A 138746-nucleotide genomic window follows, 5' to 3' on the forward strand; every position below is an offset into this window, starting at 1 on the left:
AGGGGAATTTGTGAACCTGCCCTGTGTTGAAACTCAGTGGAAACGCTCTTCCAGCTTCAGCAGCGATAAGCAAGTTAACCACCTGACTTAAAGGTAGGCTGCTCTTTATATTTTCTCTGAAGTAAACGGACAGCCGTTCGGCTTTTATAGTGACAACCCTATGAGCAAAGCTGCAGTCTCAGGCGTTAACGTTTCATCTACCTTTAAAAGCAAATGTAATAACCCAGAAAGATCAATACTGTAAGTTCTTAATTCCATCTTAAATTAGTTAATGCATTGCATTATTACAGAATTTCATCAGTGACATTACCCATAGTCAAAAAAATGTTGATGTCTAACAGCACATCAGTTGTCCTTACTCACGAACTATCCAACTCCTACAAAACACACACAAGGACCCATCAGAAAGTGTTCTTATTTGCACAGAATTCAACAGTAAAACAGCCGAAAAGCCGGAATGGCTCAGGACAGTGACAACAGAAAACAGCCTCAGTACCACTGACTCTGCTATACTACCATACCAGTTGCTTGACAGTCTGTAGAAGGCTTTTATTCACTTTTATTATTTTTAAAAGTGCACAAGTATGAAGTGGCTCCAGTTTTCCACCACTAAATGTTCAGAGCATCAGCAATGGCTTCTAGCTGCAATGGAAACTGGAAGACAGCAGTCTGGTTCCATGGGTCTAACGTCCTTCACTTCGGAAGAACCAGGCTGGAAACCCAAGAAATCTAACTCATGAGCTACTGTTCTGATTGCCACTACCCCTCAGCATTTGTCACAGCTTACCAAAGCCATAGTTAAGCCTCATAAAACACACTAGCACTGCACTCTTCCCATAGCTAAATAATCTTAACAAGGTTTGCATGGTGGGGGTAGGGAGAGCTTTTTTAATAAAGAACAAGGCAAATCTCTTTAAAAGAGAAAAAAAAAAAAGAAACATTTTAATACAACAATCTATTTTGCAGTCAACTCAACTAACTTCTGCATGGAAAACATTTAGTCAGTATTAAAAAGCAGAAAGCACCTTACATTTTGATTAATTTGATACTCTTGTATTATGCATAAAGCCACTCATTCATTTTGCCCTGCAAACTATTCTTATCCGAGAACAGATACAATCAGAGGGAAGCAGTGAAGAATTTTATTAAAGTAAACACAATCCCCATGTAACGTGCTCGTTATGGAAAGAGGCTAGCAGTCAGTAAAAAATGGGCCACTGCACATCAATGTAATAAATATTTTCATAGACACATGCCTACTATTCTTTGAAAGTTTTAAATGCATAACTACAAAAAGCTTTTCTTGGTGTCTGCATAAGGAGATGTCAGCCACCTACCACATCCTAGACATGTAAAAAGCTTCCCAAGCAGGAAACAAGCATGCTGCTATTCGGCAATGGCAGCAAGCACGCGTGCAGACTTCTTACCAACCGAACACACAGCCCATCCCTCGGCTGGTGTCACGTTCTGGTACTTCCTATCGATGGGAAAGCATCTGCAAATAAACATCTTGCATATTAACTTACCAGGAAAGGAAACAACTACAAACGAAGCCAAGTGCAACAGTAAGTGCTCTCCAATAATAGATGGGCAATGCCAAATAGCAATTTCACAGCAAGACACAGGGTAGGAATTAATCTCTCCCCTAAATCTGATGGATGAACTTCCTTCACACATGATAAAAATATGAGTGCTGCTTTCTATCAAGAGCTGTGCAACAGTTCTGTACTTGCAAAATGCTCAGGTTATAACTAAGATTCCTGCCTATACTCCCCAAATTACTCTTTTAATGAAGCCCTAAGGGTTATCGCACTTGCTGCTGATTAAACTGGATAGGTCATCCCGACACAGTCTCCACCTGTGAGTGAGAAGCTAAACCCAGTTCATTAGCAACTGAGGTATGAGAAGAGGGGCACACCTCAGCTCTCATCTAGCTTCCTGGCCATATAGGCCACATCTGCGCTTACTGGTGGGGCACCAAGTCTGATTTGGGAGTTCTACCTTCTTTCTTCAGTAGGCTTCCTTCAGCAAAAGCCAAGGCACACAGTACACACGGAACCCTTACAGGGACAGTGGCTGCACCACAGTGACTCCACCATACCTGTAAAAATACCCAAGGCAGCTTTTCTCCAGCCAGGCAGAAGCCTAAGCACGCCAGGAGGGAGCCTGTCTAACTCATCTTGTTCTCCACAGGTTTTGCAGCCCTGAGCCACGAACTGCTGTGGGTCAGCTGCTGCCAGGGGCTGACACGAGAGCTGTGAAGCTTCAGGGGTCCCAGCTTGTCGGGGAAAGCTAGGGAGCGCGCTGGACTCGGCACTGCCGACTTCTCATGGAGCCTCAACCACAAAAAGGCTCAAGACCTACTGTTTATTAAAAGGCTGAAAAATGATGTTCCCAGACTCTGGGCTTTGCTTAATTGAGTGGTAATAAAACCACTACTGTTCATAAACTTTTTTTGTTTGGAAAGTAACCAAGTTCTGTACTCTTCACCGCCTAAAAACCTTTCACTTTTTATTAACTTTTAAATTCTAAGTCATCTTCCATTTTAGCTAATGTTCTTATACTAATGTTTTAAACCCCTCAAAAAATTTAAACCAAACAAAAAAACTCAGACCTTTCCCATAACATGAACTAAATGCTCAAAAACATCCACGTTCACATCACGGAGCCGCAGGCCCAGGCACACACACTAACTTTAACAGACGCAATATGTATTTTTTGGTTCTAGACACGCCTATAGTAGTACACACATACACATGCGCACGCGCACACACTCAAAACTGATCTCATGCTTTCATGAAAATTTCTGACCCTTCTTCGCCAGTATTTTTGCAAATGCTGCCTTTGTGAAAAATGTACAAGAGTAATGAAATTCCTGGCTGAGGCTTTAATCTGCAGTCACTTCTATAACAGAGGGGTGGATCAGAGAGCATAATTTGCCGTTATCGTACTGCTCATCTCCTGTGTTGACAAAAGAAATCCTCCTGTTAGTTTTTCTTAGACAAACGGGACCCCAACCTGATATGACACTTTATTTTTTCAGCTGCGTAACAACAGTCTTAAACCAGGTGCCTTCTAAGCTGCATTAACCCATTTGGGGAAACTTTTGTGTTGCTATCAGCAAGACAAATTTTTTTTCTTTGCTAAATTTGTAGGTTTATAAATTAAATATTGTACACCAGCTTCTTGACATTTTCATATTTTTCCATTAACAAAAATACTTGACTACTTCATGTTTTCACACTTCTAACTAAATTTCTTCAGTACAGATTTTCAGGCTTTTAAGGAAATATCAGTAACATTCCAGCATAAATCAAAAGCATTAATGTGTTTAAAATATTTGTTTTCCTTTTTTAAAAAAACTGATTAGTGTTTCCTGGATTTTTTTTTTCTTTTTTGTAGGGAACATACACACACACACACACATATAGTTGGTTTTATGTCTGCATATTCATCAGTCTAAAACAATTTTAGGCCCCAGCCTCTTTGGTATTGTGTTTTAGTACTTGCTAGCACTAGAATTTTGCACCATAGCCCTCGATTTATAGCCCTCATTTAGCCATCATGCTATTCAAAACCCTGACTTTAAATATCCGCCACACAGATATGAGTAACAAAAAGAGACAGAGTATAGCTATTGTGCCTTCAAAGAAAAGCAATAAACCATTCTGCTTGCTCTCCTTCATGTTCTTTAATTCATTTCATTTCATTTTAACTACCCAGAACAATTTCACCAGCCATTAGCCTGGAATGAAACCTCACAAAGGCTGATTGTTGTTATAAAGATGGGTCCCAGCACTCCCTCCCCCTCCTTTTCATAAGTTTTAGGACAAATAGGCTACTTCATAGCTACAGCTTTGTTTTTTAAGAAGAGAATTCTTGCGAAGCAAAGGACAGACAAACTGCTTGACATCCACATTCAAAAGACTCCAAAACAACATGCACACTGAGCTGGCCTGGCCCAGAGCCCTAAACGGGGACCCCGTTCGGAGAGGGACAAAGGAAGACTCTCCCGCGCTGTTTTCAACACGAGGTGTGCGCGCCGCGGCCCTACACGCAAATGTCCCTGCCCTCAAATGTTTAGGAAGGGCTGGAACACCAAATGCTCAACTGCTTTACAGCCAACGCTAAATATAAAAAAAAAAATAAAATTAAAAAAAAATTCTCAATTTTACCAGCACATTTTCATATTTTGCAGAAATAAACCTTCATGAGTGTCACTTTTGACAGCCTACGCCAAGAAAAAAAAACACATTATCATCTTCACTGCTTCTATGTTTGGAAAACAATCTTAAAAAGACAAAATGAGACATGCTACTTTTTCTTATGTGAAAAGAACTACACACCTTACATTTTAGCATCTTCACAGAAAGCTGTGAAGATATTCATTCTAAAAAAGTGCTTAAGTGTCGGATTCCGCTTCTTCTCACAAACTACTGGCGTTTCATCAGGCCTGGACAGTCTATCTGCTCTGCATTTAGGCCCTGAACGTGTAACAACCGTGCCTCAATTTAGAAAGTATGTATATCTAGCAGCATCCCCAAAGCCTTCACAGCCCTGTCCAACTCAGATGTATTTTGATCCTACCCAACAAGCAGATCAGAGAAATCTCTTCCAACAAAGTGTCAACAAACTGTCTGCGCAGACAACTCCCTCTTCAGTTTGTGTATTATGTGGTTTGTATTATTTTTGTGCCTTGGTTAAGTGTCACACTTGTCAAAAGAGTGAACACCACTTTTCCATAGTAACACAGTTTTGTGATGGAAGTTGTGAAACCTTCAAGGCTTACAGATATTTCCGCAAATATCCAGTATCTGCTCAAACATGAACAACACGAGCTCATAAATCAAGGAATGGATTTCTGTGTTTCCTCTTCTAGAAAGATATCAAAAACTGCTTCTGAAATTCAGACATTTTATCCTCTCCCGGAAACAAAGTTGAACTATTCAACTAGCACTTCCTTTTATCAAACCACAAGACTAAAAAATTAGTTAAGAGAAATTCAAAGTAGTGATACAAATCAAAAACGACTTTTCATGTAACGACAGAAAACTTGGAACATGAGATTATGTTGAGTGTGAGAGTGTCTATAAACAGAGCTGCTTTATCCCATCTGAGCTGTTATTGGTGATGCCAATAATCAGAGAATTTCAAAGACCTCTGTAAAACTGCACGTTTCAGTATTCACTTCTAAATTACGTAAATGAACACCACATTGAACTCTATCATTTTAGAGGTATACTTGGTAAAATAGACCAATAAATAAAACCTAACACAATTAAAGTTCATTTTCGTATTACAAATTTATAGAAATCTATCAAAAGGAAAATAAGCCTTCTTCTATTTGTCTTGGGTATGTATCTTTTACAGATAGTGTAAACAGAATTAAAGAAGCTGTAATCCAGTTACTGCACACATTTGTGTTTAATTACACTGCTTCTTGTCACGTTCTCCCCTGACCCCCCAAGGACTTTAAACACTGGTAATTCCAAACTAACTCAAACCTAGGTTTTCTTAAATACAAATTTCTACGATATCTAACTCGGCTGGGATGTGCCCTACAATGGCATTATTGATGCCTGACAGTGCAACAATCTATTTGATTAAAAACTACACACGCTGAACCCGTGCCAGTTTAAACAAGATCAGCTACGTTCACAGCACCTCCGAAAAAACACAAGCTTCACATGGAGAAACGGCAGATGACAGCGGCAAGTGCACAGGCACCCACCATCTTCTAGACTTCTTCTAGCTTGTTTATGGTCCCTCAACACTACGTTAGCAGCCCTGAGGCATGGCTTTGTCGGTTTTAAATACAGAGGCATCTGAAGGCGTAAGTGGTCGCGCACACCTTCTAACACCACCAATAATCAATAGAGCATCAAGAAAAAACACCAACTGCAGGTCTCTGCCTCCACAGAAAATACACAAACACCATCTCCGTAACATCTGAAAACAGACGTCCCATGCTGGTAACAGGAGCACTGGAATAAGACTACAAAGACAAGAAAATATTTACCTTCAATTTCAACAGAAGCAAGCAGGGAGCTCAAACCTGAGCACAGATAAACCACAAACAGCTTTTCTGGTTTTGTACAGAGCCACAGCTGATGAAATCTGATTTCCGCAAGTACTGGTTACTGATGTAATTTATATGGAACTGGCTCTATTCTGCCTATATAATATTGCAATTACTTGCTGCGTTACAGGTAAGTCAGCATCTGCAGAGAGAAGCATGCACTGCTGCTCAGTTTGAGACCTAGGACTGCAACCCAGCTCCTCTCCCTACGCTTGGCAAGGTCACTGTCCCCTTCAAATGATAAAAATCTGATCTCGTAATGATGAAGGAACTACAATAAAGTATTTCACATTCACATTCTGATGCAAAATTCAGCTAAGTAGAATAGATCTAATTTTATTAACTGTGTGGATAAAAATATTTTGGAATTTCTAAAAACCGTCTACCCATAGAGCAGTAAGCACGACATCAGTTACTGCCAGAAAGCGAGGAGCACTCCTGCATCCTTCTCTGATTATACCATCCACAGAAGTTACCAGAAATCTTGACAAAACCTCATGAAAGAAGTTGTACTATATTAATAAAACTCCACAGACAAGATGAGCTGTGTTTGCTCTGTTCTACACAGCTGCGGCTTTGATAAACCACCAGTGACTTCAGAGTCACACCAGAACCAGTTCTGTGTGCGACAAAGGACAGTGCAGCTTCTCCTCCGGAGCACGGGGCACCTCTCAGGTGTGACCACACTGAATTAAAACGTCTGTGCCTTAGTGTACTGTCACATGCCCAAATGATCAAACCTAACATTGCACGATTAGTTATGAGTTTTTAAAGGAAATATTGCTATACACGTTTTTAAATGAACGCAGTCCTTTATCTGACAGTTAAATATGGACTTTTCACCTTTACGCATTCCACGTCTTGCAGCCACCCTGCTTCGTACTGCAACATCATTAGACATCTCAGTTAAGCAGGATCAGTACTTTTCATTCCATCCACTAAACTCCTGTCACTCTCAACGGGAGAAAGTACTATTTGCTTCCAGCTTCAGTTTTCCTATAACTACCGAGAACTGTGAAATTGAAATACTGTTCTGTGCCACAGGATAAGGGATCACCAGGAGTAACTCTGCCCTGGAACAGACTGGTGTTTACATTCAAACAGCACTGCGGAACCCACCAGATACTAACAATTCAATATGTTTTACCATCTCTAGCTTCAATACACCTTACATGTCTTAACTTCTGTTCTGAGGCTTCTACATTACCTACAACAGACGCAGTAACTCACTCTAACGGCTGTATGCAACTGGCTGAGGCAGAGACAGGTTTGTAATCTTGTGCTGGGCAAGACCTCAGCATTTGTGAGCTAAATATTCAAAAAGAGCAAATCTTTTCTCTTCTCTAGATTGCTTTAAGTGTGTGTATATATATATGATTGTACACAAACATTAGAAAAGTCACCCAACAAAATACAATGGAATGTATGTTCAAATTAAATAGCAAAATAAACATTTTAAAATAGTTATTATAATTCATAATATAATCTTTACATCCATTTACAGACACTCTTCAAGTAAGATATGCTACCAACACATTGATATTCAAAATAATTTTTATTATCTGCCTGACAGGCATTGTAACACACAGAATTTTTTGTGGGAGAAAAACGTGAGTTTTTCTTCCTCAGAAGCCGATTTCCAGAGCACATAGCAGCACGCTCCAGGGAGGGCTGCCAGGACGTTTTAGTGACAAGTACAAACGTGGTCATCTCAGCTTCACCTTACTACCCACCAAAAATTTTTTTTTTTTTTTTTTTTTTTTAAAGAATGCTCATTAACCCACACTCCAAGTCAGATCCGAGTTCGTAGTCCCTTCTCGCACAGACATTATCTTCTCGCACCCCACCGAGCAGCCTGGAATTCACAGGTTTCACTGTCCTTACTGCCGGCATCAGTAAACCCAGACAATGAAGCTGAAGGTATTGAACGCCAATCACAAAGCGGCCACACAGGGATGGAAGGGGCGTGAAGGCACCAACTCCCGTACACCAACAGCTTGCATCACAGGCACTGACACGGAGTAGTGGCTTTTACAGAAGGGCATGGAATTAGGAAAAAACTCAGCTAATCTACAGTGAGAACTTCAGAAAAGAAATTATTTTCATGCACACAACTATCACAGAACTTTTCCTATGAGAGCAAAAAGAAATTCAGAAGCAGATTACAACCTTAAAATAAGAACTACAGTAATTATTGGGGGGGGAGGGCAGGTAAAAAAAAGAAAGATCTAACAAGTAAGAGTTTCTACTTATTTGTCCCTTCCATCCTTGCTACTTAGAGTGACACAAAACACAGACTGGCACTCAGGGAGAGCAGCAGTAAGGAATGCATCTTCTGAAGCATTGTTTCCTAGTTCAGCCTAGTCCCACAGAAACTATAAAAGCTTCCAAGTCTGCTAAATCTGCTACATTTATTCCGCAGGTTAAGATGCTACATAAGAATTGCTTTTTAAAAAGACAGGTTTTATAAAGAGCATTGCAAGTTGTGGGAGGCAGTCACCTCCTGCTGCAGTCGGTGACAACTCAACTGACCCCAGCATGTACAGGTCCCCTACCAGAGCAAAATCTGGGCTTGCAACCACCGTAAGTGCCCAAGTCCTGCTGGAAACCCATACAACAGATATCCCTTGTCTTTTTTTAGTGTCAGGGAAGTCCCACATAATATTCTGAAGTAGTATTTGACTTGCTTAGAGGATAATTAGGACATCAAGCGATCATTCTTCACCGTGTTCATCCCTGCGATCCAGGCTAACAGTGTTGACACCAAAGAGAAGCCAACCAACCAAGAACCACAGTAACTCCAAACACACAAAGCTTGTTAGTCTCACGGTCCCCCTAAAGACAACACCACCACCACGGAGAGTTCAACAGGAATTTTATAGCAAGTCTGAGGGCACGATACCACCTCCTAAGTCTGCACCTATCACTAAGATTGCATTGCAAATTACGTTGCAAATTCATGCACCTCCCATTACTCTCAATGCATCTGTCAGCGAGCACGGCTCCTTGCTGCCCTTACACCAGGCAAAGCAGCCCCTTCATACGAGTAGAGTCAATACTCCTAATTGAAGAAGATAAATACGGGTTCTGCCACCTGCCCCAAGGAGGCTTTCCAAAGGCCTGCAACCATTCTTCATACGTAAAGGCTGGAAGACACCTGATACAGCGACAGATGAAATACAAGCCAGCTTTATTGCATAACCACATTAAAATACATAGGTGGAGGGGGGAGTGGGGGGAAAAACAAACAAACAAAACCAAACACACAGCCCCGCACACAGGGAAACTGAAATGGGACCAAAAGAACTGCAGACATGTGAATAACGTCTGTATTAATCCTCAGTTAAACTACTAATGACAGATATCTGCAAGGGCTGACACTCACTGAGAAACCAATTGTACTGTGGAAATGACAGCATACTACTCGTGAACCTCTTTCGTGGTGAATAAACAGAGGCAGACTCCCCAAATGAAATAAAAACACCAATGCTTCTACTACGACCCTGCACCGCCCAGGTCTATTCTTTAAGCTGCTGCACAAGCCTAAAATCTGGCATTCGTGCTAGTAAAATATGGCAGCATGTTCTTCTGTGCAAAGTCGCCTCCGAACAAACCAACACAAGTTCCACAAAGGGGAGACAGACATTTTTTTTGTTGTTATTTATGGAAATATTTAGCTTTACAGGTGCTGAAATATACTTAATCTGTCAACAACACATTCGTTTTATAAAACCACCTAAAACCAGTAAATCTGTAGAAACAGAACGTTATTTAATACACTGATTAACTGCAACTTGCCTAATTGCAATATTTAAGTCATGAGTATATCTAAAATTGTCAGATGTGTTTAATTGAAATACTATCCCTAGAGCTAAACACTGTGTTTTTATACTAAGATACATATTCATGAATAGCTAACTGTTCCTCTTCCATGGAAAAACCCACAGGAAAAGCAAGGAGGCAAGGGGGGAGCAAGGGAGCAAAACTACAGCACAGGGGACAGGGAAAGGAAAGGTGTTTGCTCTGAGGAGTCCGGGGTTTTGGTAGGGTTTACCTCAGGACTTTTTGATCTGCATTAGTCGAGTGATCTTTGCTTCTTTCGTTTTTTTCTAGTATCTCAAGAAGTAAATCTTCATATAAAATTGAAAGAACATTCTTCCTCTCTCCTTTCTTCCCAATTCTTCTTACCTCTCCTCCATCTCCAATTCTAATGTGTTTATTATTAACATGACAATTAAAAAAAATTGAAATAAGTCTAAGAAAGACTAAAAAATTTAACAAAAGCACTTCTTGAAAACATGTATGTCATAATTTTAAAATAAATTTAAAACCCTCATAAATTTTAGATTCAATTTCACTACTGGCAGAGGCGATGATGCTTTACTCCAGCCCACTTTATTAACTAGCAGTCTTTTGACTCGCACTGTACGGCTCACCGAGAGCGATACTCTACCATGCAGAAGCGTGGAAACTCCAGCCGGTATGAGCTGCCCATTAGTACATGGCGCAGACTTCAGCTATTTCCCCATTTCTTCTTTCTACCTCAGAAAATTCTAATTAATTGGCATTATATTGCTAAAGCGTTTCCTCACCCTTGGATCTCAACAGACATTATGTCTGCCAGCCACCCCCTACTCCATTAGCTGGGGATTCCTGGCTTCAGTAAATAAAAATAACATCTAAATAGCCCGAACAGACTTCTGTGTAAACCGGTCAAATAAATAACAGCGGCTGGTTAGGTAAGACAGAGACGTCTCTTCATTTCCAGACACTATATTGAACATAAATACTAATTTAACTGCTTTCTCTATATTAATAATGTTGACAGTAAAGCAGTAAAAAGTAAGTTTCTGGATAATATCACTTTTGTGGCGAAGCTCACAAAATACAAACAAAAAAATCCAGAACCTACCTCTCGCTGGTATACTATAAGGTTATCATATATATTAATTGAAAAACATTCTCTACAAAATGTCGACCCCCACATTGTTTCCTATTTAGCTTTGTTTTTCAAAAAAAGAAAATTTACTTAGGAGCAAACACTATCTACAAACTGAAGAACATCTACAGGACCCACACACAGTTCAGACAGAAGCTACTTCAATTCATCCTGATGTTAACATGGTGCAATTTGCAAGTGCAGTACAGAATTAAGAGCGTAAGCACAGAAGTCAGCACCAAAACTCCCACTGCATGTACAGATCAAGAAGAAAAGGATATTCTATGGGAAAAAATAAAGTAAAATAAGTGTATAAAAATAACAGGTATGCCAATAACATTCTGCCCAACAAAAGAGTGTCCTGACGAAAACATAACATCAAAAAATGGTGTTTAAAATAGTTAAGATAATATACTTCTATTAAAAAAAATCCACCCAACACCAAAAACCCTTAGATTCCTTCTATTTTTCAGATATTTTGTACCCCGCCTTGGCGGCCTGTAACAAAAATCAGAACGGTAAAAGTAATACATGCTGGATGAGAAGTGTAGCTGAAAAGCTTAATAAGGCAATAATTATACTTGGATAATCTGATTTTTTGTTGTTTGCTTTAAGATCTCTACCACAAAAGTTCCACCCAATATATTCTTGCTAGCAACGATCTGCACCAAAATTAGTCTCTCTCAAGTAGAGCAAGTGTAGCACACACGACAATCTCGATGAAAGAGGCAATTAACAACTGCTACAAAAAATAATTATACATAAAGATGGTTTGAAAGACAATGCTCTATCTAAAATGACCTCGCTGTATTCATAGCACTGATAAAATAGTTTTCCTTTAAAAAATGCCGCTTTTTTTTTTATTCATCAAAAGAGAAAAGCCCCAAGGTCACCTGTCAATAACAGAACAAACCCTCAGTAAATCACAGTGCTTCACAAATAAATTCCTCATCAGTAATTAAAACCAGGCCTCTCTGGCCCTGTGTTATCAGCTCATCAAATTCATTGCTCATCTAGAATAACAGATCCACATCTGCAGTCATTACAGCATGCCAGATAAATCAATCCTCTCAATGATGCTTTGAGCCATCTCTGCTCCCTTTTAACCAGCCCGATATTTATTTCCCCCTGACACTTCTGACATTCTATTTACTGTAGGCAAATGGAACTCATACGGCACCTTGTAATGGCTTTACCAAACCCCATTGTGGGGCATATCTTCGAAGACTGATGGTCGCAATAAACAAGGTTTTATGGTGTAAGTGTGAGCTTCCAACTTCTTTTTTTCCCAGGAATTTGACTTCTGCAGTGAAGAAGGTTTATTACATTTGATTGCAGGTGGAAAAAAGCTATATCCACTTAGAGACCTGTCAGCTAAAAGCAAGCAGAAAAATTTTGAGGTAATATTATTTTTGTAATTTTATTTTCGCATTGTTACCAATACAGAATAAAGCATCTCCCCCGTCACAATTCGGAAAGCAAGCCCGCAGTTTATCAGTTCACCTCCGCCCTCCCTCCCACCGAATCAAACACAGGTCTCCTCTGGTAAACTCCACAAAAGGTACAACAGCAGTATATAATCACCGCATACGTAAAAAATACAAACTCTTCCCAGTACTGTTGTTTACGTTCAAATTTGAAGTATGTGTGTTTAAGCAGATACATGTACAGTAACGTATGGGGTCAACTGTCTTCTCCGTGGTTTCTGAGCCCAGTGAAAGTCACGAGTTTCTCAAATTTACTGCAGAAATCAAAACTTTTCACTGTTCAGTGGATTCTCCAATAACAAGTGTTAGGCTGTTGGCTTCAAAGTAAGAACACAAATCGTTTCCCTGAGAGTGAAACAAACAGCATTAAAATGACTTTTCAGCATAAATCTCGATTGTTTGTACACTATCACAGCTGCTGTCTTTAAGGAAATTGAGCAAAAATCTGTTTAAATGAAAAGAAAAACAATTTCTAAAATCTAAAGGGTCTCCCAGAACGTAACATATGTGTTATCAGCTCTGAGAATTTCAGCAAATTCTAGAACTTAAGCAGATACACCCCTTCTTATGTGAAGGTGGTGTGCTTATATGTACATACGTACAATTATACAGCATATGCCTAAAAGCATATGCTATCCATCCGGTAACTTTTGTACTACAAATCTGTAGTTTCTGTGCTACGAAGAGAATTATGCTATGTATAATTTAACTACCAAAACAAATTCCTAGTGTAGGAGAGAAGTCAGTGAAGAAAGGCAACCCAGCTTACCCCAGTAAGGCAACTGGACTGCCACTGGATCTGTGTTGCTCTACGCAAACCATCCTTCAGAACGAGCAGCGCTCCACATCATGCCTGTAATTATGCACGGCTCAAAATTTACTTGCATTCAATTACTGTCACAGTGTTAGTGGCTCTCTCCTTTAGCATATATTAAAATTTTATTTCCATGTGTCAATGATGCCTCACTCACAGCAACATGAAAAGGCTGTTAAGTCCTTTTCGCAACAAAAATAAAGTTAAAGCCCATAGAAGGCTATGAATTCTCAGATCCTCTTTTGAACATTGATTCAAAAATGACAGGATATAGTCTTTTCCTTAATGAAAAATCTGTATTTATCACTCTATTGTTCTTGTGTACTGATCCTACTGCTCTCTGAGGCCAAAGTTTGAATATATTGGATTTTGAAATAATAGCCCAAGGCTCTGAGATGCTGGGTCATGATATATAAATGATGAGAGGGTTGTTCCCTATTTCTCTGCTTCTTACCGCAAAAAGAAAATACAAATTCCAGGCTGAAAATCTTCAGAAAGCTACATTATATATAGACTCCAAATTATGTAGGGATATTCACAGAACTATTAACAATAAAATCAGAATACACCAAAAAAGATTATCTGTCTGTTCTATAAATGAACCGCTAATTTGTTGCTAATTTGTTGCTTCAATATCATAAAATGAAATCCTATTTTTACCTGACTATAGATGTGGTAAGCTCAATTAGTTTGGCTTTTTATTCTTAATTCCAATCGAGTTTGCATATAATAAAAAACCTAAAATATTTGAAAACATTAATTCAGGAGGAGGAGTCAGGGACTGAATTCACTAATCTGTTACATGTCACATGTAGATTCTTCGCCACAGCAAAGATTAAAAAAGAAACCCCCAGCTATAGGCTGTTAGTACTAAGAGAATAAACAGATAAAACTTACTATAAGTTTAAAAAAAAAAAAAAAAAAAAAAACAAAACCAAAAAAAAAACCCCGCACACATCACAGATGTGGAGAAAATTCTTGGAAACTCTGGGAGAACTTGTAAAGTATTTTTCACCTTCATCCCCTAACAATATAGGGTTGCTATTAAATAGACTTCTGTGAAGTTATACCTTCTACACTGCTGTATTTTCAGTGTACAAGCAATAGCTGCCTCTCTAGACTTTGCTCTTGGATGGGTCTAACTTGCCTTGGCCCATGAGTGACTCTGGCCTAAGTTTTCAAAACTAGCCATTGAAATACACATCTTGCCCCAGTATCCGCTAGAATTTCATGTGAAGCTGGGGATAGCTGATCTTCAAGTTTTTCATCAAGTACCTGAAAACTAAAAACTGAAATTCATAAACTACATCAGCAGTTTAACATTCAGTATCCAGCGAGAATTAACACCTCAGGGAAATCCTGAGACTACTGTAACAATAAGTGCCACAGAAATGCAAATAAAACTTTGTTACGCTTAATGAATGTTCTTTTTAAAAACTGTTTAATTTATACCATGAATTATACATACCTAACATAAATATATCACAATATATATATAAATGAAATTTTAAAGTTAATTAAAATAATAATTTATCATGCAACAATCCACGCGACACCGTTTTGTCTGGTCATACTACATTTCTGGGAAATTCTACAGATAAGTTCTTTGATTACCAGAATCAAATGCAAACTCAGTTTTGCAGATCTTAAAGAAGATACTTCCATTAGCTGCATTTCATAGCATCAAACAAAACTGATTCTGCGTTGATTCGAACAAAAACTCACTACTTCCTGCTGAGCACAGCACCTTCTAACAAGGTTTCTAACCAAGAACCAACCCAGCTCATGCTTGATTAGCCGTGGGCTGATAACCCAACCATCATCCTTCAAGGCTGTTCAGCCTACAGTAACGCCCTCGGTACACCCTCCCCACCCGTCCTCTGAACTACTGAGACTTCAGAGAGTCAGCATCAAGAAGGGGCTTGTACATCACACACAAGGCTGTTCGGCAGCACAGGCAGGGCAGTTGCTCTACTCAGAGTTTTGGAATGTATTCCTTCCATATTACACGTATTCCATACCTATCTTACACAAAAAATCCCCAAAACAGTCACTGATAAAATTTCTAAGAAAACCATAAGGAAAACTACCGAGGAGCTAAAAAAAGATGACGACTTATTCTCTTCAACCATCATCCTCATCATTTTTCTACTATTCCCTATTCAATTGCTTCTTCCTGTGTCCTTTGGCAGGTAGCTGGAAGGAGACCAGAACTGCACTGTATTCAAGATGAAAGCACACCTTGAATCTGCAGTCACATACCGCTGTTTTCTGCTTGTTCTATATGTTTTTCCAAATAATTCCTAACAATCACTTGGTTTTGACCCCTCCATGCTAAGAAATGCTAAAACATAGGATGTATACCCTTGCTAACTACGTAATTTTTCAGATACATCATTTTACAGGCATGCTGCCTGCACAGGTTTAGGAGACACAGGGACCCAAGTCTGATCTCAAAGGTAAAGAGATAAGACCTTGTGATACATCCAATACCAGTATTTTTTTAATAACAGTAAGTACATCAAGAGCCCTCAGGCAATTTGTTTATATTTAAACGGATCTGAACTTGACGTGCCCACATACTATTTCATGCTTCTAAATACCTTCTGCACATACAGAGCACCACTAAGGTGTACCAGCTTAGAACTTACCACCTGTTCAGCAATTTCTGGAAAACCAAGGTCAAAGATTATAACTTTTAAGAACTAGTAGGGCTATGGAAATACATTAATATGATCATACAAATATGCTTAGTGTGTCATTCCACACTCATCCACTATCAGGTTCTGAAGAAGAGATTAAGAAACATGCATCCTACTGCTACGGAAAGCACAAGACCGTATTGCTTTCAGTATATCAAACTGGAGTTTCAACCATATGGGTGAAGATAGACTGGTCACAATATTCTTGAAGTTAAGGAAATCTGACCAACATGGCTTTGTATCATACTATCCATGATTCCAGAAACCGTGCATCACATACTGTACACTGACAGTCTGGAGTAATGAATATTTAAATGCTCTACTGTTTTTCAACATTTGCCAAAATCTCTTTTTTCAATTACAGAATTATGCTTCTTCAAGAAAATATTCAATTACTCAAATCCACAGTAAGACCGCAGAAGGGAATACATTTGTATTTCCAGACTAAACTAATCTAAAGTTAGCAGACAAATCAGTAATTTACTCAAGACCAGTTCTCTTAGAATTATCATTACTGCTGAATGTAACAATTGGCTTCGACCTTTAAGATCATACTAGTGAAGCTGCATACTAGCTTAGTGCTTTGTATAATAATTTATTTAATATATTACTCAAACTTGATTAATATTAAAATAGCCTTTACCTTAACTGCTGTAAAGATTATCATATCTACCTAACTGTTACAAATAGCGTCTCCATTAGCAGAAGAAATATTAACAGCTACTGAATAGTGTTTTAAGTGTATAAATCCCAAGGACAACTGGAAGATCTTTTAATTGGTGGTCCTATTAAAACATTTATTTAGAGGAACATTCTCCATTGATGCTAAAACCTTAACGATTAGCATCTACGAACAGTACTTCAATTAGACACGAGGTATTTCAGCAGATATCCATCCCACAAGTCCCGACCCCAGTACTACAGCCCTACCATACTAAAATACCTCAGCAAAAAGCCACCAGCGTTAGGAAATTCAACAACAAAATCATAGCTGGATGCTGTCCATCACTCTCTCCATTGACTTCTCAAGCAGTACCAGCATAAGTACAAGGCCTCTATTTTTACCCCTATTGTAGTGAACATGTGGATGCAGCAAATGTTAAAAAAAAAAAAAAAAAAAAAGAAAAAGAAAGAGAGAAATCTAGTCCTTAAGTATCATAGAATCTCCTACTCTAAAAGGAAAATCATTCTACTCAAAGTCCTCATCGCCATTTAAACCTCCAATGAATTTCAGAACCTTTTAATTCAAAGATAAATCCTTTCTTCTTTTTAAATCTCCTCTAATTCTGATAAAACATACTTGGGCCTTGTGTACTGTAATTAACTATATAAATGTTCTTAGTACAAATACTTTGCCAAGAGTCCTTCAACGAGGTCTTCTCATCTTTCCTTCTGTGAATAATTTCGGGGTGATAATGACTAAAATACATGTAAGGATAGATGTGAACTGATTTAATTCAATCACACTGCTGGAAGGTACGGAAAGAAACGCAGCCTCCCCATCCACAAAGTGTTTACGCAAACATTCCACCAGCAATTTACACCTGTGCCAGACAAATTAAAGCGGTGTCAAAACTCACATTCTTTATGTTGAATCATCCAAAAACAACACCAAAAACTCAGATTATCCACTACAGTCAGCATGTAAATTGCTTTCAAATTTAATTTGTGTGAGGTTTTTTCTTTTTAAATCCCTACGACATACACCTAATCACTAACAAAGAGATTATTTTTGTATCATTGCTTTCAGCTTCTCAGTATTTATGTAGGATACTTACCTTTATAAAACAGCATTTCCCACCTTCCTGGGGAAGTTAAGCTTTTCTTCGACGATATCACTAAACCTCTGTGTACGTATGTATATACATACATGTACATAAGCACAAGCCACATGTACAGGCAGCGAAGATGAGGTTCCTTAATGAATAAGGCAGATGTTGCAAGCAACACAGCCCTCAAACTTTCAGAATTGTTCGTGTCATGAACAGTAAACGTTTTCCCCACTATTTCTTATACTTCTAAAGGGTAAGAGCTGACTGAGTGAAGGCATTTACCAGATCCGTCGAAAACAGAGCAGGATTTATCTTTGAAAGATTGGTCTGTACCCTGCTTTTAGGGAATGCGGACCTCCTGGTTATCTCTGTAGTATCCTACAAATCCATACGCTCTCGTGCATGAGTACTTTCTCACACACTGATTAACACATCCTCATGTACAAACACCTGACATTTTAGTTAATCTCTAGAATATTAAATTTATTGTTATCTTGATCACATACAGTAAGTACAGCAATAGCTCAGGAAAGGGAAAACCAAAGTAACGTGTTATCAAACTCCCAATGTTATCACCCAGTACAGGAGTTGCTTTGCTGTAGCTTTAGCAACAGCAATAACACACTGATAGTTCGAACCCACTGTGGAAAAATGCCTTAAGCAGTAGGACCTGCTTACAGAGGCACAACTCCTTCTCTTTGGTCTTTGGTTGGGCCCTTGCATTTTCATATTAAAATGCAAAGTTTTTGGTTTTGTTTTGTTTAACCAGCAGTTAAGTATTCAAAAAAGAGAGACTGAGATACATGAATAGAAATATCTGACAAGCTCAGGACATCTAGCAGTACAGTGACAAGTGCCTCTGTAAAAAACAATCTACAGATATACATATTCTGTCTTTCAAATCACATTACTAGTGAAGTCAAACAGACATCTGCACTACCTTGTTTATGAGAACTGGAAGAGAAAGTACTAAGTGACTCTATTCTTGAACCTTATTAATTGAATTTAGAGTTAATATGGAAAACTATTGGCAAAGACCGCACATAAGAATTATCCTCTTATGAAAAAGATCACTAAAGCAAGACTAGAAATAGCACTACAAGCTTTTATTATTGCTTTTTGAACAAATACACAGATTTATCTTGTACCGCTATAGTAACTTCAGCGGTTTCATTGTCAGCTCCCATTTTCTGCTTCCTCCATTCTCCTCTTCTCCTGATTCAAAACCATCCCTTTAACACATCATTCCTAATTAGATGATTAGTGCTTGGAAGGGCAGGAGATAAGTCATTTGCATAATTTAATCATAAAAAGAAGTTAAAGATACAGATTTTGCTCTTCGTTTGTACAATTATCTTCACCGGCCTGGGGGGCTGAGATATTAATGTGATTAAACAGTATTTCTGCAAACAGGCAATTGTGTGTCCTCTATTAAAGCAGAGCTGGAGGCAAATGAAAAATTAATTTTAGAAGACAATCAATTTTATTCTACATGACTGTAATAAATAACAGCCCATCTGCAGACAAGTCATTAGGCCCTGGGAGGCTACATGTGTCACAAAGTCTAAATGACATGCAAGGCCAAATTTTCCACCAAAACCAGAACGAGTAATAAATAGTCTACCAACCGCCATTCCTGTTCAGAAAGTGCACAGGACTTCACAGTTCATGTGTAAAGTACTAATTACAGACCACAATCTAAGCTCGTACAATATTCAGAAACACAGGCACTTGGTGGTTTACCCTTCATCATGTTTTCAGTCTCAGCTTGAGAAAGGTTGAAGTCTTTCCACCTATATTAGTGGTGAACAACTCCTTCTATTTTGTGAGATTGCTACTGCTTTGAAACACAGAATCAATAAGCCTTGAGCAGAAGTAAAGTTTCTTAGACACTAGTTTTCCCAGGACTCTGCTGAAATAATTTTTTACTGAATAGTTAAAAAAGAACAAACTGATTTAAACACGTCCAGGGACTTGAACCAACAGCTATGAAAAATCAAGGCTCGCCTGAATTCTACCTGCAAGAATAAACCAAGAGTTGACTATGGAGCCAGGATGCTACCTATGATACTGTAAACTTCATGAAACATACATGCTTATGAAGTATATTGATAATCATTGGTTTCCTACTTTTTCAACTGTTAAGGTGACTAGTATGTTACTTTTTTCTGGTACTCTTTACATGCAGTCACCTTCACTTCGAATATCAAATTCCCCTCCTTGGTTTAAAAATAATCAAGATTGAACACAATCATGTTTCACATATTTGAGACTAAGAAGGGATTTCTGAGTATCAGCAACACACACCATATGCACAGTAACAAGTTTATAGTATTCACTCTAGGGAAAACATTTTCTATTTCTCAACATTGGTAAACACCTTCCACAATGGAAACGTGAAAATTCCTATACAAGTTTGCACAAACACCCTGTAATCCCCTGTCCCTGGCAAGAGTTGACCAAACAATGAAAGTATATATTTATTGACTCTTACTACTTCTAGACATGTAGTGTCTTTCATCAGAAGAATTAAAGTACATAAAGATTCTTCACCTGAATGTTTTGGGGTTCCACTATGTACTTTCTGTTTATTTTCTGTATGTAATCAAAATCTATCCAAATATGAGATTAGCTAAGTATGCTGGTGATACAACTGATTTCCAAAGGATTCTTTCAGTATTCCATTTCTGAATTTGCACAAAAATGTGTCCTGGTGTGGACCAAAGTGACTTACAGGTTAGTTCATGGATATGCATTTAGTTCCGATTGCCTTCTGTGCTCCTGATCCAAAACCACTGAAATCAATTGAAATACTCTGGTTCTGTAATGGTTCCATTGCAGAATTTCATCTGCAACGAGGTCAAAAGGACAAAGCAATCTCCTCCTTCACGTGAGATCCAAAGCCTTCGTGTTCATTCAGTCTCTTCAGAAGCATTGCATAGAAAGCTTATAGCCAGATACTAACACATTCCTTAACCAAGTTATTAACACTTAAAATACCTTCAGTGTTAAACCTCCTGTACTTTCTTCTATCCCATGACTCGGCTGGGTCAGTTTCTGACCACCCCTGACTGACTACGTTTTAATATCCTCAACAGCATCACTCCAGAACACATAATGAATTGGATAGAAAGACTCTACCTGCTCTGAAAACAAGGGCGGTTGAAACCAATGTTTCAGAATAGGGCATTACAAAAAAATCAAGAGCAGGAAAAGGAAGTTTCCAATTTTGCCCAAAGTCATATAAGAACTAAGCAATCATCCTAAGCTCTTCGATTAAAAAAAAAAAAAAAAAAAAAAAAAAAGAAGTTATTTGCCTACTTATTGTCTGTAGATTTGTTTGCTATCACTCAAATTCTCATAGCACTAGACAAAGGGGATCAATTTGGAAACAATGAGACATCATCAGATAAACTACTCTGTATGCATGAGATGCTAAAAAAAGAACTTTTAATCAGAAATTAGAAAAATTATCAGCAAACAACTCTTCAAAAGAACAAACAAGTTCCCTCAAAACAGATGTTTAAGAGGTTAAAAAAGGGTTGTCCAAGCACACTATCTGCAGTCCAGGCCTTCCAGCACCCAGGAATCCCAGACAAAGTACTGCATCCGCCAACTCGGTCTCCTTGTTCCTCCTTTCTTCTCCCTGTTTCTCCTTTCCTCCTCCTATAAATCAATAACCAACTCCTATTAAGGGTTTACACTTTGTGAGACACAACTTCACTGTGAGCCAGCAACGGGTGGACATAAGATGTGGTACGTGATGTTATTTCCTCTTTCCTTTTCTTCCCTCTAGAAAGCAGATGGATGGAGCACCTACTACTACCTAGCACTGGCAGGACAAATAACCACATCTCCTTCTGAAACCATCCACCCACCTCAGGGATTTGAGAGGCACTGCGAGGATGGCTCCATCACGCACCTTTGGCAACATGCAGGTAGAGGACAATCGGCATAAGCAAGGTTCCTACTTCTGTTCGGTTGACAAACATTAGAAAAGTAGTTACACAGAAACAGGGAAACTTGCTGTAGGTTAGGAGAAACCAATGCAACAAGACCTATCTAACTACACTTACAGATGCAGTAATTTAAAACCCCAAAATATTTCAGACTCTAATACAACACACTATCTAACCAAATGCAGTGCTGGTAGAGTAAGTCCCCGACCTAGCTGATTACACGCCAGACTTAGCAGCAGAGATACTCAACTCTGCCAGGCATTTAACGTCCTATTAATAGCTAAGTTTGGAAAGGACAACAAAAATATAGAGCTTATACTATCATGAACTTCACATGAATGGATCAAAAAGAAGTTCCTACAAAGAGTTTCCCATCTACATCAGAATATATCAGCGTAAGAACTCATTTGCTCAGCTAACCTTCATTCAGAGAACACAAGCTCTTACAATGTACTTAACCTACTGCCATCCTCCGAACTACTCTACAAGTCACTGCATTACTCGGTAAAAATGTCTAGAATACATTTATCACAAATATTTTGTTTTGTTTCCACACCATGACATTAGCACATATTCTCCTACATATAACAAAGAGTTACATTTTTCAGTCAGTAGGAATAAAAGCTAAAATCATAAAGCCTTTAAAGACGAGCAACTAAGAAGATGGAACAAACAGATTATTAGAGGACTGCCGGTTGCAGGGGGCAGTAACATTTTGAGGAAAGCATATTAAAAAAGGCAGGACAAGTGAATGATCAAAAACCTCTGTAGCTTAACATGCAAGAGAAAATATCTCATGAAATTGCAAGACAAACTTTCTGGAGTTCCAGCAGGAAGAAACAGATTTGCTTAAACCAAAAATAAGTTTTGCAACAAGGCAATTTATTAAAAAAATGGAGCAGAAAAGTGACAGTGATTATGGTTCTGACCTGAGAGAGGAAATCCTAGTTCTAGTGTGTGATAGCAGGATCATTTAACCTTCCTAAGCACTTCTGACTATGAGAGGGAGCAAGGTTTAGAGCGTGTTGCAGTCACCATCCTGGCCAAACCTTTTCTGAAGGCTCCTTCTACAAGACGCGCGGCGGCTGCGAACGCCGAGCGCAGTGCGCCAGCCCTTCCACGCAGGCGCAGCCCGCAGTCAGAGCGCGGCGCCAGCTGTGCCACACACGCGTGGACTGCGGCGGGGGAGCAACAGGTACGGCACGTTTCGCGAGTCGTACGACGAGAGCACAAAGTGCGCTGACACATCACTTTGTTACGCGTCTTAGTTCTCTGCACAACAGTCTGAACAACCTTGTAGCAGGTGAGAATGATTTCTTAATGATGAGATGCTCAACCCAACCTATCTTCAGAAGTCATCTGTCAATACGTGAAGTGCCGTACAAAAAACACCAAATAAAGCCTTGCAAGCCTACAAAAAAGAAGTCCACAGACCTGCAAACCCGTATTTCAATAACGGCTCATACAACAGAGAAAACAGAACGCCGAGTTCTTTACTCGGCGTCTTGTTTCAGTATTCATATTCTGCTCCTTTCCGACTGTCAGGGTTTTACTACCCTGCTGTGCTTGGGGTTTTTGCTGTTGGTTTTTGGTTCGTTTTGGAGATGGTTTGGTTTTGTTTGGGTTTTTTTTTTGTTTCACATGTATTTTAAGTTTCATTGGAAAGATCTGACATTTTTTCCTGCTTCTATTTTTCAGTATTATCTCAGAATCTTTTTAGAAAATTGCCCTCCTTCAGCACACACCAGTGTTTAAAAGTATGAGGACGAGAAGAGGCAGCTCCAGAGACCTGCAGTGGTGAAGCCAGGTGCCTTCATCAACTTCGCAAAAACAACAGGGATAACGTTTCACGGACACCGGACAACTTCTGATTAACTGTTATAAAAACAGTCTGTTAGCTAACACATGAAACTTGTACTAGGCAAAAACAACTGTTACCTGTGCAAGAAAAGGCATAATGCATAGTATTTTAAAAATACTGATTAGAAGTTCTAAATGAAAATCAAAATATTTTCTCTTTAAACTAGCCTGATCTTCCTAATTAGCAATTCTGAAGTTACTGTAACGTACAGGTAACTAAATCCCCCTGCTGGCACAATGTCTGTGCCAATAGCTGTCTTACAGCCATCTTTTTTTTTTTTAATTACAAATACACAAATATTCCTTCTCAGCTAGTGCTGAGGAATAAGACAAGTCGGCCCATCAGCACACACACAGGATTTCAGGAAGTCATCTGTGAGACAGGAAAGCAGAATCTGAACAGGACACGGCTGATGCACAGGGAGTTACAACTCACGCTCTGCTCCAGTAAGGACAAACACAACATCAGAGCATCGTCGGGAGGGCAGCGACCACATCAGCGGCTAGCCGTAACATCTACTCGTAGCATCAACAACTCCCACGTAATCCGGGCATCTCAATGAATGCCAATAAAGTCTTTCTTACGCAGCACAGTTATTTCTATTCTGTAAACTGGTTGCCCAGAGAGGCTTAGAGTCTCCATCCCTGGAAATATTGTAAATCTGACTGGACACAGTTCTGGACAACCAGCTCCAGCTGCCTGTCTAAACAGAGGAGTTGGACTAGATGACCTCAAAAGGACCCTGCCAAACCCAACAATTCTGGGATTCTGCAAAACACATTAGATTTGGTACTCCATACATATATGGTGTCAAGTAATTGTGATTAGCTTTTAAAATAAAGTCTTCTGTTGTAATTCCACAGTTCACACAGGCCTCAAAACAGGACAGAAAAATGACTCAACATTCTGTGGACTGAAAGTACCATGAGGGCATCCCAAGCTGCAAGCTCTGCCACAGACTGGACAGAAATAATATTACAGGCTGAGAATGTTACTTACTTACACGGCTATGAGAAATATTAAAAAAAGAAAAGGAGAGGGGGGGGGGGGGAAAAAAAAAAAAAAAAAAAAGGCTTTTAGTAAGGACATCAAGATAGCTCATAGACCCGTGTAAGCTCATTCAGGAAATTTAGTTCATGTCCATAACAAATGCAATTTAAACTAAAGTTCTGGATTATTCCAAAGCCTCTCTCTGCAAATTTTCCCCAAAATCTAAGGTAATTTCCATGGTTTGGGAGAGAAGCTTTGGAATAATCCAGAAGTTCAGATTAAATTGCATTGTATACATGTGTGTGTGTATTATTATATCACTGTGTGTGTATACGTATATTAATTACATAAATCTCATTAAATCTAACTTCCACTTTCATTTACAGTGTAGCTGAAATGTGTTGCCTCATAGAATATAAAAACTGCGATCACAGGAGCCTATTGCTGGGAACAACAACGAGGAGGGCTAATAACAGTGAGTGCAAAACGATGTAGAAAAATAGTATTGAGATTCTCTCAACTAAAAATCAGAGCGACCTCTGTTCAAAATACTATTAGGACTTGAAGGAGATCATCCTACCAGAGACAGAAAAAAAAAAATAATGTAGAAGTGGCATTCAAAAGAGTAAGCACCACCTTCTGGCACGAAGAACATTTCTGCTTCTTAGCACAGGAAACCCTTCACAGTCTTACAAGCTGGTGAGATGTATCAGGTTGAGTCTTGAATAGAGTAACTGAAAGGAAAGTGCACCGATGATGCAAAACATGACATATTTCAGTACATTCTAGTCATAAAAAGACTAGACTGCATATACTTTTAGACCAAATAAAATAGATAACATCTTGATTCTAAAAATATACTTTTCACTCAAAGCCTCCAAAGTAGTTTTTCCTTTGTTTTTCCCTATAAAACTATACGGTATTCAAGCAAAATAATCTACTTCCTAGGAGAGCAATCAAAAAAAAAAAAAAAAAAAAAACCCACACAAAACTCATTACACAACATAACTTCAAAATTCTAGGTCTACCCTGCACTTTGTATGTCACACATAGCTACAGCTGATGTTGAGTGTAACTGAACCGGAAAGAGATTTCAAAATATTTAAGATTTTCGCGTGATTCACTGATGTGATACATCACAGAAGCTACCTCGCTCAAGAACAGAAAACTAGTTGGAATTGCTGGGAAAAATCCTAAGGAATTTAAGGATTTTAAGGATCTTTTCAACACTTACATTCCTATTGTACATTATAACATACATTTCATTTCAATACTTTGCTGTCCATGTGCCAAATCCTTAACTAATGCTGCCACTAGAAACCTTCAATTAACGACAATATTACTGGAGCTTTATGTAGCACAGATAGTAGAACGCATGCGTAACACAGCTAGATACCTCGAGTTTTACACATGGCTAGTAAGAAGCCCATTAATAAAGAATAACCCAATAGAAGCACTGTTTGCGATGGCATTACCATACTTTCTAGTATAAGTAAAAAGAGTCTCCCTCTTAAATAACTACTAAATGCTTAGGCTTCTAACATATTGCTGCAAGCTATAATGGTTATAACTGTTAATCCAATACACCTTTTATACAAACCCATAAACACACGAGTGGAAAAATAGCACAGATGTTCATCTCTAATGCAATTTCCATTCAATTTCCTAAGTGCAGTCCCTGTGTGCAAACTAGCTTAACATTATGTTTAGCTTGCAAATTCTTTTAATAAATAATGAATGCAATAAAACCGGTAGATCAATGGCAAGCTGAGAAATCATAAAAAAAGCCTTTTGTGCTCATGCTGTTGCCGATTTCAAACTTTAATCCAGCGACAGATCAATACTACTTTTTCTTTTTAACCCATCACATAAACAGCAGATAGACTAGATGTAGGTTAAATGCTGCTACCAGATATCAATTTCCAGAAACTTGATAAGATCAGACACAATTGCAATCGAACATTTTATACCTTAACACATACACAACAACATACACTGCTAAACATGACACTTTAAGCCATGGTACAGGAATAAAGCAAGCACTAATCATCTGGTTTGGTTCTTACTTTTTGGGGAAGTGGTATTTGTAACCGAGTCAAGAAAGGCTCTGGCACAATATATTTTAATGAGCAAAATGGGCTTAGCAGGTCAACGTGTACTGACAAGGAAATACAATCTCCCCACACTTGCTAGGGACAATAAACTTTATACGCGCACACAAAACAACAACAGAGCTGTGCTACCAAAAAAGAAAGGAAAGCAAACAAATTTCTGTTTTACAGGATTTGGCTATTGGAACCTTCTGCAACAGGTATCAAAATACATTAGTTAATAGGTATCGGTGTTTCTTCGAGAACAGGGAGAGAGGGGGAACCCTACTGCCAAGTCACTTTGGATAACCACGCTTTGCCAAGAGGGAACAGAGATCAAAAGCGTGTAGCCCCAAGGGACAGTTCTAATATCAAGCAGGATAAATCTAAATCACTAAGAATCATCACTAACTGATGTACTTGTGCTTGGTAACGCATGTTTAATCGTACCATATAAAAATCTTGCCTTAGCTCACACCAGAGGAACACGTCACCGATGGCAGTAACTCTAAAGTATCCTTATTATGTTTGGTTTTGCTATTAGCTATTGTTTATGTAAATAATGATTGAAATGCTGCAAGTGTTAAAATGTTTCAAATGTACGTTTTAAACAAGTAGGTTTTGACAAGAAGGGCTCAGATCCTAGAAATATTTCTAAGTTCTTTGCCCTTTTCTGGCAAACTTCGACTGACATGAAAGGGAGGTTCACCTCAGCCAAGTCAAAAGAGGGACTTTAGGCCCACATTTCAACACCTTTTTAACACTGGTACCAACAAAGAGCTCTTACGCTATCTGAGCTCCAGCCTGTAAGCAAAGAAACAAACAAGATACAATTCTTTAAAACATCTCAGAATGCTCATTTTAAATATTTTCTGCAAAATTACCAAGGTAGGTAGATACTAGCTTCTCACTCTAAGGCCACTGCCATACAACAAAACATGATTTTCTAATTCAGTGATTTTCACTGTGCTCCTCAGTTCTACCCAAGCTGATTTTCACCTGCCTTTAAAACAAACACACACACAAACGGAGGCTGCGTGTCCAACCGTAGCCCCAGTGTGAGAATTATTTCCCATCTGCAGAGCTGGTCACTTCTGGAGGCTTTCTAAGTCTAATGCTATTGCCACACATTGATATATTGGTGAATGAAAGGCAAATATAACAATGCTAAAGCTTAAACTCATTTGAATGAACTGTGAATTTCTATTACATATATTGTTTCCTTTATCAAATTGGAACTACTGGAGCAAGAATACCAAGAATGCCAACATAAATCTAGATCTGTTACACCCAGTTTCTCCAATTTATTCTCAGAAGCCTTAATGACAAAGAGCCAAAGTTGTTCTGTTTGAGGGAGATATTAGGAAAAGGAACATCTGCAATAATTTTTAACATTAAAATAAAGCATCATAGAGAAAGAGATCAGGTTTAACAAAATGTTTGAAGCAAATCACAAAGTCCTAGTTTATCTTCTAAAGAAAAACAAGGAAGACCACAAGTGGTTTACTAAATACTAAAGAAAAAAAGCCAGTAGAAACTGTGCATAGCCTACTTGGGAAATACATCTTCATTATTCATGGCAGAGTACTTTACAATTTGTGCAATCTTTTCCAGAATTTAAAACTCTTCCACAAAGACACATTCCAGCCTCTTTTATGATCTGCGTTCCACAGGTTCTGCTCCAAGAAAATAGACATCAGACTATTGAGATCAGAAATTAAGAGTCATCGACAACTTTTCTAACAAATCTGGCACTAAATGGTAAGTAAAAATAGAAACATAATAAACATGTTTTCCTATTTTAAATCTAATAGATGTTGAATCCAGACACATTTAACTTAAAAATAAAATTATTAATAGGAAAGGAAAAAAAAAAAAAAAAAAAAGCTTTACTTCAGCCTTTAATCAATTTGGACACAATGATATTCTATTTATAGCAACACTTTTAACATGTTCTAGTCTTATATTATTTATTTGTATCATTCCTATCACAATGAAATATTAATGTTGAGAAAGTGGTTACTCTATTGAGAAGCTATCCTCTTTTTAGATTTTAATATTGATCTCCTTATTTTGGAATAATTAATCATTCTGTATGAAAAATGTATTTGTCTGACTTTGTGTTATAATACAATCAGAAGTTTAGCATCTTCCCCACAACAATGCCATGATTAAATTTATATTTTGACCTATTCCTAAAGGCAATTTAGTTATTCCAACAGAAGGGGGAAAAGGGGATACCGCCACTTTAAAAGCTTCAATCTCTTTGACATTGCTGGCAGTGTATGGGAACATTAATGCATCTGTCATGATAACAAGCTAAGAATAACATCTAGACATCAAACCGAGCAGAGAATCCATCTGAAGTGATTCATTCAGATCTGTCTCATTGATTTATTAAACACAGGGCAACATCTGCAGCCTCACAGAGCCGCTTGGCAAAATTAATGCAAGATCAATTCAAATGGAAAAAAGTGCAAAAGAGATAAATCAAAACACAATTTGCATGCAGTTCCACAATCAGGCTTATTGGGTGCAAATGCTCAATTTCCCTCCCAAAGCAAATGAGTTTAAATGTTGTTTTATCTTCGTAGAATTGTGTGATTTGAAGTGACAGTGAAGAGTTCTGCAGGTTGAAATGGTGAAAAGAAAAAAAGGAGAAGAAATGCTTGCAAAGACCTTTTGAATATGCAACAAGAATATCATTAATACCTAATTGTTTAGCTTTTTTGTCTTTGCTACAAAAACACAATATTTTTCAGTTGTAGAAGTCTCCGTAGAAAATTACATATGTATTATGCATATACACAAGCAGGAAACACACAAATACCCCATTTTGGAGGAAAAGCATGTTACACTTCAAATGGGGAGCTCTATTGCTCTGAAAAAATAAGGGAATTTTAATCAAGGCTTCTCCAGATTAGATATGCTTCTGATGAAAATATTCAAGTATTTTAGTAGTTTTCAACAAGCACAGACTTTCAAGATGTCCAAAAAGAAAGTGGGATTTTTCCAGAACTGTAATTAATCTACTCAGAAAGTGGAAAAATTCCTTCCTGCATCTCTAGCAAAATCCACTATGCTAGTGATCTCTCTTGAGAATGATTTAAGCGAGTCTCCTCTCCAAAGGAGAAAAGCAAGCTGAGAAATTGATCACTGTTTTTATTTTAGCATGCTGCCACCTTCAAAATTCACAAGTTTGGCCAAGTCTCAACACATACTAAATATCTGCTTAGTCAAAGAAGTTTATATATAAAAATCAATATACAAGGAAGCTCTGTGCAGTGCTACATGACTGGATTGCTTTAATTATTATCTTGACATCATTCTCCTAATAAAAGACAGAGTAGTGCTGACTATAGGGTAGCTTTTAATAGACAACATGACTAGACCCTTATTATCTCATAAAATAAGATGTCTGCATTTACTGCCTAAATTCATTTCTAAAGCCTTTTATTGTTTGTGAATAGGCAAAGTAATACAAAATATTAGCTTAACTGGATACTTTAAATAGCAAAAAAATAAGCCATGCCCTCAAACGCTGTTTTCTGGGCAGTATTTTTACTATTCTCTGAATAATCCAGACCAACACTATGCTTTTTCAGCAGCCAACAGCATGCATCAAATAGAGAAACCCTGTAGAACAGGTTGTGATCATACCCATATAATCCTAGTTTTAAGGACTGATACGTTTACCATCATAAAAGTTTTCTCACTACAGTTTTAAATTTCATTTTTAAGTAAAACTTCATTATAGTTTTCTACTTCAAGTGAACGTTATGCTTTACAACTAAAATTAAGCATGTGTCCGTAATTCAAGTAATCTTGAAAGGTATCGCAAATTAGTAACTAAATTTTGTAAACACATTGTATTCACTGTTCACTTGAAGATGCTACCTGTAATGAAATGAATAGTTAGTTTAATTTTACAAACCTTGCTTCCAAATCAGATTACACGACAATGGCTAACGACAATCAAAGTTAGGAGTATTTTGTTTACACATGGATGAAAATTACACATGCACTGTCCAAAAAAATACAAAGGTCAAAGATGTCAGATACACATAAACAGTGTTACAGGCACAGAACATAAACATACAAAAAAAAAAACTTGCACTAACATGTATATTTCTTTGCTCTTATGAGCTCTGTAGACAAGCTTAACTGAAAAAAAAAATACAAGAGAGTAAGCAGGAGAAGTAGAAGTTTTCTTTTTCCCAATGATATCTAATTGTTCATTCGCATTCAAGTTTTAAAAAAAATAATTAAAAGTGTACACTAACTTAAGAGATGCCGACTTTTAAAAGTCGGCTAAGATTGAAAACCATGACAGCCAGCATTTCTTACTGCTTTTTCTGGCAGCTCTTGAGTTTAATGCAGTATATCTACAGTATTCAAATAGGTATCTCAATCCCTAAAAATTAAAAAAGATATATATATTTCAAAAGCAACGCATAATATTCTGAGTTGAAAGTAATGTTTCAGTCATGCAGGGAAACAAGACATATTGAAGAGTTTTCTTCTAAAAGGCCATATTTTTTCAAAACCTAAGTTCCCAAGTACACAACTTAAATACTGTACGTATAGCTGTAACAGTTCTTCCGCATTGCATTTGTTTGGTACCACGCACTGCAGTGGCTCCCAGGTCACTTCACAGCAAACAAAAATTAGATGACTCCTGTATTTCGCTATTTTTATCCAACATTCTCTCTCATTAAGTATGGGCTGTTCAAGCAAAAAAAAAAAAAAAGCTGTAAATAAAATGACTTATTAAGCACTCAATTAGCATGATAGAATACAATTGACACTGTTAAGTTACAATACTTGAGAAAAGTTTCATATGTGCTCATAACACTTATCGTGCATTACACCTGAAACTGTGAATGCAAAATACGTTGGTATCAGCAGGTTGTTTGAACCAATAGCATTTTCAGGAGATACAAACAAAGGCTGAGCGGTGTTTCAGTAAATTAGAAGTATTTTAGGAAATGTAAAGGGATCTGCTATTCCTGAACAGGTGAAAATGCACAGTGTTTTCACAACTGGGCAGGGAGAGCTTGTGCTTACACACGTGTTGAGTGCACTTTCCGAGTTGAGAGCTTCGACTCCATTCAGACGTTTCTGCCCTATTCGATCCCCCCTCAACAGAGCTCCTGCCGCGTCTTCAGCCTTTGACTAGGTCTTCATTCCACTGACTGCTCCTTTCAGACCCTCTTAGAGCATCACTCGGCTCCTCACTCACAGCTCCCCTCACCTCCCTTCTCAGCTGCTCCTTGCGTTACTTATTCTATCACGGCAGTAAGTCTTTCTCAGAGGAAAAAAAAAGTAATGAAATACAAGTTTTAAACATTTAACACTTCAGTATTTCTTAATCTTAAATCATTGGTTGTAAGAGAGCAGAAATCATCCGTTTGCATCTAAAAACTATATCATGAAATTGAATCCTGTATTTCCCCAAGGAAAAACTTTGGCACGGCCACAGAAATTAAAAAGACTCATTTCTTTAGCAGTCAACTTTCACACTCGCAGAGCTTCAGAAACATTTCAGAGAAGCATTTACGTGTTAAATGTGTCCCTTAATAATCTTACATTAATTTTATTCAAATACACTAGTCTCAGACCTTACTTATAACGCTGTCATTTCAATAAGGCAGTAGTTGTGATGGCACAGAGGTACATGGCACCGAAATAACAGGCAGCAGGAGAAGGTGTTAGAGAAACAGAACACGAGGAAGAGAAAAAGCACATACTTCAAATAAAGACATGTAGGAATCGAGTGCAAGCATCTCTAAAATGTCACCTTTAACACCAAATAATTCGAAAGCAACAAACACTGCTATTGAGGAATGGACGTCCGGCTGCTCCTGCTCCAGCTCGCAGCGGCGAGAAGAGGATCAGGCCCCAAATTAGCGCGCACGTAGGGAGCTCGTACCGAAACCCCACCCCGCACGCTCCGCACCCAGGAACAGTGACACCAACACCGAAGTCACCACGTATTCGCACGCTCTAAGTCAGATACCGCTCTCAGAGCTCTCCGAAACAACCTCTGCGAAGAAAGTTTCCTGCCAGACAGAAGGCAGGAGCACGCTGAAACGCAAGTGTTTCTGCAGGGGTGTCTCACGGACTGCTAACGCAGGGATTGTCACCCCCGAGCACGCTGCCGTACATCCCACCCCACCGCACCACGTACTCCCATTAAGCCCCGAGAAGGGGTTTTTGTGTTTATCACACATTATCACGCCTAAAGGCAGCAGCTCTGAGGTCACAGACCAGGAAGGACCCAGCAGGGATCTCCCCCGAATACGGCCCGCTCCGGGCGCAGTGATTTAAACACGAGAGGGCCGGGGCCGGGGCCACACCGGACCCCTCGACCGCGTGGGGTAAAACCGCTCCGCAACGGCACCGAGCAACAGTTCGCCCGCCCGCCGCCCGCCCCCCCCCCGGCCGCGGGGCACCGGCCGCAGCCCGCGCTCGCCCCTCGGGAGCCAGGAGTCCTGAGGGGAACGGGAAGTTTCAGCGGAAGAGACAGAACGAAGAAAACTTGTGGGGTTGGGTTTTTTTGGTTTGTTTTTGGTGGTTTGTTTTGTTTTTAAGGCGTATATACGGGAGCAATCTGCCTTCCCTGCTCGGGGAAAAGTTTGAAGAGCGGCGCGCTGCCCGGCGGTCCCGGCCAGCTCGGGGCCGGCGGAGCGCTGCGCGGTTTATCCGTGCCGTGCTCACCCCGCACCTCGGTCCCCGCTCCCCGGGCAGCGCCGAGGCCCGGCCCGCCGCTCCCCCACGCAGAGCCCCGCTCCCCCCGCACACACACCGCGGGCAGCGCTGAGAGGACCGGCCCCGCCGCCCCCCCAACCCCTGGGGACGGCTCGCCGAGCGGAGCGGGGCGGGAGGAGGACGGAGAGGAAAGTTTGGTGTCTCACCTCGCGTTGGTGCAGTCGTTGTACAAAGTTTCGAAGTCCTTCCTGGTGATGAGCTTGCAGCGGTTGACGCCGGGCTGGATGGCCCCCAGCCCCCGCAGGATGCGGACCTGCTCCACCGTGCACACCACGGGCGATATATCCAGCCGCTTCAGCTTGGTGTAGACCGTGTGCAGCCCTCCCACCAGGTGCTTGAGGAAGAGATCAAAGACCTGCGGCAGGCAGATCAGCTCCTGCCCCTCCACGAGGAACGAGGCCACCTTCACCCCGTGCAGGTCGACCATCTTACACTCGTTGCCGCCGCCCCCGCCGGCCCCGCCGCTGCCGGCGGAGAGGAAACTATTGACGAGGCTGTTGGTGAGGCGCGGAGACTCCGCCGGGCTGGAGTACAGCGGGTCCGCCCGGAACAAACCCGCCGAGCCCCCTGCGCCGCCGCTGGAAGTTGCGGCGATGACGGGCGGCGCGGAGACAGCCATGGCCAGCCGGGCTCTCCCGCCGCGCGGCGCGGCTCGCCTCAGCCTCGCGCGCACTCTCCCCGCGCTCTTTGCGGTACCACTAAAAACAGAGCCGCGCGCCCGCCCTCCCACACGCAGCGGCCGCCGCCAGCCGCGCGCCCAGACCCCTCCCCAGCGCCGCCGGGGGGTGGTGGAGGGGGAAGAGTGACAGCGCCCTCCAGCCAATGCGCCCCGCCCGCCTCCAGTGCGGCCTCGGCGAGTGGCTGCCGGGGCGGCGGGGCGGGGCGGGGCAGCGCCGCGCCGGCCGCAGCACCTGGGTCGCGGGGCGTGAGGCGGCCGGGCTGGGGCGAGGCTGGTGGCGGGTGGGTGCGGGAGGGGTGGTCGCGCGGTTCCCGCCTCTCCCCGGTTCCCGCCGCTGCCCGGCCCCCACAAACTCTTCTCTGCGCCGCGAGTCAGGAAAGTTTCCGCGGGCCGATCCCGGGGCCGGGAGGAGATGCCGCGGGCACGGCCCCGGCGCTCTGAGGGAGAGGAGGGCAAGGCTGGGGCCGGCCCCCTTCCCCAGGTGGTTTCAGCGGTCGCTGCGCTCCGGTACATTGCTGAGTGTTGAAAACACCTGTGCCCTGCCACAGCTGAAAGAAATCGGGAGAGAGGGGAGCAGTGCGAATCTCTGCTAGGTAAATAAGCCATCCGACGTTCAACTTACTGAGAGGCCAGCAACTTCTGGTTGCTTTTTTCTGTGGAGAGATGAGGAGGTGGTGGTAGTGCGCCGCCAGCTATGTAGGCCTCCAGCACACGAAGCCCCTCCAGAGAATGGAGTGTGCGCTGCACGAGCAGGTCAGTGGGAGGTTGTGAGAGATTTGGAAGTTAGTGCTCAGTCACAGGAGGCAAAGGACCTTCTCGGGAGGTCTTGCATGTAATTGCTTGAAAACTCCATTCAAGTTTGGCATCAATTGTGTTCTAGATACAATGGCATTGGTCCTCTCCTTACGCCTGACTGTAAGGCAGCCTCCAGAAGCACCAGATGGCACCTCATTCGTGTGTACAAGTAAAAGCCAGCAGTCCTGGAAACCAGGCGTCCTGCGTTTCCTCCACCTGGACCAGGTCAGTTGCCACAAGAACTGCTAAGCTTTTTGCGTCCTTTCTCACTGAACAAGTGGACCCGAAAGACAGTCAGACAAATTTCATATAAAGGAGTTGATTCTCACAGATAACGTGCTCAGCAGCAGCCAGACACACTGACTAGATGGGTTTCTTGCTTCTTACCTTTTCCCAGTGCACTTACATTGCATCTCTTTTCCCAGCCTCTTCCTTTTCTTCCTTTGTACCAACATCCTTCTTTTCTGTTTGTTTCAACTTTTTCAAAGTAATTTTTTTTCTTTTCTTTTCTTCTTTCCTAGTCCTTTTACTTCTTCCCTTCCCCCCCAAACCTTTTTTTAGCTTCCTCTTAAAGCATTCAGTAAACAAAGCAAGGAGAAAAATATAAACAAAACTTTTCAAGTGGATACGAAACAAGCAATACCAACACGGCATTTCCACTATTTCCATGATTGCACTGCTTGTTGCTTATTTAGGCACCCTCTCTGCAAAGTTTAACATTTTTACATTATGAGTAATCCTATTTTAGATGAGGGGAGATGACTGTATGCTAACTAAATTACTACATTTGTTAACTTAAATGATCTAAATTACAGTTTGGAGGAATGTCACTTTCTCACCATTGATTATATGTATATTCTAACCGGACTAGCCCCTTGTTTTAGGCCCCTAGCCTAGCTGCATAAAACTAAGGCAGAATTTTGATATAAGCTAGGTTTGAATGCATACCTTTCAATAAGAATGCTCTTATTTCCTAAACTAGCTCATGCATCTTTCTAGGATCAGAACTTTAGACTGGAAACTCTGTGGGGCAGGGGCTGTTCGCTTCATGAAAGCGTTTAGAATAACTGAGCCCTGAGATTTTTACATATTGGAAATTATAGAAATAAAACTGACTTCAAATAGAAACTTTTTGAGGTTAATTTACTGGACGTAGTTGTTATTAGGAGATCTGATAAATCAGATTCAAACACTTCTGGTTGGCTTTACCCTTTTAAAGACATTTTTTTCTTTGAGATTAATGTGACAGTCAAATTCCACTGTGAGAATTCTTTTTCCTTTTTGACTTTAATGTCTTCCATAAGCTAAACATATTTTTAAATAAGACTGAATTTTTGCAAGGCCAGAGGAAGCCTTGCGCATCAACACCCACCAAGTTGGAGTGGCATGAAGCAATATAAAATCATAAAGGCTGTAGTAAAAACAGTACCCTTGAGAGGTGACTATCCATGGAGAGAAGAACTGCTCTTAAACTAAGAATATGCTCAAGGTTTGAGAATTAATACCAGGCAGCTGTCCAGTTCAACTAAGCATACACAAATCAACTATATCAATGAATATTATTATTTCTCTGTAATTTTACTAAAGACGAGGCAAAGTTACTGAAGCCTAACAATCATACGGTAATATCTCACCAGTTATAACGTATCCAGATGGTTTATTTGAATGGAGTCCAGCAGTATGTAATTTAAATGTGTACAAACTAGTAAGCCTCCCTATAGCTGAAATAAGTATTTTATAATATTTATTTAAAATTCAAGTGTCAATATTTTTCTTCATTTTAGACTGGTACACAAAATACTCTGTTTTCTTAACACTGTCAGCTGTAGAAGTATTGGCGTATGGTATATTAGTCCTATATAAAAATTGGCCGTGTTTGTATGGCAGAATGTCAAGCAAAGGTTCTGTTATATTTGTCTGTTTTGGTTTTTATCATCATAGCATATGCCCCGCTGGAGTGAAATGTGAAAGAGCTCTTTTTTTTGACACAGGAGAAGAGAGGAAAGCCCCAGTCATTCCAGATAGGGCCAGTCAACAGCTTTCTGGAAATTACTTAGTGCCAGCTGGCATAAATGTGGCTACTGGCTCACAGGGATCCTATAGAGAAAATGATGGGTGACACAATTGACTAGGAGGAGACCATGATAAAAAATAATGACAGCTTTTTAAGTCAAACAGTAGGGAATTAGAAATAATAATAATTTTGTTTCTAGAAAACTGGAAGGCTCAATAGTGATGTTTGTGTTTTATCCCAGTCTACTGCAGCCAAACATGAGGCAGGACACTAAAAAAAGGAACTGCATAGATACTGCAATGTAAAGATTGCCGGTGATATTTTAATTCTTTTTTTTTTTTTAGTATAGAGAAATTTTCCTATAGACTTGATATAGGTATGTCCAATGTGAGCAGATTATAGGAGAAAATGCTAGTTTTCGGTGGAGAACTTGGATTTTCACTGAAATACATGTGAGGGATAAATGCGACCATAGACTTACGGAGGTCAGAGGTAATGGTGGGCCCAAAATGAAGGATGAAAAAATAACTGAAAGATGCATTTACAATGCACCCTAGCCATAATGAAATGAAACACCTTTTTTTTTTTTTTTTTTTTCTCCTGAATTCCAGCCTGACTGGAGTCATAGTAACAATGACATTCTCCTAGTCCGTAACCAAAAAATTACTTCAGGGCCCAATCTAAAGCTCTTAACTTACCCTAGTGATCTTTGAGTTTATATCATGAGTATGCAAACCACTGATACTGCTCCTTCTGAGTAAAGGCTTGGAAAGGAAGAAAAAAACATTATTAACTTTTGGCTAATTTAGTGTTTAATGCCTTGATTTACTTAGGAAAGAGTAACCATGATTACATGAACAAATATAGGCCACTGACGTGAGAAAAAGAAAAGACTGAAATAGTATGTCATTCTTATTACCCACATTTTTCTAGACGCACTAATACTTGACACTTGTATTCAATTTATTTCTGACATTTCAGTAGAGTTTTTTTTTTGGAATTGTGGATTAAAACTTCCCACCTAAACATCAAGGATTTAAATAAAACTGATGAATCTAAATGTCTAAGTATCAATAGAAAAATGATCCCTTCTCTTATGTAATTAAATGTATTGTATTAATGTGTGCATAATGCAGAATCAATAAATAATGAATTACCACTGATTGTAATTGAATGTTTTCATAATTTTATTGTCAGCCATGATAAATAATCAGTACATTTATACTGCATTAAATTAATTAGTGTGTCATTTCTATTACATACATCAGCAGTGAAGTAATGCAGTGACATCTGTTTCTAATGTTTTAAAGATGTGGTATTCCTTATTAAGTAAAAGGAAGAGTTATTAGAGGTATTTCCTGTGATTGGCAGTTATACTGGTACAGTCAAAGAGATCAAATAAAGGAACTTGCACTCTGGCAAATGCTGCATTGCAGCCCCTAATGGTAGTGAGTAACAATGATTGCAGTGAATTTTGCTGCTTCAGGATTTCAGAAAATCCTACCCACCTTTCTAGAGAAAGTAAGAGTGGACCTTCTCTCCCTAATACAGTCAGGGAAGATTCTAACATGTAAAAATAATTAGCACTCTACAGAAGAACCGAGCATCCGCATCCATTTCTATATCCATTCTTCTGCCTCAGTCCTCTGCATATACAAAGGAATTCCCCTGCTAGGTGCTCACTAAGAAGTCACGGATTGAGCCTTTTTTGGCTGTGATGTCCTTACGTGGAAGTATCTGGACTATTGGGTCTGTACTCTTTGCTTGGAAATCATACTAATTTGGAATATCTCAGCACTTTGGTACTGCCCAGACTGTCGTACGTTACGTGCAAAGGAAACAGGAAACTGAGTAGATGTTGCAAACATGGGAATTGAAAAGTGAAAGAGTAGAATAGGAGGAACAGAATAAATGGAAGGGAACATACAGAAAATAGAAATGAATCAAACCATGCCAGGAAGAGAGTTATTTTTGAAATGATTCTAGGTGTTATAAACTGGGTGATCACCTGGGAGCAGGGTGATGTCAAGTAAAGTACACCAAGCAACAACAATTACAGACTACTGTAGAGCTCTCAGATTCTTAATTAATGCTGTCTTTTCTAAGACATCTATGGACATCCTTACCTTTCTTATACCATTACCTCATCTTTAAAAAGAAGAATTGGAAAGTCTAATGTTAGGGCTTATCTTACAGGGGTTCTTCATCTCTAGAACAGCTTTTAATTTTCGCAGCTAAATTTTATATACTATGCACTGTAATATTTAAGCAAAATTGAAACAATTCAGAATTATTTTATTCTTTTCAGTGCGAGCCTCACAGATTGGTTTAAACCAATCACTGACTACCTTTGCACAAGTTTGAGAGTTGTCTCTGGAGCAACCATGTCCACACAGCAATTTGCCTGCATGGCCTGCAGTGTACACAGGAAACTCTGGGCTCGCGTTGGACTGCCTGTCTGTGCATGACCAGCAGCTGGCTAGCTCGCTGGCAATGGTTACACATTTCATACTCTCAACACTCTAACGTTATGCTCCAGCTCTGTGTGAGTCTGCATCTGCAGGCTTCCTCCCTGCATAACAGTTGAGTGTGATTTTGAGCGTGCTCTTGGGACAGTCCTCAACAGACACAGCCTTTGGGACAAGCTTTCCATTTCACAGAATCTGCACTGAACTCAACAGTTCAAGCTTTACTTGACGCATGAAGGATTTGACTATTTACTACAGGAACCTGAGAAAATTAAAGCACAAAAATACTCTCTCAAATAAGGTCTCACCTACTTTTCGTATTCATTAAAATTTCACTTGACTTTTATAGCTGAAGAGATGTGCCCTTTGATGCTTAGACACTGCTACTTTTTGTCTGAAGGATGTGTAAATGCCTTTTGCCTTAAAGCAAGGAGTACATTTGTTGTATAAAAACATGAGTAGTACTTCTGTGATTGTTCCAATGAAAGATCTGAACGCAAGATGCAGTTGTTGCTAATGATTTCACTACTTTAATTTGGATTTTGATTTTGATTGAGGAGAGAGAGCAGTAAAACTGCAAAGCCAGGACCTTGGTATAATAAGGCTGTATTACATGAGATAAAATCACCATTAAGGTTCAATATTTTTTGCACCTTTTCTTCTGCAGGAAGAAAAAATACTATTAGATGTGTATTGAAGTTAAAATACCCTTTATAGCAAACTGCTATGAACACAATGCTATATACTCAAATGTATTCCGTAAGCCATTATACTGGAATGCTTGTTAATATCCCCAGAGGAACAAGATTAACCTCATCTCTCACTCTATATTTGCAGGTCAGCTAAAGAAAGCAAAAGTTTTCCTGTACTGTCTGTCTGAGCATCTCAGCCCTAATCTGAAGGCACCACCATCTAGTGGGATAAGAAGGTATTTGATCTTTCTTTACATTTTTGGTATTTTTAAACATGGAAATTACATTCTACTTCAAGCAACAATAAAAAAGTAATTTTGTTTATTTACATGTATAAGGCTCATGTAGACCTTTCATTAATTTTCACATATTCTAACTGCAAAGCATTTTCCAATAAAATCTTTAGAGTCGTTTCCATGAAAATAGGTTTTCATAAACAGAATTTTATCAATGAGAAAACAATTTATAGCTATCCAGACTCAGTCAGAAGTGGAATTGATTTATTGAATATGTATTTTCAGTATTTTGTTGAATCTACTTTGTAGAAATCCAATTGGCAGAATTATTAATATTGTGAAAGTAATTATCTGGAGCTCATCTTTAAAACCAGGATGTATTTTAGACAGTAAAGATGTGTAGTTGCAGTTTTCCATACAGCCATTAAGTATACAGCATTTGCTTGTAAGTATATTCCGACCATTAAGTCTCATCAAAAACAAATTTCAAAACTGACTGCACGGTGTTCATTTTAGCTTGGCTCTAAAAGCAACCATTTATTGTACTTTGCCCGCACCGATATATGGACTGCTACATGTTCTTATTCCGTTTTCTTTTTATGCACTTAACAATTCGAAAGGATGATGGCATGGATTTTATATGGGGGGTGGGGACACAAACGTAAGGGTGAGCAGTGTGTATTCATTTGTTTGGTTTTTTTTACCAGAGAATGCATGCATCTGCAGCTGTTATCCTAAGATGCCTCCTTGTGTTCAGGTCTCATTGATCTTGTTACAGCACTTCACACGTACGGGGATAATTGATTTACGTTATTCAGGAGTACATAGCTTTTATAAGCGTGAGAGTAAATATTAAGAAATTATAATATTTTAAAATTCCATATACATTTTGATATTTTATATCAAAATAGTAATGAAATAATAAAGATTTAAATACTTAATGACATGTATAATATTTTAGTATTCACAATTTGAGCCTGCTTCTGTTTCCAAGGAAGTGAATGGTATTTTTGCCTTGGATACTACTTGGGTATTTCAATTTTTTATGATCTTCAAATTATAAAATCTTATTGTCAGAAATCAGCATCAATGGGTATTCTGCATTGTACATCAATGTTATGATACTATCTTTTAAAATACTACATTTCTTTTGAAAGCCAGTCTTCAGTAATATCAGTCCAAGCTGCCATTTCCTATTGAAATGAGTCTGGAATTTTGAGTAAAAATCAATGGAACTGGTCCAAACTGGTTGAGGTAGTACCTGCCATTTTGATTCTTTGATCCCTAAACCACAAATCTGAGAAGATTAGAGATATTTCATTTATAATGCAAATGGATAAATTTGTAAGTACTTTCATTTGGAATACTGTTTGCAGTTGATACAAGTCCAGGATGTTCTACCTCCCCTCCCTTAGAAGAACAAAAATCCTAAATGACTCTTTAGAAGACAGTCTAGGATGTATAGGGAAATTAAGGCTGGTAATCTGTACAACTACCAACTCCTGATTTCACGTAGACTTGGCAGAAGCCTTTCCCTCAGAATAAGTCTATGAATATAGAATAGAGCATAGCGTAATATAGAACTTGGAACTTAAATATTTTTTTTTGTTCTGAAGTGTAAATGTAGGATATAGTTTTAAATAAAAAAAAAATATTTTTGGACTGTGAGTTCCTTCATATTTTAGATATTGTTTAATCTTCCAAGTAAGGATATAAGCAAAAGAAGGAAAGAAAACTGGGGAATGCAAAAAATTTTTTTTTGCTTAGAAGTGGTAGAGCAAGAATGAGCTCCAGACACCAACATTTTTTGCTATTTTAATAAATAATGTTAATTGAATGTGGTTTTGTCACGTCAGTATATGAAGTTAGCCAGGAATTCTGGGTTTGCTAGATATTTTCCATTGGAAGAGGCTTATTTGAATCCAGTATCTTGTAGTGCAATCCTTTTACATACAAAAAATATGTTAAAAATGGAAAATCCTGGACATGGTGAGGAAACAGAAGGTTCTCAAAACTTCAAAGTCTGTCTTTTGGCTGGAGGTGTTATATATCTGTGCTGGAACTCATCAGTTGTCAGTCTTTCTAATAGCAGGCAGTTCAGGGAAATCCTTACAACGGCTTAGTCCTTACTCAGTCCATATCTTGGACAGTGGCATCAATTTACAGCTCAAAGAATGTTTTTTAAAAGTTACTAGTGTCTTTCTCTGTAGTGAAATGAACATACTTCTGTTCATCCCAATAAAATAACAAGAGATGACACCATAATTGAATTTAACAAAGACAAATAAGGCTTCCTCTAGAATATATATCTTCCCTATTCCTATTTAGGAAATTTCTTGTCATCCAGGAAACCATCGTTGTTATGGAAAAGGCCACCCATACTCGCCATTATTAAATGGAAGACTGGAAAGCATTGTTTTGGAGCCTGGTTTTGCTGGCTTAAATCTTTATTCTTCCACATAACAGTACTCTCTTTACATTAATGTACTCTTTAGCATTATTTAATATTGCCACCAATTTCATTATTTACTTACAGCCTTTTAAGACCACACAAGAAAGATGCGCACAGTATATAAACAATTGTATAACAGAGCATAAATTCCTGATAAAGACGTATCTGCCACTCTACACTTCGTGCCTCGTACCAGACAGCATAAAGTGAAATGCTAGCTTTCCGGCTTGCACCTTTACACAGGGCTAACAACTACAGTGATTTAAGACAATGGAGAATGACATTGTTGATCTTCTACTTCATGCTAGGAGATAATTTTTAGTTCAGAAGAGTTTTTTTTCTCTTTATGTTAAAACTAGTTTCCATTAAAAGTTTAGAGAGTAAAGGAACCAAATAAAATTAATTAACACTAAAGATTAAGTTATGGGAAAACTAGGTCCTGTTTTTCAAAGATGCCAAGTATCAAGAATTCTAGCTATCTTACCACCTATGATGATCCCTCAGGTGCAAAACGCATTCTTTTCTTAGTAATTTCAAAGTTATCGGGAAAATACGAATTACAAAACTTTTATTTAATTTGCTATGCACAGTATAAGGCTCTTGCAGTCTTGATTGCTCATGTGTATTTTGATGTGATATAAATTCAGTAAAAAAGAAACTGCTTTCACCAACAGATTTTGTGGGTCTGAACTCTTCATAATTGTCAATACTGATAAACTCACACAATATAGATTTAGTAGTAGAATGCACACTTTTTACTGTAGCAACAGTAACACGGAATACATAATTAGATAGCAGCTATATCAAGATACATATTACTGAAATAGAAAAAAATATTAGTAACTTTGAAAATCTTTAGGAGCATGATGTGCGGTTCCAATTTATTAATGGACTTTTTGAATGATTCCTTCATCTCAGTGCACGAGCACTTAAGTTAGTTCAGCTACTAATTTGTATGTAAGTACTCACTATTTAACACCCCTCATCTGATCAAACAGTCCAGACTCAGGTCAATCCTTACTATTTAGGATCTGTTCCTTAAGAACATTTTGAAGTGCCATCGCACAGTATCTAGGTATCATTTTTTTCTGTGCAATTTGATTATATAGTATTGAAAATAATAAAATGTACATATGTAATATTTCTAGATTTGACTTCTTTTGAAACATTTTTCCACCTTTTAAAAAGATTACAATAGCTTCCATGAAAAGTTCAGACTGAAGAAAAGCAAATGAAAACCCCAAGCACTAAAGCACAAAACAGAAAAGAATTGCACTGACATGTGAAATGTGTTAAAATTCTTCTTTGAATCAGTCATTTAGACATACAAAGATAATGATGATGATTATGATGACAATAATTATAATCAACTAAAATTTAAATTCATCCATTTTCTTCTATGCAAATACCAATTATATTTCTTTTCTTTAAAATGAATGTGACCATTTTAAGTAGTTATTCTTGCAAATCTTCCTAATAATCTGCCTCAACATTTACAACAGCATAGCATTCTTCTGAAGTGGGGGAAAAAAATCCTGTCTCTTCTGGCTTAACTGAAGGTTCGATCCAAGAGTCTATATAAGCTATATAGAATTAATATTCCTACAGCGCCCTCAGAATGTGAGGAGCTATGGCCTATTCTCTCCTTTTATTTACTTAATCAAACAGGGGAGGCAGTGCCACTCGTAAGGTGCTAAGTAGAGACAAAAAAGGGGAGTGAACGTTGTGCTCCCATTAGTTCTGCTGTAGAGTTTCTGAGTCATTTTAGGCACATGGCAGAAATAATATAATGGCTCAAAGTCTTCCTCCATCCCCTTAGAGAGTCTGTGGTGCAGAATTGCTCTGAGAGATGGTTGTAGCTCTAGGAATAATCAGATGGTGGGGAAGAATGAGCGATTCTGCTATTGCAGAAATGACCTTATCAAAGAACTGGGTTGTATGTATTTTTTGGATCTATGATGTAAATATCTGCTAAGTCTGACAACCACCACGGCTAGATCTTACACTAAAAAAGATGATGTCTTCTAATTAGTACTATGCATTATGATTTGTTACATTCAAACCTAAAATTCTCACTCAGACTACAACCAGATTTGACCTCCTGTTGTTTTCATTTTATACTTTATCGCTCTAAGAATGCATAAACTGGAGAACACCCTGTTATCAAGGCAATGGTGTTGAAACTCAGGTTTCAGATATGCTAGAATGCTCAATTGCATCCTCCCCTGAAAACAGTTTAACATGCAAGCATCTTACAAAAAAACATTCAATACTTTAATGTAGCTGACCCACATAATGTTTACAGAAGGAACATTCATTTCCTAGACATATACGCTGTAATTAAAGTTTAATAAGTACAATGTGGATGTCTTATTTTTCTGCACAAGAAAAGCTAGCATTTAAATGAGGTGTACTATGTTTGGATTAGTGAAAAATAGATGTTAAATCTTAAGCGTCCTTTCTGAATTCTCAAAAGCATCACCACATATAGTCTGGTACCAGTTCACAACTTTTGAAAGAAAAACAAGACGTATTCTCATTTCTGTGAGGCAAGCTGTGCATAATCTCATTTCAAATTTCTTAAAAATTTCAGTAGACCAAATCTGCAACTCTTTGGCTTTAAAATCCTAACCACAATATTTTCAATACAAAACCTCATTTAACTGTAATGTTGTGAGGGAAATGCTTAATAAGGAGGCCTTTCCTGTATATGGCTTTAGTAAACGTACTTGCTAAAAATAAGAGGCCGCTTTCTTATTAGTCACAGCTGGTTTACAACTAAAGTTTCTCCAAAAGTCACCTTCCTACAAGGGACAGATATTTTCATATATGGCCTTTCAGAGAGGAATAGAGTAAGAGGATCTCCGCTGCCTGTACGTACCCTCAGATAATGTTTGTGAATTTTCACCACTGCAGTGTAAAGCCTGAACTGAATCCCTGCTCTCACTGCAGAGCTCCAAGTGGAGCACCAGCAGGCCCAGCACACGGGAACTGAGGCAAATTCAGGCTCAAACACTGACTTTCTCAAAGTTAGAATAATGTTTGCTTTATCATTTTTATTCATCTGCTTACATAATTTCAAATGTAATGGTTATACTTTATTTCATTTTTTAACTTACTGTTATCACCGACAGCTTGTTTTACCTGAAAATTCGTCCCTCACTGTTACTCACTCCTAACTTACAGATGTCTCGTGGACACAGTTTCATGTTTGACTCCTTGGTGATAAGTGTGTCTTCACAAGAATCCGAGCTTGCAAGAACTCATTTCATCTGAGGCCTTTACAGTCTTTTGTTTATGGTTTCTCTGGTGAAGTCTGGGTAAAAATACTGCATATGAGACACATCAATTCACTTAGCTTCATGGACTACTTTAAACCTTTTTAATTATATTATAATATTTATGGTGAGTTTCCTAAGGGAGCTTTATCAGTGTCAGTACTTAAAGTCTTGGTTTATCCTCTCTTTTCTTTTCAGCCAAGACTGAATAATACTACTGTTTAAAAAAATACTCAAGAATCTTGCACCTGTTATTCTCCTCAAATAAGGAACAGCCTTCCACTCTGTGGTTGGTTGGGTTTTTTTGCCGCATATGCCACATTATCCATCTCCCAGACTAACTGCTCTTCTTTTCAGCGTTTGCATGGGCACATTTTTAAATATGTATATGCAGTGAAATGAGATAACTACTCCTATCTCATGTTTAAAGCAATATACATTTCACCTTTAACTGTAAGTATTGTTTGTTAATCAGTTAGAAAAGACCAAGATGTAGAGGCTGAGCTTTGCATGGTAAAACTCGTTGACTGTAATGAAGTAGGAGTATGCCCTAATGGCTGAATAATCCTTATTCATAAACTGGCAACACGTCAAAGAGATTAATAAAAGAAATGCAATATTTAAAAGAACAGGAATATCTCCAGAGAAAATAGATTAGTTTCTTACATAAGCTACATTCTCCAGGTGTGTTGGGAAAGGTACATTTTTCCTAAACTCTGACTGAGAACACAAGTCTGAAAACCTCTTACTATGCAATAAAAACTGCTTCAAGTAATATTGCAAATGAAATACGGCAGCAACTGAATACCATTAGACACACTCATCCATATTTACTAATCTTGATTTATTGCACAACTTTATGTAGCAGTCCTGTATATCCTATCAGTTTCTTTTGTCTGTTGTTTACTGGCAACTTCTGAAATATCATAACTGGTAATCCATATACACTGTAAAGTCTGAAATAAAAGTGTTAAAAAGTGATGTGCAAACTTCTGCCAGAAATACCACTGTGTCTTCTCAAGGACCGCTTAGATACAGTAAAGAACACATTTCAATCCACAGGGGATGTGAAGGAAACGTCTGGAAAGGAACACATTCCTTTAAAAATGTATAGCATATAAACCCAAAACATTGTCACCAACTCCAGATTTTTTTTCTGAACATGTACAAAGAAGTTTTAGTCCTTTGCTTTAGTATATTGACATTACTTCAGTTTCAAAAATAATTTACACTTTTCTGTCTGTCTCAGTAGTCCTAAAAAGTACAGTTTTTTAATCAAGAAAAATAATTACTTTCTGAAAGTAATCTTTCCTCCACTTGTCTCTAAGAGACAAGCAACAAAAACTGCAGCATATTAGTCATCATCCTAGGTTCATCAGCTATTTTAAGCATTAAATATTAGCCTGTAGCATAAAAAATAACAAAACTTTTGGGCTACTGCAAATACCATCTCCTTCATCCTGCACATCTGTCGTTTTAGGAAGCCTGTAAAAATTGTCAGCGATCCTTAATGAAGCTGTAGTGGAGCCTTCTTACCATATTCTGCCCGTTACGCTGGGCAGAGCGGCCTTATCAAAGCTATGACCCTGTTTTTTTCTCCTCAGTGCTCACTTTATACAAGAAAGTTTTGACTGCAATGAGAGACGTATAGAATTTTTGCAGAATGTCATTAATTAAAGATTGGAAAAATAGATGTCTTGCCTTGCGTGCTTACAGCAGTAGAGTGAAATGTAATTCTCTTTCCCCGTCTCTCTAAACAATCCTATAATTTACTCACATCTTAGTAATCAAAAGGGCAACTTCAAAATTAGTTTCAATGCTCCTTAGGTAGAGAATGTGGATTTAATTACTCAAGGTTTTCAAAGTATATTTAGTTCACTGATCTACCAAAGCCAAGATTACTGTATCAAAGGAATATTCATACCATCTGTGGGAATTAAGTGTATACCTGTGATTGAGAATTTGCCACTAATAAAACACGAGTAATGTGTTTTATGGGCGTGATTGGGACTGACTACTGCAAGCCGTGACAGGAAGAAAGAAAAATTCAGATAGTGGTAACAAAGAAGAAGTTAGAATAAAGGTGTATCAGAGCTTAGAAGAAATTTGGAAACAAACATTTTTTTTCCCAAACGTACTTGAATGTAGAGTGGCTGTTTCTGCAGTTAATGAACAATCTAGTTTGTGCATGCTTGAGCGACTGACAGTTGCATAACAGCAAACTCTATATGACAACCATGCATAACTTCAGCACCACATAAACATTTTCTTGCTGCCTGAACTAATGAGCCATTTAGTTGGGATAAATCAGGTTATTCAATAGATGTTTCAAGCAGCTGATAGGCCCGATCCTGCTGCCGATCCTTATTCAAGCTGGTCCTGAAGTAGAATTAAGTTCTGTATCCATTGAGTGAATTATACAATGAATAATAACATTTCACACGTGAAGTCACTGCCGGATAAAGATACTACCTAACTTTAAAAAAAAATAAAATTCATCATAGTGAATATGAAGTATTTGCTGTTCGGTTTTGGAGGAAGAAATATTTGATGAAATGATCTGAGGCTAGATCTTGAGATAATAAGAAACTCCACAATTCTAATGCTGATTCTTCCTGATTTTCTCTTGGGCTTCAGTGTTTTTACCTGGGAAAATAAAAACGCTTACATAGTTTCTGGGGTTTTGCTAAGATTATGATATTTCCAAAAAGTATTTTGATAAAGCTAGATATTAACTACACTGACTTTAAAGTAACAAAGGCAGTTCTATGAATATGTGAAATTCCCAAATAAAAGTTAAAAAGCAAAACTCTGTGTTTTTATGAGAGGTGTTTTGCTTGAAATCAAAGTAGGGAAAGTTGCTAACAGAAAAAGTATTTAGAACTGCTGAAAGTGGAATCTTAAAATTAATCTTTGCATGTGTCTTTCTGAACTGTTATTGCTAAAAATGCTATATAAATCCTCCGCAATATATAGGATTGTGAATTATTTCATAAAATGTAGGAAAATATGTATTTAATACAAATAGTTAAATTGCATTTAGTCTTGTCAGTGTGCGTTTTTGAATGTGTTTTGGCAATTCTAACTGATGAGACCTAGTTTAACAAAATATAGGGAAATTCTGCAATCAGGCCACAGGATGTGCAGTTTAATTATGTTGGTGCGCATTTCTATTTGTTTCTAATGTAGAGGATCTATTGGTAAAATGAATGCCCATTTTGTGGTCTGTTATGCAGAAAATGTTTAATCCAGTGTTTGATTTACTCTGTTAAATCTTCTTTATTGAATGTGCTTATTCATCCATGCAGAATTGGGTATGCTGCTTTCTGTTACTATGACATTGCAATTAAATAGCTAAAGAGAAAAACATGGTAAGACATTTTCTCAAGGTCCATGAAATTCTCATAAAAATTATTCATACTTACATATTTTACTTTTACATTTGCTGATACTAAAACTCTAAAGTACAGAGAAATATTTTTGTGTTGTATGGGGCTGACAACCCTTGCAGTTAGAGATCTGAATAATCATTTTTGTCAAATAAATAGTACTAAGAAGAATTTCTGGTCCAGTGGATAATAACTGTCATCATGAAATAGGATTGCACTGATTGCATCTTATGAATGAAGCTAACAGGAACTCACAGAGCCAAACAACAGCATTTTGTGGTGGGATAAATACTTAAGCACTTGAGAAACAGTAAGACATTGACAGCGAAATAGCTCTGTTCTAGTGCAGTCCTAGAATTCTACTAAACAATAACAAAAGGTTTTCACAATGAAATTACATTTTCATGAGTATGCCTTCCTTCAGTAAAAAAGAATGGGCAAGGAGAATTTGTTTTGTCTGATCTAACCAGTATAGTAATGCTTTATTCCTCAACTCAAGATATTTAGGTCAGGATCATCCAGCATTATGAGAATTCTGGAGAAATTTCTGTTATTGCAGTTTAAAAAAGTAGAAATGACAGCTTCATTAATAGAATTGCACTATGAAAACTGCAGAATGGAAATTTTTTGGTAAATCTCTGTGGGACAGTTGAAAGCTTAAATATAAGGAACATAAGATTTGATCTTGCTACTTTTATATCTGAATCCACAGCTAATAATTTTCTCTGTTATATATTTCTTAGAATAGTAATCAAGTGCTGATGTTTAAATCTATATATTTTTGTTGTTGTGTTATTTGATGTTTCCTGCTAAGACTGTTTTCTGTGCTGCACTCTGTTCTAGCACGTCTGGCAGTACTGCGGGGGTAAGGTGGTCTCTGGTTTTCATTAGTCGCTTTATACTCTTTTCACTATTCTTTTGCTGTGCGAACAAGGAGCTTGTAATAAGGTGTTAACAGGCTGCTAGCTGGTTTATTGTTATTATTGATTTAAGGTGTTAAGACTTAAATATAATCATACACAATGAATAATATTAAGAGATTAGTTTAAAGCCATATAAGGCATTAAATGCAAAATAAAAAGCAAAACTTTCTAGAAACTGACAGTGTATGCTGGCACAGGTATTCTGTGCTAGGTTATTTTGCTTGCATTCCTGTATCTGGCTTTTTGTAATATGTTTTTTTTAATTACTATTTTTGCTGTTTTTTCACTCAGACTGGTAATACAAGAGGGCTACTCTGAAAGAATAGATTCTATGGTTTTCACCCGATTCCCCTTTCATTTCTTTCTAAGGTGAAGGAAGAGTCAGAACAAGACTGAAGTGTGACTTAAGGCTTCAGAGTAAAAGAAAGAGTTATTGTTCCTTGGTGAGTTGAGAAAAATGGAGTGTCTTTTGAATGCCACAGAAAACAAAGTACAAACCAACATACGTCTGTTAATTAGCAAGGATGGACATGAGATTAATGACTAGAAATAGATGAACTAACACACTTTCTTTTGAAATCTGTCTTCAACATGGTGGATAAAGGAAAGACATCATGACTGATGAGTAAGGAGACTTTTCAAAAATAATAGGGGAAATATTTTCTTGGATGTATTTTAAAAGTGCAGTGATCAATGAGATGGAAGAAACAATAGAAATGGCTTTGGAAATACCGCATATGCAGGGGGAAATAACAAAAATGAAACCTACTGTGTGTTACTGGAGAACTGGTCGTGCAAGAGACTTCAGTGGAACTGACATAAATCGTGCAGCAAGTGTGGGTGTTTGCACTGAAGTGTTACGTTGAAGTGTTTTGCATTTGGGTAAGTAGGTGGAATGCAATCGCGTTATTGTATCCCCGGAGTTTGCCCACTGATGCTAGGGGCTTTCAGCGTTCACAGCTGCTTCCCACAGTATTCCTGTACCCAAGGTGAGGGCTGGTTCTCTGGGCCAGCAGAACTCGGTGGGCAAGGACCCGCGTGGCTGATCAGCCTGAGGGGTTGATGGGTCACACACCCCGTCCATCCTCCTGCTCATAGCACCCCGGAGAGGTGGTGTGTGTTTCGTGAGGAGCCAGGCGGCACAGAGGCAGAGTGGGCTCTTCCCCGTGCTTTAGGGCAGGACAGCAGAGATCTCTGTCAGCGCGCACTCAGAAGGGGCCTACAGCGCAGAGCCGTGCCGAGAGGCGCTTTCCCCTTTGACAGCGCCCACAACTACATCTCCCAGCAGCCCCCGCGAGCGGCGGCCGGACGTCTCTGCTGGCGGCACCCGCCATTTCCGCCAGCGCCGGCCACCTGACGGTGCCCCTCCCAAGATGGCGGACAACCTGCCCTCCGAGTTTGATGTGGTGGTGATAGGGACCGGTAGGAGACGGCGCGGTTGGCGGCGGGGGACGGGGGTTGGGCGGGTGGTGACAAGGTGCCGGAGCTCGAGAGAGGGCAGCCGGGAGACGCAGGGCCGAGCTGGCGGCTGAGGGCCGTAGCGGCGTCTGGGGGGTCCGGCAGCTGCCGGGGGTACCTGTCTGGACAGCGCCGCGCCGGCGTCCCCGGGAGTCGCCCGCCGCTCGAAGGCTGCTGTGAGGAGTTAAGTGACAAGGTTTGCTTTGCAGTAGAGGTGGCACGGAGGTGTGTGTGCGGGACTTTAACTGGGAAGGGGGATCGCTGTGAGCCCCGTCCCTATGAGCCGGTCACGTACGGTTCCTGCCGCTGCACACCTGAGATGAGGTGCTCCTTTGGTACTTCATAAAGCGTTGTCTGGCTCTGCCACCCTTGGCAGCCTTTTTTCCTGCTGGTCGAGTTTACTTTTATGCACTGAGAATAGTTCTGAACAGCTAAACTCCATGGTGTTGCAGTATATGTAGTATATGCTGATAATATATGGGTTTTTTTTTTTATTTTATCCTAAAGTACAAGAACTTTTTCTCTCTTACAAGTTCTTTCTAATTTTTATGCCTGCTTACAGATAATGCGAAACTTCTTTTTTTTTTTTTTGAGTCATCCTCATTAAAGTGTAGCTCTCTGTATATAAACAAACATAAGGTTGTATGATTGCACGTATCAGAGATATAACTCTGAACTTTCTGGAACTACCTGCAGTTTTTATATCTTGTACAAGTTCATCCTGTCTCCTCTGAAGGTAAATAATGATGGACATCTTGAATGTCTCACTGAAATATACCAGAACAGTGTAACTACAAGACAGTTCTAAAATATTCCTTCAGAAGTAAGATTCCTGTTGCTTGTGTATCATAGTAATCTTTAAGTAATGAAATAAATTTCTGTCTTGTAGGACCCAGTGACAGTGGCCTGGTTCAAACTGGTCTTGATAAACCCCCCGCCTTAAATTCAGCATTAAGCTCTAGTCTTAAAACGTTCAAAATACATTACTGCTTCTAGGTCCCAAATTTACACTCGCATTTTGTTTGTATTTGTGGAGAGCTTCCGTGGTCAGCTCAGGATGTTGATTGGAGCACAAAAGGGAAGACACTTCTAAATATTACTGTTTTCCATGTGAAACCAGGATCTATGTTTTTGGAGTTCATTAACCTGTCAGATTGTATCCTTTAGATTTAAGACTACTTTTCTAGCAGTCTGAAATAGAGTGAGGGAGTTTCTTAATCTAACTGCTGTCTTCAGTGTTCATCAGAAAAAAAAAGTAATCCCCCTACTCAAAGGATTTCTGATTTAGTTCTGGAGTTTGTGAGAGATTATAAAAACGTATTGACTCCATTGTTGACCATAATTCTACTAAAAATGCAAAACTGAGGTTCTTGAGCAGATTAAGAGATCCATTTTGTGTTCTTAACCCTTACGTATGGAGTGGGAGCCCTACTAATGAATCTGACATTTTCACGTGTGTTCAGATTTGTGAATATTTTGAGTGTATGAGAAAAATGGTAAATAAGGAAAGGCTGAAGTACCATACTAAAAGGGTGACATATTTAAAATTGTATCACTTCTGTGATTTTTTTTGAGGGTAACTTATTGTTCACTGCCATGAGAAAAATAGTATTTATGTAGATGATGCAGTGATGTAGAAAATTAAAGGAAACTCCGAGGTTTATAAAATTAATGTTAGGCTATTTAGCTATTCTAGCTACTCAGGAAGCTAGAAGGTAAAAGTAGTAGTAGTAGGAGTAGCTGTTCTAGCTACTAAGGAAGCTGGTGAAGGTATTAGCTGTTTAAAAGAGCTGACTATAACTTCTGTAAGTAAGACTTCACCTTTTACTGATTCCTTTGGAAGAGTAAAAACCTGCTGCCAAAGTTTTGTTCCGGAGGTTTTGTGATTTTTGTCAAAGGTTGAATGTAATTCCACTTGCTCTGGCAATCCTTGTGCTGAGGGGTCTCCCAGGCACAGAGTGCAGGCCAGGGGAATCGCTCCGGCAGTGGCAGTGCTCTCTTTTGCGTGCTGTCTTTCATGGCCCGTGGTACGTTGTGCTTGCTGGATGCGTGTGTTAAGTAATACCAGGCTGCTCCTTGCACAGAAGTGGTGGGTGGTGGTAGGACGTCGCAGATGGCACAGACTGTGCACGCCTAGGCATGCTGTTAGAAGAACTCACCTGAAACTGGCAGTTTAGCAGCAAAGACTTTTGGCTGAACTGTCTGTGCCAGTGAGAGTTGGTCATGCAACAGCCATCAAATATGGTGTTCCCTGCTTTAGAATGAGCTTGTAACAGTAGAGCTTTGATGGTGGGGGAAGGAAGTTCTCTGTTTTCTAATGCTGTAGCCATGCTGAGTGCACCTATGGATATTGAATTGTCATATTGTAATAACTAGAATGTTTGTGTTAATAATCTTTTTAACTGCATAGTAGTAATTGCATTCTTTTTCTGCATGTGTGGCCTTTTTCTGGTTTCATAGTCAGTGCATCTTTTAATTTTAGTAATTAGATTAAGTGGTAACATTAGATTTGAATTTGTTTTATTTCAGGCTCATTTAACTGTTTCCCTGAAGTAAGCGTAATGAAAATGGAACCTCACACTCAGTTTTAGTCATCAGTGCTCTATTTAATGCTTAGGTTCAATTACTTCATCAATATTTCTGCGGGAAAAGTAAATTTGCTTATTGAAGGAACTGCTTTTCCTTAACCCAGATTAAACATGCTCTTGCGTGGGCAAGTTTAGAGCAAGATGGATGTGTAGTACAAAAATACTAGTCCTGGTGGATTCAGCAGCAGAAGTTTCACTGCTGTCATGTAATTTATATCCATAGTTCTAAAGGAAGCTAGATTATCATATGACGTAAAAGTGGTGGGCATATCTTGAGGTTTTTGATGGCAACACAATTTGAGAATTAAAGCTGTTGCGTCGTTGTTCTTTTGTTCTACCTCCCTTTTTGTTGCAGCATTGAAGGCACTCCTTCCTTCCCCACCACCCCGCCCCCAGACCTCTCATATCACTACTTTCCTGCTTTTTGAATATAGTAGTGTGGTCAAATTACCCACTAACTAAACAGGAATGGATTTATTGGATAATTCTCTGCCAAAGCAGATACTACGCAGTGTCATCAATTCTCAAAGTAGTTCTGGTATTTCAGGAGGAGGTCTGTTCTTCAGGAGGTGATATTCAGTGATTTTTATTTGTCTAAAAGCCTGTGGGATGTAGGTATGGAGTGCTGATAGAAGTGCTTGCTTGAGGAATTCAGGGTGGATATTAGTCATGTTCATTAAACTGAGTTCATTATTGATAAGCTTTTATGGGGTCAACTTTTAAATTGGTGCAGGCATTAAAATGGTAGTACATTTATAGCGAGGGAGAACTGGAGTTCTTTGATAAATATTTATCTGAAAAAACAAGTGTCTATTTGAGAGTGACGCTCAGAGATAGGAGTTGCTGGCAAAGCTTTTGTCTTTAGGCAGTTGTCAAATAGGAAAATTCATAGGCAAAGCATTCAGTAGTGTTGTATTTATGACAGAAATCACTGTAAGCGCAACGATTTGCAACATGACTGTGCATATTTCTAAGTGGTGTGGATAAGGATGCAGGGTCATACTTATCTTTGAATTTTTTCAGTTGATTGGATTATATTCAGTCTTAACTTCTTAAACTTGTATCTGATACCCCAGAAGGGCTGTGTTAACTGCTGATGAAGTTGTAAAATAAAGGATATGGCCCTTTAAAAGGTGGTTGTATTCACAAGTTTGTCTGCTAGTAATTCTATTTTTTTTTTTTTTCTAAAAAGGAGTTATTTTTTATAAAAGCAGTCACAGTAAATTTTCTAGTTCTATGCAATTTTCTTTCCATTCTGGTTTTCAGTGGTTATAAATAACACATGAAATGACTTTCAAGGTAGAAAGCAGGAATCCATTTTGAAATATTCTATAAAATAAAAAGTGATTTATGGTTTCATATGATTTTGGCTGAAAGCACTCGGGCTTTGCCAGGTCATCAAAGTCCTGTCAGGAGAATCTATTATTTATTGTTCGATATGCCGGGAGTGGTGTAAGTACTTTATGTTTATCTTATGTAAGTATAGTGTTAGGAAAAATAACTTCCAGATACTAATACAATTTTTAAAATATACTGTGAAAAACTAACCTAAAGATTACAGATGTGAATTATGAAATTAACATTGAAGATTGATTATTTATTTATTTTAAAAAAAAAGAAAAGAAGAAAAGTAAATAATTCCTAATGTTTTTATTATTGCAGGATATTTTTTGGATGTGCCTAAAATGTTTTCTAATACATCATCTGGGCTGTTATTTTGTTTATACTATCTTATATAAGTACACAGTCTTCAGTTTACATCAGCAGCTATTACAACAAAAGCTAGGTGGAAAACCAGCTGAAGATGGCTGTTTTATTATGTCACTGGTCATTGTGGACTAATACAGTGGCACTGACTTGTAATGTTGATGTCTGGAAGGAGGAAATAGGCCCGTATTATTATTGTCATTTGTAAATAAGTCATTGCCTGTCCATGTAAATGTCAAACAAAATGCACACTGACTCACTCCTCCTTTTTTTTTTTTCAGTATTCTCCAAGGTAAAGCATACCTTTATCTTACTGCCTTTTTTTTTTTAACCTGACTAAAATTGAGGGGTTGTTTTCTGGCATGCCTGCTATTCTGATTTTTTTTTTTTTACTTTTTTTTTTTTGTGTAGCGGAGGTGCTCTGACAGCCTTCCTGGAGGCTTGGACTCCCACTGATTAATATCTCAAATAAGATTCTTTCCCAAATACTATGAAATGTCCCTTGCTACTCTTTTAAGAGAACTCATTATTTTGTGAATCTTTTGTTGGCCTTCTCAGCCTGTTAGTGTTCTTCAAATTTTCCAGATTATATTGCTGATCTTACAAAACAAGAGACTGTAGTACTCCTGTGATCCTACTGTGAAAAATACGGAGTAGGTCATCTGCATAGCAAGGTGAAAAACTCTTCAGAAAACGTCTTAGCAAGGTACTTTGAAATTCTAGTCTGAATCAGGAATAATCAAAAAGACAGGTTTGTCTATCCCCAGTAGAAAATGTCATTCTGCTGTTTGAAAAATGGTCATAAAACTGTAAGTTCAGTGCTTCTACAAGAACTCATCTCTTTGTAAGTCACTGGTGCACTGAGGTTGCTATAGAGCCAACCCAAGCACTTTGAAAGAGCCTCTGTTGGTACACAGATAACTGCATGGAGTTACTAATGTAGGAAAAGAAACTTACTTTTTAAATCTCCTTTTATGAAATGTTTAAAAATGTATAAGGAGCAAGGAGAACAAGCTATCTTCCTGCAGGGAGGCAGAAAAGGAAGTGAAAGTATTAGAAGACTTGGGTAAAAATAAAACTTAATGTGTGTCTTACTATACAGATCATCTAATATGTGCGCTTTGCTTTTTCTTTATCTGCTGCTATGAGTTGTAAGACAAAGATTGGATTCATAGCTGTAGTATGTGCTAGAGAGGTCTACTCAGAAACCCTCTTTGTTCAATATGATTTTATTTTTTTTCTTAAAGACACAGAATCTTCTTGATTTTACCTGTTGTCTTCCTTAATAGATGTGGTTTAAGGGGATGTACTTATATAGATAATATTTGGTTATGTAAAATATACAAATTTGGTATTTCCTGGAAAATTACTGTTCTACTGGAAGGTAGCCCTCTAATAGTGGAAACTAAAGCTGTTGTTCCTTTCCAGTTAGCAGAATTCCTCACATTGCTTTCACCTGTAGTTCAAAAAGTGGTCTGCCAAATTGGGTACTAGTTTTTTAATCTATTACCTTGATCAATGTCTTAGACATGCTGTGAGTGAAATGTTTAGATACTGTAGAACTTTGCCACACAATGTGACTCATCCAGTGATGTAAATTTTATATTAATGTTTAATAGGCTACATTTTCTTGTCTTCATGTTCATCTAGATCTCATGTATGCTCATTTTCCTGGGCTGTTAATGACTTGGAGCCAAATTCAGAAAGTCCATTCTCGTACTGATTTTTTTTTTTTAATTTTCCCTTCCCTCTCCAGAGAACACTGATTGGATTGAGCATGATTGTTAATAGCAAGTTAAATTTTTATTTGGCACATAAGTGTGTGCTTGTGTTCCTTTTCAGAATAGCATTTATTTGCACCAACTATGAGAGTCCATATTTTTCACTGTCACGTTCCTCTCATGATGTAGAGATAACTATATGGAATTACTAATGTGGGAGAAGAAACTTGTTACTTGTGGCTCCTTGCTTGACCAGTTATGATTTCTTACTTGTCTTAGAGGGCTGTCATTTCTGTGCCACTAACCTATTCTGTAATGTGGAAATATTTTCTGATATTATTCTGCAGTACGGGCTATAATAAAATGAATCAAACTTAGCAATTTTAATTAGCTAACAACTTAAAATACTATATAGAATAAGTATTTCAACTTTGTTTGGGATTGAATTATAAAGTGCCTTTTAAGTTTTATGTATGCCAAAAACATACTGTGCAGGTTGTGTAGTGAGTTTCTCCAGAGTCAAATACTCTGTTCTTCTTAGAAGTTTGGATACAAACAAAATTTATTGCAGTTGGTCAACCGTCTGACTCCAGAAGATTGTTTTGAAATTGTCTATGTTCCAGCATTTTTAATATATTTCCCTTCAACATTTTATATTATGAAAAAGCCACTTGTGATTTATTTAGTAGATAACAGTGAAGCAAATTAAACATTTAAACCTTTTCAAGATGAAGCCTGTGTAGTTCAGTAAAAGCTTATCAACTGGATGACTGGGAAATGGTTTACAGTGAACAACTCAGGAACCAGGATGCTTCCACGCATATGAAGCTGTTTAGTTTATGAATTGCTTGGCGCAGTAAATGTATCCATTTCAAGTCACTTCAAGAGGCAGTGCATCACTATAGCTTAATGTATAGCAGCTAATCAGAAGAGACACAGTGTGTAAGCCTGAAATTAATTTTTGGTTACGCAGAGGTGAATTGTAACCTTTCATTATTTTGTAAAGCTTTTAAAATCAGTTGGCTTTTAAAGCTGAAGGAAAGAGTTTTCTAGCTTAGCAGTTACCTCTAATTTTAGTTTTGCTGTGTTGAAAGTGAAAGTAGAATTAGCATCTTGATAATATGTAGCTAATTCCTCTAGTTCGTACTTATTGACTTGTGAAACACATTATTCATGGAAATGAAAGTATGGCTGATTTTGTGTCATAGGAAAGGTCCACAAACTCATGTAATGAGCATTATCTTGGTCAGAGGTTGCTGGAAACAACCAGATGTAGCTGCCGCAAGTTGACCTTAAAGTCTACATCTGTGAGATTTATTGAGACTCATCTGGCCCTTACATACGCAAGAAAGCTATAATAGAGATAGTGCTTAGACAGCTGGCAGGGAAAACTAGTGCTATCAGAAGTGGACTGTATTCCTCATCGTGAGATTGTCATCAACCTGGTGTTTATACTGTCTGCTGTACTTTGGTCTGGAGCTGCAGCTGTTTCTGATGTAGTCGTGGAATCTCTTGCGGCAGTTTCTAATACATTACACAGCTGATACTTTTCCTACAGAACAGTTTGTAGGGCTAACTTCGGTTTCTCCATGCTGAAGTGAGCCATGCCGGCATGTTTGTTAGCCTAATTAGAGGCAGCTTGTTACAACTTCATCTCCTTGCCATTTTTTTTTTTTAATCTTTCCAACAGGATGCAAGAAGTCCAAACGGAGAAGGGCAAGTATGTAGTCAGCACTCTTCTTGGACCAATACTAGAAAGACTAGAAGTTGGTTCACTTCGACATTGCACTTGTGTTTCAGTGAGGCAGTGTCACGGATTTGTGCAACTGCGTCGCTTTCTGGATAGATGTCAAGAAGTACCTGTGAAATTCTACCTATTAGAACATGTTAGTGACCCAGAGATCACTAAGGAGGAAAATCTCTAATTTTATTCTTATTTTTATATCTGTCTGCAGATGTCATGTCCTACGTCAGTGAAATTTTAAATTAATGTTTCCTTGAGAAGGCCAGAGAGGCTAGTTTACCTAGTACTGCGTCTGATAAATGCGGGTTAGTAAGTGGAGAAAGAAGGCAGTAGCTTTAAGGAATGCAGGTATAGATTTCAACTAGTGCTAGTCAGTTCTCCTTCATGAAGGAAAACTCTTTACTTTTGTTTTTCCTGATAAGAGAAATGAGATGCAGGACAGCTTAATGTAATGCAACTGTTTCGTGTGTAAGGATTCTAAGGGGGGGGATATGAAAGGGTCAGGAAGCATAGAACGTGTTTATGCTCCTTGATAACAAGCACTGTTATTTCTGAATTGATTCTGCCTCAAATACGGAGAACTTCTGAGTCAGCATATTGAATTGGTACAAGAATTGTATGGACTCCTTACTCCTCTATGTAAATCCTTTTTATGCTGCCAGATGTTTATGTGTAACATAATGAAGTCTGGATCTGTTGCTGTTTTCTCATTTAGATTCTTGCTGTTGTTTGATCCAAGTTACTGGGTCTAAATTATGATTCAACTGCTATTCAAAAACATTAAGCATCATGAGTGACACAGGTCCTTCATCCCTTAAGCTGGCAAAACAGAAGCTGACTGTTCCCCAAGAGGGATGAGTGGCAGGAAGTGTTAGAATAATCCTTCATGAGAAAAACAGCTTAGAGATACCCATCTTTATTTACTCATTAGGCATAAGTGAAACTTCATAATCAGTATTAGGGATATAGCCTTTCCCCTACAATCACTTGAATTCTGTAATAAATCATCATCTTCAAACCAAACTGCCAGTGAGAAGTTTTGGAGTCTGCTCTGCCCAGTAGCTAGGGTCTGAACACATTTCGGAATTTGGATATAATCCAGCTTAGAGTTTTTGACAAATCAAAGTTCATAATAGGAAACTGTTTCCAAATAGGAACAATTTATAAACAGAATGTATTTCTCTGTTACTGAATGATCTGAAGAGGTCCTATTCTGCACAAGTATGTGAGCATCCTGTAGGAGATAGTTCAGCTTCACATGCTATTGTTAAATAAATCTCTACTGTTTCTCTAAGGAAGCCTTTCCAAGTTAGTTATTTTTTTCTTAGGTAGAGAGGGACTATCTATAACTGTGTTATAATGCTCTGTTTACCAGAGCCTCCTTTCTTGGAAAAGGCTTTTGTAAAGTAACTGTCATGCAGTCCAGATCACATGTAGGAGTAAGTTGCATTTGACAAAGCTACCTATTTTCTGTGTGGTTTTATTTCTGTTGGAGAACAGAATTCAGAAACTGGTGCCAAGGCACAGTCTAATTTCTTTGGTTTGCTGAGGTTTTGTCACTTAAGAATAAATGGTATCTTCCTCCGTCTAGTTGTTCTGAGAGCCTCTCCAAAAGCTAAAATGCATGGGACTTGCCGGTGGGTACTCGGGGAGCAACAGTATCTTTGAAGCAAAGGATTGGTGAAGAAAATTGATGCCAGCTTTCAAGAGCAAGGAAGCTAATTCAGGGAACAATTTCGTCCAAGGTTAATGGAAGAACAGACCTCCAACGCAGTATCAATTGGATCAAGCTTAGAGCAATCAGTTATGCCCTAGTAGCTATAACTTCAGTCCTGGTCAGCCAGGCAGCACCGGTGATGTTTTACAACACTTCCTTAGTGGCTTTTATCAATAAGGAAGGAGAAACAATTTTCTCAATTCCATTTCCAGAGTAATATTCTTTGTGCCCAAATGAGGGAAAGAAAACCTTTTTCAGGAACTACAAACAAAATAGTGGTTGTAGATGCTATTCCAGATAGTTTATAGATGGAGATGAATTAAACGTATATATAAACTCTTTCAGAGGACAGCTGAATGTGGAGTTGCTTTCACATAATAAGGCTATGTGCATCCAGGATCTTTTGACAGTCCTGGAAGGTGTGCTGCAGTTACGTGTTCTCTCCTTGTCTCTGTGTTCAGAATGGTCTATGTTTTGAGTTCTTACTTCAAAAAATTCAACTCTAAAGACTATCAGCCTTTCTAGGTTGTGAAACAAGTGTCCCAGGAACTGATGCAATTGTTCACCCCGATTTCTACGCCCAGAGATTTAATCCATTGTAAGTCTCATTTGCTGTAGAAGGTCAGGAATGCAAAACTATTACAAGTTTTTCTGCTTTATCAGTTCAGAAGGGGATTTTCTTTTTTTAATCCATCAAAATAGTAAGTGTTAAAAACAGATAATTTGCAGGGAAGTTGTAGCTATTTTCCTGGAAAATTTGTCAGACCTCTCTTAAACCTCTTTGCTTGTATTGATACAAATGTCTCTACTTCTGGAGTGTCAACACCGCTATGGAACTGATCTGCCCAAAACTGACTATCTGCTTCATATGGAAGAAGGCCAGGAATAGCCAAAGATAAGAGTAGGGAGATGGAACCTCTTTACTTTGGTGGTTGTGTTTGCCTTTGCTGGCTTAAAGAGTTCATGAAGCTTTGGTCTCATGTATCTAAGTCCCCCCTAGGTTTCTTCTAAACTGCATTTCAGGTTCTAGAATTAATAAAGACTCGCTCAACCATTTAAAATTATTTGTTCCATCTCTGTGAGTGCTAAATTGCACTTAATATCCCATTAAAGTCTAACAGTAAGTGAAAACTGATGCTTTAAAAGTAATAAATAGTTGTCCAGTAGCCTTTAACGTAGTGCATTATGTGTTTTAAATGAATCATCACATTGTCAACATGCTGACCTTTTATTTGTTTGTGAAAGCAGTATTCTCTCTGAAGAAACAGACAACTACAGGCCTGACATTCTCATGAAGGTGATGTTTGGCGTGAAGCTAGCCAAAGAAGTTTGTGCCCTACCACACCTGGTTTTTCCCCTTGCAGTTTTCTCTCTTCAGTTGTACTAGTACAGCTGCTTCTGCTGCTGAGCTGTAAATCGAATCAGGGAAACACTCCTTTCCCTTCGTTTAATCTCATCCCTTAATTGAATATGTATCCTAAGTGTCTCCTAATACCAGTCCCTTAGAATTTTAATCACTTTTACTGAATTACCTGCTTAAACAGCCATTAGATCATTTAAAAAGAGATTTCAGCAAAGCTAGTGAGCTTTTTAGATAGCAATCTGAATCTAGTCAGAAATCCAAGTTATCTAACTGTGCATGTAAAAATCTGGTGAGTGGGAGCAGAAGTTAGTGAGCAGCTACATTTATTTATTAAACTTCCAATTATGATCATGTGCCATTCCAAGCAGATATTGCTGGTGGAGAAATATCACTAGCCTTTTGGTTTGTTTTTGTTTGGTTTTTTTTTTTACTACATATATTTTGTGAATATGATGAAAACATACTGATTTGTCAGAGCATAATTGCATGACATAGAGATTGTGATAGGGATACCACTTTGAGGACAACCATCTCACACTCGTTCTGTCACTAACACTAGCCTTAAATGTGAAGTGAAAGTACACCTGCGCTGTCAGTTTAGCTTTTCTGTTTACACTCAGGTGTTGATCTGCATGCAGAATATTGAGTGTGCTCCTGGGCACTCTTCTGCAGCAAAGCAATTAGTTCTATGAGAAACAAAGTCCAAATGCAGTTCTGAGTCCTGTTTGCACCAGAGATGTTTGCCAGCAGATGATACGAAGGAGACAGCACCGTGCAGGACTCTGCTGTACCCAATTGTTTAATGCCATGCCAGCAGATTGATACCCTCACGCTTTCCAATGCATCCTCAAACAACATAGCAGGACATGCAGCGTTTGCCATACATGTCTTAATTTTAAAACATTATTTTAATGGGTTGTTATGCAGTCCTCACATTATGTCAGACACTTTGAAGTGAACAAAAATACAAAAATGCCTTCAGATAATACCTATCTGTATCAGGAGGGATACAGTTGCAAAGGATCCCATTGAAATTTGGGTATTGTTGTGCTGGCAAGTGCTCAATCTATTTATGATAACAACATATCTGGAAGAGACGCTGGTGACAAGACTTAGCTCAGAGGTAGTAGTGTTTGCAAGTGACATGTGCCATACAATTATTTAAAAAAAAAAAAAAAGTTTTGCATTCAGGAGGGTCATAGCAAAATGTTAATGAACACAAACTATCATTCATTTTTTTAGTAGCATGAGAGTATTAAAAATTTCAGTGACTAGCATTGTAAACTTTCTTTTGTTTGAGTTGCCTGTTTCTGAACAAGTTCTAACTTTATTTCATTTTTTTAATGTATCTCAGCATACTAAGTTCTAAAAATTGCCTGTGTCCTTTCAGGTTTGCCTGAATCTATTATTGCAGCGGCATGTGCTAGAAGCGGCCAGAGAGTTCTTCATGTTGATTCGTAAGTGATTCTAATAATTTTCCTTTGTAAGAGTTACACTGGCTAGAAGTATATCTGTGTCTAAGTCAGTGTGCCCTTCAGGACTTGGGTTTTGTGTTCACCTGGCATCAAGAAATCTTACGCTTCTGTCTCTATCTTATTTTTGAGGTGTTATTTCCATCAATAGAACAGGCAATTTTTGCATGCTAGCACAGTAATTTGGAGCATAAATGATGTGGTCAAGGATGCTGTTGATGGCTGCTTCTTTCATACAAACAGGAACGGTTGCAGGTTTAGTGCCCTTCATTATCATTCCTGGCAGTAACGGTCCCATTCTGTTTTTGTGAGAGTTTTTACCTGAGCCATTATCATTTAATAACAAAATGTTTTACTAGTATCTCATTTGTATCAGTTCTCAATGCTCAGAGAAGTTAATACAAATATTTTTGCATTTTAACTGTTATCAGAATGAAGACAAGTGAAATCTGGCTGATAAGGCAGGAGATGAACAGAGCACTCCTCTGTGTTTACTGTCTTCTCTCTTTGCCATGCTGGATCAGTTTGTAAGGCGAGTATACAATGCCACTGAAATCAGTTGCTTCAACAAGTACTTCTGTTGCACTTTGAAATAGAAGGATTTGCTGAAGCACTGGGAGTAGCATATTTCATTGCATCCTTTTAAGAGATCAACATTTCATTTTACTTCTCTTGACCAGTTAGCCAAAGTTAATTTTTTTTTATATAAACTGTGTAGCTGTACATTCTGATACACACTATTTTTTAGGAAAAAATCAGGATCTTTGAACCTTGGCTTATTTGTACACCTGCTCAGCAAAATTTAGTAGCATGACTGAAGTCTAGAGCTCTGGTTTCTGAGGAAAGCTTGAGATCAAACGCTGGAGCCTCAGATGAGCAAGACTAACTTGAAAAATACCCCTCTCTGCGATCCAGCACTTTAAAACTCTAATTTTCTCATAACTCTTTTTGGACAATCAGTCATTACTAAGCAGCTTTTGAAGCTGCTTTACTGTCTGTGTTTTTCTAGAAGATAACAAATGGAATGTATTTTATGAGACTTCTGTGCTAGACATCTGCACTGTGCCTGCTGTAGTTCATTATGTGAGATCAAGGTATGGTTCTACAGATTTAAAAAAAAAAAATTCTTTCTGGGCAGCACTGCCGCTGATCTTGGTTGTAGCTGGCTCCTTTTTCAGTCCCATTGTTGGTGCAGTTAGGCAATTTGCTGGACCAATATGGTTTTGGGAGAGGGTCATAAGCAGCAAGCAAGGACTACCTAAGCAGCACTGCTACTGCTAAATGTTGTCATAGCCTAAAATGCATAATAACTTTCTCAGGTTAAACAAATTTCTGCAGGTCAGCTGTAGTAAATATTTGTACATGCAACCAAAGTAGATAATTTGGTAAAATTTGATCTGAAGTGGAGGGGAGGGAAAGAATATCTTACATGCTTAACTGTAAAATCGTAACTCTGTTAATAATCAGTAAAAGTCTCTGTGAAGACTAGTTTCAGGCAACCTGTTACCTTTTCTGTAGCAGTCTCTTGCTGGATTTCGGCAGGCAAGTGTGACAGATGGTTTTGAGGTGGTGATAGCAGCAAGAGTGCTGTGAGCTTAGACGCTCGGATTGTTAGTACTTGTTCGCCAGAAATTACAGAGTTGGCATTGTGTTTTGTTTTTACACCATATTTTTGAGCTCTTACCTTTCTATGAAAATTCTTGTGATGTGCCCCTGTGTGTCCAGCACCTAGATTTAGAACTTTTCCCAGAGACACTGTACATGTTTTCAGTTTTTCTTGTGTCTTGCACCAAGAGTTTAAAAAGGATGTGCTTTCTGCTGTTCGTTTTCTCTGAACATTGTTGGTTCCAGATTAAACTTACATTATCTCTTTCACCTGCAGCCCCTCAAAGGACTCAGTCATTTTTCATACATTTGTTTATAATATGAACTCATGCACAATTTCAAAATCTGCAAGACTAGCTCACTAACATGATTGCATAAAATATGATTTGCAATTGCTCAGTTTGCTGTTACACTGCCCACAAAGTGTCTGGCTTCCTGGCATGGACCGGAGCGAGGGCAGGTGATGCACTTCAGTGTCAGTAGTTTTTATCAATAGGAAGGTGTTTGAATTAAGAACTCGTCTTTTGATTCTTCACGCACTATGTGCTACTCTCAGAACCTATGCAAAACTCCCAGAAACTGTAAGGAAAAAAGTCCTTAAATGGGCCAATATTCTAGTATTTTACATCATAATAGCGTAGTAGACAGCAGGCAGTACTTGATGCTCCATGTTTAATATAACTAATGATTCAGTTGGAACAAAGACAGCTCTTAAGATAGTAATAATTTTAAAGGAATGTACAAACAAAATGCAGTAAGTGTTCTGCCATAGTGGCAGAAAGAGTGCTTAAATGCAGGTCAAGCAGATCCTACTAAAGTTACTATAAATATCTCAAGCGTAAAGTATAAGGGTATGTTTCTTTCAAACATTTTGGTACAGTAATTCTTGAATTGGCTATTAGATGGCTAACCAAAATATTTAAAACCTTATTTTAGGGTAAGCCAATATAGAATGAATAAAATAGTTACATTTGGATTTTAAGCTTAATACGTATATTACTGGTAGACTAGTTAGATTTTGTTAAATGAACCACTTCTGTTCTTTCAATTTTTCATATGCATTGGCTATCAAAGTCTGTAATAATAGTTAGCCACTGGAACTTCGATTTCTTTTATCTATTTTTAGCTATGATGAAGAGCCTTTCAGAAAACTCACAGAAGCAGGCAATTAGAACTGTGGAATACAGATTTTGTTTATTACTGTTTTCACTTAAATATGTTCATTTACATTCACACATGCTTTTGTTTTTATGATGAAAATGAAGGCTTCCACATTTCATTCCTTTCTCCTATGGAGTTATTTCCTAACTCTGGTGCAGGCTAAGGTCAGGGGAAGGTGTTCGTAATCAAGGTGTTCTTCACTCAATAGTTGCCCTTTTAATTGGTGTATGGGCTCACTGAATCATGCTCTAGAATCCGTATCTTGGCAAAAAGAAAGAAATGTTTATACTGTACAACCCCTTCCCCATAAATAGGGAAATGTTTCAAGCCATCTGCTTTTGGTACTCTTGCAAGAAAAGCCTACCAAAACCAACAGAAAAACTCCCACCCTGATGCGATTTGAATTTTAAGTGAGAAGTTAAGTCTTAGAAAAGCTTAGCAGAGACTGATCTGAACTAAAACATTTAAATTTTGTCTACTGTAGGTCTAGTTTAGATTCATTTTACTGAGGTAACAGTATAATTGAAAATTCATCAACAAAAATCTGTTAATATTCAGAATATCACTTTTTAACAGTGTATGTTATTCCCTTCTTGAAGAATCATGAGTTTAAATTTTTTTTGGAGTATGAGAAAATAAGATTTGGGGTTACTGAAATATTTGTGTGTTAGGTGTGCTACTTTGATTAAACTTTTGTTCTCTACAAAGGTCTGAGTTAAGTTAGGCACAAGGTATAGAAAACATATGGATAAAGTCTTTGTTTATAGTTTGCTTGCACTTGTTACCTTCTGTACATCATTTTATTACTTTTAATCTCCAGCCATGTTTGCATTTATCATATTATACTGCATAGGTGATTATGGAAGATAGTTTTGAAGTGGCCTATTATAAAATACTAAGTTCTAGGTTTGATTTATAAACACTGTCCAGGCATCGCCATCAGCAGTAGCTAATCTTATTCAAAATAGTCACTTCACTGCTGTGTTGCCATAAATTCCTGCAGGCTGATTTTAAACTAAAGTTAGCTTCTGCCAAATAGTAATTGAAGGAGCTGTATTTCTCTGTGCCAGCTATCTGTCTCAATAAATGTAAAATCTGTGGTTCTTTTCAGAGAGCTACATTTACTGTAGATATTAATGAGCTGTTGACATGTGAAATTTCAAGGATATTTGTTAAGTGATTTAGAGAAGTTATTTGCAATTTAAAATGTGGAGATTGGCACTTAGTTTAAACTTGAAGTTGTTAAAGAAAGGTAGATCAAGACTAAAAGTTGATTGCTTGAAGTAAATATACTTCCCATACTAGTTGTTCATATTCATAGAGCTTTCTCCTCATGGCTTGTCATGTTTTCTACTTCTAATCCTTTGCTTACTTGGTTTTTATAATTGTTTATCTATATAGTTATGTACTAGTTTGATTACTGAGGCTGGGGCAATTACACGTGAGGTATGTTTAGCTACAATTTGTACTTGATTTTTAGCATATAGCATGTAGCGTTTGTAGGCTGTGGTTTTATCGTCTGTGTCCTTCCTCGTTGACTTATTTATCTTTCCATGTAGATTTCAAAGGCAAAAGAGTGTCAAGATGCAGGATTTTAGCTGCTCTTTTGTGTTCAGTTTACTCGGTCTTAGTTTACTTCACCAGAGAGGGAGAGGTTGCTTCTCAAAGCAGGTCAATTTCTTGCAACAAAAATAGAGGAATTATTTAACTTTCAGTAAGGAAACCCAGGTAGCAATTCTTAATTCTTGTTTCTTTTGACCTTTTTTTTTTTAAAAAAAAAAGTTGATTTTATCTTTATTTTGGTTTAGAATATGATCTCATAGCAAAGGTATTGGAGAGTAAAACTTGGTCTCAGCTGGTCCCTGATAATTACATTTGGTCATGTTCATATCCCAGTATGTAATGTAATGTAGTGCAAATTGTAGACTGCCACCATCACCCTTTTATTGATCTGGAGGATCTTAAGAAGTGTTTGGGTTAAACCCTTCTTGGAAGGCGAGGAAGCTTAGTCTACTTTTCATGCTCCAAAACACGATTACTCTGCCAGAATGGGAATTTTTAATACATGTGACTGTGTACTTAATAGGTAGTACACGAAACTTTATGAGTTTGAAACATAAGTAATTTTGTCTTCAGATCCTTAAAATCAATGTGGCAGTAACTTCCGTTGCAAAAGACAGCTACTCTGATGGTTGGAGACTTCTTTCTGAAAGATCAAATGCAGGACACACACATAGAGGCAGCTCCTGGGAGCAATCATGAGGCATCAGCACATTTTTTTTTCAGACATCACCAGCTTTGACTGTTATACCATGACTCTTATGACATGAAACTAAGAAGGACAGTCTTCTTAACAGGCATAGTCCATGAAATACTTTTTCAGTTCTTACTTAGTTTTACTTGTATATCTCATGCTTTCAAAAGTGTTCAATTTCTCAAATTGCAGTCTGTCTTCAAAATGACATGTTAGATATTCTCTTGGTTTGGATTCCAAGAATGTTAATTAATTGGAAGCAATTTGCAATTTCAGTGTCTGGACTGGGATTTACTAGTTCGAAGTATTTGAAGAAAAAAATGTTAGTAACTGAGAAAAACAATCACAAACTTATGTAGGAGAAGAGAGAATTAACTTTTTCCAGAGGTAAAACTGTACTTGGGCTACATTTCCAAAACTTTGCAAAAATGTCTTCAGCAGTTCTACCAGTAGCTCTGAACTACAGATTTGAGATTTGAAAAATGTGAACTAAAGGCAGCAGTATTTTAATTCATATGAAAATCCAAGTAATAGAGGAGAAGTTTTGAGCAAATATCATCTAGGAAATAATGTATGGCACAAAAAAAAAAATAAATCTGTGCTCTCACTTGGTAGAAGAATTAATTTCTAACACTGCTGTTACACCTTGAAAATGTTTCATGTTCTTACTTAGAGGATAATTGAATTATAACCCTAAAAAAGGGAGAGAATATCCATCTTTGTAGTTTGCTAATATAGCAAGAGAAGAGAGGAGGTTAGTCTTTGAGATTTTGGAACAGTATTTTAGTTTTAATTAGGCTTTGATCTTGACAATTACTTTAAGGAATTCCTCGGTTCATCTTCAGGGCAGTTATAACAAAAATATTTGGTTACAAAGGTCTCCTAATTGTAAAACCATTAGTCAGCTCTTTTCAGAATTCCTCTTCAAGATTTTTACTGAAAATTTTGCTCATTATGTCAGTAATCGTGTCTGGTCTGCCTTCTTTCTGTAGTGTTTTCAGATGAGAAAATTAAGCAATTCTGATTCACAAGGTAATGCAGGGTAAAGTACCTAAAATTCTGGAGGAAAAAAAATCTGGAAGTTGATGCTTCAGGAGAAGATGAATATTTGAGGTGGTATAGCATAGCTTGGGAAAGGTGCTCAGATAGCAGAGGAAAGGAAGGACAGCTGCAATTCATTTTCCATTTGAGTAGGGCCATACCATCTTCTCAAAACTGATTGAGTTTCAGAACAGCAGTACAGAGTGCTTTGTTGAAAAGATTGATTCACATCAGTGGTGCTTAAAAAGAAAAGCAATTTCAAAGGAGAATCCACCTGATGAGTGGAGGAATATTTACATCAAAGATTTCTGACAGCTCACAAATAAATTGTTGTAACTTTCTGTAAAAATAACATTCATTTATCTTACTGAAAGTTTTAATTTTAAGTATTCTAAATATGCATAAATTTGTATTGATACAGATTCAAGAAACCCAGGCCTAATTTTAGGCAGGTGTTTTCTGTGAGTTCTGTGATGAATGGCCTTGCTTGCTCTGACAGCCAGATTGTATTCCATATTCAAGGAAACTTGCAACTAAAGCAGCAGATTCCCTTAAAAATAAATCTTCATGGCTGTGTTTTTTTGGTAATCCCAGAAGTGACAGATAATATATGGATATTGAACTTTTTATTCAGTAGAGTCTTAAGAAAAAGCAAGAAATTAACCTGCACCAGTGACAGCTAAAGCAAAGCCAGAGATTGTCGTTGCATGCAACTATCAGTTACCATTTTATAGATTGAAATCTGACAGAATCAGACATTTAATATGCTTAATCCTCACTGCTCTGTGTTCTGTATGATACCAAATAGCAGTACTTCTTAAGCCTCACCCATGTCGTTCATATAATGAGGTAACTATGCACTCCTTTTTGTAGATGATTGGAGTTCCTGGTTGGTAACAGATCTGGAGGTGGAGCTCTTCTGCTTAGAGTAACCAAATTGCAGGGTACGCCATGGGCGTTCTTTTATAAGTATAGACCCAGTCCTCCCAGTTCATGGCCTTAAACACAGAGTTCTGTTGTTGAAGCCACCTTTATTCAGTGAGTGCTAGATTTTGTTGTCTTTGCAAAAGGTGTCCTATTTATGTTCTTCGCTGTTGCCTTGCAGTAGCTGAAAGACTTTTTTAGGTCAGTTTGCAGTCAGGAGCAATTAGGCGTTGGTTAGCAGACATCTGTCCTTCGTATGCTAAGTAAGCAACATGGTACGGAGCATCACCCTCTGGTACCGTAAAGGGGCTGACACTCTTAATGAAGTCTTTGTCAGTGCAGATAAGCCTTGTCAAAAGCATCCCATCTTAAACAGTAGAATCAAACCTGAATTTAATTTTTCACTTTTATCACAATACCTCTACAATTTCAAAGTGGAGTCAGTTATGATAAGATTTTAAGTTAATTTGATTTAGCAGTCTTTGCATTATTCTGTAAAATGCAAAACCCATCTTCCTCCCTAAATGTTTTATTTTTTTAATGTATGCAATAACATTAGATATCCATTTAGGAGGGTATTTCTGGTATCTTTCGCGCTTCTGAAGTGCCAGCATACAGTGCCAGAAAACAGAGTTAAACCCTGAAATGACTTTTTTATTTCGCAGGAACTAGTGATTTTTTAAAATGTAACTGCTCTATTATTTTTCCTGTCAGAGTTTATAAAGATGTGGTGTGCATTATAACAAAAGCTAGTTAATCCAACTGGTGTTTAGAGAAATATTGATAGAACAAAATTTAAAAGGGAGAGCAGAGGCTTTCTTTGATTAACAGCAGAACTATTAATTTTCTGTGATTTAAAAGAAGTAAACAAATATTTTTCAGGAAAAGTGGTAAATATAAACTGAAAAGTACTCGGGGAGGTATGATCATTCTGTACAAATCAGTTCCTTTGGCTCCACCTACAGTATATGCAGTTTAATAAGAGTTTTGCCAGGGCATCCTAACAGTCTGAAATAAGCATAATCTGTTCTGTAAGGAGTAGATAAATAATAGAGTGAACTTTCCTCCATTTGACGTAATGGATAAGACTATTGTCTGCACCCAGTTTCAGTTTATTTAACCCTGCTTTGCATAGCCACATCGTGAAGCGCTGTTAGTTTGGAAGCAGCATGCGGTGCAATTATGTTAACTTCCAAATCAGCTTCAGTCAGAAGCAGTATGGCTGTGGTCGTGTGACAGAGCCATTAGGTCCTGCCAGAACCTGAAACTGTGGAGTGTGGTATGGACACAAAAAAAAAAACATGAACGGGCTTTTGAGAACTCAGTTGAAACTGGCAGGCTTGTTGGCTTGGCTCCACGCTACGTAAAGATGTCTGTCATGATGTACACGTTTGAGTTAGAGGTGTGGAGTCAGTCTTGGCCAAGAAGCAGTATTACCTGTATCTTCTTTTTACTCATCGTATCCCATGTGCTTTTCTTAGTGTTATTCATTTTACTCTCCAAGTAATTTGATTTTGGACTATAGTCTACTTGGTCAGACATGCATACAAATGGAAATTTTCCATCTCATTGAGTTGTGAAATACTATACCAATTTTTATATTCTGCATCTGTAAAATCTGTCATGGAAAATATTTTTAATGTCTCAAACTTGTTTGTTTTTTCTTTAAACTTGAAAAAGCTATATTTTTATCTGTCCATTGAGTTTCACTTTTGTTTTTCCTGTACAGGAGAAATTACTATGGTGGAAACTGGGCCAGCTTTAGTTTTTCAGGATTATTGTCCTGGATTAAAGAAAATCAGGTAAAAATTTCCCAGATAACCTTTTTGAATGTTCCTTAATGTTAGATATTAGCTGTTTGTATAATTTATCACAAGACAAATTACCACAATGCTCTTTCTCTTTGGTAGTTTGACAGATCAAATAAATTTCTAGTTTCCAGCTTTACTGGGTAAGATTTAATAATCCGGCCCAGAATTCTAAGACTCTGATATGCCTGGTTTATTAATAGTATTATCTGAGACCAAACGGTCTAGTGCTCTGCCATACTTCTTGGGTTCTTGAATTTATGTAGAAGCAACCACACTTTTGTTTTGATTCCTTTCCCAGCACTTTCCGTAAATGTTAGTTCGATCTTTTCCGTTTCCTGTTTGATTATTTTCTGCTCTCTGATGTTTTAGTCTCTTTTGTTTTTCTTGTGTACTTTCAGCTGATTGTTCTTAACTGGACGAAGGTTAGTTATTGGATCCTTCCATTGATGCGTCCTGTAGCCAGGACAAAAAAAAATTAATGTTGATAGTGTATTTTTCAACCACCAAAGTTTATATAATTCATGGCAGTTCACTAGAAACCTTCTGAAGAGGATATTTATTCAGGAAATTGAGCACTTGGACTATATTAGTAAATGGATGTTCGTATTATTTACTGAAGCGTTGTGAGCCTCTTGGTTCGTAGAGGATTGAACTTCCTCAGTTCAGTCTCATGCCTGTTTATTACATAGTCCTACCTTCTAGCGTAATCAATGGAGTTGCTCAGTGTCAGAAATTAATATTCTCAGGGTTCTCTTACATGATTTGGACATTCCTGTGTGGACAGGTTAATCTAATATCCAAATCACTGTATTTTTTCCTGTAGTCTCTGTTGAAAGAGTTTTGTCACAACATTTGGAACTAACCTGGCTCTGGCAAACCTATCTTTTAGTAGGTTATATTCAAAGTTATATTCAACTCTCTGGTGAAGCTTTTTATTTTATTAAACACTTATTTTCAGACTACTAGAGCTAGTAATGTAGTGCAAATGTTGGCATGCTGTAATAAAGTAACCAGCTCTGTTTTAACTCAAAGTATCTGAATAGAAAAAACATTTAACATGGTTAGAAATATTTTATTTTCTATTTTTTTTTAGTATAAGATGGTACAACAGATTATTTGGGACTAGAGAGATGTACAGTTCAAGAGCAGCTAGCACAATATAAAATGTAATTTTGTATTTCTTCTTTGTAAGGAAAAGACAGATATCAATGATGAATGTCAAGACTGGAGAAAACTGATCCTTGACAATGAAGAAGTTATTTGTCTTAGCAGGAAGGATAAAACTATTCAACATGTAGAAGATTTCTGTTTTGCCGAGTAAGTATAAATATAGAAATATACAAATAATTTTATATGTCCTGACGTAAATAATCATATTGTGCTTTTGGCTTCATGCATTTCACCATGCTGCCATGGTGAAATATCATATTGCATGTTTTCTCAAAGTAAACATGACCTGGAAAATGTTCTTAATGTCCTTGTACTTTTGTTGAAATCACTGGCACTTCATAGAAGCTAACTCATCTTCTCAAATAACCTTACTGGATGCAGTATAATTTATTGGCCCGTTTTGCGAGTTGGTATCTCACTTCTGAGTAGAAAACAAAAGTGTTGTGTTTGTAGGTATTATTAGTAGTAGGTAGTTATGCACTGCTGTCTATTAAATTTTTCCATTCTTAATTTGGCTAAAAGCTGCTATTCTCCTAGTAAAAAAAAACTCCTAAGTACATGTAAAATGAAATAAGTACACAAGAGTAGGAATACAAATGGACGCTAGCACTGTAATTATAAAATACTTAATTGTGCTAAAATGTTCAAGTGCCCTTTGTCATTTTTATATTCAGTGGATGTAACTTACTCCTTAAAGAGTGCTTACCTGTGATGCTTTAGAAAGAGTTGCATGGTCAAAGGCTCCTGGTAATGTAACAGCAGCCTTTTTGGACTGTCATCTTCTTTCTGGCTTTGAAGTAAGGTAACTCAGCTTTTAGTTTACGTACAACATACAAAAAAAATATGCTTGGTTTGAAATAAACACTTCAATTTTTGTTAATATTTGCTCCTTAGGCACATGAAGAGTAGTACACCATCTTAGGAATGATATGTTGTAAATATATTTTAGTTAGATATTTGCAGAGGTGTGTCTGTATTAGCAGAAGTTAATATAAATTTAATTTTTTGTTTGTATTTGTAAATGGAATTATGATGCTTTTGTTACACATATGTCATGCAGAAGGTAAGTTTTTCACAATGTAATATTGAAATCAAGGAACACCTAACAGTAACCTTGTGAAGCAGTAGTATTGAATAGCAGGTAAGCGTAGTAATAATGAATGGAAATTGTGTGGGCCTCAGTTGAAAACAGAACTATTTATTTGTATTTATTTATAATTTTTATCTTTTGGAATTTGCACTGAACTGAGCACTGTTCTGAATTGCTCAAAAGTTCTTTGTGATGTAAGTTCAACCTTGAATCCATTAAGTGACATCATAGGTAGCTGTATGAAACGTTGACAGATATTAATATAGAAACATGTATTTCTTTCTGTAAACATCATAGGTAGGGTTAAAAAAAAAAAGTGAATTATACTAATCGGAAAGTCACAGACTCAGAATAGTCCAGAGTTCTATATTGCATGGTAATGGCTGCTTGACTGTATTGCAGATAAAATATTATGTTTGCTTTAAAGCAGTATCACTTGACTATTGTAGTTGTAATCCTGTTGCCATAATATTGTTCAAAACCAGTATTAAATCAGATTAAAGTTTTCATACTCTCTTAATGTTGCGTATCATTTTTGTAAGAAGATGTGATATTGACTGATGGCTGGCTTAAAAATGAGTCCCCTAGTACTAAGATTTCACACTTTGTAGAAGTGAGCATTATACTTGAGTCAGGACAAAACAGAAGATTCTACTTTTAAACATTTAACTTAGCCTGGCAGTACAGTGCTATCTCTCTTGATAATCATAAAAAAACCTCAAAAGCCCACACAGAAGCATGGTAAGATTAATAAACCTAGCAAAGGAAGTTTTTAGAAATAACTTAAAACTTTCTGAGAGAGTCAATTCTTGTGTTTCTGACAATTTACATGTTCTGGCTAGATTCTGTTGGTTTTGCTTAACTTTTATAACTCCTATGAAGTAACCATTAAACATTTATTTTGAAAGAATAAACAGCTGGGTAGCAGTATAATACACACAGTGCAAATCTGAAATGAATGGCCTTAGAACAAAGTGCATCCATCAAAGGAAAAGAATACTGTGTCTACAGCAAGCTGTATTGAAAAAAGGCAAATGGCTGAAAAATAAATAGTGAACACCTGTGCTGAATAAATTAACCAGCTGGTTGGCAATTTTTCATTTGACCTATCTGAAGGGGTTGGTGTTACAAGACATTAATAAGACACATTCAGTTTAAGATATTCCTTTGTTAGTACCATTAATTGATGAATGGTGGAAGATAATATTCTAAATTTACACAACAATTTGTCTGCAGATGTATTATTTTTTCTGAATTAGGAGAAGAATTGTCTGTGCAGAAGTTCAATTTGAGTCATTTTTATAGACAGTTCTTAGCATTATTCAGGGGTATTTGTTCATACATGAAGGATGCGATGAATTTAGATTATATACAGTTTTTAGACTTTCATTATAAAATGTATAGACCTGCAAATCATGCAGATTTACATATTCATTAATGGGAATTGAATAGAGATTTTAAATCTCTAAATATAACATTTCTGTTACACTACTTTTCAGAGTGATATAGAAAAATATAAAATAAAAATTTTATTTTGAGTTAAAAAGTAATAATCAAGTACATTTAAAATTAGATTGATCTGTACATTGAACTTAGTTGATAATAGAAAGAAAACTTGCCTCTGAATTTTTGTGGTATAAAAAACTTTAGGATAGATTAAATAAAAGCTTCATTCTTAGTTATTGCATTAATGGCACCAGCTTTTGCAGTGCCAAAAGACACACAGACATCATGTTCCAAATTGCTAAAAAAAAAAAAAAAAAAAAAAATCCCAAAATCCAAGCAGAACTCCAAAATTTGATTGACTTTGATTTGTATTTTCAGTAGAGGTTACTTTTTTAAAGAACATTTGACAACGTACTTACTTTTCTTTGATATTTTATAGTTATTTAACGCTTGCAATATGAAGCAAAAAGACATAATTAATGTACAGAAACAGACTTCTTTCATTAGTGTTTCCTTATTGCAGTTCCTGTATTTCCCAGGGCAATATTTTACCCCATTCATGAATAAATGTTTCCTGGTGGCTGTGCACAAGCAGAGAGACTTACTCCAAACTCTGATTTTCATGAGCCTGTATGAGCTCCCTGAGTTCCTAACTGAGAAGCAAAATTTAAAGGATACAGGGTTTTTGTTCCCTCTTTTAACAGAAATCCTGCCCCATGCTTCCTTCTGTATGGTTACAGTCGTGTGGAGGAGCTGAATAATTCCTTGCTGTTCAGTGAATTTTAACCATCCTGTTAGTTATTGAAATTTTGTACTGTATGTTTGCAGGTCACCTTTAAAATCATAGTTCATTAGTTTCCAGCCAAGATTAAATTGTTTATTCAGTGCATTAATGGCTTGTGGTATAAAGATAAAAAGACAGTGTGAAATTATTGCTGAACTCCTTTCACTTATAATGACGTTGATTTGATTCATCTCAGCTGGTAGCATAAACTAAAATTCTGAGTTCAAAAGTACCAGTTGCTAAAGTAGATGTCATTGAAGCTCAACATAAAAAGAGTAGATGAGATTAAAAGTGGAAGTCTGCTTTGTAAGAGGAATTTTAAAAAATTGTGTCCTGAAAAGGGAATGGACTACACGTAGTGAATGTTTTGTGGTAATGTCCCTCCTTTGGACTGGCTGCCTTCATCTACTATGCACAGATTTGTAACGCTTGCATCAAAATAACATTGCTACATGAGAGAGCTTTGTTCTGTATGGCTGTTACTTGAACAACTAATTGGAATGCAAGGTCAGACTTGAAAAAGTAATCTGAAAGTTTACTTAAACTTCAGGTCAAAATTGCATGCTCCTCTTATGCACTTGCTAAGATAATAGGTGCAAAGTAGTCTCTGTTGTGTGAAGCGCTTCTGGTTTTTACTGTTTTAAAATATCTGAGCTTAATGACTTTAATGCAGTTTTGCATTTCGGTTTCAAAGGGTTTTTTTTTAATCCATAGGAAAAACCTCGTCAAATTGCTTTACTGTTTCTTTTTAAAAATATTATATTTCTTTTGTTTATGTGGCTGTGTATTGTGTATGACCATGAGAATTTTGATTTTCAATTTAAGCTCATTCCATCTTTTGAGTCACTGTAAAATAAGAATCCCAGTTTTTGGGTTGGTTTTTTTTTTTTTTCCTCAGTAAAAATACTCCTCTTGAGTTATAACTTTGCAGTCAAAGAACCAGAATTCTTTAATGGGCAGTACACTTGATTTAGCCAGGATAAAGCAATTCTAATGCTTTTCATAGAAATGCTTGAGGTTTCCGTTCTGGCGCTGACTCAAAACTTTAAACACGTTTTTAAGACTCTTTAAAAGACTTTGTTCACCCCTTCTTCTCCTTATGTTTTTAATCAGTCGGGATTCAGCCGAAGACGTTGAGGAAGCTGGTGCGTTGCCAAAGCTGCCTGTCTTTGGAGACGCTGGTGCTGAGGGGGTTGCTCAGGAATCGGAAAAAGAGTGCCCACCAATGGAGAGCACCTTACAGGAGGCAGAGAGCCGGGAACCGGAAAAGGCTACAGACACTGAGCCAGCTACCGCAGTGGAAGGGAATGATACAGAAATAACCTCTGAGAATGAAAGTTCTCATGGAACGGCTGTAGGCGAATCTGCTCTGGAATCGGGAAAAACTGAAGCTGCACCCTCAGAAATTTCTGCCCAAGAACCGAAGAAAATTATGTATTCCCAAATTGTTAGAGAAGGCAGAAGGTTTAATATTGATTTAGTTTCCAAGGTAGGAACTGAATTACTCTTTTTGTGTAAGTGTGTTTACTTAGCTGAAAACACTGAATTTAAAAAATCTTTCATGTTGAGGAGGGCTGACACAGTACCTTTGAGGCTAAAAAGACACTCTTGAGAACTAAGCAAGAATTAGCACCCTTAAAACAAACGAGCTCGTTCATATGGGCTCTTTAGTCTTGTTTATAGCCAAAGAGACCATAAAGCATAGCTCAGAAATATGTCCATAAAAGTAAATTTCCTGTAATTTAGTACTTAAGTAATATCTGCAAAATTACTCTCTTTAAATAGTACCATTTTAAAAAATTATATTTTTAAACAAGGAGAATCAATCTGCATGCAGATCTTTGATGTTTTCAAAATGAAGAATAATTTTTCTGTTGCAGTGCTTCCTGGGTTTTAGATTTTCCTGTGAAACTCGTTCTCTCTACACTCAGACTAAAGCACTGAACTGAAATAAATTTTATTTGAAAGAAAAAATAATTACAGTTAATCCATAACATAGCTGACTAAAATTAGTTATTATTGTGTTGAATTCCTACTAGTGTGCATTTTACTTAGAGAAAAAGCTGTTAGTCTGACATACTTGTTGTACTGTTTAAACCCTAAAATCTGCCTTTTACATACTTCACAATGTATGGATATGGTCCTGCAAATTCAAGTTAAGTTGAAGTTTTGTTTGACCTCTGTGCTTTAGGCTATATGTGTACTCTGCAATAGGAAGTTTTTTTCAACGTTGAATGCGTAATTTTTCATATTCTGCATGAAAAGATTTTTTTAAACCTCTGGAAACTGGGGAAAAAAAACTTCCGTCTCTTCTTACTCTTTCATGAGTCGTAGGAATGACATCATGAAAACAACAGTCAGTGTGTAGTGGTTAAGCAGATAATACTATTTTGTATCCTTTTTGTACTTCTTCTGGGCCTCTGTGTTACATGGTGTTAGTTGCAATGAATTCCAGAAATTCGGCTGGAAGAGTAGTCATCAGGGCAGGACTGGTAGTTTGTGTTGGTTTGTCTCTGGCACTAGGACACAGACGTTCTCGTAGTGTCCTAGTTAGTGTTCTGTAAATCTGCTCCAGTAAATTCTGTTACTCAGGGCCACCAGACTTGAAGCATGTTTAAACTGATCTCCAATCCCTTTCAGTTCAGACATACGTCTTCTGTTAATAGTTACATTTCTATCCCTTCGGTATTTTGTAATGTATTTGTAGCTAGCTTATAGAAAGAGTACAAGTAGACAGATTATAAATTAATATAACAGAATATGACTGAACCTTAACTGGGAGTTCAAGGAAATTACATTTAGCAAATGGGACATTATTGTTTCAGGTAATTTAAGAAACAACTAGTGATGATTTACACAGGCAGCGTCGTGTCCTTTACTGATATTAGGAAGTGAAGGTTGTAAAATACCATGTTCGAGGATGTATAGCATACAATACAAAGAAATTATCCAAGATGACAATAAAAAAATTTTCTGAAGCTATGACTCCCAGACCGATAAAGCTAAATGAGCAGTAGGCTAAGGGCTTCTCCGTTTCTCTCCTATGGACTCACTTCTTCCTTTCTTTCCCGTGGACTGCTTTGTCCCTTCCATTTGTGTGGTGGCTTCATTTCAGTTAATATTATTTTGCACATACTACACCTTGCTATTATTTTATTCAGGTTTTACTTGACTATCTGTACTGGTAAATAGTTACACAAAACACCATATAAATCAATACTGTTGGTATCACTGCTTTCGTTTGGTGTAAGCGCTTTCTCTTTACTCACCATTCTCTTTTTCTTCCTCCCTGTGCAGTTGCTTTACTCCCGAGGTCTGTTGATTGACCTTCTAATTAAGTCGAACGTTAGCAGATATGCAGAGTTTAAAAATGCGACGCGAATTCTTGCCTATCGAGAAGGAAAAGTAGAACAGGTATCGTACTATAATGTATTATGTCTGTTTAATCTCATCTTTTTTAAGTCAAGAAACTTGAAATTGGTTTATTAAGAGTTTTGTAACAATAAGTTAATATTTTTCCTTATGATTCTGATTTTTATTTCATTTCTGGAATGAAAAGGAGTTTGTATGTGTTACAAATATTTTTTAAAAGCTAAAATAAGAGTGTGCAGTCCAGTAAGTTCTTGACATAAACCTTTGCCTCATGTCAAATATTTAGACCATGATCAACTTGGCAGTTAATTCTTAGAGATTCACAAGTTTTATTTTTTTCAAGTTCCTAGCATAGATTTGATTTGTCTCCCTGCTACTACAGGAAAAGTTGGTGTGATCACGGCAACAGGAGATTTTGGCACAGTTAATTAATACAAACTCTTTTGATTAACTCTGCAGTCAGAGAAGCAAGTGAAATTGAAGGGAAATAGAAAGGAGAAATATTTTTATTGTGGAAAATTGGTAACTTTAATTATAAATGAAAATAAGTACAATAGAAAACAGTAATTTAAAGTATTTGTTAGGTAATCAGACTAGTGCTGCTTGCTGCTTTCCATATAGAAAGTATCTGAAATTATTAAAAAATATTTTCCAGGTACCTTGTTCTAGAGCAGATGTCTTCAACAGCAGACAGCTCACTATGGTGGAAAAGCGAATGCTAATGAAATTTTTGACATTTTGTTTGGACTACGAACAACACCCTGATGAATACCAAGGTAGTGTTTTGTTGAACAGTGTACGCTCTCTTCAGATGAGTTCATTCAGTTATTCACAGTTCTGATAGCTCTCCTGTGTTTTCATGCAATTTATTTTTATGAATTCATTTTCAAAGTATGCTTTGACCTTTTTGTGACCTTTTCACTTCATTGTTAAAATTCTTCTACTTAAGCACTGCTCTTCTAATTCCCACGTAATTTATTATTTACGTTTTTCTTAACAGCAAAATTATATATTACAGCAAGGTTGCAAAAAGTTGTTTATTATTTTTTAGATGTTTCCTCCTCCCTCACAGGGATTTTTTTTTTTAATGTGGTGTGATGTACCACATTTTTATTTTCTGGAGGTTTTTTGGGTGATATGTACATTTTCACGATATGTTGCCACAGAATCAGAAGGAGAGAAAATGGAAATTTTTAACTTTGAAAGTAATGTAATTTAATGCCTTTTAGTTGCAGAGGGCAAGTTGAAAGTGCCTTTATCAAGTGTTGGTTTATTTAGATGAGGGAAAATCTGAATAGACTTGAGCCATAATGTGTGAAGAATAATGAGGATCGGGTCAAAGAGGAAAATTGTCTAACAGAAGGAAGATGCTGGAAACCCACACTCTGTTTTGGGTTTGTGCACCTCAGGGTACAAAGAATGAAGTCATGTTCTCGGTTCTTGGAGTCTGAAAGTAAACTAAGGCAAGAAAAAAAAAGACAAATCTGTCAAAAAGAAATAATGAGGAAAGAGGAATAGTTAAACTATTGACATAAGTTTCAAACTGAAGTATATCAGTGCTTTTGTAGCTTGACAGTAGCTTAGCTAGGCAGTATTTTTTTAAATGTTAGCATTAAAAAGAAGCAGTTGTTAAGATACTGATTTTATTACTTGAGCAAGACCCTTAGATTAGATATAAACATTAGAGAAAATTATTTTAAACATATGCAAGAGAGAATTAGGCAATATTGAGAATGATCTGGTAGGATTAGGAGAAAGAGTCTGTAATGAACTGCAGAAAATCCTGCAGGGAAAAACTCGTTAGACTGAAGTGGTTTGTATATTACAGGAAATCTCAGGTTTCCTACTTCTGGAATAAATGGAGGTGCTCAGAGTGAGAATACAGGTGAGATTTAGGAAATTTACTAAGTAAAAAAAGAATATGCCACATTAATTTTAAATGAATCCAAAGATTCATGTACCTAAATGGCATTAGATCTGTTTTACTTCCAGAGGTAGTTAAACAAATTTTGTTCCTACATTTTAAAATGGCCTGGGAAGTCACTGGGAATATTTTGGGTCAGATTAGTCTAATGGAAAAACTTCAGAAAGACTTCAAAATTACTGTTGGTGAGATCGTTACATTCATGGGAAGGCCAGACTTTTAAAAGTTCGTGATAGTGAAGAATATTTTTAAAGCTTTTTTTTCTGTAGAATGTGGAGTTATGTGTGAGAAGTTTGAAGTGAGGAAAAACTTGATTTTTTTTTTTTTTTAGAACACTATAACAAAAAACTGTTGTTTTATGACTTGCTGCATGACTATAGGAAGGGTAGTAAGACACATTTGTAATAAAACAGTGCTTGAATCTTGATAAGAATATATAACTTGATAATACTAGTCTCAGCACTGATGGAAGTGTTTCTGAATTACCTATTAACTTGTCCATGACTTAATAAGCTTAAGAGCAGATTTCTGAATAGGATGAAAGTATGCTATTGCCTAAATACAGTTTTTCCTGGGGAAAAAAAAAAATCATTTAGTTATGAAGATAATTAAATTTTTTTAGAGGTATACCAGTGATATACAACACTTGGCTTAAACATATCCTGAAAGACTTGTGTTTCTTTGAATTTCAAAATGTGTCAGCAACAGCGTTAATTTAAAGGGGAGATACGCTTCCTCATCCGTGACATTTGTGCCTCATCCGTGCTTGTTTGTTGCGAGCAAGTCATCGGTTTGAAATAAATACTGCACCTTCTCCTCTTTGGATTAAGACACTGTGTGAATGGCTTCTCTGTGCGTAAATATACACCCTAACCATATCAGTATGGATATGGATACAGTCCACAGTTGCTCACTTTTCTCACTTGATTGAGAAATGGGTTTAGATCAAGTCTAACATAATGAATAGATGAAGCTCTGTTTAGAGGTTGTTCTCTGGATTGTTGGAGACCCGTACAATGGGTTTGCCTTATTTTGAAATATTTTAATGGAGTGATATTTCTGTCTTCTGAGAAAACTCACTGTCTGGGAGTAAACTTTTTACTTTCATTGACTTGGATTATCCATTTTCAGCAAGGTATTTGTTGAAAAACTCAATTGCTTTTGTTTATTTAGATACAAAAGTACAAGTTTAAGTTGAAGTGTATGACAAAATCAAAGTGTTATACTGTACCCTTTACCTAAATTTACTTTTTCCCCAGAATATGAGAACAATACATTTGCTCAGTTCTTAAGAACACAGAAGTTAACACCCAGCTTGCAGCACTTCATTCTTCACTCGATTGCAATGGTTTCAGAGACTGATTGCAGCACTGTTGAAGGTCTTCAGGCAACAAAAAAATTTCTTCAGTGCCTTGGCCGCTATGGCAATACACCTTTTTTGTTTCCTCTGTATGGTCAAGGAGAGATTCCACAGTGCTTCTGCAGGTAAGTTGCACTTTTCTCATACCTGTCTCCAAAACAGGAAATCCTTTGTAACCTAATGCTAATAGATATTCAACAGGAATCGTCCTGTTACAATTTCATATTGGTTTTATTTGCTTTACGTTTTCTTTGGCTATGAAATTACCTCCCCTCAGAAAAAAAAGAAAAAGAAAACTTGGAAATTATGCTACTCTAATACTTTGAAACACTTTTCATTGTATTACAAATGAAACTTGTAGTATCTGGCTGTTGTGGTGTCTGCCTGTGGTAACAAGTACTGGGAAATGAGAAAGAGATGATTTACCTCGTATGTAGCTATCCCTTTTTAAAACTGACAGAGGAGTCTTGAAGTGATGTCTGTCCAAAAGAATGACTGTGCCTTTTGCTAAGTTGAGAAAATCTGTGGTTTAATCTTCCTGAAGTTACAAGAAAATACATGTTTTCAATTTGTGTTACTAATTAATCCTGAGAGTACATCTACCATTCATGGACAGATATTTAATAATGAACTGAATTTTTATGAAAGAAGCAAAATGGTGCCACGTGTCCAGTTTATTATTAATTTTTTTAAGTTATTTAATTCTTTCACCTATGTTACGTCAGACTTACACAAACAAGGCAACTGATGTGAAATCACATCCTTAATCTCTTGGCGTCATTTTGTAGATCTGTATAGACCACAAGCTTCCACCTATGACTTGAACAGCAGAAGAGATCGTGAAGCCCTGTTACACTGAGCCATATAGAGACTGCAGTTTTACCTTCTAAGATCTTAAACAGCAACGTATGTTCTCCACTACTTGAGTCCTAGAAAGTAATTAAAAGAAAAAAAGCCTATTGATTCCAGGATAAAGCAACATCCCCTTCAGCCCCTTTACTTGAAGTGTGAGCGATGATAATGTAGTCTTTACCGTGCCTCCTGAGGTGTGCTAGGGATCATAGTTCTAGCAGAGGAGTTGTTGATGGGTGCTTTTGGGGACCGTCAAGAATATGTGTGCAGAGGGTGGGTGGTTTTAATTTTCAGTTGTTTCCAACAGTTGAACTGGCTTTTAAAAGGCTGAGGGTTTTTAAAAATCTTTTCTTTTGCTGGCAAGCAGTCTTTCCATCTGCTCTGTGTGATGTTCTAGTGTAGTAACCAGTAGGCCCAAAGTAAACATTAGCTCTATTTTAAAAAAGCTGTATTGCATGGTGAGGCTGTTTTGTTGTCTGAGTGGTGTATTTGTGATTCATTCATATAAATATTAGTGCAAAGTCTTACCTGCTTTGTTCTTTGTTGGTGGACAGGTTCTGCTTTTTCCATGTGTGCTACTGTTAAGAAATTCTGATTTACAGCATGCTATTGAACATGATCTTCCTGTCTTTTCTGTATGATAGATTCTGTTTTTCTTCTCTACAACAGTACTTAAATTGCTGCTAGGAGAATGGCATTAGCAGTTTGAGCCTGCTTGGCAGTATATAGGATGGATGCAATTGTCATACTTCATGGAAGGTATCTATAGAGTAGTTGGGTGGCACCAGCTGCTGGCCGTATGTGGAAGGTCTTATTTGGCCTTACCAACTAATGAGGGCCGTGTGGAATTGTCCTATACAATGTATCTACGTAGTTACCTAATGTTTCCAGTAGTTGATTGGACAATTAGACATTGTTCTGTACAACACTGAATAGAGATGTTACTTGGTAGCTTCCTCCTTTGTCAATAGCCTTTCATCTGTACTTTAAATGATATTTGTATGGAGATTATGCAAACCTCATGAAGTTCAGCAGGGCCAAGTGCAGGGTCCTGCACATGGGTCGGGGCAATCCCAAGCACAAATACAAGCTGGGCAGAGAACGGATCAAGAGCAGCCCTGAGGAGGACTTCGGGGTACTGGTGGGTGAGAAGCTCAACGCAAACCAGCAATGTGTGCTTGCAGCCCAGAAAGCCAACCGCATCCCAGACTGCATCAAAAGCAGAGTGGCCAGCAGGTCAAGGGAGGTGATTGTTCCCCTCTACTCCACTCTCATGAGAGCCCACCTGCAGTACTGCCTCCAGCTCTGGAGCCCCCAATGTCAGAAGGACATGGACCTGTTGGAGAGGGTCCAGAGGAGGCCACAAAGATGATCAGAGGGCTGGAGCACCTCTCCTCTGAGGATGGGCTCAGAGAGTTGGGGTTGCTGAGTCTGGAGAAGAGGAGGCTCCAGGGAGACCTTACAGTAGCCTTCCAGTACCTAAAGGGGGTGATAAGAAAGATGGGGAGAAACTCTTCAGCAGGGCCTGTTGTGATGGGATAAGGGGTAACGGTTTTAAAAAACAGAGGAAGGTAGATTTAGACTGGATGTAAGGAAAAAATAATTTACAATGAGGGTGGTGGAACACTGGCCCAGGTTGCCCAGAGAGGCGGTGGATGCCCCATCCCTGGAAACATTCAAGGCCAGGTTGGACGGGGCTCTGAGCAACCTGATCTGGTTGGAGGTGTCCTGCTCCTTGTAGGGGGGTTGGACTGGGTGGCCTTTAACGGTCCCTTCCGACTCAACTATTGTATGATTTTATGATTTTTTTTAAATGTGGACTTATGCAATTAGGTGCTTGGACAGACAGTTTGTGAACAGAAATTATTTTTAGCTAAGTACTCTGGACAGTCACGTGGTAGAACTTGTGTTCATAGATTTTATGGATGTCTTTCTGTCTTTTTTAGGACTTCATGTGGGACTAGATATCTGTATGTGACCAATAGATTAATAAGTAAAATATTGTCAGAGCCATTATAGTAGCACAGGTTTTGCAGTGAAACCTTCTTTGGCTTCAAATACTTGGGGGGGGAGTTATTTTAATAATTAAAATTGAAATGAGAGGTTTAGTTACATTTTTTCCACTGTAGATGCTTCTCAGTATAATTTTTCTTGCATTCGTGAAAACCCTTTGGCTTTGTTTTGTTTAATAGCCAGCACATGCAGCTTTCTGATCTGTAATAGCAATATATTTCAAGAATTAGCAATAGTGGTGTCTGGAAGTCTTACAAATATTATCAGAAAATCATTCCCTTATCACAGGAATTCTTCAGGAGACCTGAACTTTCTATTTATGTTCATTGATTGCTGCATTTTAGGATTTTTTTTGCTAAATTGCAAGTATTTTAACAGTTGAAGCAAATTACTCTGTCAAACCAAGAAGTAATTAGACTTTTAAAAGCTTTGTATCGCAAACATTCTAACACAAAATAAAGCCTGAATGTCTTTGTTTTTAAGTAAACAATTTAGGAGGCAATCACAAATTTTCTTGAGATTAATTGCGATTTTTATATGTGGGCTGCCTTGGCGGTATTATGTTTTGCTAAAACTGAGCAGCATCCAAAGAATACCGTTCAGACTGTATAGTAAAGTGGGAACGCCGCAACCTATACATCATACCCTACAGTTTTTATCACCAGGTTATCAGAGTGAGGTGTCACCTATTCTGTGATTTCTAACCACCGTTCCATATTCTGTTTTAATGTAAACCTCTTAAGCGTTGCTTGCAGCCAGTTACACTGTGTGTTCTCATCAAGGCTACTGTTATAAATGGCATGCATGCATATTTATGTGAATGAGTCAAAGACATTTGTAAGTCACATCCTTGCATTCTAAATGAATTCTGCATAAACAGTACAACGTTTTATAACTACTGACGACACTTGAGTGAGTAAAAGCGGTGTTAGTTCTTTATTGGTTTAAACAGGTATGGTTTAGGAGAGAAAATTAAACTTTTATATCACTGTAATGTACCTCCCAATATGTCAAGGTACAGATGTGAGATTTCTGTCTTCATAAATTGGATTCGTGGTACAAGGAAGGTCATTGGAAGCCTTGTGCTGTTCTGAGCTGACAAGCAGCAAAACTTCTCCTGGCCCGTATAACAGCTTCCTTGGGTTCAAACTTCTAGACGTGAAATTGTTATGTCTCTTCCTTTCTAACTTAGTAGTATTAAGCAAGCCTTTACATGTGATGAGGTAAACATAAGATGCCAAAACTTCAATATCTAAGGCAGCTATGGAAATCAATGTGTGTTTGGCAGTTTGCTGTTCATGTGTTTCTTGCAAATCTGTAATACAGCTTTCATCTTCTTGAAAAAAATGTCATTAAAAACAACCTTATAATTCACTATCATTGTAAACTATAAAGTCTCAATGATATGATATTTAGAATATTTAATGTGATTTTGATGGGTTGGTGGTTTTTTGTTTTTTTTTTTTTTTTTTAGAAAACATGAGGAAATACCCCAAATAAGTTTCTAATGTAGGAGGTTAATGTTAAAATTGTCGGCTTCCGAATTTTCCTTTGTAACTGGGAGAAAAAGTACATTTGACTTAAAAATCTGAGATAGTTATCATATATGAGGACATTAACTCCCTTATGAACTACCAGATGTAATTTAAGCTAAGGACGAGACAAGTCATAATGAGAAGTTTTTTCTTACAGTTTTTGCATGCTGTACAAAAGTCCTCTTTTTTTAAGTTCAATCTCCTTTCTTGCCTTCCAGTTCATAAAGAGAAAAAAAAAACAACCAACTTTCTGAGTTTTCTGTGGTTTGGAGGAGTATTTGGAATTGCTATTTTACAAATATTGTTTCATATAGTTCACTTTTACAGTTCCCCTCAGTGAAATACCCATCTGATTTTCAGTTTTCCTTTGAGAGGAAGTCTTTCTAGAAGCTTTCAGTTGTGATTCTCTTCACCCATGACCAGTGTTGTTCCATGACTGACAGATGAGAAGTCAGTTGTAGGCTGTGGCCTCACTTCTGCGATTTTTCTCAGTGCTTGCTTTGTGAGCACGCTGAATTTGGGGGAGACTCTGCACAGATTCTCTTCAGTTTGGTTTCAGATTCTTTCTTTGGGACCCATGCAAATAGGAACATGCGAGTGGAAACAAGACTTTTTGAGAAGTATTGGCGCAGTGTTTTCCCATTTGAAGTTTTAGAGGGAATTGGAGACTGTCGTCTCGTAAAGGTTCTGAGGGGTGATGCGTCATGTCTGGTTTTTTCTCTTTGTTAAGAATCATCCAAGAATTTATAGATGTGGTCGTGGTAACAGGTGCCGAGGTGGTAGAATGTCTTCAGTTGCTTTGCCGTAGTGATTCACTGACTTTAATGGGTACTCAGGCAATTACTTGCATTTCCTGTAAACAGGCTTTGAACTTTTCCATTGTGTATATATTTGGTGGGCAATGTAACCTCTTTTTAGTAGTTGTTACAGATTCTAGCTGAGATTAGTCATGTTTATGTCTGTGCCAGTAGTAATTTTATGATGGAGGAAAGATCTGATTAAGATGGTGTCGTAGCTCAGCCCCAATCGGGACCAGACTACGCAGTCTGTCTCTCGCTTCCCCCCACGCTCCGAGAGAATAGGAGGAGATGATATAAGAAAAACAGCTCGAGGTTTCAGATAAGGATGGGGAAAAATTCTTAAAGTTACCGTTACGGGCAAAACAGACTCGACTTGGGGAAAAACATTCATTTATTTCTAAAACTAGCAGGAGAATGAGACAGGGAACAAGATAACCTCCCCCCACCCCTCCCTCTTCCCGGGCTTAACATTATCTCTACTACCTTCCCCTCCCGAGCGGCACGGGGGGGGGAAAGGGAATGGGGGTCACGGTCAGTTCATCACGCATTGTTTTACGCCGCTGTGTCATCATCAGGGGAAGAACTCCTCGCATTCCTCCTCTGCTCCAGCGTGGGGTCCCTCCCACGGGCCACAGTCCCTCGTGAAACTGCTCCGGCGTGGGTCATCTCTTCCACGGGGTGCAGTCCCTCTAGAACAGCTGTCCCAGCGGGCCCTCCACGGGCCACAGCCTCCTTCAGGCCTCCACCTGCCCTGGCGTGGGGTCCTCCACGGGCTGCAGGTGGATCTCTGCCCCTCCGTGGGCCTCCATGGGCTGCAGGGGGACAACCTGCTCCACCATGGTCGTCACCACGAGTTGCAGAGGAATCTTGGCCAGGAGCCGTGTTACTCCTCCCCCTCCTTCTGAACTGACCTTGGCGTCTGCAGCCGTTCCTCACAACAGGCTGGCAGATGCCTCTCAGGATCCTTTTTACATCTTATTCACTTCTCATCTCCTCTCCACTTCTTGCAGCCAGGCTGGACCGAGTTGGGCCCAGTCGGCTGCCCGGCGGGAGGCCAGAGGGTGAGGCCTGCAAGGCCCATGAGGCTCGCGCCTCCCCCTCTCTGCCCCCGCTCAGCTGCTTCACATCTCCTCCTTTTTTCTTTCCTGTTTTCCCCTACTTAAATACGTTATCGCAGAGGCGTTATCACGGGACATTCTGCTACCAACTGGCTCGGCCTTGGCCAGCAGCGGATCCGCCCTAGGCCCGGCCGAGTCCACTGAACAAAGGGGAGCGACTTCTAGCAGTTTCCTACAGAAGCTACCACCTTAGGCCCCCCCTCACTAAACAAAACCAGAACAGATGGTTTATCTCTTTCAGTCCTTATATTTACAAGAAGATTAAGAGTCCAGGCTGAGATATAATGGACTGTGTGATTGATTTGGAAGGTTCTTTTATCTATTTCAAAAATGAATAACCAGTTTTTGCCCTTACATTTGAGCTATTGTCTGCTACAAATGTTAATGCTTCTGAGGTAGTCTCAGGTAGTTTAATGTTCCCAAATATGTCCCTGTTACAGTCTCTAGGAAGGTTTTAGTGTTCTGAAATAAAGACTTCAGGAAACCTGACTGTAATGAGCACTTAGAATTGATGTATTAAAAATTTAGTGTAACATCTTTTTCATTTGAATCTATAAATGAGTATTATGTTTCTACATGTAAGCAATATGCTTAACTTTTGTGTGTTAATTGTATGATTTGGCCTATTAATGAGGAGTTCAAATGATGTTAATTCCTTGTGACAATCAGATATGACAGATTTGAGTCTTAGCATATGTGCTATTCTGTGCAAATGTGAAAGAATCATAGGTGATTTTAAAAACATAGGCTTTATCTGAGATAATGAGTTCAATCCTACATTTAAAAATACTTAATTTTCATATTTATATATCTCTTACCACTTAAGATTATTCCATTTCTTTCGACTTAAAAATGTATTTTGCAATTACTGACAACTTGTCAGTATTACTTGGTTTTTACTAAAATACTGAGCAGTCAGAGTAGCTGCGATGCTGCTTTCTTCTTGTTTGTTTTCACTTGCATTTCAGTGAAATACTAACTTCTGATTAGTTTGGCTTTTGAAGACAAATTCGATATATTTCTCTTCACTTTGTTGGCAGATGAATGCAAAATGGGCAAGCATAGTTAGCATGATTGTTTTTAGAATCAGTTGTTTGTTTTTTCCGTCTAAGGAGAAACTCTTTCTTGGGATAAACATCGGGGAAGTGAGATAATCCATCATTCTGAGACCTGTTCACCAGTGATGGATGGATAGATTGGTAAAGTAACTCAATAATCTTCATTTTTTTTCAGGTTATTCACAGATCAGTGAGCATTGTCGTTAATAAAGCTATGGAATGCTTTTGTGTCGTTGCCCACATTATTTCTCAGAATTTGACAGGAAAAGACTTTTAATTTGGAAATAACCTTTGTCCTGAAATGCGTTCTAAGTGTAAGAACCTTCGAAAATACCTTCCCATCTTAGATTTTCTCTTTCTTTCCAGTAGATGTTTGGTCTGATCTTTGTTTAAAAAAGTTATTTACAAATCTGCGAGCTTTTCTGCTCCTTATTATTTCACTGACTTGAAATACAGTATTCTTCAGAAGTTTATACCTCGTGAAGGCCTTCAGCCATTAGAATATATCACGTGGGATGCTCTGAATCATATGAATGTTGACAAAGTACATAGATTTCAGATCCCTAACTAAGCATGGAAGAGTTTTCAGTCAAGAAATTATATTATCAGGATTACTCTGTGCTGTAGGAAAAATAAATGTAACATTCCATAATTTAAAAAGCTGAAAATAACTTACTTTGCACTACTTTTGTTCTTGATCATTCTTGCGTCATTTTACAAACATATTTGAACTTAAAAGCATGAAATACAAGTGCTATAATGAGACTATTTCAGTAATTATTCACTTCATAATTGAAGACAATTATAATAGCATGAAGGAAATATATCTAATACTTTATTTGGTATTATCTGCAAACAAGTAAATTACTCTCTGCTTCTCTGGGGATGTGCAGATTCTGACTTATATTTTCGTCCTGAGATTTAGGACTCGGACGTACGAATATGTTGCAGCATTATCAGAAAATCTGTGGAAATGATGTGAATGTTTGTTGTTGGAGCAAATCTGGATGTAATGCAAATGTAGTTTAGCGGAGTCCTTTTTCATTAAACTAGAAGACAGAGAAAGGTAGCTTCCAAAACATCACTGAATAGGTAAAATAGTCCTTGAATTTCATTGAGAGTTAAGATAACTTCAGTTTTTGTGTTTTCTGGAGGCAGAGCGCACATAAACGGGTCATACAGATGAGCTAATGCTTAGTGACTGATTTCTACAGTTACTCAGTTTTGTGTGTCTGCACTACGGTCCTCATCTCCTAAGCTCCTCTTTGAGGGCAGAACTATTGCGTAATTGCAGCTGAAGGACCTTATGTGAGGAACACCTTTTTCTCTTACAAGGCTGATAAAACTTAGAGCCAGACAGGTCTCATACTTCTACCTTGCGCAGAGATTGGTCTTCAGAGTGCAGTTGTAGTGAACTACCGTCACAGTAGTATAGAAACCACTGAACTTTTTTTTTCCCCCTGCTGTGTAGTCATTTCTTACAATGTCCTCAATACTTTAGCCATAACTTGTAGTACAATTGCTAGTTAAATAGTTGAATATGTTGCCTGATGGATGCTCACTTACTTATTTCTTTGATTTTATTTGATCAAGACACCTGTTGCCATGGAGTAATCTATTCATCAAGGTTTATGGTTCTTTTATTTCCTATTGTACAGAGGATTGTTCTTAAGGGTGTCTCATCCCTCTGTACCTCTCATGAAGTTAGCATCTTTTTTTCTTATTAACCAACAGTAAAAGCCTATGAGAAACTGCAGTTGGATGGGTTGTACGCGCTCTTGCAATTGCAGGTCTGTGTACGGCGATTGGACTTCTTTATGGGAACTCTGTTGGTGATATTAACTGATTTGTCTGTATTCTCCTTTTTAATGTTTCAGAACATACAACAATGTTGTAGGAAATGCTGAAGTTCTAGGGGTCTTTCAGGAACCACAGATTTTAACACAAGAACCAGATCACAGCTTGCTCTCTGTGTAAAAATAAATTGAAAGAGGACAATTCATTAATTCAGTACTTGGCATGTTTTTCTTTGATCGTTCTCCAAAGTTTGCTGTGCTGTGCATGCAATATTCATCTTTAAGGAGGGACGCAAAGAGTTTTTGCTAAAGAGGACTGTATGGTTGGGGAGAAAAACATTTCATTTTTAAATTAATCTCTCTATGCATTTTAGAAAGTAGAAGACAAACTATATGCTAGAAATAAAGATTACTTTTTTGGTGTGAAACTGTGCGATATGGTTTTCCAATTCTTTTGTGTAGTTTCAGAATGAACTAAGGGTAAGTCTGTAATTTAAGGGTCTTTATGGTATCTCTGTGTTGAAAATAAAGATGTCAAATGGAGAGACATTCTATTTTTCTTCAGTTAATATCAGAAAGCATTACATCAAAGCTGTAAACTCCTCTTCTAGCAATAGATGCGGCAACCCTGAAGCCGATTTTCTTTCCTGTTATATTAGTGTTTAATTAAAGAAAACAACTAGTTGGAGGCAGTTACTTTCTGTGAAATGTAATGAAGATTTATTTTGTAAGTGACCTTCACTGTATTAGCTGAATCAGTAATCAGTAAAATTAATAGAATAATCAAATTATATACAAACTCATAAATCATCGTGAACATGCTGTCAAAAATTTGGCTTTTAATATGTCCTATTGTTTCACAGCTGTATTAAAAATTAAAACTGCTGATTCCTGCCTTGATGGGAACTGAAATGACATTTAAAGGCTGTGTATGATGGAGAGCTACTGGGCCAAGAATTTTCACAACTGTTAATTTAGCTGTAATATGATTTGATGTCACCAGGGCAAAGTTGAAGTTGAGTACAGTATTGTTGCTATCTTTCAGCAAAACTTGAATTATTGGTGTAGGCAGTCGCCAGTTAATTAGAGTAATATCAGTTTAAATGTCTGTCATTTAGGGTTAATGGTATCAAAGAGTTGCCTTGTACTTGAAGTACAGTCAAATCATCTTGAATAGCCTATTGTATGAAAGTAATGTTAGCACAATGTTTTTACTTTGTCATAAATTATTGGGATGCCATTTAGTTTAATATTTCAATTTCTATATTTAAATAATTTTGGCAAGTTCTTCTTAATAATGTCATTTTTCATGCTAGGTTGTTTTAATAGGCATTTTGGCTCTTTGTAATTGTTTAACACAACACAATCAAAACTCCTTTCCATTTTCCTTTAAAAAGAGAAGTTTTCCGCTGGCCTGCTGTGAAAACAGGTCATGCCCTCCTCCGCTGGATAGCAGGCTACTCTTGAAATAAGTAGTTCGCATTTTTGCGCAGCCAAGCAGCAAAGTTCTTTCAAAGCACACTGGAAAAATAAAGCGCATCTATCAAAAAGCTGTTGACTGTAGTTGAAGTCAAAGGAAAAATGATGATTTATAGTTTTTAACAAAGGAATCTGAGTTCTAGTTAGGTTAATAGTGCTATTCTTTTATACAACATATGAAATAAATTCATCTGAGTTGTTTTGGAAGAGGCTAATACATGCTTTGTCAGGCAAGAAGCCATTGATTGCAGCATTAGAGATAATAAGCCCGTAGCTCAAGGCTCTGTAATATTTCTTCAGTGGATGTTTAACCTTTGTGTCATCTTCAACAATCTCCAGACAAGCAGGGTTGGGATGCAGTATGGTTTATATTCTCGATGCTTTTGCATGGGTAGAAGAGGTGTTTCCAGGGAACTGCATCTTCTGATCCGGCTGTAGTAAGTGGTATTGCTGACACTTCCTTGGGCTGATACCTTTTGCAGTACAACTCAGGAGAGATGTGAGTTGGAAACACGCTTCAGCCGTTTGCTGTGCTGCAGTCATTCATGCAGTTTGAAAGGTATTGCGATAGTGACTGCCTCTGAACTATAGAGTATCACTTTTGAATGCCAATGTGGATTCTGTTTTAGGAAGCCAGATTTGCAGAATGAAAGTTTTCTTCTCAAGTTAATCATCTATGAACAGATATCTAAAGTTCTTTAACTTACCAAAAAAAAAAAAAACAACAAAAAAAAAAAACCACCAAAGAACTGTTAGTAAGCCAGGAAAATCGTGCTGTCATCCCAGAAATCTGGGAGAGCTGTGTTCCCCCAAAGTGTTCTGCCTTTCTCGTATTGATTGTTTGCTCTGGCTAGTCCGATGTCTAGCTAATGCTGCGTGAGTGTTAGAAACGTAGTCATGCTGATCTGTTAAATTACACTGTAGACTATACCAAAAGATAAATAGAATTACACATTCTTATTTTAAACACAATACCTAGGGAGACTGTGTTAATGAAATGGCAGGTGTAATTTCTAATTTTTACGCCTTTCCATCTGTGAGCTGAACACCAAAGAATAACAGGAACTGAGAAAACTCAGTTCCCTTCTCTGGTGTGGTGAAATGGAACAGTGTGTCACCGTATTGAATGTGCTGCAGACTGTTCTATGATTTAGTCGTAAGAGGCTATTTACATTTGAATAATAGGGATCACAAGAAGAATGCAGGTGTATTTCAGTCGTAGGGCAAAGGAAGAATTGTCAGATTTCGTTTGATAGCATTTGGCAGTTGTCTCTGACAGAGTGGTTCTCTCTGAGAGAAGGATGTGCCGGTTTTGTCAATATGCAGATGACTTGTTCATTCTTTCTCTTCAGCATACATGAGAAGAGGTCAGTGATAGCTGTTTGATCCGAGTGGACCACTGGAGATTCTTAAATAAGTAAATAAATAAAATACAATAAAGATTCCTAAGATAGATCAGACATTGCAAACAGTCCAAACCTGGAACTGTATTGTAAGGGATCAGACACATCTCACCCATCTTTTTTCTTCGCCTTTTTCCACTAAGTAGTTTCCATGCTGACTGGAAATTTTAAAGAGAAAGGTTATTTCTTTTTTAACATCATTTGACAAAGATTTTTTTAAAATGTCCTTACTGAGTTAGCTTTTGTCACAACAAGTTCTAGAGAACTTAATCCTCTGTATTTTGTATTCTTCTTCTAAAAAGAATGCCCCTGAAATAATGTATTGTAGACAAAAAAAAAAGACTGAATTTTATCTTATTTCTTAGTTCATCATTAATATTTGTTCTTGATAATCTTTAATGTATATCCTTTTTCTGTAAGATCATTAATTTCTCTGCATTATAGTGATCTCACAGGAAGTTTAAAGAGGTTTTTTTAAATACAAAAAGAACATTATTTATACTTGAAAGCATTTTGAAGAATGTTGGCTTACATTAAAATCTTTCAGGAGCTAGAATTGGTGATATCTCAGTAATTTCAGTATTAGTGTGGGTCCAGTAAAAAATTTAAGCATCAGTTGCAGAAACTAAACTTCCATTTTTTGTTAATGAATTTAACTTACATTGCATCAGATCAATATAAAAGTAATCCCCACAGATTAAACCTGGCTTTTTTTTTTTTTTTTTTTCAGAATTAGGAAGTTAAGATGCAGGGAATAACCTGGGATCATGTTTATCAGCAGACCAGCTGAACTTTTACTGTGCAGCTTTACAGGAGAGCACTTTCAGAGTTGGGGCATAGGACAGATCCATCTGGTGAAGAGTTTCAGTCAGGGATATATTCAAGGGGGTGATCAAAGAGCCTGGCTAGTGATTAAATTTTGCAGTGGGCTGTCTTCACATGGAGTCTCTCATATTGAACTTTGATAATCTAGTTTCTTTAAAATCTGAGCCTCCTTAGAGTTTAAAAACAGATGAGTTGCCATATTGGCTTAGTGCTTGGGTAGCGTAATTTTGGTTTAGGTATTTGGCTTTGTTTGTAAGTGGAAGACTGCTAAATAGCTTAGTATACTTTAGCTTTTGAAAAACTGACCTGTGTAGCTGGTTCCTTTCTTAATTTAGAAATTTTTCTGTCATCAATCCCTGCACAGAGTATCCTGAGCGGCTATATCATAACATAGGCAGAACCTGGAGGATTCGCTGTTTGTAAGAGGTTATTCTCAGATTGTAAGAAGTCTTCATTCTGTTGGGGCGCTTTTCAGTGCCCTCAAAATTTGAGCTGCTTGTAGTCGGTGAAGTTCCCACGGTCCATTTTGTAAGAGTAGGGAAATAACTTCCGACTCCCAGTTAGATTTCCAGTAGGAGGTTGGTATGGTTATCGTGTGTTCTTACATTTTTATTCTGCACCGTGTGCAATGTGATGTGGTTAGAATATCAGCAGATACTCTATGCATCTTCAGTAATTAGGCGCTTTTCTATCCTGAATGACTGCAGATGATAATAGAGAATGAGTGCTCAAGCTAATGTAACAATTTAGAGGACTAAGATAAATGCTAATACAAAAAAAAGAGTTAACAACATATCCTTTACAAAAACTATATAGCATGCTTTATTTTAATTGGTTTTGATTGTCTGATTCAGAGATTAAGATGTCATTAAAAATGTACTACAGCGTGCAAAGTACTTTGCCTTGCTTACAACATGCGTTCATATTGATTACAATTAGGCATAACAGGAGTAACCTTTATTTTTTCCTAATATCTTTCTAGGATGTGTGCTGTGTTTGGTGGTATCTATTGTCTTCGCCATTCTGTGCAGTGCCTTGTAGTGGACAAAGACTCTGGACGGTAAGGGTAATATAAGTAACCTCCTGTTTGTGTACAAAATACAGATGAAAAATGTCTAAGTCCTTAAAAAAAAAAAAAGATTCTTCAAAGATCCTCCTTGGTATTAATAACACATCAACCTTGATTAAAAGTAATTTGTGTATAGGTCCTCCAGAACAAGGAAAGTGGGTCTAGAATATAGAAACTAAATTAATTTCCCTGTGATATTACTACAGCTCCTGATCACCCAAGCTTGGAAGACAAATCATTTCAGCTGCCGGGGGGCTGGTGATGAGTGATGTTAGTTTTCCTTGTGGCCTTACCTACTCTAATTGATTTTCATCAGATGACAACAAAGCCCTCTGTTATTGCATTTTTAAAAATGGAGCTCACCTAAAGACTCATCAGATTAATCTTTGCTGATAATGCATGTCACTCCAAGAGAAAAGACTTTAATGAGTTTTTAGGTAGATTGTTGTCATAAACTATGCTGCCCTCTTATCCTAGAATAAATTCTTTTACAACAATATCAGGCCTGTAGGCAGGTTTAAAGTTGAGCTAAGAAATATCAACTCGTAGTTTTTTCCACAGTGGGCATTTTTCACACCTCTATAAATGTCACGGTTTCTGTTACATAGATTCCGTCAGTTATTAGTCTAACTGCAGACTTCGGTTCTCGTAAGAGTCCATTTTCAGCTTAGTTTCTGTAATGGAAAAGTTCAAAATGTTATGTAGAAAAATTTGGAATTAAGCTAGAAAATAAGGAGTAACATTTTATTAGGAAAATCAATAGTTAAATGATCAGTATAATGTGTTTACTTTCCAGTTATGCTGCACGCTTGATTCTCTGAGCGTGGTACTTGTAGCTGGATTTGTCATGACGTGGTCAAGTAGCGTCTGTTTTTCCTGAAATTCTATAAATGTCAGATTTTCTTTTTCTGGCAGTTCCTTAAGGTTCTGAAGTTCATTGCATAGTTTTAGACTTTGAGATGCAAATCCGATAGTATTTCATTGTGTGTCTTCTTGTCATAAGTGCATGATTGGTATGCAAATGAAATTGTCCCTTTCCTCTGTAGTTTTTTTTTAACAGTAATATTTGAACTTTTCTATAGGGAGCTTCATTTTTCAATAATGTTTAAAGAGTTAACTTGCTCTTTCCAAGGGACAAAACTCTTAGTTGTTAGCAACTTCCAAACACCGCTCCATGGAGATCTTAACTGGTCAGTGGTGCTGGTTGCCCCACTTTCCAGCTTCTTTTGTATATTCTGAAGCCCTTTGCAATCTGTGGGTTCTTGTTATATGTATTCTAAAAAGGTGGAGTGTTGTTTTTCCTTTAACCTGCTTTTATGTTTTGGATGTCCTAAGTTTCTCAGAGTTGCAGATAGTGTCGTCTTTCGGCTATCAGGCTGTTACAGTGGTTCGTTTATGCCATTTTCACTTAGAACTGACAGATGGATTTTTGAGGTGCAGAATTACTGAAATATTTAAAAAAGATTTTACCAGACTTTCAATATTCTAAAAACATTGGTCTTTTAATACTGCCGTTATCTGATGCTGACTATGAAGAAGCACAACACGTCCAGCTTCCCAAGTGCAGTCTCCTGCCTTTCCTTGGAGCCGCCTGCCTGTTTCTGTTATCTCTTTGTAGGTCTCCCATAGTTTCAAATCAGGTGTTTTACTGAGTAGCAAAAAGTGAACCAAAATAATCAAAAGAAAAGTGAACCAAAAAAGTATGCGTAGAAGAGAAGGGAACTGTCAAACTTCTTTGAGATGATGAAAATAACAAGCCTAGGTTTTTTCAGCAAGGAAAGAAGGATCATGTAACATTCTTTTTTTTTTTTTTTTAAAAAAAAAAAGTCTCAAGCATCCTCTTCACTATAGCAAAAACATCACTCAAAAAGCTGGTATAGGTATAAGTTTTAATTCAATTATATTATTTTCTCTTTGTTTTCTTTTCTCTTACCTGAATGCAATACCACTTTTACTTGCTAAGTCTTTTCCTTAGAGTATTACTTAGTAAACTGTCCAGTTTGTTGCTAAGATCATCACTATTTCCTTTCCTTTCCTTTAATTTTCTTTCTTCGTATTATCTCTTTTGTTACTGTGTATTCCCTCCCTTCCTCTTTACTTTGGGCTTCAGTGTTTTGCCTAATAAAAATCAGCTATCAAATTGTTAATGAGGGTATTTATGAGTTACTGAGCTTCTGAGTCAACAGGCCATTAATAGTAATTGGTAAGAGACAAATTCATATCTCGTTGTCACTACAGCTGTCTGTGGTTTCAGAGGCCGCTTATCTTGGTAACAAATAGGTTAAACTCACACCAGTAGGAGTTCAGTCAAACTGTGCAGTATTCTAAGCATCTTCCATAGGCTTCCAGATTTCATCAAGATCTCAGTGCAGATATTTTTTCACTGTTTTAAATATTCTTGGTTTAGTACATGTAAGAAAAAATGGCACTTCTAGCTGCAGCCTTGATTTTCTTCTCAAACATTTTGTTGATAGTTTAGAGTTTAATTTTAAGTCCCTAAGCACTGCCAGACTTTATTCCAACTCCATTCTAGACATGGCTAACATTCTCTCCAGCACAAGAGAAATAAGAACCCATTCAATATCCAGTTGAACTGCTTTTTCCTTTTTTAGCAGCCATAAATATATATACAGAGAACGGTAGATTTAATCCTCAACTATCCAATTATTTTTATCATGTTACTGTAGCCCTTTTTATAGTTTATGAAAATAAGATTCAGGGAAGACTGTGAAAGTATAGAAACTTTTAGACGTACTTATTTCAAAGTTTTGCTAATCCACTTGACAATTTTAATCTTTTTACACACTGCACCAGATTAGGTCCGCTGTTTCAACGCATCTGCAGAGCATCCTGCATTCTTGGTAGAACTCTGACGCTCTGTTAGAAAATAAAAAACGCATCATTCCTTACGTTGAGGAAAAAGCACATTGAATGTATGTGTCATAATTATTTTCCTTTTTGTTGTTTATTTCCTCCATGTTTATTGGAAGTCACTTTTTGGGTACGTGTGATAAAATTTAAAGTATTTTAAATAACATAGATTGCATTAATAATAATGGTAGGCATTTTACGTTGCTCACACTTGGCATATGTTTCCAATTACCTAATTCTGTCTTTAAAATGGAAAAGATGTGATAAATAGAAATTTATACATCTGTAATAAAAAGATATAGCAAACACCTAGTAATTTACATATCTTTCTTGAAATATTGCATAGTGGCTTTGTCAGTGCTGCTAAGTCCATTTCAAGGATGTCGCCCTTAGTCCATTAGTTTGGATAATGAGCCCTATAAAGTACATTTATAACTCGTGGCACCGCAAGGAGATGGATTCTAATTTTCATCCTTTTATCTAGACACATTGAAAGAAGGTCAATGGAGGGTTCTGTATGATTCATTGTCCCAACACATATCAGATGACAGAGACCTGATAATGTCAGTGCACAAGTGTTTTCCATATTTGGAAGCAGTACTTGAAAGAAATTTTCTCAGCATCATCCTTTGAAGTAAAGTGGAGAATGAAATTAAAAGCGCTATCTCGTTTTCTGTTTAAAATCTTATCAAACGTCTGACCTGATAGCTGTTCCTGAACAAAGGAGAGGAAGCAACACTTAGCAGAAAAATAAAAAGTGTGTGGTTGCTTTTGCTGGCTTTGAGTGATGCTACATGACATTTAATCAACCTTTCCCCCTTCGATAATGTTTAGGGGGGTGGCAGGGGAAATTGTTTCATAAACAATAAGAAAGGTTATAATTAGAAATGAACTGTAGCAGCTCCACTTCCTTGTTTATTGGCTGTATTCAAATGAGCGCTCGAGAATGAAATCAGGTGAACATGAAGAAAAAACTTCTTAAAGTTGCAAGTGAAACACATGTTGAATAGAACGCGATTGAAACTAGATGAAGGATACTCCATGTTTAATTTAAACAGTGCTTGTTGTGGTGGACTTTTCATTATTGTTCTCAAGTTACCTGTTGAATGTGAGTACAGGTATATATGTAGTATCCAGATTCCCACGAAATCAGCACTAGAAGTTAATGTTATCAAAATGTGCTTCGTTGCCATTAACCTCCTGCAGTTATAAATAAGCGTTGTGTGCACCCTTTTTAAATTCTCATTTCAGACTACAGAAGCAATTGCTTTGCTAAAGCTAGGGGTGGCGGATTGCTGTTACTTGCTGAAGTTTGGCCCTGAGCTTCTCTAGTTTTATAGAGCATTTTGATCACAGAAGCTAATGAATAACTTGTTACAGAAATGCTGTTTATTCATAAGGCGTAACTTGCGTGTCAGATATTTCCTGATACAGGAATAATGTTGTGCTGTGATAAAACACATTTAAATCTGCAAGAGATCTCTGTCTTGGTGTCCTTTTGTTTCTTTGCTGTGTCCGTGTCTGTGTGTGTAAAGGTGTATGAGAGAATCTATTGGTTTGCATCCTCTACATTATATTGACTGAAACATTGAGATACTGATTCAGAAGTATTTAATTACTAAAAAATATAATAACTTTTATACACCAAGTAGAAGTTAAGTAAGTCTAATTTGCTTTATTTATTTATTTATTCAGTACATGTTCTGATGTTGTAGAAAACCTTAAAATCTTGTAGAAATCAGTGTTAAGCCTTAAAACTTCTTAGGATATGGAAACAAAGAAAGAAATTGTAGTGCACGTATTTTGCTTGCACTTTAGACAAGGAAAGCATTCATTAAGATAGGTGCTCTTTAAACCTGTAGGGGCTTCCAAAAATGTTTCCAATGTCTGAGTTTGAGGAAAATATAAATTTCAGTTGAGTTGGTGTAGGGGTTCATATGTTAAATAAATGTGTAGCTAACTTATTTGAAAGATGCAGAAGATGTATAACTCAATTTTGAAAACTAAAGTGTGCTTTTGTTACCTTGTGCCTAAATTTCTTTTTTTGGTTTGATTTTTCTTTTTTAATTTTTTTAATAGGTGCAAAGCTATTGTGGATCATTTTGGACAAAGAATAAGTGCTAACTATTTCATTGTGGAAGATAGTTACCTATCAGAGAGTGTATGCACAAACGTGTGTTACAGGTATGTAGTAAAACAGTAAGCATAGTAAGTTTCTTTAAATAATGATGTATAAAATACTCTACAAGTTACACTTAGGAAGTCATTATCTCCTGCTTTATCTTTGCAGTACAGCTTAGTTCTGTGCATAGTTTTTCTCTTCTTCTGTATACTTCGGGGCATTCTGCATACTTTCTTTGTTTAGGTTTTCTTAAATTCTCCTGTAAATTATATTCCCCTTTTCCTTATAAAAAAGCCAGTGGAAGGTGGGCGTACCTGTTGCTGTCCTCACTCTAAATTTGTTCAGGTTTAGAAAAATATTAAAGTTATTGTCTTTTCTGTTATTCTTGCCAGAAGCATTGGACATATACTGCCTTTGTCTTCAAAATATTGCAGATGAGATATTAACAGAACTGTAGTAGTAGGTGCAGTGCAGAAATAATCATAGGCAATGGAGGGTTAGAAACTTCAATTCATGAACTCCACTCTGATGTATTTCCCCTTAATCCAAAGGGTTCTGTGCTGTTTGGAACATAAAAAGTCCTGTAGCGTGCTGCTAGTAATCTTGATGAAATAACCAAAGTATTTTTTAAAAAGTCAGAAGGATATTCAAGCTGTTTTATATAATGGCACTGCCTCATGTATTCATCATCTGTTTTGGTGACTGAAAAGGCTACTTAATGTTCCGGACATGGTCCTACTTCAGCAACAAGCAAAATATCCCACTAACAACCATATTAATGAAGATTGCATGTTTAAATAGCCTTCCCACAGTAGTATGTTTAGATTGGTATTGCCAAAACTTGGAATCCAAATTGCTGTTTTCTTATGGTTTTGTGAAATGCCATAATTGTTTTGTTTTGTTTTTAAATTGTAGGCAGATCTCCAGAGCAGTGCTCATTACAGATCAGTCTGTACTAAACACAGATTCAGAGCAGCAGGTATATATCAATTTTGTATCACTTAATCTCTTTATGAATTGTATGTATTAGTATTTAGTTGTTGGTAGGAATTAATTCATGCTTTTGTTTCTGCTTGAATCCAGCTTTTTAGTCAGCTTTCTCTACTGATAATTGTTTAATTCATTAGTCTTTATAAAACTATTAGGAATTTTATTTTATTTTAGTTCGATGACTTGGATTTCCCTCTTTGGTTGGCACTATATTAATTAACAGAGTTTGTAAGCTACTGTCTTGAAGGTAGATCATTTTGCTTGGTTTTTCATAAACTGTTACCCTTAGTATTCTGTGAACTGTTATTTATCTTGTCTAAACTTTGTTTGAAGTTCCTTTTTTTTTAACATATACTTTTACTTTTTTGAAATTCTTATTGTGTACTTTTAGAACCTTCTTTAAATGTTTCTGCTTTGTCAGTGTTCGCAGACATTAATTTCCACAGTAATCTGTGTTAAGTGTTTCTTATGCATTTCCTGCGTAAAAGTACTCCAGTCATTCTCACCTGACAGTGCTCTGTGCAGGGTTCAAAAATTATTTTGCGGTCTCTTGCCAACAGAGTTTCTAAACTGTCTTCCTTTTGGAAAGGATTGTGATAGAAGATTTTCCTTCTGTGCTGCTGCTGCAAACATTCCTACAAAGTAGGCCTTGCTGACTGTGTTAGGAATTTTTGAATGCTGAAATTTTGCAGAATTGATTGCACAAATTGTTACTAATAAACCAGAAAACAAAATTGTATAAACTGCAGTTGTTTTTCACCTTTACTCAGAACTGTGTCCGTTGCCTCATCCTCTGTGTTACTCTGCTTTTAACAGAAGTTGTTCTTTCTGCTTGATAGGTTTCCATTTTGACAGTGCCTCCAGTGGATCGGGGGAAGCCAGCAGTTTGCGTCATTGAGTTGTGTTCCTCTACCATGACATGCATGAAGGACACCTGTAAGTACAGGGCATACGTTATCCTAATTCTATTTTTCCCTTTGACAAACAAAACAAAGTTTTAAATATGTGCGTATCATTCCTCTGCCACACAATGACCAGGCTATTACCTGAGAAAACCATGCATGCTGGGTTACTGTGGTCAGCAGATGAGAGAAATAGTCCTTTGTCTTAATTTTTTCGCAGTTGTGTGCTGTTTCATATGGCTTAGGAATTATACTACAAGAGTCTTGTTGCATTCGATTTTTTTTTAAATTTACATGTGATAATTACTGATTTAGAATCCTATTGTGATTTTCACAGTAATAAAATATGTGGTTCTTTATTTCCAAATGGATCAAACATCCAGTGTTCCTTTTAAAACTTGTGTGGTTAAGAAGCTTGATAGTTGTAGTGCTAGTAGTAGTGGGACAATATTCTGTTTGCTGTACAGCATTTTCTCAAGTCACTTCTGAAAAAACCTGTAAGCAAAAATTTGGGATCTTAGTTAACATAGATACATGTATTTTTACCTTTTTTTTCCTTTCAGACTACTGTTAGAATTTACGAGAATCTTTATGCCATAGGATCCTGTGGCCTCATAAAAAACGCTACAGATTTTTGTTTTCATAAGGATAGGTTCTCAGTACAAGCGTCAGGTATATTTCAGTATTATTTCTAGCAGAATGCATTGAAGCAAATGTTCTTGTTTCTGCTGTAGTTTCTGCTTTTTTCTTCTAAAGAATTAACAATTAATAGACTTTTTTCACTTACACAACAATGAATTTTTCCTGCATTAGGTTAAGAAAATACTGTAATGCACGTGAATCTTACTGGTAGTTTGTCATTAGTTTGGTTTTTTGAAAATGAGCTACCTTAGCTGCACTATTAAATTGAAGTACCTGAAGTACTTCATAAATAAGTAGCTGTAATAATAACCGCTTGTTTTTAGTGTTAGCTAGGCTTGAACTCAGTTCTTTGCATATGAAAGAAGAGTGAACTAAATGATTCAGTCATTCAAAGTTCTATTTCCTACCTACATAAGAATTTGAAAAAAAAGATAAATCTGTAATTAAGAACTTAGTGGTATGAAGTATATTGTTAATATTTATCCTTTAAATAGCTGGTTTACTTTATTTAAGGGTTCACAAAATATGTATAGCAGGAAGTGAAATATATATAGCGGGTTCACAAAATAGATAGAGCTGGTCAACTTGGCAGTGTTAGATTTGCGGTTGGACTCAATGATCTTAAAAGTCTTTTCCAACCTAAATAATTCTGTGATTCTAAAGAAGGACTGATATTTAAGTCCTGATATCAATTACTAGTTTCATGAGAATTTCTGTGGTGCTGAAAAATCCAGGTTTCTGTTATTAAATTTTCTCCATAAGTTCTTTTAGTTTCCAAAGGGAAGGTACTACATTCCTTAATGGAATTTGTCTTCATGTGTTGAAATAATATAGTTGTATTTTAGATAGAGCTGAGCTCTAGTTAAGGGACATATTTCATAATTTTTTTCTCAACTCTTACATCATTATCTGTAAATGGATTTTAACCTGACTGATTTCTCCTTCAAACAATTATTTAGGGTAAGTATACAAATACATCTACTCTTTGATCACACTGAATAAATGACAGGCACATAATCTGTATTGCCAGTTGAGTGGAACCAAACTCCTTCACTTGCCCTAAAAATTGAGACTGTAATGATGAAATCATGAACTGAACTCATCGTTCTTCTTGCTAGAAGAATTACTTCAAGACAAATGTTGGCAACCACTGTAACTAATGCAGTTATACCTGAGTAAATCAAACATAATCAAAATATATACTGATGACTGTGACTCATAGCCATAACCTTAAAGATAATATAGAAGACTTTATAGAAAGTAAATGATGTGAACTTTAGTGATTTATAGCTGTGTTTGAGTTTTTGTTTTGTTTGGGTTTTTTTTGAGGAAAGGATAGATTATATTATGTTTGGGGTTGTAAACGTTTAGTTTAAGGTTACAGGGAGACTTTCATTATCACCAGCTGTTTTCATTTACTTTTCTAAGTACATATTCCTTTAGAAAGTTTGGGTTTGGTTAAGTGAAAAAAAATATATATTTGAATATAATCTCTGTGCTTGCAATCTGAAGGAGGAGGAGCATGAAGGATTTAATTTCTGGTCCTCCTGGAGTCAGTGAGAGACTTTTTGTGGCATAACTCCAGGAAATCATTCAAGATATGTATGATGTACTTGTAAATAATGATACAAATACAGCCAGACTTCAGAGTGAAGAGAAAAATGTCATGTGGATTTAAAATAACACCATAGTTATACCTTGCTATTAAATTGATCAGAAATGTACGGTAATGAAGAAAAAAAATGAATTTGTTTAAACTTTATGCAATAATATGTTGAACAACTTTGTGATTCTCTGACAGATACTTCCCTGCTAGTAAGTTTCCAGATAACAGTTCAGTAACAAATGAGTCTGTTAAGGTGGTTTTATAAAAAGCTTTAAAGATCAGAATGAATGGATGTGAAATCAGGTGGGATACAGCAGCAGAGCAGCTGGCTCCTTATCTGAATAGAGGCCAGTGGAACAGAAAAGAGGTCAAGAGCTGCATCAAGTGATTATCTTTTCTAAGGAATCAGCAACTTCACTAGTTTGCAGAACAGAACAAATAAAGGAATAGTATGTTCCCTAAGGAATCTGTTTAGCAACTTTATTTTCATTAAAACAAGTACATGATCAAGAAATCTAAATATCAAATCTGCATTATTCAAGAAAAATTGTGAATTTTCACAAATACAGAACTGGATTTAGTTACATTTATTTGCCCGTGCTGTAAGGTGAGTTTTGATGAATTATACAGTTCCCCAAATGTTTTTGTGTGGTCCAAAATATCTTCATGTTATTTTTTTCCAATATTGAGTTTGCTGTACTCTGTGATTTGTTTCTCATGTGTACTGCTGTGCCTTTTAAAAATGGTAAATTATATATCTGTGTATTGATGTCTGTAATTAGTTTGTGTTCTCTTTTAACAGATTTAGTCCATTTAACCTGCCCATCAACTAAGACTGCTAGGGAAGATTTAGAGCCTGTTGTACAGAAGTTATTCAATCTAAATACAGAAAAAGGTAAAAATAAATAAATGAAGTATTAAGACATTATTTTGCAAAAATATAATTTACTTTTGTAAATAAAGTATCTGTTACTGAACATCTGAACCTGTCATCAGAGCCAGCATATGGTGAGCTGCTATTTAGACATCAGTGTTTCAAAGTAAAGGAATCTATTTTGAGAGTGAGATTGATTAGACAGATGTAAGGGAATTTTTTATTTCATTATCTAATTTTCCAAGTCTTCTTCAGCTGTGGTTTAACTTCAGTATACAAGGACCATGTCTAGGACCGTTTAAATTTTTCACACTTTCTGTTTCATGGAAACATATTTACTCCTCAGCATGTCTTTCAAAGGTGCAGTAGTGAAATGAAGTATTTGTGAATCTGGATTTTTTTACACTATCCAGTGTAAATTGCCATCACTTGAGTATCCTTGACAAAGGATCTCAAAACCCCGAGAGTCAGTGGTCTGCTTTTCTCCTCCAGCTGCCAGATGTGCTCAGTGCTACAGCTGCTTTATTTTCTTTTACCTTCCATTATTTTAACACTGTTGTTCATCCTTTTGTTGTCTTCAAGTGCTTTCTTGTTTGCTGGTTTTAGTTGAAATTCTCTGGATTCTGCTATAAGCAGTGGAAGCTTGAAGTAGTTACACACTGCAATGTTATTTGGAACATAGATTTCCAGTAATTTCCAGTAATGAGCTATTTGGCCCTAAATTCAAGGAAACTTTGCCAGCTACTTTCATGAACTTTGGACTTGAGATGGACAATTTCAGTCCCAAAGGAAAGTAGCTGTTGACAAAGCAGTTGTTGCCTAGAAAGAAATTGTCCCTGAGATACTTTAAACTAGTTCCACAGAAATCTTTGAAATTTAATCCTGAGATTGTGAATTTAATCCTATTTTTGGTTGGCACTCATTGAATAGGTAGAGTGCACATAGAAGATGTTGCTGTGTTCTAACCTTGCCAAAGCATTTTTAAAATTCAGTGTGCTCATACTTAAATACAGTAAATCATAGCGCTATGAGAACACAATCCTTAGCTGGCAGTGGAAGTGTTTACTTTTGTATATACACAAGTTAGTAAGATGTGGATGTATTTTAAAATATTTATAATTGATTTGCTTATAATATTTGCTGTTATGCTTCATGAATGAATCATAACATGAATTCTGGTAGAGTTTTCTTCTGTTGAAAAAAAAAAAAAAGCCATCTTTTATGTGGTCAGTCTTACCTTTTCCTTTTAGGGCTCTGTAACCAAGAACAGTGTTTCATGAAGGGTTGAGTTCAGCTTTTTACAAGTTTGGTTTTTTGTGTTCTTTTCCATTTTTGCTTTTTTTTTATCTCTAAATTTTAATGAAAAAAGCAAATATCTTTTTGTTGGACAACAAAGTGCTTTTAATAGGAAGTAAAGTATTAAATAATATTATTTTGTTTCTTTTTTTGCATACAGGAAAGGTAATTATTTTAATGTCCCAAAAATGTAAATTTTTTACTAGGTTTGTAGTACAAGAGCCTTTACAAAACAAATATGTAGAATACAATTGGGGTGTGTAAATAGAAATCTTTGTTAGATTGGAGAGCTGCAAACATTTTTCATACTGTTATTTGTTAATTTAAAGGCCACTAATTTCTAACTTTTAATATTTAACATGCATCTTAAATTTTCAAGACAGTGCCATATGTTTCAAAGACTCAACTGGTGAAGAGAAGATTAGCTTGCAGTTAGTGTCTTCTAATCATTTGAGGGGGGTTAGCATTAATCTTAATGTTTAAAGTGATCCCGTTTTGAAATGATATATTGTTTAGAACCTGACTGAAATTCTTCTGTGGAAACTCTGATCATAGGGGTCCTCAGGTGCACTGAGGCACTGAAAAGCTAGTTTTCACTGACACATAGGCCTTTTTATCATCAGGATGAGGTAGTGGTCGTATTTTAATTAAAATGTCAGAACAAATACTGTTGGAGTTATTGAAAATGAATCACCAGATAAAGTGAGCACTGGGCCATGGCAGGTCAAAGAGGCAAAGTCACCTGGAGAAGAGGACTCCATTCATTTTCCTGCCTAAATGAGGAAGAAGTAACTTTTATGAGCAATGTGAACTTTTAAATACATTAAAGAGCATCTTGCCCTGTATTAAGGCTCAGACTTTCACAGGCTGATGAATTTAATTTATATTTCAAACTGTTCAGTATGGTTAGCAGCTATTTTTTTTTAAGTATTTGACAGTTTTAAAAAGATACTGAAGGAATAGCATAGCTTTATCTCTTTTTATCTAATTCAGCTGCTTTAAAATACTGTTTTGAATGCCATTGTTATCTAGAAGTTTCTTCCTTGGAAAGAAGTAAATCTCACAAGGTCTTTTACAAGCTTCATTTATTTTAGAGGAGGTAAAATACCAAAAGGGGAACAGCAAATACACCAAACAAATAGTATCTATTAAGCTAAGAATCTATGTTGTGTATTCTTCCATTGCATTCTGCACTGTTAAAAAGTGACCTTCATATTCCCAGAGGTTTTTCTGCCTGTGTGCACTTACATGAACGTATAAAGTAACTGCAAGAAGGTACAGATGATGAACAAGTCCTCAGTAAGCGTAGATAAATATTAATTAATAATTTATTTTCATTTAGTCGTACTTCCACACTTTAGAGATACACTGCATATCACACATCCAGAGTATTTCCAGGTTTTGGTAGTTCCTGATCTACAGTTAAATTTGGGGAGAATGGTATTCTTTGTGGATTTTTCTTTAAAATTTCTTTTATTTAAACCATGAGCATTAATTATTCTCCTTAGGTTGGCTTGAAGATGCTCAGTCTTAAAGCACACAAAGGTCTGTTCTGAGAAGAGTTCCCATACAGAGATAAGGTATTAAATGAGGGGTAAAAAGTATAAATCAGAAATATCTTTCCATATGGAATGCAATAGCTTCAAGTTGGCACAGCCTGTGGAGGACTCGTTCAGACTGTCATATGCTCATGGAGTTTGTCCAGAGTAAATTAGATAACATGAAGTGGAAAGGTGTTAAATTTAGACCAAGCTTCTTGCTAGAATGCTTTTAGGTGATAATTGGTTCTTATGTGGCACAGTGTGTACAGGGTAAGTAGAGTTTACATACTGGTAGTGGTAAAGGAAAAGTGCGATGAGAGAGAAAGAAAAGAATGGAAAGTGAAATGAATTGGGTTTTTTTTTAAGAAAATATTTAATTTATTACAGTAATTCCATGTTAATAAATCAACTTTTAGTATGCTTCGTTACATATTTCCCTTATTACATGTGAACATTGATTACTGGAAACACTTTTTTTTCCTTTTCAGAGACTGAAGTTGAAAAACTGGAGAAACCTAGAGTACTCTGGGCAGTCTACTTCAATGTTAGAGATTCTTCAGGAATTGACAAGAATTCGTATGATGGCTTACCCACAAATGTTTATGTGTGTTCTGGACCAGACTCTGCTTTAGGAAATGACTGTGCTGTCAAACAGGTTGGACAGATCAGGGTTTTTTTGGTTTTTTTTTTTTTTGGTTGCAGAAATTTAATTTTAAAGACTTAAGGAAGCTGTAAAGCTTCTCAGCTAGACATACAAACGTTTTACTTAATGAAGAAAGTGAATGTCAGTGAGATTGAGAATGGAGGAAACTTGAGAAAGGGGCAATCAGTACAGTGATATGAGGAGTAGCAGATAGTTAATCTGCACAGGTGAAAGGAATCTAGAAGGCAGCAGTACCTGAAGATGATGATCTTGGTAGAATTACTTGCTCTAATACTGTGGAAAGGACAAACTTAAATAATTTAGACAAAAACTCCCCAAAATGTGTAGTCTTTCGCCTGTAAGGTTAAGGAGCAGGTACAGTAGTAGAGAAACAGTACAAATCAAAGGACAGAAAAGCCTATCGACAGTTCAAGTTGGAAGGATCATCAACATAGTATAATACCTGCTGGACATAGTCACAAACCTAAAAGCTACTGGGGAAAAAAGCCCAGCATAGTTACTAATCTGGTACGTTAAGCTATCTGTATCAGTTTGCCTTCTCTTTGCCTTAGTATCACTGTATTAAAGAACTATGGTGTAATTGTGTCGCTGAAGGAGTTGACGGGAATGTCGTTCTACTCATAACCTTGCGATAGTATTTAGCACCAAATCACACTCGTTTCTCATTTTCAGTTCTCAGTATTTGGGTGTCCAGATACCTAGTTCCTGTTAACTGGAGTCCTGAACTGAGAACCACTTGCAGCTTGCCTAGTAGTAGGCCTAACATACCACTACTCTATTTAAGACAAAGCCCTAGAGATTTGAAATTGGATGTGAAGAGTGGAAGCTCCTTAAACAAAAGAGAGATCATGAAATGTGCAATCCTTCTGTGTTGGCAATAGGCAGAATATGCAGGGACATCAGATCTTCCAGGGTAGGTGCAAAGGAATTCACAAAGAGCTTCATCTCATACCTCTCATTGTGCTTTCCGCACTACTGTTGAGCAGAAGACAAGATCATGTGAATATGTAGCTTACTACTTGTTCGACAAAAGACAATTACAGGAATGCTTTTTCCTTTGCTCTTCAGTTCAGAGATCCACCTTGATAGGGACGGTGTAAGTGCTTAGGCAAATCTACTACGGCAGTCACTGTGGTGTTGGGATGCTTTCAGAGCTAATGTGAGAACACTTCTTACATCTTTGTAGGATTAACTGGTACTAGTCATTTTTAAAGTGTTTTTTTTAACGACCGTGTTCAGAGAAAGTGGGTGTCATCTTCTAGCCAGTTGCAGGATTTTTTATGACGAAATCATAAAGCTCTTAAAATAAGATTTTCAAGTGGAAAGGCTGACATAGCCTGAACTGGTCAGAACAATATAATTAAGGGCTAAGAGAACCCTTCATTTTGCTTTACAGGGCAATAATTTGCCTCCCAAGAGGATAAAGAATTGTAAAGACAAAAATAATGCAAGACAATTATTATGGTAGCCATTTTAAATTGTAAATGAGTTCTTTTCTAAATTATATTTTTAAACTGTTATTTAAAACAGTGCCAGTGAAAAGCTGGTTAAATACACCTAAAACCAGCCTGTTTCTACTTCTGATAGCCGCTGTTTCTAGCATTCATCTTTGTCTTACCTTAAGAGCTGTTTGTCTTACCAGTGATTAATGGTATTCTAGACCAAGCTGTGTTTAAATATTCTAGCTGCTGTAGTTAGCCTTTGTGTTAAATCTGTTGACCATCAGTGAGATAGATGTTAAACAAGCAGAGCTCCCAGGAGAAGCAATCAAGAATCTACAACACTGCCTTTCAGAAGGAGCAGAGAGAAGCTACATTTTTTGAACTTGTTTTAAATTTTGAAGCTGGTCACTAGTTAGAGTGAAAAATATTTTTGTCTAAACGTTTTTATAATTAAAAGTCGTAAGGGAAAGTAAAAGTGAGGAGTGTATGTGAGAACAAAGTGAAGAATGGGCTGAAGGTAAAGCAGAACTTGCCGGTAGAATACACCCTTCCCATGGAGCATGCAGGCACCTTCTAGACAAGCGGAGGGGGAAATAATGTAAGTGGGTGTGCCTTCTGCCCCTCCTAGCAAAGGGATAGCAATCTCCAGACACGAGATATTTACAAACACATGGATCACAACAGGTTAAAAAGAAACGAAATACCACTGAGTGTGTTAGTCTTGGAGATAGCTTGGGAAATTGAATCTAATTTCTCTAATCGGTTCTGTTTTTACTCTTCTAGTGATACTTCCCATGATTTATGTTTTCATTACCATTAGTATTACTAACTTCTATTTGTCATGCTGTTTGATTGTATTGGTGATACATTATTTAGAAGGCAGGGCACCACGACTTCTACAGATCATCCGTCTGTAACTCAGTACACAAATTACTTCTTTCTTGCTTTATTTTAATGTAGTGTTAAATTCTTAGTATAATATTGAGTTAATTTTGATGTCTACATATACATTCCTTGAGGACAGGCTAAATAAAATGTAAAGTGCCATTTATGATTCCTTCAAATTCTGTATGTATGGATCAAGTAAAGCATCTGACTTCCATTTTTCTGTTTGGTTTTTTTTGTTTTCTTTTTTTCACTGCTGCAACCTGACAAGAATTATCATGTTCTAAAGTAGTACGTTCCCTGAAATATTTCAGATATCTGGGGCATCTTCATGTCCATAAGAGGAAGCACTGAATTTGTCATTGCAGTACTTGTCTTTTAACTTGTTTACATTTATTTTTTTTCTCTACCTGGATGGATTTCAGAGTTATTCAAGTGTCGTATTTCAAACTGCTATTCGTTTGGTAGTGTTCTCTGTAAAAGATGCAATGAAAGCCCACACGAGATGGGTAGCTGGGATACAGTAGAACAGTAACAAAATACAGGTTTTTTATTCAGCTTCAAGCAGTATAACATTTATTAGAGTATCTGTGCAAGTGCTTTAGATGCTTATATTCAAATGTGCACACTTGAAAGCTGGTACACTTAACTACTAAATATTGAAGGAACTATTTACTAACTGAATTAGTTACAATAAGTATCTAAGTGTTACAGTGAAGGAGCTGTTAAATTACTATTGGTTATTCTGCGTTACTTCAGCTGGATAAGGTTAACTTTAAAAATTGGTAGACTTGAAAGCACTCTATACAATTAAATTGTTCAATTGTAATTCATGTCCTGTATGATGTCCTACATATCATACTGAAAATTTCTTTCCAGGTTCAACCTTATAATTATTTGACCATTTTTGGAGTAGGTATTCAGTGACTAATTGGAGACAGAATAATTGTTGAGACCTGCATAGAAAATGTTTGTCTGCTGTACTTGGTCATATATTTAGACCAAACTATTACACTTTTATTCAGTATTCTATTACATGTAATAATAGTTTCAGTATATTTCTGGAGTTTCAAGGGCAAGTGTAGACCTTAAATAAAAAGTCTTTCTCTTGCCTTCAAAAACCTAATTTTGTAACTTTCTGCAGGATATTTGTACCGCCTTGCCCTCCTGACTTACTAGATTACTTAAATTACTTACTAAATTACAAACCCATGTTTTTGGAGAACAGATTTATATATATATATTTTTTTTTTCATATATAAATAGTTTTAAACAGTTTTAAATTGGTATGGAAGAGTGAAATTTAGGAAGCAGAATGAAAAATTAAATCAAACTGAGCGTAGACAGGGTCATTTAAGCGGTTAATAATGGAGCCCTAGATCCACGTGCTGGTGATACAAATCCACTGCTGGTGGGCAGTGAAGTTTATCACAGAAAGCAGTTTGGTTCATCCTCAATGATGTATTAATCTGAAAACAATTCCCTCTTGTCCAGGAATCGCATGGTGTAATCAGCCTTTGCAGTTGGCATGAACTGACCCTACTGTCAGCTCTTGCAGTACGGTGTCTGGTCGCAGTATGAATATAAAGTTTACATGCATTCTTGGCCACGTGGGAGCTCTCATCACAGGTTGTCTTTAGGGTTATCGTTTACTAAACAGACAAAATCAAGAGGCACTATTCCTTTGCCTTTTTAGAACCCCAAAACATAACTGAGGCCTGCGTCAGTTGTCTCCATTTGCTTTAGAAGCTTAAGGACTTGGAAGAGAAAATCTTTATGGAAATGTGATGTGCGTGCTGATTTAGTAAATAAATTCCAGAGTGTCTCTAGTGATTATGATGATGATTATGATTATAATAATAATAATAATATTTTATTTTAAGATAAGCTTATAGATTAAAGGTTATTTGTACAAGAACATGTAGAACTATTTAACACTAGTTAACAAAGCTCCTTACATTATTGCAGGTTTTTTAAAGGATTTTTTTATCTGCTTTGTTTTCACAAGATGTCTGGTACTCAAGAATTCCAAGATCATATTATTTTGGTTCTTTTTCTCACAGACTGTAGTTGTATTCTGTATGTTGTAATAACAACTACCCTGATGTTACCAAGAACAGGTTTCTTTTTAACATTTTTCTTTGCAGTGGTCAAAAAACTTGACTTTTTGTGCATACTTAATTTCAAAACCTCAATGGCATGAAGAGTAAGTGGCAGTAAATTAAATCCCTGAGCTGTATCTTAAGAGTAGCTATCTCTTTATCTAAATAGAAGTTCTTTATCTAAATACAGTTCTTGTCAGAAAGGTACAGTTTGTGCATGTAGGTGTACACACATAATACATAGAAATTATAAACATGTTTTTTGAATAAATTATAAATGTATGTATGTTTTCAATGATAATGCTCCATTGGATAAGAAGAGTTCAAAGTTGAGCTGTTAAGAAAAACAGAAAAGGAATTTTTTTTTTGTAGTTTTTAAATTTAAAAAGGAATCCCCTATAGATATGATGCAGATCGTATGTATTAACCAATTCCTGGCTTTGTTTGTCATGTGAAATGGATTCTTTTCTCTTCCCATACTTTTCATTTCACTGCAGCTAGGGATATTTCTGTAGTAGAAAGGATTATTTTGCTTGCAAAAAATCTGCTTCCTTGTTCTCAATACCATGTAGAATGACCAGCATTTTTTTAAAAGCCCTATGTTGTTATTTTTGTAGTAGAACAAGGGAAAAAGATAGATTGCTCTTTCTTTTTTTGAGGACAGCAAGAAGGAATGGATTTCCCATGTGTTTACAAACTGTCAAAGTCTTAAATCACTACCGATTTGAAAGAACAGAGGTTAACCTTAAATATCTGTAAAGTATTGCTGCAAGGTATTACATTTCAAGGTGAAGTTTATTTTATGCTTTTTTCCTGAACAGGCTGAGACCATTTTCCAAGAAATGTTTCCTGCAGAGGAGTTCTGCCCACCACCGCCAAATCCAGAAGATATTATTTATGATGAAGATGAGATTGCGCCAGAAGAGTCTGGATTCAGTAATTCACCAGAGACAAAACCTGAGTCCTCAGCTGAGGAAAGCAGTAGCGGAGGTAGTACTGCTGTTAAGAAAGAAGATACTGAGGAATGAGTTAGCACTGTTCTCTTAGAAGAGGAAGTTGACCCAAACTAAAATGTAAGGGAGGAAGGGTAAGAAAAGGGTTTAAAAAAACCCATAGCCATATTATTTGCAATTGCCTTACTTTCCTTAGCTTGAATAATCTTTCTTTCTCAAACAGTTTCATTGATAGCTGAGACATTTCTAAATAGTCACAGGTTCACCAGATCCAGGGGTGTCTGTAGCTAAAAAAAAAAACCATAGAACAAAGCATTTAAATTTAAAATACTAAAATAGGATTCATAATCTGTTTAGAGAATTTGATCTTGTTTTACATCTTGGAAGGAATCCTCTGTCTTTTAAACAGGCAATGAGTCAAAACTAATCAAAAGAAAAAATATGCAAGTTTGCTTACCAGTCAGAAGAGGATCTTCTGATGGAACGTGTCACACTTTTACTAAAAATCATTGGACCTATGCTTTTAAATAATAGAGGGTGAACTCCACAATCTGTCCTTCAAAGTGGTTTTATGGAACTTAAAGACAGTAAGAGTGACTGTTCTGGAGTGTCTTTAGAATATCTAATAGATGTCATGTTTAATTTGTATAATAAATAAATTCTTGTGTAGTTTTGCAACTGATGCCCTAAGTTAGAAACAAATATAATCCAATAGCAGTTCCTCATATGAAACTACTTTACATTCAGGTTTTTTTTTTTTTAGTAAGATCTAATAGATCACACATTTCCACTAGTGACTTAATTTACTGTAGTAAGGAAAATAGCACAATTTAAACTCCATGCTAGATTTCCCAACAGAATTTAAAATCAGAAATGGAGCATACCTGTTGTTAGGTTCCCTGGATTTGTTGCAGTGTTTGGGCCTTTAATAAGCCAGCAGTTAATTTTTTGAAGTATGGGATCTGAGAAGTTTAGATTATCATTAATTGAGTATTTTTGTGGTGGGGAGAAGGTTCAACTTGTAATTCCAAAGGTTTGTGTTGATCCTGGTTAATAGGATTACAATTAGTGCGATAGCTCTAAATCATGTGTTTTGTAATGATAAATCATAAAGCATTTATACAATAAAATTTATTGAAATATTTATAAGCCTAGTTTGTATGAAAAATTATAGAATGAGAAAGCTGTTGTAAATGATCGTGATAAACTTGCACTTCTTCTGAACAATGCTTGAAATTAGATATTCAGATGATGAAAAATATTTAGCATTTACTTTAAGATTTACCTTAAAACATACACCCAATAGATCAGTAGTATATCTAAATATAGAGATGAGTGAATTTTGATGAGTTGGGGTTTAAACTTCTGCAGGAACTTAGATACAGTTCTAACAGTGCTTAGATACTGTGTGTAAATAAAAAATGCCCTTGAATAATGAATATTCAGCACTGTCTGAACTTGACACATCCAGACTTTTGTATAGTTTCGCAGTGCATGTGCCTGCCTTTAAAATGACTTCATGCCATAAAAGTTAGTTTATTTATTTTTTTACAACATAAATGATACGGTTAACTTCATTTTGTCTTGCATCACAACACATTGTCCAGTTTGCATTTCAAAAACCAGTTTGTTACTGTTTATATTCTTTTGTTTATTGGACAGGTATCATGGTGTGTATAATCCCAAAGTCCCCAGGTAAATACATGGTTGAAATGTTTCCAGTGTTAAACAACAGTTATCTTTGGATGCTTGTGACTGAGCAGTTATTTATATATAGTAGTGAGCAGACTACCTCTTCACTTAGCTGTGATTTTTATGTATGTTGGAAAGCATGAGTATATAGTAATTGTATTTAACATCTGCAGATCTGTAAAAGAACTAAGTGGCGGACCTCGTCCCTGTTTGTCTTTCTGTAATAGGGATCATAGTTGAATTTTTCATCTTCTATGTTTACAAGGAAAGTGTTTGATGAAAATTAAAGGTTTGCTTGCAAGTGCATTTTTCTGTGTTTTCTTTCAATTATGCAAGAAAAGCAGTTCATTTGTTAGCTGAGATTTCCTGATAATTCTACTTTCATCGTGTCGACATCTGTAGTAAGATTGAAGTTTACGCATGTGACAGTATGTTTATATAAGTTAGCAGATTTATATAAAGTAGCATCTTAGTGCTCTGTGTCCATGTGAAGCAAAGTTTGGAAATATTGCAAATTTGGGTTTAGAGAAGGTGGAATAATCTACAAGTTGTAGGCTGTGACTTTACACTACATTGACCGCTTAAAAACTGTTTTCATGTCTCGTTCGTATGGTGAATGGAAACATAAAATGTTTTTCCTATGGTACTTGAGTACCCAATAGCTCACGTGCAATAGCAGTAGGTAAGACTGTTGATCTTTGTGTTTTACAGAAATCATGCACTGAACTGCCTTTAGTTCTTGCTTTAAATGATTTAAGCTTACAAAGTGAGGGTTAGGCTTATTTGAAGTATTTTTTAAGGCTTGTCATACAGAATGTATTCAAAAGATAACATGACTTTTTAAAAACTGGCAATTTATCTGTAGGATTATTAATAAATCAAGTTAAAGAAAGATAAGGTTAATTGAATTTTTAAACAAGTAGCTGTATTATCCTTCAAGCACCTTGGAGCTCATACAATATTCACACCTTTTTTTCCTAAGGAGTGCTTTGATATGTTTGAATTCCTTTTTTTAATGAGTACTTTTTTTTTAACTTGGTTAATTGGATTAACTCCTAATATTCAAACAGTCAATTTTATCCCATTTTCCCTGCTGCTGTTGTATTGCCTTATCTGTATGACTGCAATTAGTTACTGTTCTTTGGAAGTATTTTCAGCCATGAAGCTGCTACGTCTGCTTTTTCTGGTGGTGATGATGCTTAGGGCCATTTGACAGGTAATCATTAGAACTGAGATCCTTGCAGGCTATGGGGTCTTTTCTCCTATCATTGCAGGGGGATTTATGTAGGTAACTCCCATTAATGTTAATGGGACTTGCATGTGTAAATCCTCCTTGCATCAATGGGAAAATTGACCCCTGAAAAAAAAAAAAAATCATTGTTAGACTTGCTGATTCAGAAACATCCAGGTACTGTCAGCTCCTGTGTGGAAATGTGGTGGAGCACGTGCCTTGTGCCATTTAACTGAAATGCTCTGAAGGGGACTTGGGGAATTTTCAGAGTTTTTATCTTCTATATTGTATGTTGTATTTTTCATACACTTCTGACCCTTGTCAGAGTTCCTCCAGATGTTTCTCTTTATGTAGCTAGTACCAATTTAACTTCTGTATTCAGGAGGTGGCATGGCTCACTTTGCTTTGGATCTCATTGTATTTTAGGCCCCTCTGTCTCTCCTCTACATCTTTTTACATCAGCAACATGAGTTGCAACAGCCTAATTTCAAGAACAATGTGCTAGTAATGTATTGATTAATGACAAGTCGTCAGTATTCTGTTTTCACACAATAAGAAACTAGGTCAGTTACAGTCCGTAATCCCAGTACAAATAAGAGTGGGGGGTTTTTTATTCATCTGTTGGTATGTTTATCCTTTGTTTATTGTGTATTTTCTTGCTCAGTCCGTCAACTCATAAAAATTTATAATTTAAACTTTTCCAGAAATCTACCACTCTAGAATGTCCAAAAATTAGAATTACCTGCTATTACCAAAACTGTCAGAAATATGTGGGAGAGCTGTGGTGGCAGGGCAGTTGCTTGCGTTCCTTGGGTAAGTAGTACTGCAAAGTATCTTTGGTGAGATGTAGAAGTAGTTGTGACATTGGGAGGTTGAGACACTGATATAGAATGTTGATTTATTGCAACATGGTTTAATAGTAAGATTGCTTCAATAATCAGATGGAAATCTTAAGTGGGTATGATTTTAAAAATAACTTCTTTAATGTGATTAAAATTTGCTATAGAAGAATACTTTCAGCTGTAGAGGTAAGTAGTAGAAAATGGTCAACGATGTGGAATTCTCATCATCAACTTCACACCTAGCAAAAAAATTACCTTTGGTGGCGACATAGCAATTCCACCATTATGTTTATTTACAGGCTGCCAGTTCCTGTTTGTAAGAGTGACTGGTTCTTCAAAATATGGATGGGAAGCCAGGCAGGAATGTTGTAAATCTCGGTGACATTTGAGATTTAGAAAGTTGACAGTGAAGTATCAGGAAGATGCAGTTGTTGACTGCATGGGAGTTCTGATCAGAGGATTGTTTAATAGAAAATACTCTTCCTGTCACAATTCTAACAGACAATTTATTTTACTCTACTTGCATATATTGACAAAAAAGATGGAAGGTATCAACCTGAGTGTATATCAAGAGCCAGATGTATTTGACTAAACAACGGTTGCGTAGACAATGGTTGACTCCCAGTGTATATAATGCTGCTCAAGTGGCAGTTTTATGTGGGTGTCTTCTTAATCTTGGGGAAGAGTTTCTTTGAGAGTGTTGTAAGTTTTATAACTGGCCAGGATACTGAATTCTAAGTGTAGTGTACTACTTCACCTGATTTTAGTTTTCTCTGTTCAGAATTTTTTTACTCAAAAAGATTTAAGCATCAAGTAGAACTACAGTATTTTCTCAGTGACAGTCTAATCTTTTGATTACCGTAAGAGGCATGGTGCAAGGAGGTTGTGCTGTTGACACTGGTAATGCTGATTTTTAGGAAATCTCGGAACACCCACATTTTAAGATCCATATTTTCAGGATCTCATACTTCTTTCTGAAGAGCTACCCTGTAATTCATAATACATTTGATTGTCTGGAGAAGGCTTTAGTGCTATTCCTCCCTTCTGTATAGTTAAGACTTCAGTAAGTGGGGCACGCCAAGGGCTATGGACACTCCGTCTGTCCTCTCAAACACAGGAGGCTTCTCTTCTGAGGTTTTATTGCGTGATAGCAGTCACCACTGGTGGCTAACAAATATGACTTGAGCTTTTATAGTTGTCTTTTTGCTGCTCCAAATTCTGGAAGCTTTTTCTATGGTTGAGTGCTGGTAGCTTTATCTCACTCCTTTTCTTTTGCTCTAGCTGTGGAGCTGGACTAAGAAATGCTTCTCTGTTGGAAGCTCAATCCTGAAGATGTTAGGTTAGTATTAGCACAATGATAAAACATCTGGATAATGTCATGGTAGACTGCTGTTCATTGATACCTCAAGCCATAAAACCAGTGTGGTGTTTGGTGGTAAGCTGCTATTCTGTAGCTGAGTTGAATGTCCAGGCAGGGGAACAAGATTTTTAATGGTGGTTAATGGAGTCAAGTCCAGCTGGCAGCCTGTTACAAGTGGTGTCCCCCAGGGGTCGGTACTTGGGCCCATCTTGTTCAATATCTTTATTGATGACCTAGACGAGGGGATTGAGTGTACCCTCAGTAAGTTTGCAGATGACACCAAGTTGGGTGGCGGTGTTGATCTGCCTGAGGGTAGGGAGGCCCTTCAGAGGGATCTGGATAGGCTGGATCACTGGGCTGAGCTGAATGGCATGAGGTTCAACAAGGCCAAGTGTCGGGTCCTGCACTTTGGCCACAATAACCCCATGCAGCGCTATAGGCTCGGAGCTGAGTGGCTGGGGGACTGTGAAGAGGAAAGGGACCTGGGGGTGTTGGTTGATGCTCAGCTGAACATGAGCCGACAGTGTGCCCAGGTGGCCAAGAGGGCCAACGGCATCCTGGCCTGCATTAGAAATAGTGTGGCCAGCAGGAGCAGGGAGGTAATCATCCCCCTGTATTCGGCGCTGGTGAGGCTGCACCTTGAGTATTGTGTTCAGTTTTGGGCCCCTCACTACAAGAAAGACATTGAAGCCCTGGAACGTGTCCAGAGAAGGGCAACAAAGCTGGTGAGGGGTCTGGAGCACAAGTCTTATGAGGAGCGGCTGAGAGAGTTGGGATTGTTTAGTCTGAAGAAGAGGAGGCTCAGGGGAGACCTCATTGCACTCTATAGCTTCCTGAAGGCAGGTTGTGATGAACAGGGGTTTGGCCTCTTCTTCCAGGCAACAAGCAGGACCCGAGGAAATGGCCACAAGTTGTACCAGAGGAGGTTTAGATTGGACTTGAGGAAAAACTTTTTCTCTCAAAGAGTGGTAAGGCACTGGAACGGCCTGCCCAGGGACGTGGTGGAGTCTCCGTCCCTGGCAGTGTTCAAGAGGCGGCTTGATGGGAAGCTACAGGATATGGTTTAGTAGCTGTGGCAGCAATGGTACTGGGAAGACGGTTGGACTAGATGATCTTATAGGTCCCATCCAACCATGTGATTCTATGATTCTGTGATTCTGTACTGGCTGACGTCGTACTGGAAACTTGAATCTAGAAAAGGATAGCTTAGAAAAGTCTTCTCTGTTAAAAAAAAAAAAAAAAAAAAAACCAACCACAAATCTGAACATTTCTGTGCTATGTTTTACACTCTGCATAAATAAGAAACCTTGTCATGGCCAATGTGGGGTTCTGAACCTACTCTGTTTCAAACCTGAGCATGTTTCTGGAGCCCACCCAAGGGAAAGCCATTTTATCACGATGAGAGACCAGCTGTCAGACCAGCGTAACAAAATGTGTCTCTGCTCTGGGAACTTTTCAGTACCATGAAAGTCACTGCAAGTCATGGTTGAGTCCTTTGTTGTGAATAAATTAGCCACTGAATTCAGACTTTTTTCATGTGTAAGCCCTAGCTAAGTTCCCTCAGTGAATAATTCTTAGACTGTAGGTTATTCAGGGAGAATCCACTATATGATTCCTAGAGCAACCTATTAGCTGAATTATGTGATATTTTCCTGCTGCCTATTTGGATGCTGAAATAATACATAAAACGTGATTTTTGAAATTGTGTATTCATTATTGCATTGTACATTTTTAAGACAAAAAAATGCTTTTATGAAAACCAACAAAAACACTATCTATCATAAAATAACTCATAAAATAACTTATCATAAAATATCATAAAATAACTTATTTTGGTGACACTTGTAGACGATGCTTCCATTTTCTTTCCATATAGGTTTTAAGCCAGGAAGCCTTACATTACTTTCCAGACTCTCAGTCTGAATCTAAAATGAAAATGTGAGTGTGGTAAAAGCTAATGGCCCTTTCAGTTACATTTTAAGGACATACTCATCTCTGCTAAGATATCACTTGAAATGCACGCTGCATAAAGTATATATTTAAAAATGTGGTTTGCATCAGCTCTCTTCAGATGGCCAATTCCAGTGTAATCTCTGAAGTGATGTCTGAAAATGCCTGCGTGTGCACAAGTGCCAGGTGAAGCAGTGCTCAAATGAAGAGTAACAACAAGCAGAGGATAATGGATCAACTTGGGATTCAAGAAGAATGGGTATGTTTTTTGGCTCTGGCACTGGTTTCCTCAGTGAACTTGTTGAGTCATTTCCCGTTAGTGTCATAGTAAAATGACGTAAAATGGTGACAGATATCTTTTGAAGCCTTCAAAGAGATCAGTATAAATCTAGAAGTAATATCTGTATTTGAGACAGAAGATGAACAGTGTTAACTGTAAAAAAGGATAGCAGTAATACTTGAATAGAGGTGCAAATGATTTTCTGAGAAAAAAGTCAAACATAACTATTAAAATGTGATTGGGACAGCAAATCCTTTGTTAGCCAAGTCCATTTTTCCATCTCTGACATTTTCTGTGTTTCACAAGTAAGGTTTCACCAATCAGCACAAACTTTTTGTTTACTGTTAATAATAATAACATAAAATTACACTTTAAAAATTTTTTTCTGATTATGCATGTTTTGCTGGCAGATTGTCATGCATATTGCCTCATTGTTTAATTAGGACTTAATGCTAATGTCATTAACATTCTATGTGATAATTCAGTAGATTGCCTATTTATAGACATAATGACAGTCATAATTTTTTGTAGTGAAGTGCTTTTGACTGTGCTATTAAATTAAAAATCAAGTTACTTTAATCTGACATTAGCGTTCAGTTTCATTGTCCATGGTCCAGTGAATCTGAAAAATACTGCTATATGCACTAAACATGTTTTTTATTATTTTTTCTTTTAGTAACTCATCCTTTCCTTTGAGAAAGAAAAAAGAAATAGAGCAAATTAAGCAGGAATCTCAGAAAACTGAGGTCTGAAGTTCGAAATATTGTCCTCCTCGAAGACTCTTTAGAGTTACGTCACTGAATTAGGTAACGAGAATGTTATCCAAATTTTATTCTGTGCTACTGCTTATAAATCAGGTAATTAGGTAGCACTTCACCTTTCAGTTTATTACCACAAATATTTGTGTGTGTTTTATTGCTGGTTATAAAGTGTAACATAACTGCAGCATTTTGTACTCCATGTCATCTCGTTAGTTTGGACAACTAATTCTGGGGATTTCTTTCTACACAGCCTTTTTCTAAGCATTTCTAATATTTTATTTGCATATATGATTTTTTTTGGAAAGGTTTTTAAATAAAAGCAGTGGGATAACTAACAAAAATTAATAAGCACAAAAATGTGAATGAAGTATGCTTCAAGGAACTCCTAAAATTGTGTTATGGCCCTATTTTGGATAGTATTTCACCTGCTGTCCTTTTGTACTTACAAATACAGTATATATGCAGTGAACATACTATGCACGTTCTTACTTTAATTCATCTTTTTACAGCTTGAATTATGCTTACATGTAGGGCTCTATTTCTACACTTTGTGACGCGTCCCAGGTTAATGAAACAAATCTTTTCATTGTGTGCTCTATACTCTTTAATCTTTGAGTCAAGCATGAGCAAGGAGGTTTAATGGTGCCAGGCCAATGAATAATACTTGAATAATAACTGGGAAGTAGTAGAAGAAGTAGAAGTACGTACACATGGAGTGTTCTTGGTGGTGGGAATAAGATTTGGTGAGAGGTGATAAAATAGTTTGTAGTTAATGGGCTTGGAAGGCTTGCGGGGAGGCTGTGGTGTCCTCTCAGTGAGGCTGACGGTGGATGCTCACCAGACGGGGCTGAAGGCCGCCATGGCTGATGACGTGGCCTGTCTGCTCTCTGGCCTGGGTTGTGCCACCAGCAGCAGGAGGCCTGGCTCAGCAGCGAGGGAGGAGAGCCCTTGCGAGGTGGGAACGAATATGTCTGTAGGCACCACTGAGGAAGAGGGTCTGTGTGTCTCTGCTCCTGGCTCCTCTCAGCTGCTCTTCTGAAGGACTGGCGCTCCTTTCCCATCGACCTTACATTTTCTGTCCAGTATGTACTCAGTTACTCCAGAGGAGAAATAATCCCCCATCTTCCTAGCTGGTTACACTTGACCTTGTCACTTCCTTCTTGAGGAAAATATGAACAAGTAAACCAAATTTGTGTGCACTGCAAGGCAGGATGGCACAAGCAAAGACCTGGCTTTTTGAGTGGCTTCCCGGAGTCTCCTGAAGCTTTGCAGCTGATAAATAATGGCTTCTGTGAGCAAGGATGGTTGCTGCCAAGTGGAAGGTGCTGTTACGGTGCCTCAGCATTCAGCTGGTACTCGCTGTTTTCAGCTCTGCGGGAGCTGAAGTGATGAACCACCATTGACCAGCTCGTCCTGCTCAGGGAAAACTAAATGCACCTCTGGATGCAAATTTTGGAATTTTGTGGATTTTTAAAGGAATATGAGGTAAGTTTTGAGTTTCTTCTAGGCACTTCTCATCATCCTTGGTGATTTTGGAAAGAAGACTAAGAACTAAGCAAGCTAAGAAAAGTGTTCTCTGAACTCAACCAGTGTGTCTGCGATGCTGGGCTGAGAGAAGCTTCCTCCATGAAACATGGTACCGCACTGCTCTCTGAAGGAACATTCTTTGTGGTGTTGAGTCTGGTTGGTATTATGGATGCTATGGTAGCTTCACGCCTGCAGGGCTTAAGCCTATTCTTACTGAAATTAATAGATACTTTTCTTATAAAGCCCCTTGGAAAGGATTATTGGAATTTTTGGATTACCAGATGAATTCATTCTGTTTCACTGAGTTGAATTACAGTGTCGTATCTATTGCTGGTATATTAATAAAATGTATGAAGCCAGCCTTTAAACAGAGCTCCTCTGTGAAGATACTTTTTTTTTTTTTTAAAGAATAAGCGGGAAGGATTTTTCGAAGGTGCATATTTTTCTCGGAGTAATGTTGCATACAGACTGGAGATTGCTTCTCCTATTGAATTACATAATGAAAAAATCAATCAGTTTAATGGTTGACAAACTTTGACATTCAAATAAAAATGTTGCTGGTATTTTCATAAAGACCTGTAGGCAACACTAGATTCAGTGACTTTAATTTATGCAATAGTAAATGTCTGCCAGAACGCTGTACAAATGACTGTATAATGAGGCAGTAATAACTATGAGGAACGGAAGGGAAGCAAATAGGCCAAATTTCTGTTTTTACAGATTATATGGTTTTGCAAAGCTTTTCAATGTAAAATATGTTTCCACAGCATCCTTTTCAACAATACATTCTGTTTTGAAAGCAATTGCTGAAAATCATCAAAACACATTTGTCTGAAACTGATTCAGAGCATCAGATTAAAACGTTTAGGTTTTTTACTCGTTCAGTCGTCTACCCGGACTGCATTTATTTCTTGACTTCTCATTTTACTATATGCTCTGCAAAAACTAGCTAAATAAAAAAAAGCTTTGTTCATAATGTTCTATTGTATTTTTCATGTGCCTGTGAGCAAAAAGGAGGATAAGACAAGACCTTCTGTGAAGGAGAAAAAGAAAACTGCAAAAGGCTTGACGAGCTGCTGGGTCTGCATGTGTGCTGCTTGCTCTGACTGATGGGTTTTCTTTTCTCTGATTCAGAGGGGAAAGAAATCCCAGTAAGGGAAGAGGACTACCTTAGTTTGTCATTCATTTCTGCTTTTAATGTATGTTTGAACACAGTACTCAGAGGAGGAGCAAAGGGAGTCCCGAGCCTTGCTAGCATTTTCAGCCTTTAGGCACTGCCGTCCTAGAAGCAGCAGGCGGGCTTCATAAATCCCATTAGCCTCTGTTCTTGCTCTGCCATTGTCTAGCTACAAGCTTTTCAGTATCGTTTAGTCCAATATATTTATTCTTCCTGCAGTCACCTTTACTTCGCTCTTTCCTTGCCCTTGCGTCTTGGAAATTTCCCCTCCCAGTCCTGGGACAGCCTTAAGGACCAACTGGCTGACCTTTAGTTGTATTAAGCGGTCTCAGACTGGGAGATTGAGGGGCACGAAAGATTGAATTAGAGAATTGGTGTCTTGGGCATCCTGCCATCGACTGACATTTAATACAACTGAAGTAGAATTCCTTTCACTAAAAAATGGGTTTTTTCCATCAATGCCTTTCTGATTGTAAAGCATGGCTGGCTGTTACTCAGGCTCTTGCTCCCGCCCATGGTAGTGAGTTTTGGCTGTGCCCCGGTGTGCCAGCGTGTTGGACTCTCAGGGTGCAGAGTATTTGAGTGCTTCATTAATGCGACTGGAGAGTTTTGCCTTGCTTTCCTCCTCTTAGCACTGTTAGCCACTTACATCTTCTAAGCTTTGTGCAACTTCCAACTCCATTCCTATGTTTTCTGGGTGTTTTTTTGTCTTTTTACCGTAATTACACCAGCTTGATCCGATTTGTCCTTTTTTTCTTTTGTGCATTATCTCAAGTTTAGGAGAGTATTCCGTTTTCGTTCCATAGGATTAATGATAATTATGCTGCTTTTCCACTTTTATCATTCTTCTGATGTTTGTCTTGATATTAAGACTGATTTTATTATCTCTGGCTTATAACTGGCAAAAACAAATTTAAGAAGTTAATTGATTGCCTTGCGACCGTAGAAGGAACATTTTGTCCTTCTAGCTAAAATTAGAGATAAGCTACTCTGTACCTTCTGTTTCTGTAGTAATTTGTTGGTGATCCCCTAGCATTTCTCTAACAAGGAGAGGTCTCTAGTATGTTTTATTCCAGAGCTTTCCATGTTAATGCCTCGATGGAAGCTAGTATGGTAAATGTCTATTCCCAAGTGTGAAAAGTTTTTGATTTTTTTGTTGTTGTTCAAGTATAAGAACTGTAATATTTGTAGTGACATATCTCACAAGTATTTAGTTACTTTTAGGGGGAAAATGTTACACCGTGTTGACACTTTGGACAAGCTGTAACAAGGACTGAAATAGAGCTGTGGCACAAAGTCACGTCCAGTGAGCGAACAGGAACTCTGTTCCTTTGCAGTGGGCTCTGGGGCTTGTGAGGTCTGTTTTTTAAGCAGCATGTGATGGGATTGTGAGCTCCTGAAAACAAGGTGAAGCCTGTTAGCTGTCCTAGTATTGATCATAAGCAAGGGAGCATATATGTACTTAGGAATTTCTTTCCTTGTCATAGCTGTGAATGAACTCCTAAGGGACAGGGGTTTTGTTATTTAAAAGCTTAAACAATTGCTCATGAGCTCACAAGTTTTTCTCAGTGTTTGGAAAGTTTATTTTTCCTGTTGACACTTTGCAGCATGAAAGGAGCATGCATGTTCTGTCTAAGGAGCAGGACAATATTTGGTGTTTACTGTAAAATGAAAATGTGCATTAAAAAATCTAAAAGCAGACACAAACTGGAGGAGGCAGTTAACTGATTGACATCCGTCGACATCTTTTTTTCTCTTGTAATACTGGCATTTCAGCATTGCTAATTGTCATCCCCAGCTATCTGTTGAATGTGTCAGTACACGACACCTTCTGATAGCTGCTCTTCACCGCTCCATAGCATCGGTTCATTCAGTAATAAGCTTCCACATGTTTTTATCTTTGTTCTCTCTTTCCTAACAGTTCAAATAAAAATAGGTAGTGGTAAGCAGCCCTATGCATTAAGCTAATAATTAACTATAGGTCTTCTCTTCCTTCTCGGTGTGGTGCTATAACATACATGAAGTTCCTACAAGCACATTGTGCATTCTGAACATGACTTATTCTTCTAGCCAAGATTAACAATGATCTTCAAAATATTTTTATTGTTGATAGGCAATACTATATTCTGTACACAGTATCTTTAGAAAGGATGTATGGATAGAAATGCTGGCTTCATATTCTCAAATTTACCTTTTTTATTGGTGGTATAAAGTTTGGAGCATATATAACAAGCACAGGTGGAACTGAGCTTTTAGCTAAGCCCTCTTCTTACATATGATCATTGTTACATTACTGGGTTTAGTTAAATAACGAATTTGTACGTTTTATGTCAAGAAATATGGCAAAATCATGCACTCCTTACTGAAATCTCTTTACAAATCATTGCTATAACTGTATTTTTAAATGATTATATGCATTCTGAATCTGTTACGACTCTACCACTGTTGTAAGTTTTTAAAAAAATATTTTGACGTTATTACTGATACTACTTAGGCTTAGCTTTGATATATTTGGTTATCTTGACAACCCTGTCAAGGAACAAGTGTCGGTAATTGGCTTTCTTATTTTATAATTAATATAGCTATAGTAAGTGCAGTAATCTAATATGTAAAAACCATAAAACACAAGATTTTTTATGAAGTTCTAATTTAGAATTTGATACCTGACTTAGTCAGAGAGGAGACTGGTATCAAATGCTTGTTTCTGCCTTTGAAAACTTACCCCTAAAATTATACTGGCAAATGAAGTGATGTGCACAGTAGATATTCTTGTTTTTTTTTTAACTGACAGAGCTGCTCAGTTACAGCAGATGTGCTACTGCAGACACTTGTTGGAAAAAAAGTCTTTTAGATCTAATGGTAGAGGCCTGTGATTTTTGAGCCAGAAGGACTGAATTCTGTCACTTTACGGCTCTGAAGTTCCGGGTACCTTAATTTTCAGACTCCTACAGCTTTGAAATCATAGGTGGTACGCATTAGGCCGTTCTTTTAAGAATGCCATCCATCCTAAACTGTAAGGGAACCAATAGCCACAGAATGTGAAAATGTCAATCAAAAAGGCTTGACTTGTTAAACATGTTAGTGTGCATGGTTATATAATATACACTACATATCAAGAACTGCTTAAGATGCTTAATAAACTAAGAAATAAGATTGATATTGCTGATCTACACAATGGGACTGCTGTTGGCTTTAAATTAATATAATGCCCAATACACCAACAAATCAGCAGTGGATATTTCAGATGTTAGATGAGTATTTCTCATTTATTTATCCTTACAATTATGTGGTTCCAAGTGTACTCAGTAAGCTTTCTGTAATGTCAGACAATGATTATTCATGTGAAAAATGAGTTGTGGTGGGTTTTTTGCATACCACCGTCCTTCTTGTTCATTGCCAAAGTGTAAACTTACCACTTAAAAGCAGTCTCACAGAGTCATTGTAGTGAGAAGGAAGATTGGGAAACAGTGAGTTACACGGTGACAAAGTAGGACTGCAGCCTGTGGAGGACCCCGCACTGGAGCAGGGGAGGAATGTGAGGAGTTCTTCCCCAGAGGAGGAGGGAGCGGTGGAAAATAAGCTGTGATGAGCTGACCGTAACCCCCATTGCCTGTTCTCTCCTGTGCCGCTTGGGGCAGGGAAGGAGGCAGAGACAATCTGAAATTAAGTTAAGCCTGGAAAGAGGGAGGGGTGGGGGGAAGTTGGGGGTTTTTTTTTTTGTTCTCTTTCTCCTTATTGTGCTTTGTTTTTATTAATTATAAAACAAATAGTTTTTTCCCAAGTTGCATCTGTTTTGCCCATAACGGTAACTTCAATGATCTCTCCCTGTCCTTATCTCAACCCTCGAGCTTTGTGTTATATTTTCTCTTGGAGGGTGGGGAGTGGAAAAACTGCATAGCTTGACCCTGAGCAGGGCTAAACTATGATAGTTATATTTCAATTTTATTTTGCCTAAAATTAATATTTTATTTAAACATACTTTCACACCAGAAAATTCAGAGACTTGTTGAGGAAGCAATCTAGCTTAGAAACACTTCTGAAACTCTCTGCAAGAAGGTATGTTTAGCCCTTTGTGCCTGAGTGAAAGTAACAGATTCAGAACTGTTATATTTTTCTAGACTCAGCTTCCATTTTGGCAAGCTGTCCCGGATTGCTCTGTAGGTAGTGTTGAAGTTGGAGCTTCGTAGCGAAAACAACCATCGGCACACGAGAATGCGGATACGTAACAAGTAATTAAAAATGAAGCACAAAACTTTCTCGCTTCTTCCTGACTAAAGCATGTTTTCTCAGTAGAACTAAGCCAGCTTGCTAACCTTCAGCACTTGTGTCAGCAGCAAAATTGAAAATATTTTTTGTTACCTGCACTGCTGTCAGCAGAGAAAAAAAAAATAGAAAATAGAGGAACATAATTTCTGCACTAACATAAGTATCAGAATGATTTACCTGTCTGTTCTGCTTCACTTTCTTCTCAGCTTTCAGGGCTTCATTCATCAATCTTTTATTTACACACGCATATCTCATTTTTACACAATTTCTTTCTCCCTGACCAGATGGCTGCGTTGTCTGCTTGGTGTTCATCAAAGAGAATGAGAAAATACAGGGATGCCTGGTGTCATCTGGGTAGGATTTTGGCTAACTCTGTTTTTCAGCAGCAATTTTGTAAGTATTCAGGTAATGAAAAAGAACAGTTAGACATTTCAGAAAAATACCTCAAAATTCTCAAACTTAACTGCATTACTTATTTTTATCTATATGAAAATATTATCTCTCAGTCTATGCACCAGGTTTGATTCATCACACACAGCCACTTAAGTAGAGGATTAATGTAAAACTTGAAAGCTGGTCAAAAAAAGAAAGATACATCTTAAATAAAATAAAGAATACTTTTAATATTAAAAAAGCTAATATTCATTTGAATGGCGTATACAAGTGCTGTAGTAGTTCAATTTATATTTTATCTGTAGTACCCATTTTGTCTGCAGTTCTGGTTTTAGAACAAGCTTAGTCAGTTTGCTTCCAAGGAGCTGTTCTTGAAATCTGTAGAACTTTTTAGGAAGAAGCTTGTTCTATTACAATGTTTTCAAATCTTACTCTTAACTTTGCAAAATTATTCTTGCATAGTTTCACATAACCTGTCTTGTCTGCAGTATTTCTAACTCTTTTTGCTGCATTCTTAGCTTCTTAAATGCTGTTCACATATAAACTAAGCCTATGGAATTATCCTCAGTGCGATGCATTCGTTTTTGCACCTTCTTTAATATATACACAGTAGAAATAAATGTTAGTAATTATATTTCCAATTTTTATAAGTCCCATCATTGTAAATTAGATATTTTCCAAGTGGTTATTTGTTCTTTTTCTACCAGACTCAATTTCTAGTTTTTGTTTCATAGTAGAGTTTGTGATTGATTTGGAATTACTTATAGGCTGCTTAGCTTGAGTAATCCCAGGCAAAGAATGGAAAAGGAAAAGTTTGCAGGGAATTCCATTCCATTCCTTTTGACAGCCAGCATTGTCTTATGACAATACAATGACAAGTATCATTCGATGGATTTTGTACAATTCTTCAAGATTAATGTTCACAAAGGTATTTGTACAGATGTAATATATATTTTAGATGCAAGTTGTTGGTTTTGCTAGAACACAACAAATTATCAGAATGTTGTGAATAGAACACATGTAAACTGGATTTCAGTCAGCTAAGAAACCTCACAAAGGAGCGAACCATGGGAAATGGTCTTTGAAAGGCAGTGTTTCTGGCCTTCAATAATCTTATCAATAATGTAACATAAATATTGTAATACCACTCGGAACATTTGCTGCTGACAAATTGATTACGGCTTAATAAGCATTGACAAGGACAGAGCCATTATGCGTAGTAATGCAGCTCGTAATGGTAAGCACTGGCCATTGTAATAAACTGCATGTTAATGCTGCTGCAGTCAAATGTATTCTTGTAGAACAGGGAAAATAAGTTATAACTGCAGAATGAACGCTACGTCCAGGAAGGAAGTGACTTTGAAAAGGCTTTAAGAATAATGTGAGTATATGACTCAGCAGAAGCTCCCAGCAAATGCTATGTAATATAAGATAAATTTGACAATAATATAAAACTTACTTTGTGCACTGCTGAGGCTAGTATGTCTGCATTTTTTATTCTGCACTGAGTTCTTATTAATTCCAGTATTTAAATTGTAAACAATATCAAAGAACTTACAGAATGTGGAGAAGAGCTTCAAAGGTGAATCAAGCTAGAGAAACACCTGTAAGTTAGACACTTCAAGCTGAGCTACTAGAAAAGAACTTAATAGCATAACTGTGACCATACACGTAACTTCATTGGATCAGGGTTTGTGTACTAAAGTCTCTTTAACACAAACACAGCAAGGACTAGAAGCTCAGGCAAAATAAATTCCCAGAGAAGTTGTGGATGGAAGTGTTGAAGGCCACATTGGACGGGGCTTTGAGCAACCCGGTCTGGTGGAAGGTGTCCCTGCCCAGGGCAGGGGAATGGAACAAGATTATCTTTAAGGTCTCTTCCAACCCAAACCATTCTATGATTCTACAATTCTATGAGATTCGTAATTGTAAACTGTGAGACAAGCAACCAGAGAAAGTGGTGGCTTTTCTTTCTCAAAAGAAGTCTTCAGACAGAGCCTGAATTCCCGTACTGCAAGGTATGTGAGCCCATACGAGACGTACAACAAATTGCTGGAATTCAAGACTGAAATTCTGTGACTGCAACACAGAAATCAGAATAGCTCATTTAAAGTAAATTTCTGCCATTAAAGTTAAAAATACGTGGTAATTTCTGAATATTATTGCTCTGATTACAGAGATGTGTTTTAATTTATTGATTAATTTACTGAAAAGGTATGCTGAAAAATGTGTGGAGAAGAGCAGCGCCTCAAACCAGCGGTCTCTCAGGAGAAATTGGAGGAGTTGAAAGGAAAATGCCCAAACTATTTGCTGTGGTGATTTAATCTTTTTTACAACAACCTACAAAACTGTTTTTACTTAGACTGGGAAAGAGCTGGTGGACATAAAAAAGTGCAAGAAACTGAGCTGAATTGAAAGAGATTTTCTGTTAAATAACAACAGAAGCTAAACTGAAACATAGCCCTCTCCTCTCTTTTTCTTCTTTCCGCTGAGATTGCCTAAAGAAGCAAGCTGTATTTAAACCGGAATGTAAGGAAAATACGCATTTAGCTAATTCATTGTTTTAATATTTTTAGAAGTTTTGTATCTACTGCCAAAGATGACTTTTGGTTCTGAGGACTACTGTGTCATTTTAATACAGAGGGGGGAAAAAAATAATCAAATCTTGAAATGTAGTCAGACTTGAGGCTGGATGCACACAAAATTATGGCTCAGGGCAGAAACCTGGAGAGAAATACAAACTTCTCTGAATATGAAACAATGAGGGGATAGAGATTGCAGTTGGCCAGTGTCATAGTTACTCCAGTTTGCTTTCAAATTCTCCATACTCACTTTTGGTGCTTTTGACTGAAAACATAATGCCAGAACCCAAGATGCTTAGTTTGTCATTTCTGTGCAAGCACTTTAGAGTTCAAAATTCAAGAAAAACAATACCTGCAGCTCTACTTGTAAATAGTCACAAGATCTGTCTGTGACTTTTTTTTTTTAACTACATCTATTGTTTCACATGATTTCCAAGGAAGGAATGCTAAAAATTAATCTATTTAAAAAACTCCAAACCACTAGTTTTTTTTAATCAGTGCTGAAGGATTGAATTTTTCTTTCTCAACTTTCTTGTAATATGTAAATTTTTGAGTAAAGGTGTAAGAATTTTAAACATTTTAAAGGCTCTTTCTACCAGTAGAGATATAGTAGACTGCTTCAGAGTCTTCCTTTCTCCACTGTATGCAGAGAACACTGCCATCTGGAGAAAAAAGGAAGACAGCTGTGTTACACCTGATGGCAGCAAACACCTGAAAATTCAGAGTTCATGAAGTGACACAGGACGCATTTTCTTGGGGCAATCTAATAGGCCGTGAGGACAGCAGGGCATCACTTACACAAGAGCAGGACAACTGTGATTTTGTTGATGGAGTGTCCTCAGCAGGGCATCTCAGGTTCCAGGAATGGTCCATGCTAACAATAACTATCTTTCTGAGGCTGTGAACTGCCCTGAAAATGAGTATGAGCCCTTGCAGCATAGAAATGAGGAACTTCAATTTCTGCTGAATCGTTTTTCTATGTCTTGGAAGAGAATAGCCATGATAGATGCAATGCAGTGAAAGAACCGGGGTTTCTGGAGTTCCATGCATATCAACAAGTCCCAAAACTGCTGTCCCTCCATCTCTGTTATGATATATAAGCTATCAAAATCCAAATACCTCCTCTCCCACTTCCTTTTACATTATGGGGCTTAGTACATAGCATAGTTTGTTAGCTTGATAGTGGTTTTGTAATACTGTTGTTAGTACACATCTGTGGGATGATGCACGCTTGCAAACCTCATAAATAGGCCTGATATCCCCATTTGTGAGGACAGGAAACTCCACAGGGAGGTTGTGACCTGCCCAGAATTGCACAGATGTAGGTGTCTTAGGTATTAGAGCTAGCTTAGTCCGCAGATTTAGCACTGCATAGCCCATAAAATCAAGAGCTTTCAACTTAAGGAAAAAAACACTTGAACCAAAACTGTATGTGGGAGGGAAAACATTAATTAAGTTTTCAGGATGGTAGTTGTAACTCAGTTCTAAGCAGTCAAGACAGAGGACTCAATAGTATTTTGAAACTTTATCACCTCTGTGTTGCTGCTATGCCCAGAGGCCACTCATAAAGAGAAATGTAAAACTCAAGAAATGGAAAACAAAAAATTAAGACTCCCTTCTGTTAAAGTAAGGCTTTACTAGTTACGAAGTTCACATATATCTTGGCTCAGAAATACTCTTCCTCCCAAAAGCATTTTGGAAAACCAGAAAAGTTGTAAGAAAAGCCATCGGTAATACTGGGCAGGTTCCTCACCAGGACAGACTGCACAGAGCAGAACTCTGCAGCTTGCCGAAGAAGTGCACGCAGCGCCATCGAGCAGAAGCATCGTGAATGGCTTAGAGAAAATGTTTAGAAAACAATTGTTACTTATTTTTCATAGCACAAGGAATGACAATGTGCCAAGGCATTATCAGGCATGAAGGAGGTTAATATCTCTAACATTCTTAGTGGGTTTGGGTTTTTTTACAGATTTGGATTTTGTTTTTTTCTTTTCTTCCAGAAAAGTAGTGCCTATTCATTGGTCAGAGAAGTGGAATAATTTAAGGGTCTGCTCAGGAGAATGTGAGTAGCTAATCAGTTTGAAGGTGTTTCTAGTTCTTTCATCCTGCCTTTAACAGTGGAATTTTCAAGCTGTTCAGCAATGTACATATATTTTTTCTTTCCTCAGTGAATACTAAGAATATTAGTGCGTTGAATCTTGATCATAAACCCAGATTCTGTATTTCTTATGTAAGGTGATTTTCTTTAGAAGTTAGTTTACAAAAAGTCACAAAAGTTAGTCACTTATTTAGCAAAAGGCATTTTCTAAGCCTTTCAGGTTAGATCTAGTTCTAAGGACATAGGACATCCATCATTTAGGAATGACAGCTAGCTAATAATTATGTTTTCTTCTATTTTCAAATCATCTTTGACAGCTACAGTGTCTCTTAGCTACTAATTCAAATGAAAAAATCCAACCACAGGAATATTTAATTGCTGTAAGTACCTGCTAACTAGTAATCTCTACTAGCATACAGTAATATAATAAATTTTGTATGGATATACTGATTACCAGCATGCGATTATCAGATCAAAAGCACTTATGATCAGTGCTTTTCCAGTGGACTCAAACCCATTGCTTCTATTACTGTACTAAACTAAGCCATGAAATTATTTGTTCTGGAGTTCAGTTGTCCAGTGCCAAAGAAGTCACTCATGAGTGGCATAGAGCCTTCCATGTAAGCAAAAGTTCGTTGTGTGCTCCTGGAATTTTTAAGCTCTTCAGTCACTATAGGATTAGCGAGATTACAGTGAAACTTTAGATTTAGTGACACGTACACAGAAGGCTAAAACTTCGTTTTGGTTCAAATATCCATCTTTTTTTAAGTGTGAGTGCATGAAGGAATGCTGAAAGCTGTGGTTTATCAGAAGATGGAATATGTCTGTGCCTTGAAACTGCCGTGTATTAGGCATAAGGACTGCTGACAGGCCATGATGGAAATGTGTTATATCAGGTTATAAACTAGCTTACCCTATCCTAACTTCTTTGACCTTAAAGATAACTCCAAAAAAGAGCGTGTTTTCTGACTACCTTAAAGGTAATATAAATAATTTTGTGTTAGGCAGAGCATTATCAGACAACATTGGGAGGCAGAATGAAAAGAGGCTAGAAGTGGAGAGGGGAGAATGCGCAATGATATAGCTGCTGTTTTAAAAAACCACAAATCCACTGAGGAGACAAACTACTCATAGATCACAATTGTCATTCTTGATTATACAAGAGTCTCAGGAATTGTAGTATCCTGTTGTCAGTCACAGCTGGTCTCAGGTGCTGCCATACTGAAATCTGCAGAGATGGTTTTCTGGATCTTCGTAAGTACTTTTAAGACACATTATTTTTAGCATCAAGGTCTACATTAGTTGCACAGCTTCTCTGAAAGTCTTGGTTAGGGAGCTGTCATTTCTCTGGCCTGCTGAGATGCTGATCCCCCGCAGCAGGACTTGTGTGGAGGCAGCGTTTCAGAGAAACACTTCCTGTTCAGTGCATGGGCTTTGCTAAAAGGATATCCCATAATCATCTTCTGACAAAAAAGTTTATCTTGAAGAGATGTAGGATTTTTTGGTTTTGGGAGAAGACAGAAAACCTTCCTAAGGTTCTGAGGTACAATTGCAGATGTTAGCAGTTCTGTGGAGATGTGTATTTCCATCGTAATACCAGTAGGATCCTTGTTTCTTGTGGTGTCTGTTGGCAATGCGTTTCACAGA

At 37.4% G+C, this 138746-nt stretch overlaps 2 protein-coding genes across 4 annotated transcripts in view; one reads left to right on the plus strand and one right to left on the minus strand.

Moving 5' to 3' along the window:
• The window catches only part of DACH2 (dachshund family transcription factor 2), a 269269-nt gene extending 235120 nt beyond the window's left edge, over positions 1-34149 (minus strand). Inside the window, exon 1 of one of the 2 annotated variants that reach the window (XM_086756246.1) lies at positions 33611-34149. In XM_086756246.1, coding sequence (XP_086612372.1) covers positions 33611-34083 — 473 coding nt within the window. In that variant the 5' untranslated portion in view covers positions 34084-34149. The remainder of the gene's footprint in view (positions 1-33610) is intronic. The other variant, XM_086756247.1, reaches the window with a different exon arrangement.
• Positions 34150-51695: 17546 nt separating this feature from the next.
• CHM (CHM Rab escort protein) lies at positions 51696-118938 on the plus strand. 2 transcript variants are annotated; one of them, XM_086756498.1, is made up of 15 exons: positions 51696-51812; positions 64079-64145; positions 72875-72947; positions 74149-74273; positions 78560-78935; positions 80744-80860; positions 81474-81594; positions 84002-84227; positions 97964-98041; positions 103001-103105; positions 103959-104022; positions 104873-104969; positions 107986-108078; positions 111383-111549; positions 116809-118938. In XM_086756498.1, the coding sequence occupies exons 1-15, from the start codon at positions 51764-51766 to the stop codon at positions 117013-117015; spliced, it is 1965 nt and encodes a 654-aa protein (XP_086612624.1). In that variant the 5' UTR covers positions 51696-51763; the 3' UTR covers positions 117016-118938. The 2 variants fall into 2 exon arrangements, with proteins under 2 accessions (XP_086612624.1, XP_086612626.1); XM_086756500.1 differs by lacking the exon at positions 116809-118938 and adding an exon at positions 113465-113597.
• The last annotated feature ends 19808 nt before the right edge of the window (positions 118939-138746 follow it).

Source organism: Chlamydotis macqueenii, chromosome 11 (genome assembly GCF_036417535.1).
Source record: "Chlamydotis macqueenii isolate bChlMac1 chromosome 11, bChlMac1.mat, whole genome shotgun sequence".
Taxonomy (NCBI): domain Eukaryota; kingdom Metazoa; phylum Chordata; class Aves; order Otidiformes; family Otididae; genus Chlamydotis; species Chlamydotis macqueenii.

What these genes read in the sequence shown, in the direction of transcription:
- CHM (XM_086756498.1), top strand. Translation starts at nt 51,764, where the DNA reads ATGGCGGACAACCTGCCCTCCGAGTTTGATGTGGTGGTGATAGGGACC. An exon ending in CCTGGATTAAAGAAAATCAG is followed by an intron (nt 72,948 to 74,148) that starts GTAAAAATTTCC and finishes CTTCTTTGTAAG; the next exon opens with GAAAAGACAGATATCAATGA. An exon ending in TGCACAAACGTGTGTTACAG is followed by an intron (nt 103,106 to 103,958) that starts GTATGTAGTAAA and finishes TTTAAATTGTAG; the next exon opens with GCAGATCTCCAGAGCAGTGC.